Source organism: Hyperolius riggenbachi, chromosome 5, assembly GCF_040937935.1.
Source record: "Hyperolius riggenbachi isolate aHypRig1 chromosome 5, aHypRig1.pri, whole genome shotgun sequence".
Taxonomy (NCBI): Eukaryota; Metazoa; Chordata; class Amphibia; order Anura; family Hyperoliidae; genus Hyperolius; species Hyperolius riggenbachi.
In genome coordinates, this window is record NC_090650.1 from 215,154,154 (window position 1) to 215,298,332 (window position 144,179).

Below are 144,179 nucleotides of genomic sequence, written 5' to 3' on the forward strand. Positions count from 1 at the left end.
ATACATGTCCATATTTCATCTAATATTGCCAGAGATTTGTGTTAACTTTATATTTGGATTTTGAAGATGAAATAAAAAAAAAAAATTCAAAAACAAAGTACTGCACTATGCAGCTAGAAGGTGTTTTGTCGTGATAGTTGCACAATCTTTTGAAGTTTCAGGCTGCTGATGCCTAGACAAATACAGAAACCTTTCTTTGTCGGTATTTGCATAGAACCTCTGATCGCCATGCAGCCAAGCTCGGTTGCTCAAGGGGGAGGACACACCTGCTCAAAGTTAGCCTGTGCAAAGGGCACATACAAAGCTGTATCTAGGAAAAATTGGTAAAATTAAAGCCAACATTGTCATTAGTAAAATGCTTTTAACAATGGTATAATATATCAACTTTGTGTTTTTTCTTTGGATAAGTCATTTAGACAAGACAAATAACATTTATATTGCGCTTTTCTCCTTGCGGACTCAAAGCGCCAGAGCAGAGCAGCAGCCACTAGGGCGCTCTCTATTGGCAGTAGCAGTGTAAGGGAGACTTGCCAAAGGTCTCCTACTGAATTAGTGCTGGCTTACTGAACAGGCAGAGCCGAGATTCGAACCCTGGTCTCCTGTGTCAGAGGCAGAGCCCTTAACCATTACACCATCAGCCAACTTTAGCACATGCACCACTTTGTTCACCTAACTCTTATCAATTTTCCTTACGTTAATTTTTGTTTTGGGTGCCTAACTTGGATTGCATCCTTATTATTTGTTTACCATATAAAAATAGAGAATTGATTTTTGATTTTATGCCTAACAGTCTTTAACATAATCCTATTCCTAATACTTTAACCTCCCTGCCTATCATAATTCTGTTCCTGATGTCTATCCTTAAAGAGAACCTGAGATGAGGATAAGCAATCAAATTTACATACCTAGGGCTTCTTCCAGCCCACTCTGGCCTGATAGCTCCCAAGGCCTCCTCTTCTGCCTCTCAGTTCACCCGCAATTGACCCCGGAAAGCCTAACTGTGTATGCATTCCATGCACACTCCCGACGCGTTCACTTCACCTGGAGTGTTCTGCAGCTGTATATTTTATTCCGGGGGCCCAATCTCAGGTACACTTTACCATACTAGCCATAACAACTACTAGGGATGAGCTTTGGAAATCGACATTCCGACTCGGTATGCAGAGTTTGGAATGCCGAGCGAAATTCTGTGGAATTCTGACAGAATTCTGCCATTACATTGGAGCTCATAGGGCTGACTTCCACGGGTAATTGCAAAGCCTTCATAAATGCAATTTTGCCAGGTATCTTCGGGAGAATAGTGGGAACAAGTTTTTTTTTTTTTCCTAAAAGACCTGGTTGTTCTTGAGAGAAATTATTTTGAATACTTCAAAGAAAAAAATGTTTTTTAAGTTGGGAAAGTTCTATTCTGCAGAAGAATTCCGCCATCTACATTAGAGTAAATACCGCAGAATTCAGTGGTTAACTGCAAAGCCCCCCATATAAATTCTCCAAATTTGCTGGGTATCTTTAGGAGAATAGTGGGAACGAGTAAAAAAAATCCAAAAATACCCTTTAGTTGTGGGGAAAATTGATATTGAATACTTTAAAGAAAAAAATGTTTTTTAACCACTTGAGGACCACAGTGGTAAACCCCCCTAAAGACCAGACTCCTTTTTACTAAAATGGCCACTGTAGCTTTAAGGCCAAGCTGCAGGGCCGCACAACACAGCACACGAGTGATTCCCCCCCCTTTTCCCCCCACCAACAGAGCTCTCTGTTGGTGGGGTCTGATCACCCCCCAGTTGTTTATTTTATTTTTTTATAAATGTTTATATGTGTGTTTTTGTTTTTTTTACTATTTTTCTTTTGTTTTTGTTTTTTTACAAACCCCACCCTCCTCCCAGTCGGCCAATCCTGGCGATCGGCTGCCATAGGCTTCTGCCTATGAGAGCCCAGGGGGATAGCCGTGTCACACGGCTGTCCCCAGTAGAGCGCTGCTGCTGATCGCACCGCTGTACTGTGTAAATAGATGGCGGTCACGCCATCTAACAGTCTCCTGAGCGGTGATAGCCGCTCAGAGACTGAAGACGGGTGGAGCTCTGCCGCCCGAGAAGGAGATGCGCGCGCAGCCTGCACCTCCTTCAATAGCCAGCTCTAGGACCTGTTGCCAATTGGCATTAGGCAGTCCTGGGGCTGCCGCTGCGACCACGCCCATTGGCGTGGGGCGGTCTTGAAGTAGTTAAACTGGGTAAAATGGCATTTTGCTGCGTTTCCGCACTTGCAATTGAAAAATTATCAAAAATTAGGGGGAAAAAATCATCAAAATTATCTTGAGTATTTTCTTGGTTGCTGGTGATATAAAAGGCATTTTATTGACAAGCTTTGAACATACTACCAGTACCTATCAGAAACCTCAGGAGAAAAAGTTAATTGCATATGGGCCCATCTGTACAGAAGCTTTGCCCAATCTCAATTTTGTTTACTTTTTGGGGGCTAAAGAAGAATTTTATTGATAAGGTGTTAAAGCATTTCTTGTGATAATTCTCAGAACCCCTAAGTCAAGTGTCAAACCAGCAGAACACCTTTTATACATTACATCAGCGCTCTTTAAAGCACACCTGAACTGAGAGGGATATGGAGGCTGAAATATTTATTTCCTTTTAAACAATGCATGTGTCCTGGCTGTACTGCTGAGCTTCTGTCTCTAATACTCTTAGCCATAGACCCTGAAGAAACATACAGATCATGATGCTTGTTTAAAGTGTGTGATTCAGACACTACTTCAGCCAAAGAGATTAGCAGGACTGCCAAGCAACTGGTGTTGTTTAAAAGGAAATATGGCAGTCACCATATTCCTATCAGTTCAGATGTACTTAATTTGGAGGGAAATATTTTTGATATGCATGATTCTCATCTCCTTCAATTTCTTTCTTGCCAATAATTTTGTATTTCCTAGGGGTAGTCTAAATAAAACAGGAGTGATAGTCAAACATTCCCTCATGCCTTGCTGTCCTAAAAACTGCATTGAGAATTCTATAGTTAAGTAGTTTGCCTATATACTGTATGTGCAAGGCAAAGCCCCAGAAGGTAAAGATGATGAGAATTAGCACACTCATTCAGCCTCAAATATGTCAGAAGGTGTCTCATGCCAAAACAACTGAATTATCAGGGTCTTAAACACGTCAACAGCCTTGAGCATCACTGGTTTGACACTGCAGTGCTTTCTAGCAGATGCTGTTTAGCCCCCATGACTCATAGGTCCACTATGAAAAAAGCCACTCATACCTTCACCTCAGCCACGTTCATAGTAAGCAAGATTTTAAGATCAGCAGTTGTCTGTAAACTCTTACTATTGTTGCCCTGCCATGTAGGGTTGGCAGTTCTGCTTGAAACAATTGAGGCGTTTTCTCTAGATTCCATAACGACTAACAGCACCTATTCCTGTTGTATGGGTCACTTAAGAGTTTGAACAGTCTCTCTTGCACGGTCATAAGTTATAATCATTAACAGATAACCATCTAAAGTAACTAATGTAGGAGTCTTGCAGGAAAGGTGAATACCGTGTATGTAGGAGTCTGATGTATGTATCAGCTGCAGACTCCTATTCCATGTGTGGTTCAACCACACTTTTGTATCCATCTTTATTGAGGGCTTTTTTTTAACAAAATCCTGAATGAAAATGTTCCATTTTAGTTTGTTTTATACTTAGCCATCTATTTTCCACCCCCCAGGTTCTGGTTGTGGCCTTATAGCTATAGCTATGGCTTGGAACATGTGCATTTACAGTATGTGCGATGTCGCATTAGACTTGATGTTCACATTTGTGAAGTTCGGCAAATGCATTTGGGCATGCCACTACTATCAGCTATTTTGCACAAGTCATACTATCAGCTCTGGTGGTTGTGCCTGACCATATCCACTGCTTGTCTGCCTTGCCCAGTCTGCCTGACTACTTGCATGCTTGTTATGCTGGGAATACACTTATCCAATTATGGGCCGGATCGAGCCACTGGCTCGATGCCGGCGCATTCCTGCCCGTCCACGTGGATCGATTCCCGCTCGTCCCTGCCGGCGCTCCTTATCAGCTACTCGATTCCCAGCTATTGTCCACCGGCGGGGATTGAGCAGGGAATCTATCCGGCAGGTCATCGGACCTGTCGGATATTATCAATCGAGCCATCAGCAGCACGATTGATAAGGACTAGAAACTCCGTGTATGCCCAGCATTACACCAACAGCTTATCTGACAGTTCTTGATCTGATCTTGTCTTGTCTTGTCTAACCTCAGCCTGTGATCTTTAGTTTTCCTGATATTTGTCTGTCCCAACCTCAGCCTGTCTACTCAAGTTTGCTCGTAGTCATCCTCTTGCTCAGACCTCAGCCTGTCTACTCAATTCTGCTGGTCATCTGCTTGCCAATCTTTTTTTGATTTTCTGATGTCTGCCTCAGTGGATTGTCTCTGAACCTGCTATTGCTACTTGAACCGGCTCCATGACATAGCATTACTTGTTTTGTTTTAATTTCAAAGGTTTTTATTGAAATTTTTGTGACAAGACAAGTTATGCAATACATTTGCCCTGTTAGGGCCAAATTTACATTGTCATGGTTTAAGGTTAAGATAAGTTGAACATAACATGAAAATAACGGTAGAGTGGGGTTGACATAGCGGGGGGGGGAGGGGATGTCTGAGACAGAATCAGCAGAGGTAAATACAATATTGTGCAAAGTTGGATACTCATATTGGGTTTTTATATGGTTAACGCTGTGGTTCTTAATTGTTGTGATTCGGTAAGAGACAGCCAGGGTTGCCAGGTTCTGATAAAGGATAGAGTAGTGTCGTTAACGATTGCCAGTAGACGCTCGTTGATGAAAATGTTTATAATTTCTCTAGTTTGTGGAATAGATAAGGATGGTTGAAGCCATTGTTTGGCCATGTGAATTCTGGCAGCCTTGGCTATGTGCTGGGCCAGTCGGTGGTGAGAGTATTTCCAACCTTTTGGTTTATGGCCCAGTAAGAGCATGAGCGGATCGGTTGGTTGAGGTTTTTCCAGAGCAGAGTTGATAAGGGCTGATACCTGATTCCAGTAGTCACGGGCATATGGGCAGAACCACCAGATGTGGGCCAGTGAGCCCGTCCGTCCACAGTTTCTGAAGCAGTATTTGGATCTAGATGGGTCAAAGTTATGAATCTTACTAGGAGTTTGGTAGGTACGATGGAGTAGTCTCATGTTGGTCTCAATGTGAGAGTAGTAGCTACTCCCTTTGGTGAGGGTTAGGCAAGATTTTGACCACTGCTTTAGCGATAGGCTAACACCCAGGTCTGATTCCCACTGCGTCATGGTGTTTAATTTGTCAGGTTCTAGTGGCTGCGAGAATATTGAATATAGGTAGGAGATGAGACCTCCCTCTAATGGCGTGTTTAGGCACCATAATTCAAATGGGGTCCTAGGTGGAGACCCAGGTAGTGGTGTGGGAAGTGATTTTAGGTAGTGGAAGATTTGAAGTGCTGAGAAATATTCTGATTGTGGGAATAAGGTTTTCTCTTTAAATTGAGTCCATGAGGGGCATTTGTCGTCTATCAGGAAATGTTTGATCAGGTAGTAGCCATTGCCCTTCCACCAGCGGAATGCTCTGCGTTCCAAAGCGGGGGTGAAATCTGGGTTTCCATAAAGTGAGGTTAATTGTGGGAGAGTTGACTTCAACCGTTTGGTAATTTTGAGTTTATTCCAGAGTATCAAAGAATGAGCTGTAAAAGGGGATAGGGATTTGTATGATGAAGGTAATTTTTTATTTGCCCACATAAGTGCTTGTAGGGATTATGGTTCAATAAGGCTATTTTCTATCTGGGTCCACAGTGGTGGATTGTGAAGGGAATAGAGCTGAGATAATTGTGCAATCTGGGATGCTTTGTAGTAGCTAAAGAGGTCTGGAACTCCCAACCCTCCTCTTGACCTATTCCAGTACATTATTTTACGCGATATTTTGCCTTTTTTGTTATTCCAGATACATTTAAAAATATGTGTTTGAAGGTCTTTCAGAGAGGTTTGGGTGACTGGGATGGGTAGAGAGCGAAATAGGTATAAGATGCGTGGGAGGAGCGTCATACGAATAGCGTGGATGCGTCCAGACCAAGATATGGTTGGGGAGGACCACTTTAGTAAATCTGATTTTAGTTTGGTAAGCATAGGTTTAATGTTTAGATCGTATAGTTTGGAGGGGTTGTCTGAGATTTTGATGCCCAAGTATGTAAGGTGTTTAGTCTGTAGTTTAACTCCTAGGGAGGATGTTAGGGATGAGGCCACTGCAGGCTGAAGGTTTATAGGAAGGATCTCTGTTTTATTGATGTTGAGCTGGAGTCCTGACAATTTTCCAAAAGTTTTAACTAAAGTGAGGAGGTTTGGCAGGGATGTGTGCGGTGAGGTGAGGGTAATTAACAAATCGTCAGCGAAGAGATTGGCTTTGTATTCGTGGTCTGCTACTTTGATTCCTTGGATATCGGGGGAGGTGCGGATTGCTTCTGCTAGGGGCTCTATTACTAGGGCGAAGAGTGCCGGGGACAGAGGGCACCCCTGCCGTGTTCCGCGTCTGATTGGAATTAGGGAAGGGGAGTCTGTGGGCAATTTTAAGGTAGCGGTTGGGGAGGAATAAAGGCAGTTAATGGCCTGCAGGAAAGGGCCTCCGATTCCTGCCTTCTGTAGTGCTTCATTCATGAAAGGCCAGTTGATGGTATCGAAGGCCTTTTCCATATCGAGAGAGGCTAGGATTGTGGGTGTTTTTTGTCTCTTGGCTATCTGGATAAGGTTTGTTACTTTCCTTAAATTGTCGGGAGCTTGACGTAGGGGGATGAAGCCCACTTGGTCTTTGTGGATTAGGGGACCTAGCATTGTGTTAAGCCTCGCTACCAGGATGGAGGTGAAAATTTTGTAATCTAAATTTAATAATGATATAGGCCTGAAGTTGCGTACATCTAGGTGATCTCTGTTTGGTTTGGGGATGACTGTAATTATTGATTGGAGGAACTCTGGGGCTGGGGGTTTACCTTGTAGTATAGAGTTGTAAAACCTAAGTAGGTAGGGCGTGAGGGGTCCTTTAAATTTTTTATAGTAAATGGCTGTAAGGCCGTCAGGGCCTGGGGACTTACCGTTTTTTAACTTTTTAATAGCTGTGGTCACTTCAAGCTCGGTGACCGGGAGGCTTAGAGCCATCGATTTTTCTGGTTTGAGGCATGGGGTGCGCACTGTGCGTAAGAAGTCTCCTATGGCCGGGAGGGCCCTATTGTCTTGGGTTGCTGCGTAGAGAGATTTATAATATTCAGCAAAGGTGTGATGGATTTTAAGTGGGTCAGAAGTTGTTGTTCCTTGCTGTGTTTTAATTTGAAATATTTTGTTAGTATTTTGTATGTCGCGTAATTTTCTTGCTAGCCAGGAGTTGGGTTTATTGTGTTGCGTATAGCATTTTGATTTGGTCCAGCGGATGGCTTTTTCTGTCCTATTAGAGAGGAGTATGTTAATTTGTTTGGTGGTGTCTTCTATTTGTTTTAGAGTAAAAAGGGATGGATGATGAGCGTGAGTCATTTTGAGACGGGCGAGTTTACTTTCTAGTTGGAGTTGCTTTTGTGTCTTGGCCTTCTTTTTGTAGCTAGCTATTTTAATGAGGTGGCCTCTTATTGTCGGTTTGTGGGCGAGCCAGAGTATATCTGGTTTAGTGTGACTTAGGTCATTGTCTTTGAAATAGTTCTGCATATGTTCCTCTATATCAAGGACTGTTTCAGAGTCAGTCAGGAGTGACTCGTTGAGTCTCCATGGGGGGCGTACTATGGGAGTGCATAGTGAGGTACATGAGACCCAAACTATATCATGATCAGACCATGTTGTGATAGCGTGCCTTGCATAGGCAAGATTAGGGATTAATGAGGATGACATGAGAATAGCATCTATGCGAGAGTATGAGCGATGAGCTTGGGAATAAAAGGTGTATTCCCGTTTATTGGGATTATATTCTCTCCATGCATCCACCAAGTGGAACGGGGTGAGTAGCCCCTTCAGAGATGACGCTAATTGGTGGTGTCTAGGGGAGACTGTCGTTTTGGATCTGTCTACGGTGGGATTGGGTGCCAGATTGAAATCTCCAGCCCAGATAACCTGAGTCTGTCCCATTTCAGACAGGTGGGACAGGACTTTTTTAATGGCTGGGATTGGGGACTCTGGTGGGGCATACAGGTTTATTATTGAGATTTGTGTGTGTTGCAGTTTGCCCTGGATTATGATAAACCTTCCTTCATCATCTGAGATCGTTTTTTCGACCATTAGGGGGAGGGAGTTCGCTATTAGGGTGATCACTCCTCTGTGTTTTTTTGTAGCTGATGAAGCATAGAATCTCTGATAGTTTTTGTGGAAATATCTGGGAGCAGAATTTGTGGAAAAGTGGGTCTCTTGGATACAAATTATGTCCGGGTGGCATTTTTGGTAATCGATAAATGCTTTTCTCCTTTTTGCGGGGGCATTTAGGCCCTTGGCATTATGCGATATGACATTGATGGATGCCATGGGGTTTTCTGTATGGGAGCATGTGCAATGTTTGAGGTTTTTGGTGGTGGAATTTGAGATTCTGTACTTCAGCAGCCCGGGATAAGGGCTTGTAGGGTATGTCAACCTTTGGGACAAAAAACGTGAAACATGCAAAAAACAACACAATGATAAGAGAGGGTCTTGGGCCGGTGTAATCCGGTCCAGCTCTAGAAGAGCAAAACTTGCTCTTAGCGGCAATAGGCATGGCTGGGGATATTAGGATACCAGTCATGCAGATTGTCAGGTTGAGGCAGCATTTCTACCCAGTTACTGCAGCAACCCATCATAGTACATTTCAAACATTGAAGTGCAAACTTAATACAAAATGACCAACGTGGTTATATTAAACATTAGGATGCGTACGGACTTTATATTTTGGTAGACCTCTTCGGAAAAGAGGGATTGCTGTCCGCCATCCTATAACGGAGTAAGTAGGAACAAAGTTCAACATGAACTATATAACTTGTTTTGTTTTAAATACAAAGTCAGTAGTACAAGCACTTCCACAAAATAACCCTGCTGCAAGTAAGGACTCGTAATCCACATTAGAAGGTCAAATCTCCAAAAAACAAGACACAGCGCTAGCAGATGATTTGCCACTTCCATTTGCAGAACTGATGCAAGCAAACAAAGGTGTCCTGCAGTCACCCAGTGCTCAGAAAGCTATAACAGGGTGACCAACACGAAGATAAGTAAAACACTATATAGTGTCTGCATAAAAGCAATCAACAGTTTATTGGATAAAATCTGAATAAAGCATAGACAGAACAGGGATCCAGTGCAATTCAGTCAGCCTTTAAAGAGAACCAGAGACGAAGCACCCTCATGTATTTTACTACATTTATCAGTGGGAACATGACAGTAAACACCTACCCTGCTTTTAGTTTCATTATTATCTGCTTAATTAATCTGTTATCAGCTGTGATAAGAATCCCCGACTGAGCATTCAGTCTAGGTTTTACCTGGAAACATTATAGCTGAGTCACTCTTCTGTGGAGTCTTTTCAAGCCAAAGTCTGCCCCTCCTGGCTCAGCTGTACTGCTTTGCATACTGAGAGCTCTGATGACATGGGAGGGGCTGCTTCTGCTGAGAAAGAAGCTCTGAAACAGACAAGTGTGGCTGCAATATGATCTGTGTGCTCTGTGTGAACTCTGCATAGATAATCATGATGACTGCAGTTTCATTCCTATGAGAGACACTTCCTACAGGCAACTGCACATCATACCAAAATGAAAGCACACAGATGAAAGGCTGCAGCAGCCTTTCTCATATAGCCTAGACAGCAACCTAGTCTCATATAGCCTAGACAGCACATCCAGAACAACTCATAACCCGGAAGCAGAAGGAATATGAGCTGGCGGCCATATTGGATTTTCCCTGGAGCAATAATGGATAAAAAACACTAAAACAGGCACACCAGAGTGGCGAAATTATCAGGTAGAGCATTTATTCTTTACAAGCTATCGACTGATATGTTTATTTTGTGTGACACGTTCATCTCTGGTTCCCTTTAAGCACACTTGCTAACAATTTGCTAATTAGCACAAGCGCTAATAAATAATAATAGGTAACCTTTGAGATGCTTCTTCTCTGTATCTGATCAGTTTCGGCTCTATGCTGGATGCAAACCCTGCTGACAATATAGAGCCAAAACCAGTTGGATCCAGAGAGTTGATTTTCAGCCTCACAGTATCCATCACATGATTAGATGCCCATACAGAAAGCTGAAGAGTCATTTCTGTGATGGGAGATATGCTTTAAGATCTAACTGGGTTAGAGTAAGTTACTTAGCAGTAGGTTTTCATATAATTTGCTGTAAAGATATGTTGTATGATGTGTACGGCTAGAACCCTGTACATATCAGTGCCAAGTTGAAAAAGTTCCAACAAGTAGGTTAAAAAGTTCTGTTAAAATTAATCTGATTACTTTCTTGCTTGATGTGGGTTTAACAGGCATTTTATTGAGAGGTGTAAAAATATCACAGACGAGAAAACATCAGAGAAAAGGGTCCAATCCAATTCACTTTTTCTCCAAGTTTTCTCCTAAATGATATTTTTGCATCTTATCAATAAAAGGCATTTTAAGCCACCAACAAGGACAAAAATACTCAGAATAAATTTTAAAGTACTTTTTTTATTTACTGTTTGGTACTTTTTCCAGTGGCAGACAGTCTGAACCCTGAAGATGTTCTTCTAAAAGACTGTCAGCTGCAGAGAAATGAGTGGGCCACTAGGACTTGTCACCAAAACATTTCCAAGAAAATATGAGAATGTCAGAAAAGTGAAAGGAAGTCCTTCCCTCCAGAAGGCCCTTTCAGTTTTAGACGAGTTTGGCAGATTTTCTGGGATTGTAGTTCTTCCGTTACACAGTGCTACCCTGCCCCAAGGTAATACTCTGGGTCTGCTGTGGGTAACCAGATTTAAGTATTTAGGGATCTATGTGGATCTAAACCTTAGTATCCTCCTTAATTTACAACCCATTATTGATCGGTATTCTCAGAGCTGTCAGGTGTGGAAGAAATTACCTCTGTTGGTTGTGGTACAGGTGAACTTCTTTCTCAGATTTAAGTACATCTTTCGCCAGTCTCCAGTATGGGTCTCCCAGTCTATATTCTGTAAGATCGACTCTATAACATCTTAGTTTTTGTGGCAGAAAGTCTTCCCAAGCTCTCCCTCACCACACTGCAGCTCCCAATTGACGGAGGGAGACTAGCGCTCCCTGATCTGCGCAAGTACTTTATAGCGTTGATACTGGTTACTAGCAGATGGTGGTTCACCCAGGATGAGTGGAGCACGGCTGCCAGATTGGAAGCTGCAGTGGTAGGATCGTACGTATCCCTTATCAACTTGCCCTTTCAGGTTCTAAACAAATACTCTGAAATCACACCCTCCATGCGTTCTACCATTAAGGCTTGGGAGGTAGCTAAATTAAAATTTGCTAAACCAGGCGTCATGTCTCCTTACACTCCTCTCTGGGGGATCCCTAAGGTCAGCCACTTTGTTGAAGTCCCTGACCCACAGATCTGAGCTAAGTATGAGTAGAGATGGCCCGAACGGTTCGACCGTGAAGTTATTCGCGCGAACTTCGGTGGTTCGTGTTCGCGAACGACCGCGAACTTTATGGTAGTTTGACCCGCCCCCTATACTACATCATTAGGGTCAACCTGTGATGACCCTATACATCACAGTCAGCAGGCACAGGGTAGCCAATCAGGCTACACTCCCTCCTGGAGCCCCACCCCCTTTATAAAAAGCAGGCAGCATCAGCCATTTCACTCACTCGTGTAGCTGCAGTAATTAGAGAAGGGAGAGGTGCTGCAGAGACATTAGGGAAAGCTTACTTAAGCTGGGTACACACGGGGTACTGCTGTAGCTTGTCGCTAGCACACCGGGTCCCTCTGTGCAGCAGCCGTACACACGGCGCACAAAGGGACAGAGATGTGGCGGAATCTGTTGCCGAAGGTTCCTCACCCCCGCCCGAAGCTCCGTCCATGGTCTATGGGTTGCTGTCGCTAGTCCGCATACACACGCAGTACGCATGGCGGATTTGCGACAGTTGCGGCGAAGTTGCGGCGACAGCTGTTGCCGACGGTTGGCCACGCCAATCGCCTGCCGACAGCTCTGTCTAGCGATGGTTCGTGGCGCGCACGTTATACACATGGGGGACCTGTCGCCGCAATACGCGCGTGCCACGTGGTTGCGGTGACAGTTGTAACCCGTGTGTATGAGCCATTAGGCTACAGTTAGGCCTGTTCACGGTACCTGTGTGTGTGTGTGTGTGTGTGTGTGTGTGTGTGTGTGTGTGTGTGTGTGTGTGTGTGTGTGTGTGTGTGTGTGTGTGTCAGCTGCACATATGTAATATCCATCACTGCATATACTTACCTGTTGTTCAGTGCACCCACCCACCTACGTGAGCGCATGCACCTGTTCATGGTACCTGTGTGTGTGTGTGTGTGTGTGTGTGTGTGTGTGTGTGTGTGTGTGTGTGTGTGTGTGTGTGTGTGTGTGACAGCTGCACATTTGTAATACCCATCACTGCATATACCCACCTCTTGTTCAGTGCACCCACCCACCTACGTGAGCGCATGCACCTGTTCATGGTACCTGTGTGTGTGTGTGTGTGACCACTGCACATTTGTAATACCAATCACTGCATATACCTACCTGTTGTTCAATGCACCCACCTACCTACGTGAACACACGCAGTGTGATATTTAATACCACTAGTCACTGTACCTGTTCATGGTACCTGTGTGTGTGTGTGTGTGTGTGTGTGTGTGTGTGTGTGTGTGTGTGTGTGTGTGTGTGTGTGTGTGACAGCTGCACATTTGTAATACCCATCACTGCATATACCTACCTGTTGTTCAGTGCACCCACCTACCTACGTGAGCGCATGCACCTGTTCATGGTACCTGTGTGTGTGTGTGTGTGTGACCACTGCACATTTGTAATACCCATCACTACATATACCTACCTGTTGTTCAGTGCACCCACCTACCTACGTGGGTGCACGCAGTGGGATATTTAATACCACCAGCCACTGTATCTGTTCATGGTACCTGTGTGTGTAACAGCTGCACATTTGTAATACCCTTCACTGCATATACCCACCTCTTGTTCTGTGCACCCACCTACCTACGTGAGCACACACAGTGTGATATTTAATACCACCAGTCACTGTACCTGTTCACGGTACATGTGTGTGTGTGTTTGTGTGTGACTGCTGCACATTTGTAATACCCATCACTGCATATACCTACCTGTTGTTCAGTGCAGCCACCTACCTACGTGAGCGCACGCAGTGTCACTGCACCTGTTCATGGTACCTGTGTGTGTGACAGCTGCACATTTGTAATACCAGTCATTGCATAATTGTTCACAGTACCTGTGTGGCCGCATGCTGTGTAATATACCACTCCGTGCATACCTATTAACTGCACCTGTGTGACAGCTGCACATTGTATTGTAATACCAGTCACTGCATACCTTTCACTGCACCTGTGTGACTGCACATTGTATTAGTCAAGTCAGTGCACACCTTTCACTTCATCCCCCCCGATATGGACAAAACAGGTAGAGGCAGAGGCAGGGGCAGACCCAGAGGCAGGACACCCGGCAGGTCTGTTCGAGGTCGTGCTGACATGATTTCGTGCGGCCCTGGCCCAAAGTACAGTGCTCAGAAGAAGGCACGTCCCATCAACTCCCAAGATGTTCAGGATGTGGTTGACTAGTTAGCACAGAACACCTCATCTTTCGCAGCCACCAGCACTACTACAAGCACCACATCCACTGCATTTGACACTTCGCAGGAGTTATTTGGTGGGGAATTAACTGATTCACAGACATTATTGTTTCAACAAGATGAAGGTGCTAAGCAAGTTACACCACCTCATACAGTAGTGTGAAAAACTATTTGCCCCCTTCCTGATTTCTTATTCTTTTGCATGTTTGTCACACTTAAATGTTTCTGCTCATCAAAAACCGTTAACTATTAGTCAAAGATAACATAATTGAACACAAAATGCAGTTTTAAATGATGTTTTTTATTATTTAGTGAGAAAAAAAACCTCAAAACCTACATGGCCCTGTGTGAAAAAGAAATTGCCCCCTGAACCTAATTTCTTTTTCACACAGGGCCATGTAGGTTTTGAGGTTTTTTTTCTCACTAAATAATAAAAAACATCATTTAAAACTGCATTTTGAGTTCAATTATGTTATCTTTGACTAATAGTTAACGGTTTTTGATGAGCAGAAACATTTAAGTGTGACAAACATGCAAAAGAATAAGAAATCAGGAAGGGGGCAAATAGTTTTTCACACCACTGTATGAGGTGGTGTAACTTGCTTAGCACCTTCATCTTGTTGAAACAATAATGTCTGTGGGCCAAAATTCCTCCAGAGTGCTGTAAAAGACTCGTTGCAAGTTATCGCAAATGCTTGATTGCAGTTATTGCTGCTAAGGGTGGCCCAACCAGTTATTACTGGTTGGGCCACCTTTAGCAGCAATAACTGCAATCAAGCATTTGCGATAACTTGCAATGAGTCTTTTACAGCACTCTGGAGGAATTTTGGCCCACTCATCTTTGCAGAATTGTTGTAATTCAGCTTTATTTGAGGGTTTTCTAGCATGAACCGCCTTGTTAAGGTCATGCCACAACATCTCAATAGGATTCAGGTCAGGACTTTGACAAGGCCACTCCAAAGCCTTCATTTTTCTACAGCCACTCAGAGGTGAATTTGCTGGTGTGTTTTGGGTCATTGTCCTGCTGCAGCACCCAAGATTGCTTCAGCTTGAGTTGACGAACAGATGGCCGGACATTCTCCTTCAGGATTTTTTGGCAGACAGTAGAATTCATGGTTCCATCTATCACAGCATGCCTTCCAGGTCCTAAAGCAGCAAACCAACCCCAGACCATCACACTACCACCACCATATTTTACTGTTGGTATGATGTTCTTCTGCTGAAATTCTGTGTTACTTCTACGCCAGATGTAACGGGACACGCACCTTCCAAAAAGTTCAACTTTTGTCTCGTTGGTATAAATACCACAAGGTATTTTCCCCAAAGTCTTGGCAATCATTGAAATGTTTTTTTAGCAAAATTGAGACGAGCCTTAATGTTCTTTTTGCTTAAAAGTGGTTTGCGCCTTGGATATCTTCCTTGCAGGCCGTTTTTGCCCAGTCTCTTTCTTATGGTGGAGTCGTGAACACTTACCTTAATTGAGGCAAGTGAGGCCTGCAGTTCTTTAGATGTTGTCCTGGGGTCTTTTGTGGCCTCTCGGATGAGTTTTCTCTGCGCTCTTGGGGTAATTTTGGTCGGCCGGCCACTCCTGGGAAGGTTCATCACTGTTCCATGTGTTTGCCATTTGTGGATAATGGCTCTCACTGTGGTTTGCTGGAGTCCCAAAGCTTTAGAAATGGCTTTATAACCTTTACCAGACTGATAGATTTCAATTACAGTACTTCTGTTCTCATTTGTTCCTGAATTTCTTTGGATCTTGGCACGAGGTCTAGCTTTTGAGGTGTTTTTGGTCTACTTCTCTGTGTCAGATAGCTCCTATTTAAGTGATTTCTTGATTGAAACAGGTGTGGCAGTAATCAGGCCTGGGGGTGACTACAGAAATTGAACTCAGGTGTAATAAACCACCTTTAAGTTATTTTTTAACAAGGGGGGGGGGGCAATCACTTTTTAACACAGGGCCATGTAGATTTGGAGTTTTTTTTCCTCACTAAATAATAAAAACCATCATTTAAAACTGCATTTTGTGTTCAATTAGGTTATCTTCGACTAATAGTTAATGTTTTTTGATGAGCAGAAACATTTAAGTGTGACAAACATGCAAAAGAAGCAAACACAATTGCTAACTTCCAGTCAGAGCAATATCCTGCCTCTATCTGGCCAGCAGACGCTTGTCAGCCAATCAGGTGCACTGTCATACACCCTTTGCCTGCTGTACCATACCTAGCAGGAATTACATAGATTAGCATTCAGGTGGGAGGCTTCTTTTGGACGCAATCGTGAATTGCGTCGTTTAACAGGGACGCCCCGTGTAGGCACATCTCCCACACGGTCCCCTCCCTAACCACTCACCTGTCAACCGCATCGTAGAAGCTGCAAAAAAATAAAATTTAAAATCACAAATACTGGTCCACATGACAGCCCAGGGGCCCCAGGTCTCTCTCACTCACTGGGGCCCCCAAACCACCATGCGACACCTAGAGGGAAGTGCGGGCAAGCCCTGGACCTCTCACCTCCAGGGAACTCACCCCACCACCTCTAAACTGAATGCCAACTGCAACAAACACAATTGCTAACTTCCAGTCAGAGCAATATCCTGCCTCTATCTGGCCAGCAGACGCTTGTCAGCCAATCAGGTGCACTGTCATACACCCTTTGCCTGCTGTACCATACCTAGCAGGAATTACATAGATTCGCTATCAGGTGGGAGGCTTCGGTTGGACGCAATCGTGAATTGCGTCGTTTAACAGGGACGCCCCGTGTAGGCACATCTCCCACACGGTCCCCTCCCTAACCACTCACCTGTCAACCGCATCGTAGAAGCTGCAAAAAAATAAAATTTAAAATCACAAACACTGGTCCACATGACAGCCCAGGGGCCCCAGGTCTCTCTCACTCACTGGGGCCCCCAAACCACCATGCGACACCTAGAGGGAAGTGCGGGCAAGCCCTGGACCTCTCACCTCCAGGGAACTCACCCCACCACCTCTAAACTGAATGCCAACTGCAACAAACACAATTGCTAACTTCCAGACCTGGGGCCCCTGGGCTGTCATGTGGACCAGTGTTTGTGATTTTAAATTTTATTTTTTTGCAGCTTCTACGATGCGGTTGACAGGTGAGTGGTTAGGGAGGGGACCGTGTGGGAGATGTACTTACACGGGGCGTCCCTGTTAAACGACGCAATTCACGATTGCGTCCAACCGAAGCCTCCCACCTGAATGCTAATCTATGTAATTCCTGCTAGGTATGGTACAGCAGGCAAAGGGTGTATGACAGTGCACCTGATTGGCTGACAAGCGTCTGCTGGCCAGATAGAGGCAGGATATTGCTCTGACTGGAAGTTAGCAATTGTGTTTGTTGCAGTTGGCATTCAGTTTAGAGGTGGTGGGGTGAGTTCCCTGGAGGTGAGAGGTCCAGGGCTTGCCCGCACTTCCCTCTAGGTGTCGCATGGTGGTTTGGGGGCCCCAGTGAGTGAGAGAGACCTGGGGCCCCTGGGCTGTCATGTGGACCAGTATTTGTGATTTTAAATTTTATTTTTTTGCAGCTTCTACGATGCGGTTGACAGGTGAGTGGTTAGGGAGGGGACCGTGTGGGAGATGTGCCTACACGGGGCGTCCCTGTTAAACGACGCAATTCACGATTGCGTCCAACCGAAGCCTCCCACCTGAATGCTAATCTATGTAATTCCTGCTAGGTATGGTACAGCAGGCAAAGGGTGTATGACAGTGCACCTGATTGGCTGACAAGCGTCTGCTGGCCAGATAGAGGCAGGATATTGCTCTGACTGGAAGTTAGCAATTGTGTTTGTTGCAGTTGGCATTCAGTTTAGAGGTGGTGGGGTGAGTTCCCTGGAGGTGAGAGGTCCAGGGCTTGCCCGCACTTCCCTCTAGGTGTCGCATGGTGGTTTGGGGGCCCCAGTGAGTGAGAGAGACCTGGGGCCCCTGGGCTGTCATGTGGACCAGTGTTTGTGATTTTAAATTTTATTTTTTTGCAGCTTCTACGATGCGGTTGACAGGTGAGTGGTTAGGGAGGGGACCGTGTGGGAGATGTGCATACACGGGGCATCCCTGTTAAACGACGCAATTCACGATTGCGTCCAACCGAAGCCTCCCACCTGAATGCTAATCTATGTAATTCCTGCTAGGTATGGTACAGCAGGCAAAGGGTGTATGACAGTGCACCTGATTGGCTGACAAGCGTCTGCTGGCCAGATAGAGGCAGGATATTGCTCTGACTGGAAGTTAGCAATTGTGTTTGTTGCAGTTGGCATTCAGTTTAGAGGTGGTGGGGTGAGTTCCCTGGAGGTGAGAGGTCCAGGGCTTGCCCGCACTTCCCTCTAGGTGTCGCATGGTGGTTTGGGGGCCCCAGTGAGTGAGAGAGACCTGGGGCCCCTGGGCTGTCATGTGGACCAGTGTTTGTGATTTTAAATTTTATTTTTTTGCAGCTTCTACGATGCGGTTGACAGGTGAGTGGTTAGGGAGGAGACCGTGTGAGAGATGTGCCTACACGGGGCGTCCCTGTTAAACGACGCAATTCACGATTGCGTCCAACCGAAGCCTCCCACCTGAATGCTAATCTATGTAATTCCTGCTAGGTATGGTACAGCAGGCAAAGGGTGTATGACAGTGCACCTGATTGGCTGACAAGCGTCTGCTGGCCAGATAGAGGCAGGATATTGCTCTGACTGGAAGTTAGCAATTGTGTTTGTTGCAGTTGGCATTCAGTTTAGAGGTGGTGGGGTGAGTTCCCTGGAGGTGAGAGGTCCAGGGCTTGCCCGCACTTCCCTCTAGGTGTCGCATGGTGGTTTGGGGGCCCCAGTGAGTGAGAGAGACCTGGGGCCCCTGGGCTGTCATGTGGACCAGTATTTGTGATTTTAAATTTTATTTTTTTGCAGCTTCTACGATGCGGTTGACAGGTGAGTGGTTAGGGAGGGGACCGTGTGGGAGATGTGCCTACACGGGGCGTCCCTGTTAAACGACGCAATTCACGATTGCGTCCAACCGAAGCCTACCACCTGAATGCTAATCTATGTAATTCCTGCTAGGTATGGTACAGCAGGCAAAGGGTGTATGACAGTGCACCTGATTGGCTGACAAGCGTCTGCTGGCCAGATAGAGGCAGGATATTGCTCTGACTGGAAGTTAGCAATTGTGTTTGTTGCAGTTGGCATTCAGTTTAGAGGTGGTGGGGTGAGTTCCCTGGAGGTGAGAGGTCCAGGGCTTGCCCGCACTTCCCTCTAGGTGTCGCATGGTGGTTTGGGGGCCCCAGTGAGTGAGAGAGACCTGGGGCCCCTGGGCTGTCATGTGGACCAGTGTTTGTGATTTTAAACATGCAAAAGAATAAGAAATCTGGAAGGGGGCAAATAGTTTTTCACAGCACTGTATGTCTGAGTTAGGCGACACTATGGACGTAACGTGTGAGGAGGAGGATGATGAAGTACCTGCTGTTGGTGCAGTTTATGAGGTGTCTGAGGCAAGCGACGCTAAGGAGGATGATTATGATGATACGGATGCCACGTGGGTTCCTAAGAGACAAGATGACCAAGGGGACAGTTCAGAGGGGGAGTCGGGGAGTCGGAGAGGAGTAGGAGGAGACGAGTTGCTGAAAGAAGCAGGGGGAGTTCGTCTTCAGAAACAGCTGGTGGAAGTGTCCGGCAGTGTCCATGTATCGCCACCTATGGACAGCCAGCCACCATGCCCTTCAACGTCAGCTGCTGAGACCACCATAGTGCCCACACCCCAAGGGGGCTCAGCGGTTTGGACATTTTTTGTGTGTCTGCCTTACATTAGAGCAATGCCATCTGTTCTCTCTGCCACCAAAAATTGAGCCGTGGAAAGGCCAACAGCCGTGTAGGGACAACTGCCTTACAAAGGCACATGGAGAAAAGGCACAAACTTCAATGGGAAGAGCACCAAAGAAAAAGCAGCACACAAAAGAAAAGCCACCCTCCTCTTCCTCTTTCTCCTTCAGGTGCATCATCTTCAGCCGCTTTCTCCCTTGCACCTTCACAATCACAGCCACCCTCCTCCACTCCACCTCTCACCTTGAGCGGTTCCTGCTCCTCTGCCCACAGCAGCAGCCAGGTTTCCGTGAGGGCAATCTTTGAGCGGAAGAAGCCCAGCATTTGACAGCTGGCTGACTGTTAGCTCGCCAGCTGATACCATACCAGCTGGTGGACTCTGAGGCCTTCCGAAAATTTGTGGCCATTGGGGCACCGCAGTGGAAGATACCAGGGCGCAATTATTTATCCAAAAAGACGATACCTAAACTGTACCATGAAGTTGAGAGGCAAGTGGTGTCATCTCTGGCACACAGCATTGGGTCAAGGGTCCATCTAACCACGGATGCCTGGTCTGCCAAGCACGGTCAGGGCAGGTACATTACTTACACAGCCCATTGGGTCAACCTGGTAACCACTGGCAAGCAGGGAGTATGTGGCTGTGCAGCGGACCTAGTTTTGACACCTCCACGGCTTGCAGGCAGGCCTGCTGCCACCTCCTCTCCTCCTGCTACATCCTCTTCGCTGTCGTCATCCTCCTCCTCTTTGGCTGAGTGGCAGTTCAACTCTACTGGTGCTGCGATCTCCTCTCCACCTACACAGCCCCCGCTTCCCAGGGCCTATGCTACATGCCAGGTACAACGGTGTCATGCCATCTTAGACATTTCTTGCCCCAAAGCGGAGAGTCACACTGGAGCAGCTCTCCTTGCTGCTCTTAACAAACAGGTGGATCAGTGGCTGACCCCGCACCAACTGGAGATTGGCAACGTGGTGTGTGACAACGGCAGCAATCTCATTTTGACTTTGAATTTGGGAAAGTTGACACATGTACCCTGCATGGCACATGTGCTGAATCTCATAATTCAGAGATTTGTGTCTAAGTACCCAGGCGTACAGGACGTCCTGAAACAGTCCAGGAAGGTGTGTGGGCATTTCAGGCGGTCTTACACGGCCATGGCACGCTTTGCCGATATTCAGTGGAGAAACAACTTGCCGGTGAGACGCTTGATTTGCGATAGCCCGACTCGCTGGAATTCGACCCTGCTGATGTTCGACCGCCTGCTACAACAGGAGAAAGCCGTCACCCCGTATCTCTACAACTACAGTAGAAGGACACACTCTGGGGAGATGGGGATGTTCTGGCTGAAGAACTGGACACTCATGCGAAATGCCTGCAGGCTCATGCGGCCGTTTGACGAGGTGACAAACATGGTGAGTCATAGTGAAGGCGCCATCAGTGTCTTGATCCCATATGCTTTCTTCCTGGAGCGTGCCGTGTGTAGAGTGGTGGATCAAGCTGTGAACGAGCGTGAACAGGAACAGGAGGAAGAGTTGTGGGATCAATTCTCATCAGAACAAGATGTTTCCTCAACACCTGCGGCAGCACAGAGGGGGAAGGAGGAGGAAGAGTCGTGTGCGGAAGAGGAGTCAGACTCAGATGATGAGGAAGGTATTTTTTTTTTTGGGGAGGAGGAGGCAACAGAAGAACAACCGCAGCAGGTGTGGCAGGGGGCTTGTGCTGCTCAAAGTTCCCGTGGTATTGTTCGTGGCTGGGGGGAGGAGGAGAACTTACCTGACGTCACTGAGGAAGAGCAAGAGGAGATAGATAGTACGTCTGGATCCAAATTTGTGCAAATGGCGTCTTTCATGCTGTCCAGCCTGTTGAGGGACCCCCGTATAAAAAAAACTCAAGGGGAATGAGCTGTACTGGGTGGCCATGCTACTAGACCCTCGGTATAGGCACAAAGTGGTGGAAATGTTTCCAAATCACCAGAAGGCAGAAAGGATGCAGCACTTGCTCAACAAGCTGGCAACTATGCTTTACAGTGCGTTTAAGGGTGATGTCACAGCACAACGCAATAAAGGTACCACTGCCAGTAATCTTTCTCCCATGTCCACGCAGGCAAGGACAGGATGCTCCAGCGATCTCATGGTGATGTCGGACATGCGGACATTCTTTAGTCCAATGCTTCGTCTTTGCCCTTCCGGATCCACCGTCCACCAATGCCTGGACCGGCAGGTAGCCGACTATATGGCCTTAAGTGTGGATGTAGACACTGTGAGCAGCGATGAACCCCTGGACTACTGGGTGCACAGGCTTAACCTGTGGCCAGAGCTGTCATAATTTGCCATACAACTTCTGTCTTGCCCTGCCTCAAGCGTCCTGTCAGAAAGGACCTTCAGCGCAGCTGGAGGCATTGGCCTTGATTCACAAAGCCGTGCTTACTGTTTAGCATGGGCGTGCTAAACAGTTAGCACGTGAAGAGCCGTGCACGGACTTTTGCGCATGCAAATGTCCATATTTTGCGCGATCGCAGACGCGATAACACGGACTTTGCACGCAATCACGTGGACTTTTGCACGCGATCGGCCGCTATAGCAGCATAGAGGGTGATATAGCGGCTGGGAACGCGGAGAATCAGTCGTGTTCCCAGCCTGTCGGCGGCTGTCGCCGAACCCGGAAGTAGCCGCAGGCGGGGACAGGAGGATCGGAGCGAGGCTGCGAGGGCACCATACAGCTTCAGGGGGCTGAGGGATGCCCCAGGTGAGTAAAAATCATTTTTTGTTTTTGACTTAAGTATCCCTTTAAGCAAATAGAACAACTGACCCCTCAGGGCAAACTGCTGTTGTTCCATGAGCTTAGTGCTCGGTTTCAGTTGCCTAGAACCATGTTCTTTAGGTTCCTACAGGTACGGCATACCTGGAATGCTCAGTTCTCTGGCAACTGGACATGGAAGTCGGATATGTTAGAGGGCCTCTTAATTCGCCAGAAGGTAGATAATTCACTCTCAGAAATGTATTCCATATTGGTACCTTCATCTACTCCTAGACTAGCCAAAGCCCACATGAAATGGTCCTCAGATGTAAGTCAAATATCAGATGAAAAATGGGGGGATGTCTTAGACAGTATGAGTGGGGTCCTGATCTCTGCCTCAGATAGGTATGCTCATTTAAAATTGGTACGTGCCATATATGTAAGGTGGCTAATGGTGACTTTTTCCACATGTTTTGGAGCAGTCCAGTCCTCATTGGTTATTGGACCAAACTGGCCTGTATCATGACGGATGTGATGGGTGAGAGCATAGTAGTGGACCCAAGAACACTCCTACTTGGCCTTTACATGGACTCCACCCCCTCCCCCTATGGTGATATATTGGGGTGCTGATGATGTTAGGAATACAGGAACATATTCTTTCATTTTTCTGCCTGTATTCCGTGTAGGTCTGCTAGAAGGGAGCTGTTGCCTTGAGTTGCTTGGGGCAAGGAAATGGGTGATTGTATTAGCCATATGAGGTACTTTGAGTTTCTGTATGCAGTTCCTCTGAGAGTGGTTCCCTGCTAATGGGATTATCTCAATTTATCAAAAATAGCGCTGCAATTATCTAATAATAACAGTTCAATTTTACACCAACAGATCAATGAATCAAACAGTCCTGTCTTGATATTCAGTGTAATCCTAGTAAACAGTCCTTTGGTGTGCGCTCTTCTATGGGGTGTAGCAAGTCCCTTCTGTAATATATATGTTTATATAGGTAGCGCTCCACAAAAATGATGAGTAAGAGATATAAGCCCCCTTTGGGACCGCACTCACCCTCTTAGGTGGACCACTGTTAGATTGGTCATTAGCGTCTTAACAGTCATCCAGGTGGAAGTAGATGAGGCCCTCTGTTCGCTTCCTGTATGCAGTCTGCCTGAAAGCTGCAAGGAAAAGGAGCTCTGTGACTGTGAGTGATTGCAAACCTGCTAAACTGATAAGGAAGCTGTGTGCGCTGCTACTGATGCTCCTTATCCCGGCCCCCGGATCTCAGGCACAGCAAGGTACCTTGAAGTATATTATCCTCCATGAGGAGCACGGAGGTCTAAGTGGAACTGAAGACATCTGACTATATTGGGGACCCCAATATCCTCATCGAGACAGCGAACAGAGGGCCTCATCTACTTCCACCTGGATGACTGTTAAGACGCTAATGACCAATCTAACAGTGGTCCACCTAAGAGGGTGAGTGCGGTCCCAAAGGGGGCTTATATCTCTTACTCATCATTTTTGTGGAGCGCTACCTATATAAACATATAATGGGATTATCTGCCTTGCTTTTTGTACTCAGGAGACAGCCCATTGTCTCAATACATAAAGCAAGACTACCAGAGACTGGAGACTAACACAGGAATGTTTGAAATGTATTTGACAGCCTACTGAAAATGGGTGAAGGGGTGAAGTCCTTTTGATACCATTTTCTACCTGTGGAAATTGAATTATTGGTGGAGGTGCAAACTATACCCTGTATCAAATGGTATAGAATAAGCGCAACAGGTAAATGTTCAACAACTAGAAAATGCAGATAAATTTTCAACAATACGATACAATACAATCAAGTCCGCACAGTACACTTGCTCAGAGAGAGGCCAGTGTATAGAACATATGCAGAGTTCACTTAATAGGTGTCCTATTCGCATAAATTGTTTCAAATAATGTAGAAAGTCTGTTCAAAACACACTCCTCCTATGGGTATGCGCTTCTTATTGGTGTCAGCTTCACCTTAATCTTGAACTCTCAGGGTATAAAAGACAGCGCTCCACACAAATCTTTGGTCTTATATAAGTGGAAACACTCACCAGATCCTATTGACCACTGTGAGACTGGTCAAAAACGCATTCAGCGATGTCCTAATCGATCACTGCAATCCTTCCCGATTGGTCAGTTTGCTCCGCCTGTCCTTCTTCCTTGATGCCAGCGTTGTGTCAATGCAAGTTTACCTCATAAATGAGAACCTCACATAGTACAGCTCCATTTGTTAAAAGTAACATTTATTGCTTTAAAAATTACTCACAAGCGTGGGATCATAGACTGCGCATAGAGTTTAAGAACGGGCTCTCCCCCGGCCCGCAGGTGCCGCTCCAATTCCGCCGCTAGTCCGTAGTTGCTGCTGCCCTCGCTTCCGCGTTGTGCGCTCGTAGTGTCCTGACAGTCCGAGGTAGCTCCACCCGACGCGTTTCATCACAGCGTGTGACTCATCAGGGGCGTGGTTTGCTACCCGGACGTCAGGTAAATATAGGCTATTGGTCCTCCCACCAGCTGGCATGCTGGTATGCGGCGTCCTCCCCTCCACGTATTTACTCCCCATTGGCAGTCTGATCTGCCCATCCGGGTGTGCGCACGCAGTGCGTTCCATGTTTTGCAGCTGTTTTGGCTGCTAACTTCCCTACTTGCGCAGCACAAGGGAAAACCCGCATATCATTACAATCATAAAAAACAGTCATAAAACTCAATTAATATCACATATATTATCATGATTTCTTTTCAATACTCTTCTTACACGTGCTTACTCTATTTATTTCTTTATCGCATTCCCCAAGTTTTAATTAGAGTTGGGCCGAACCTCCGATTTTCGGTTCGCGAACCGGGTTCGTGAACTTTCGCGAAAGGTTCGGTTCGCGTTAAAGTTCGCGAACCGCAATAGACTTCAATGGGGATGCGAACTTTGAAAAAAAAAAATTATTATGCTGGCCACAAAAGTGATGGAAAAGATGTTTCAAGGGGTCTAACACCTGGAGGGAGGGATGGCGGAGTGGGATACATGCCAAAAGTCCCCGGGAAAAATCTGGATTTGACGCAAAGCAGCGTTTTAAGGGCAGAAATCACATTGAATGCTAAATGACAGGCCTAAAGTGCTTTCAAACATCTTGCATGTGTATACATCAATCAGGTAGTGTAATTAAGGTACTGCTTCACACTGACACACCAAACTCATCGTGTAACGCACCGCAAACAGCTGTTTGTGTAGTGACGGCCGTGCTTTACTGGTGCGCACCATGGCGAGAGTGCAGGTTTTGGTGGCTTTACAGCCCATATGGTCACCTGGCTGATGTAGCTGAATGACAGAACAGTGACTGTCCAGCTGATCAAATTTGGTCTGACCACAATGAGGCAACGACCTTATTATCGTGGGTGTGCCCCCCGAGACACTCATCTAGGCGCCGGTCATTGCTCCATTGTGATACACAAGCCCCTTCACCACGGCAAGGTAATGATCACGAAGGGGAATGGGCGCATGTACATGCCTTTTCTTTTGTTGTTGCAGCTGCCCGCAGTGCAGCCAGAAAAATTAGGCAGTCATGTACACGCAACCGAAAAATTATTACAGCGGCCGCTGCTAGCAGCGGCCTAAAAAATTCAGCAATCCGCCTGGAGTCCCGGACCCTGTTGGTGGTGGCGGAGAAGGTAGTCAAGCGGCCTGCAGGCAGACATGCTGTGTGGAGGGACTGGGAGCGACTTAGTCTTCTTGGGGCAGGCCAGGCAGCCAGTCACACGGCGTGCAGGCAGAGATGCTGTATGTGCGGGGACTGACTTAGTCTTGGGGCGGGCAGCAGCCCTCCGGGATCCATGCCTCATTCATTTTGATAAAGGTGAGGTACTTAACACTTTTGTGACTTAGGCGACTTCTCTTCTCTGTGACAATGCCTCCAGCTGCGCTGAAGGTCCTTTCTGAGAGGACGCTTGCGGCAGGGCAGGAGAGAAGTTGGATGGCAAATTGGGACAGCTCTGGCCACAGGTCAAGCCTGCGCACCCAGTAGAGCAAGGGTTCCTCATCGCTGTTCACAGCAGTGTCTACATCCACACTTAAGGCCAGGTAGTCGGCTACCTGCCGTTCCAGGCGTTGGTGGAGGGTGGATCCGGAAGGGCTACGGCGAGGCGTTGGACTAAAGAACGTCCGCATGTCCGACATCACCATGAGATCGCTGGAGCGTCCTGTCTTTGACTGCGTGGACACGGGAGGAGGATTAGTGGCAGTGGTACCTTGCTGGCGTTGTGCCGTCACATCACCCTTAAAGGCATTGTAAAGCATAGTCGACAGCTGGTTCTGCATGTGCTGCATCCTTTCCACCTTCCGGTGAGTTGGTAACAGGTCCGCCACTTTGTGCCTGTACCGAGGGTCTAGTAGTGTGGCCACCCAGTACAGCTCATTCCCCTTGAGGTTTTTTTTACGGGGGTCCCTCAACAGGCAGGACAGCATAAAAGACGACATCTGTACAAAGTCGGATCCAGTACCCTCCATCTCCTCTTGCTCTTCCTCAGTGACGTCAGGTAAGTCAACCTCCTCCCCCCAGCCGCGAACAATACCACGGGAAGGTTGAGCAGCACAAGCCCCTTGCGATGCCTGCTGAGGTTGTTCTCCTGCCGCTGTCCCCTCCTCCTCCTCCTCCTCCTCCCCCAAAGAAACACCTTGCTCATCATCCTCTGAGTCTGATTCGTCTTCTGCACACGACTTCTCTTCTTCCTCCTCCTCCCCCCTCTGTGCTGCCGCAGGTGTTGAGGAAACAGCTGGGTCTGATGAAAATTGGTCCCATGCCTGTTCCTGCCGTAACGGTTCCTGGTCACGCTCATTCACATCTTCATCCGCCACTCTACGCATAGCACGCTCCAAGAAGTAAGCGTAGGGAATTAAGTCGCTGATGGTGCCCTCACTGCGGCTCACCAGGTTGGTCACCTCCTCAAACGGCCGCATGAGCCTGCATGCATTCTCCATCAGTGTCCAGTTGTCGGGCCAGAACATCCCCATCTTCCCAGACTGTTTCATTCTACTGTAGTTGTAGAGGTAGTGGGTCACGGCTTTCTTCTGTTCTAGCAGGCGGGAGAACATGAGCAGGGTCGAGTTCCAGCGAGTCGGGCTATCGCAAATGAGGCATCTCACCGGCATGTTGTTTTTGCGCTGAATTTCCGCAAAGCGTGCCATGGCTGTGTAAGACCGCCTCAAATGCCCACAGAACTTCCTGGCCTGCTTCAGGACATTCGCTAAGCCAGGGTACTTTGCCACAAATCTTTGAACCACTAGATTCATGACATGTGCCATGCAGGGTATGTGTGTCAGCTTCCCCATATGCAAAGCGGCAAGCAGATTGCTGCCGTTGTCGCACACCACGTTGCCTATCTCCAGGTGGTGCGGGGTCAGCCACTCATCCACCTGTTTCTTAAGAGCAGCCAGGAGAGCTGCTCCAGTGTGACTCTCCGCTTTGAGACAAGCCATGTCTAAGATGGCGTGACACCGTCGTACCTGGCATGCAGCATAGGCCCTGCGGAGCTGGGGCTGTGTAGCTGGAGAGGAGAACTGCCACTCAGCCAAGAAGGAGGAGGACAGCGAAGAGCATGTAGCAGGAGGAGAGGAGGTGGCAGGAGGCCTGCCTGCAAGCCGTGGAGGTGTCACAATTTGGTCCGCTGCACCCTGCTTGCCATCGTTCACCACCAGGTTCACCCAATGGGCTGTGTAGGTAATGTAGCGGCCCTGCCCGTGCTTGGCAGACCAGGCATCCGTGGTCAGGTGTACCCTTGACCCAACGCTCTTCGCAAGAGATGACACCACTTGCCTCTCAACTTCACGGTGCAGTTGGGGTATGGCCTTTCTCGAAAAATAAGTGCGGCCTGGCATCTTCCACTGCGGTGTTCCGATGGCCACAAATTTACGGAAGGCCTCAGAGTCCACCAGCCGGTATGGTAACAGCTGCCGAGCTAACAGTTCCGCCACGCCAGCTGTCAGACGCCGGGCAAGGGGGTGACTGGCCGAAATTGGCTTCTTCCGCTCAAACATTTCCTTCACGGACACCTGACTGCTGCTGTGGGCAGAGGAGCAGGAACCGCTCAAGGGCAGAGGCGGAGTGGAGGAGGGTGCCTGTGAAGGTGGAAGGGAGAAAGCGGCAGAAGCAGATAATGCACCTGATGGAGGAGGAAGAGGAGAAGGAGGGTGGCTTTGCTTTTGTGTGCTGCTGCTGCTTTTGCTCAGGTGGCCATCCCATTGCTGTTTGTGCCTTTTCTCCAGGTGCCTTCGTAAGGCACTTGTCCCTACGTGAGTGTTGGCCTTTCCACGGCTCAATTTTTGTTGGCAGAGCGAACAGATGGCTTTGGTCCGATCTGAGGCACACACATTAAAAATTGTCCACACCGCTGAGCCACCCTGGGATGTGGGCACTATGGGGACCTCAGCAGCTGATGCTGAAGGGCAAGTTGGCTGGCTGTACATAGGTGGCAATACATGGTGCCGGACACTGCCACCAGCTGTTTCTGACGAAGAGCTGCCCCAGCTTCTTTCAGCAACTTCTCTCCTCCTCCTACTCTCTGACTCCCCCTCTGAACTGTCCCCCTCTTCATCTCCTCTATTGGGTACATACAGAGGATCCCTATCATCGTCATCATCGTAATCATCCTGCCCAGCTTCGCTTGCCTCAGACAAATCCAAACATGCACCAACATCAGTAGGTCCTTCATCCTCCTTACACGTTACATCCATAATGTTGCCGCGTAACTCAGACATATGAGCTGGTGAAAATTCATCTGGCTGTAACAACAATGGCTGTGCATCAGTGATTTCACCACTAAATAATTCTTGCGAAGTGTCAAATGCAGCGGAAGTGGTGCTAGTAGTAGCACTGGTGGCTGAGCAAGATGAGGTGTTCTGTGTCGCTAAATACTCAACCACGTCCTGACAATCTTGGGAGGTGATGGGACGTGCATTCTTCCGAGCACTGTACTGTGGGTCAGGTCCACACGAAATTACATTTACACGACCTCGCGCAGACCTGCCGGGTGGCCTTCCTCTGGCTCTGCCACTACCTCTTCCTCTACCTGTTTTGTCCATATCGGGTATGCACGGAGTGGTATATCACACTGCGTGCACTCACGTAGGTAGGTGGGTTCACTTAACTGCACAGGTATGCGCACTGATGCGGTGGGTTCACTGAACAGAACAGGTATACAGTGGCGGGTTCACAGAACAGGTATGCAGTGGCGGGTCCACTGAACAGAACAGGTATGCAGTGGCGGGTTCACTAAACAGAACAGGTATACAGTGGCGGTTCACTAAACAGAACAGGTATGCAGTGGCGGGTCCACTGAACAGAACAGGTATGCAGTGGCGGGTTCACTTAACTGCACAGGTATGCGCACTGATGCGGTGGGTTCACTGAACAGAACAGGTATGCAGTGGCAGGTTCACTTAACTGCACAGGTATGCGCACTGATGCGGTGGGTTCACTGAACAGAACAGGTATGCAGTGGCGGGTTCACTAAACAGAACAGGTATACAGTGGCGGTTCACTAAACAGAACAGGTATGCAGTGGCGGGTCCACTGAACAGAACAGGTATGCAGTGGCGGGTTCACTTAACTGCACAGGTATGCGCACTGATGCGGTGGGTTCACTGAACAGAACAGGTATGCAGTGGCGGGTTCACTAAACAGAACAGGTATACAGTGGCGGTTCACTAAACAGAACAGGTATGCAGTGGCGGGTCCACTGAACAGAACAGGTATGCAGTGGCGGGTTCACTTAACTGCACAGGTATGCGCACTGATGCGGTGGGTTCACTGAACAGAACAGGTATGCAGTGGCGGGTTCACTAAACAGAACAGGTATACAGTGGCGGTTCACTAAACAGAACAGGTATGCAGTGGCGGGTCCACTGAACAGAACAGGTATGCAGTGGCGGGTTCACTTAACTGCACAGGTATGCGCACTGATGCGGTGGGTTCACTGAACAGAACAGGTATGCAGTGGCGGGTTCACTAAACAGAACAGGTATACAGTGGCGGTTCACTAAACAGAACAGGTATGCAGTGGCGGGTCCACTGAACAGAACAGGTATGCAGTGGCGGGTTCACTTAACTGCACAGGTATGCACACTGATGCGGTGGGTTCACTGAACAGAACAGGTATGCAGTGGCGGGTTCACTAAACAGAACAGGTATACAGTGGCGGTTCACTAAACAGAACAGGTATGCAGTGGCGGGTCCACTGAACAGAACAGGTATGCAGTGGCGGGTTCACTTAACTGCACAGGTATGCGCACTGATGCGGTGGGTTCACTGAACAGAACAGGTATGCAGTGGCGGGTTCACTAAACAGAACAGGTATACAGTGGCGGTTCACTAAACAGAACAGGTATGCAGTGGCGGGTCCACTGAACAGAACAGGTATGCAGTGGCGGGTTCACTTAACTGCACAGGTATGCGCACTGATGCGGTGGGTTCACTGAACAGAACAGGTATGCAGTGGCGGGTTCACTAAACAGAACAGGTATACAGTGGCGGTTCACTAAACAGAACAGGTATGCAGTGGCGGGTCCACTGAACAGAACAGGTATGCAGTGGCGGGTTCACTTAACTGCACAGGTATGCGCACTGATGCGGTGGGTTCACTGAACAGAACAGGTATGCAGTGGCGGGTTCACTAAACAGAACAGGTATGCAGTGGCGGGTCCACTGAACAGAACAGGTATGCAGTGGCGGGTTCACTTAACTGCACAGGTATGCGCACTGATGCGGTGGGTTCACTGAACAGAACAGGTATGCAGTGGTGGGTTCACTAAACAGAACAGGTATACAGTGGCGGTTCACTAAACAGAACAGGTATGCAGTGGCGGGTCCACTGAACAGAACAGGTATGCAGTGGCGGGTTCACTTAACTGCACAGGTATGCGCACTGATGCGGTGGGTTCACTGAACAGAACAGGTATGCAGTGGCGGGTTCACTAAACAGAACAGGTATGCGCACTGATGCGGTGGGTTCACTGAACAGAACAGGTATGCAGTGGCGGGTTCACTAAACAGAACAACTGCACAGGTATGCGCACTGATGCGGTGGGTTCACTGAACAGAACAGGTATGCAGTGGCGGGTTCACTAAACAGAACAGGTATACAGTGGCGGTTCACTAAACAGAACAGGTATGCAGTGGCGGGTCCACTGAACAGAACAGGTATGCAGTGGCGGGTTCACTTAACTGCACAGGTATGCGCACTGATGCGGTGGGTTCACTGAACAGAACAGGTATGCAGTGGCGGGTTCACTAAACAGAACAGGTATACAGTGGCGGTTCACTAAACAGAACAGGTATGCAGTGGCGGGTCCACTGAACAGAACAGGTATGCAGTGGCGGGTTCACTTAACTGCACAGGTATGCGCACTGATGCGGTGGGTTCACTGAACAGAACAGGTATGCAGTGGCGGGTTCACTTAACTGCACAGGTATGCGCACTGATGCGGTGGGTTCACTGAACAGAACAGGTATGCAGTGGCGGGTTCACTAAACAGAACAGGTATACAGTGGCGGTTCACTAAACAGAACAGGTATGCAGTGGCGGGTCCACTGAACAGAACAGGTATGCAGTGGCGGGTTCACTTAACTGCACAGGTATGCGCACTGATGCGGTGGGTTCACTGAACAGAACAGGTATGCAGTGGCGGGTTCACTAAACAGAACAGGTATGCGCACTGATGCGGTGGGTCCACTGAACAGAACAGGTATGCAGTGGCGCGTTCACTAAACAGAACAGGTATACAGTGGCGGTTCACTAAACAGAACAGGTATGCAGTGGCGAGTCCACTGAACAGAACAGGTATGCAGTGGCGGGTTCACTTAACTGCACAGGTATGCGCACTGATGCGGTGGGTTCACTGAACAGAACAGGTATGCAGTGGCAGGTTCACTTAACTGCACAGGTATGCGCACTGATGCGGTGGGTTCACTGAACAGAACAGGTATGCAGTGGCGGGTTCACTAAACAGAACAGGTATACAGTGGCGGTTCACTAAACAGAACAGGTATGCAGTGGCGGGTCCACTGAACAGAACAGGTATGCAGTGGCGGGTTCACTTAACTGCACAGGTATGCGCACTGATGCGGTGGGTTCACTGAACAGAACAGGTATGCAGTGGCGGGTTCACTAAACAGAACAGGTATACAGTGGCGGTTCACTAAACAGAACAGGTATGCAGTGGCGGGTCCACTGAACAGAACAGGTATGCAGTGGCGGGTTCACTTAACTGCACAGGTATGCGCACTGATGCGGTGGGTTCACTGAACAGAACAGGTATGCAGTGGCGGGTTCACTAAACAGAACAGGTATACAGTGGCGGTTCACTAAACAGAACAGGTATGCAGTGGCGGGTCCACTGAACAGAACAGGTATGCAGTGGCGGGTTCACTTAACTGCACAGGTATGCGCACTGATGCGGTGGGTTCACTGAACAGAACAGGTATGCAGTGGCGGGTTCACTAAACAGAACAGGTATACAGTGGCGGTTCACTAAACAGAACAGGTATGCAGTGGCGGGTCCACTGAACAGAACAGGTATGCAGTGGCGGGTTCACTTAACTGCACAGGTATGCGCACTGATGCGGTGGGTTCACTGAACAGAACAGGTATGCAGTGGCGGGTTCACTAAACAGAACAGGTATACAGTGGCGGTTCACTAAACAGAACAGGTATGCAGTGGCGGGTCCACTGAACAGAACAGGTATGCAGTGGCGGGTTCACTTAACTGCACAGGTATGCGCACTGATGCGGTGGGTTCACTGAACAGAACAGGTATGCAGTGGCGGGTTCACTAAACAGAACAGGTATGCAGTGGCGGGTCCACTGAACAGAACAGGTATGCAGTGGCGGGTTCACTTAACTGCACAGGTATGCGCACTGATGCGGTGGGTTCACTGAACAGAACAGGTATGCAGTGGCGGGTTCACTAAACAGAACAGGTATACAGTGGCGGTTCACTAAACAGAACAGGTATGCAGTGGCGGGTCCACTGAACAGAACAGGTATGCAGTGGCGGGTTCACTTAACTGCACAGGTATGCGCACTGATGCGGTGGGTTCACTGAACAGAACAGGTATGCAGTGGCGGGTTCACTAAACAGAACAGGTATGCGCACTGATGCGGTGGGTTCACTGAACAGAACAGGTATGCAGTGGCGGGTTCACTAAACAGAACAACTGCACAGGTATGCGCACTGATGCGGTGGGTTCACTGAACAGAACAGGTATGCAGTGGCGGGTTCACTAAACAGAACAGGTATACAGTGGCGGTTCACTAAACAGAACAGGTATGCAGTGGCGGGTCCACTGAACAGAACAGGTATGCAGTGGCGGGTTCACTTAACTGCACAGGTATGCGCACTGATGCGGTGGGTTCACTGAACAGAACAGGTATGCAGTGGCGGGTTCACTAAACAGAACAGGTATACAGTGGCGGTTCACTAAACAGAACAGGTATGCAGTGGCGGGTCCACTGAACAGAACAGGTATGCAGTGGCGGGTTCACTTAACTGCACAGGTATGCGCACTGATGCGGTGGGTTCACTGAACAGAACAGGTATGCAGTGGCGGGTTCACTTAACTGCACAGGTATGCGCACTGATGCGGTGGGTTCACTGAACAGAACAGGTATGCAGTGGCGGGTTCACTAAACAGAACAGGTATACAGTGGCGGTTCACTAAACAGAACAGGTATGCAGTGGCGGGTCCACTGAACAGAACAGGTATGCAGTGGCGGGTTCACTTAACTGCAAAGGTATGCGCACTGATGCGGTGGGTTCACTGAACAGAACAGGTATGCAGTGGCGGGTTCACTAAACAGAACAGGTATACAGTGGCGGTTCACTAAACAGAACAGGTATGCAGTGGCGGGTCCACTGAACAGAACAGGTATGCAGTGGCGGGTTCACTTAACTGCACAGGTATGCGCACTGATGCGGTGGGTTCACTGAACAGAACAGGTATGCAGTGGCGGGTTCACTAAACAGAACAGGTATGCGCACTGATGCGGTGGGTCCACTGAACAGAACAGGTATGCAGTGGCGGGTTCACTAAACAGAACAGGTATACAGTGGCGGTTCACTAAACAGAACAGGTATGCAGTGGCGGGTCCACTGAACAGAACAGGTATGCAGTGGCGGGTTCACTTAACTGCACAGGTATGCGCACTGATGCGGTGGGTTCACTGAACAGAACAGGTATGCAGTGGCGGGTTCACTAAACAGAACAGGTATGCGCACTGATGCGGTGGGTTCATTGAACAGAACAGGTATGCAGTGGCGGGTTCACTAAACAGAACAGGTATACAGTGGCGGTTCACTAAACAGAACAGGTATGCAGTGGCGGGTCCACTGAACAGAACAGGTATGCAGTGGCGGGTTCACTTAACTGCACAGGTATGCGCACTGATGCGGTGGGTTCACTGAACAGAACAGGTATGCAGTGGCGGGTTCACTAAACAGAACAGGTATACAGTGGCGGTTTACTAAACAGAACAGGTATGCAGTGGCGGGTCCACTGAACAGAACAGGTATGCAGTGGCGGGTTCACTTAACTGCACAGGTATGCGCACTGATGCGGTGGGTTCACTGAACAGAACAGGTATGCAGTGGCGGGTTCACTAAACAGAACAGGTATGCGCACTGATGCGGTGGGTCCACTGAACAGAACAGGTATGCAGTGGCGGGTTCACTAAACAGAACAGGTATACAGTGGCGGTTCACTAAACAGAACAGGTATGCAGTGGCGGGTCCACTGAACAGAACAGGTATGCAGTGGTGGGTTCACAGCACAGGTATGCAGTGGTGGGTTCACAGCACAGGTATGCAGTGGTGGGTTCACAGCACAGGTATGCAGTGGTGGGTTCAATGAACAGGTATACAGTGGCGGGTCCACTGAACAGAACAGGTATGCAGTGGTGGGTTCACAGCACAGGTATGCAGTGGTGTGTTCACAGCACAGGTATGCAGTGGTGGGTTCACAGAACAGGTATGCAGCCAGACAGGAACAAGCTAAGCCTAACTAATCTTTCCCTGAGAGACAGTCTGCAGCAGCTCGCCCTACTCTGACTAATGCAGGCACACGAGTGGCCGTAATGGCCGCTGCTGCCTGCCTTATATAAAGGGGGGTGGGGCTCCAGGGGCTAGTGTAGCCTAATTGGCTACACTGGGCCTGCTGACTGTGATGTAGAGGGTCAAAGTTGACCCTCCATGTGCATTATGGGGCGAACCGAACTTCCGCAAAGGTTCGCCTGCGGGACGCGAACGCGAACCACTGAAGTTCGCATGGAACCGTTCGCAGGCGAACCGTTCGGCCCAACTCTAGTTTTAATCTATCTATATATCCTTATGTATCTTCTAATGGGGAATGCGATAAAGAAATAAATAGAGTAAGCACGTGTAAGAAGAAGCTGCAAAACACCCGGATGGGCAGATCAGACTGCCAATGGGGAGTAAATACGTGGAGGGGAGGACGCCGCATACCAGCATGCCAGCTGGTGGGAGGACCAATAGCCTATATTTACCTGACGTCCGGGTAGCAAACCACGCCCCTGATGAGTCACACGCTGTGACGAAACGCGTCGGGTGGAGCTACCTCGGACTGTCAGGACACTACGAGCGCACAACGCGGAAGCGAGGGCAGCAGCAACTACGGACTAGCGGCGGAATTGGAGCGGCACCTGCGGGCCTGACCGGGAGGCACGGGGGAGAGCCCGTTCTTAAACTCTATGCGCAGTCTATGATCCCACGCTTGTGAGTAATTTTTAAAGCAATAAATGTTACTTTTAACAAACGGAGCTGTACTATGTGAGGTTCTCATTTATGAGGTAAACTTGCATTGACACAACGCTGGCATCAAGGAAGAAGGACAGGCGGAGCAAACTGACCAATCGGGAAGGATTGCAGTGATCGATTAGGACATCGCTGAATGCGTTTTTGACCAGTCTCACAGTGGTCAATAGGATCTGGTGAGTGTTTCCACTTATATAAGACCAAAGATTTGTGTGGAGCGCTGTCTTTTATACCCTGAGAGAAACTATACCCTGTAAAGTACATCTATTGGAAGGGGGTTGGAAAACTCTGCAGACTTTAAGGGCTGAGACAGGAAAGCTTTGATGCTAGGAAAGAATGGGAGGAAGCCTTAATCAAGTTTTCACCTGGAGTTGGAAAGCCTCACTTCACAATCTTTTGATGTATAGACTTTTACCTGGAAATGGAATTATGTCTGAGATTGAATTAAAAACTAGTTCCTCCCCTCCCCAAGGAAGTTGCAGCCTCCAGGCGTATCTCACAGTATAAAAAGCAGAGCCAGATGCCTAGAAAGAATCTTCTCTTGGAGGTAGCGTTTTAGCTAGGGATGATCGCGACTCCTGGTCGAAACGGCGTCCTCTCGTCAAACAGCGTTCTAACCTAAGCTGGTAACGTTCCTTTTTCCCCCGTTTAGTTTTACGCAAATATCTGTGTGTGTATTTTTGTAACTTTTATCTTTGTAACTTTTTTACTTTGTTTTTGTACATCTTTTATATATATTAAGTTCTGCATTGTTCCATTTTTTTTATGGAATATTAAATCGGTATTTAATAAGCTTGACTTCTGCTGTGCTAAACTAACACTCATAGCCTAGAAGAGATTGAGGTGCAACTGTGTATAAATCCATGCCCAATTGTATGCTTGAGCAGCATTACCATATGAAATTGTAATTGCATTGTGTGTGGGCGCGTTTGTCATACGTTGGCCTAAAGCGCGCAGCTGACCCAACGTACGAAAACGCCAGTGCGAGTAGCGACAGCAGAGTGGCTAATGGTGTCGTTCGGAACGACTGTTAGTGGTTTTGCTTCACTACAGTGAAAGATTGCAACCGTGTGTGTGTGTAGGTGCGTGGCGTTCCCGTATTTGGCCTAAGCGCAAAGCTGACCCGAATACGAAAACACGGATTGCGCGCTGAGGACTCGACAGCAGAGTGGAAGTGTCTAGCGAACCGCTAGTGGTGGCAGTGAGAAGTGTTCTGGGGGGTCAAAGCCTTGTTTGTAGCTTAAATAAGGCTGCTCCCCGCTTGATCTGGTCAAACCCGCAGTCGGGAACCGTATATGCAGGCGTGCCGCGGGCCGGTTCCTGACACCCCCCACCGAATCATTCTGGTTCAAATCATGTGTTTTTATGGGAGGCAAGAGATCTTTCACAAGTGGGCTGTTGATACCCCTCCACCTCCTTATGGTCGAAGAGACTAAATAGAGCTATGGTGTGGTATAAGCTCACCTACCTTAACTGTAAATGTCCTGCTAAATTTGACAAGATCTGGCAATAGTGGATCGAATATTTGGGCACGCATGATGTTCTGGACAGCTCCTAAGCATGAGGGTTTTATAGACATGTTGGCAAACAGGTATTTGATGACTGTTCTCGCGATGCAGTGATTTGCTGAAATATGTAGGCTTCCTCTGTTATTTGCTGGGTGCACTGAACCATTGGGAGGGAGGTGGCGGTGTAGAGAGGAAAGGGTTGGGGATGGAGAAGGGAGGGTTGTGGGTGGGATTTTTTTTGTACTATTGTATGTAACTTTATAAATTTCAACTTTAAAAAAAGTGGCAGCGCTTTTGTAAATGCTTGTGATTTAAAAAGCTGGATGTGGAGGGATGTGATTTAAAAAAAAATCACAATCGCTACGAAAAGCGCTGCTAGTGGGTCCCAGGCCTTAAGGTCTGCAGACAGAAAGAGACCAAGCTGTTTCTCAGACAAGTGTGTGAACTCATTCTCCTCCTATCCCCTTCTGACTGATGATGGTATCTATTCATACCAGACTGGGAGTGTCATGTCTTCCATACATCTTTTCATTACAATGTGTGCTAATCCATATAGAATTTATAATGTATTCAAGTGTGGTTAATTACTGACACCTATTGGCCACTTCATTACATTGTTCCCAGTTTATGTTCAGCCTCTCTATTACTCCTCCTCTATTGTGACCTAATTTTATAAGACAAGAAGGGGAGTATCGTCCTATGTTACTCTTCAAGAGAATGCCATTTTCTTCACATGCTCTCTGCTAAAAGGAATTCTATTTGTGCTTCCACTAAAGGCTGCATAGCCAGTAAGGCAATATTTCTTACTTACTGTGATGCTGTCATTTTAATATGATTTAATAAAGTATCAGAGCTGTTAGGGCCGGTTCACACGGGCGACAGGCGGCGTTGGGGCGGCCAGGAAGTCGCGTCGTCCTGTGACGTCCCGTTCGGTGGCGGCGGTACAGAGATCGTCGCGATCGGCGTTTCTCTTCCCCGCAGGGGGACATGAAGCCGCGCCGGCTAGCCGTCCCTGGACGTTGCATGCGGCTTCTAGGGACGGCCGAAACGATGCGTTAAATCGGGATCAGAACGCCGCGTTTATGCAATCGACGGTAATCGACGGTAACCGCGCAATGCTAAACGCTCCTATTCACTTGAATGGGAGAGTTTAGCCGATGGGTCCCGAACGCTTGACGGTAGACGCCGCCAAGCGTCCGTGTGAACCGTCCCTAAATGCTATTTTGCGTGATGCTGAACATTTGTGGACTGTGCTGTTTTCTATGAATCTGCATGATTTTTACTAGCTGTAGACATGCATTATGTGTTATATCTGTGTAGGCAGCTAGTTAGTTTTTCAACTGTATAGTCAAGCCTAATTGGCTAACCATGCAGACATGTTGCTGTATTCACTAGACATGCTGCTGTATGCACTCGACTATCTATTGCATGTTGTTATGTAATATATACATTTGCAGGTCATGTGCTTATTGCATTCTTGATGTAATTTGTTCACAGTTTCACACCAACTTACTTCAGCTCATTAAAGCTACAGATTATTACCTGGTCTTGAGTAGTAGGAGGATGTTTATCTGCCTGCTCCATACATACCCAAGGATACACATGATAGTGAGGATAGGACAAACGTAGCTTCAATAGATTTTCATTAGATTTTCTGTTGATACTGAATCTATTGTCTAATCATTCATATAGTGTATGGGAACCAGTTAGGCCGGCTGTGCAAAGTTGGCCCCCTACAATCAGCACAAATAAAAATTCTAGCAGTTTGGTTAGTGCTACGTTTGTGCCGCAAAAATAAAGATTTGTGTTGCTTTTGTTTTAAAAATAATAGTAATTGTGTTTTTACAGACTTTGACGTCACCCAGCCCCCCTACAATAGCGCATGGACATAAAAATGGTATGGTTAGTTAGCGCCAGGTTTGTGACCATTTGTGCTGCAAAAATACCTATTCTATCTGTTATAGTTTTCAAGTTATTAAAGATTTGTATAAAGGTAAAAAGCCCCCAGCCCACCTACAACGCGGTTCTCTAAGACTGAACACATGCATGCACAGGACTCTCACGCCAGCCAGCATGATGACATAGAGCCTGCCAGCAAAATGATGAGTAGCGTGCCCGGACTCGCACGGGTGACTTCAAGACAAAGTTGCCAATTACAGGAGCCACCAGCGGGATTGAGAGAGGAGCCAGGAGGACGTTGAGGGACCATGTGGCCTATGGAGGGCTGGAGGAAGCCCCAGGTAAGTGCAAATTCCGTTTTTAAAAGGAGCTCAGTGTCCCTTTAATTTGAGTGCAATAAGAAATGTACATTAACCATTTCAGCCCATGGGTATTTTTCACCTTATGGACGAGAGAAATTCATTCCCCAATAACTTTATCACTACTTATCACAACAAAATGATATACAGCGGCTTGCAAAAGTATTCGGCCCCCTTGAGGTTTTCCACATTTTGTCACATTACTGCCACAAACATGAATCAATTTTATTGGAATTCCACGTTAAAGACCAATACAAAGTGGTGTACACGTGAGAAGTGGAACGAAAATCCTACATGATTCCAAACATTTTTTAAAAATCAATAACTGCAAAGTGGGGTGTGTGTAATTATTCAGCCCTCTTTGGTCTGAGTGCAGTCAGTTGCCCATAGACATTGCCTGATGAGTGCTAATGACTAAATAGAGTGCACCTGTGTGTAATCTAATGTCAGTACAAATACAGCTGCTCTGCGGTGGCCTCAGAGGTTGTCTAAGAGAATTTTGGGAGCAAGAACACCATGAAGTCCAAAGAACACACCAGACAGGTCAGGGATCAAGTTATTGAGAAATTTAAAGCAGGCTTAGGCTACAAAAAGATTTCCAAAGCTTTGAACATCCCACGGAGCACTGTTCAAGTGATGATTCAGAAATGGAAGGAGTATGGCACAACTGTAAACCTACCAAGACAAGGCCGTCCACCTAAACTCACAGGCCAAACAAGAAGAGCGCTGATCAGAAATGCAGTCAAGAGGCCCATGGTAACTCTGGATGAGCTGCAGAGATCTACAGCTCAGGTGGGGGAATCTGTCCATACGACAACTATTAGTCGTGCACTGCACAAAGTTGGCCTTTATGGAAGAGTGGCAAGAAGAAAGCCATTGTGAACAGAAAAGCATAGGAAATCCCGTTTGCAGTTTGCCACGAGCCATGTGGGGGACACAGCAAACATGTGGAAGAAGGTGCTCTGGTCAGATGAGACCAAAATGGAACTTTTTGGCCAAAATGCAAAACGCTATGTGTGACGGTAAACTAACACTACACATCACTCATAACACACCATCCCCACTGTCAAATATAGTGGTGGCAGCATCATGCTCTGGGGGTGCTTCTCTTCAGCAGGGACAGGGAAGCTGGTCAGAGTTGATGGGAAGATGTATGGAGCCAAATACAGGGCAATCTTGTAAGAAAACCTCTTGGAGTCTGCAAAAGACTTGAGACTGGGGTGGAGGTTCACCTTCCAGCAGGACAACGACCCTAAACATAAAGCCAGGGCAACAATGGAATGGTTTAAAACAAAACATATCCATGTGTTAGAATGGCCCAGTCAAAGTCCAGATCTAAATCCAATCGAGAATCTGTGGCAAGATCTGAAAACTGCTGTTCACAAACGCTGTCCATCTAATCTGACTGAGCTGGAGCTGTTTTGCAAAGAAGAATGGGCAAGGATTTCAGTCTCTAGATGTGCAAAGCTGGTAGAGACATACCATAAAAGACTGGCAGCTGTAATTACAGCAAAAGGTGGTTCTACAAAGTATTGACTCAGGGGGCTGAATAATTACGCACACCCCACTTTGCAGTTATTGATTTGTAAAAAATGTTTGGAATCATGTATGATTTTTATTCCACTTCTCACGTGTACACCACTTTATATTGGTCTTTCACATGGAATTCCAATAAAATTGATTCATGTTTGTAGCAGTAATGTGACAAAATGTGGAAAACTTCAAGGGGGCTGAATACTTTTGCAAGCCACTGTATACCTTGTTTTTTTTTTCACCAATTAGGCTTTTTTGGGAGGTACATTATGCTAAGAATTATTTTATTCTCAATGCATTATAATGGGACTAATAAGATAAAAATTGAAAAAAATCATTATTTTTCAGTTTTCAGCCATTATAGTTTTAAAAGAATTCATGCTGCTATAATTAAAATCCACACATTTTATTTGGCCATTTTTCCCGGTTATTGCAACGTTAAAATTATATCCCTAGTATAATGTATGGTGACAATATTTAATTTGGAAATAAAGGTGCATATTTTCAGTTTTACATCCATCACTAATGTTTTGCCCATTATTTATTCATTATATGCCCTCTTGACATAGATATTATTTTTCCCCCCTAAAGTCAGTAGGTGTATTTTACTATTTGGCCACAAGATGTCCCCGCGGAGCAAAATTGTACAATGTATTGTTATATTGTAGCTAGGGAAGTGATGCAAGGCTTCCACCGGAAGCCTGCGATCACAGTGGCTGCGGGGAGATTACGAATGGGAACATTGATTCTAATCATAAATTTAACGATCGGGCAGCGGAAATCACGGCGGGAGATAGCGCGGCCGCTCTATGTAAGCTCTATGTAAGAATAAACACTGTTTTTGAACAAAAACAGTGTTTATTCTCGGCGGTAATGTACAGATTGGCACATGGGACTTTTGTCCCCTGCAGCCAACCTCCCCTGCTCCTAGTAACAGCGCGATCGCGGGTATTTGCCCGCAGGATCACCCACACAGCCCCCCAAGCTACAGCGGCATGATTAGCGCTTCCCTGAGGCTCTAGCAGCTGCCTCTGCGGATGTGAAGCTCACGTCCGCGCGGCATGAATGGTTAAATAAACCGAAGACATCTCAATAGTGAAGTGAATGAATGCTGTGTGAACTTTTGACCTTTATAAAAGTGTTTCATATCTTGAAAACTATAACAGATAGAACAGGGATTTTTGCAGCACAAACCCAGTGCTAACCAAAGACACAACTTTTGTGTCAGTGTGTTGTTGTAAAGGGGGTTGGGTGAACTTCTGACCTTTATAAAACCTTTAATATCCCGAAAACGATAACAGGTAGAACAGTGATTTTTGCAGCACAAATGGGCACAAACCCAGCACTAACCAACCATACACTTTTTGTATCCATGGGCTGTTTTAGGGGGGGGGGGGGGGGCTGGAAGACCTTTTGACCTTTATAAAAATCTTTAATATCTTAAAAAGCTGTAACAGATAAAATGGTCATTTTTGCAGCACAAATCGGCACAGACACAGCACTAGCCAACCATACCATTTTCATGTCTATGCGCTGTTATAGAGGGCTGGGTGATGTCATAGTCTGGAAAAAAATAATTGCTATTATCTTCAAAACAAAAGCAGCACAAATCTTTATTTTTACGGCACAAATGGGCACAAACGTAGCACTAAACAAACATGCTAGAATTTTTATTTGTGTCTGATTGTAAGGGAGGGGGATGGGGCAATCATAATTGGCTCTTGAATTGCACCCTGCAGTCTAGTGGAGGAGTGATGCTCTCTGGGATCAAGAATATAGATGGGGCATGGCCAACTGACAGTCGACAGAGGGGTTTCGTTTTTTGATGGCTGCAGGCTCCTGGAAAGTGTCTAAGTATGAATTGGTAAAGATTTTGGTATAAAACATCCAAAACAGTACTGTCCACTACATCAAATGTATTGCACAGATACAATTGGACACAAAAAAACAGCAATCAGATATAGAAATGCATAATGATTAAAAATGTTCTGTGCAGAAAAAAGGGTTAAAAACTAAGGAGCACCATCTGATCTGACTAGGGCTATCTAACTGTATAGATTTTGCTATGTATGCAGTAGCTCAAAGAAATGAAAATGAAATGAAGTGGGAGACCACACGGCACCATACATATAGCAGCTGCCTCCCTCTTAGGCTCAACACACACCATACAATCTTAGTTGTTCAATCTTACCACTTCCATGTAGTATAAGAGCCTATCCAATCAATCATTCAAGGTATTTTCAATCTGTTGGCCCTTATACTACATAGATTTGGTAAATCTGTACAACTAAGATTGTATGGTGTGTGTTGAGCTTAAAGGTGGCCACACACCATACAATTTTTTTTAGTTTTTTTTCGATTCGAGAAATCCAATCTTTTTTTGGGTTGTATGAAAATTCCGATCATTTTATCCAATGTACCACACACGTATGTTCGATTTGTAGGAAATCTTGGAAAATAAGATCGGATAATTCATAAAAATTGGGTTGTTGAAGAAATCGAAGGTAGAAATGTTTCTTTCGATACGATCGTAAATCACGTGTTTATGTTTTTTTATTACCTTGTCTGTGGTACAGGAAAGATGACGAACAGAAGGTAGAGTGACCAGACGTCCCGGATTGCCCGCGACGCGTCCCGGATTCGGGGTCCGCTGTCCCAGGCAGCATGAGGTCCCGGGAAACGTCCCGCTTTCAGCAGCGGGACGTCCCGGCCTCGGGACTCTGGTCACTGTATCCTCATGAACTGGCAGCGGCGTCTATAGACGCCGTGCCAGTTCATTGCCTGCAGCCCCGCTCCAGCCTCTTTATTGCCTTCCGGTGTTCCGACACCGGCAGGCGAGCAGGACTACGGCAAGATGGCATCTTGCCGTAGCCCTGTCAGCGCGGAACTCTGCAGGAGGAGGAAGGTGGTCCCGGGAGCAGCGCACCAGAGGCCGGAGACTTCTGCCAGGTGAGTAAATGCTTTCTTTTCCAGGTGAAATGTTTGCCCGCATTGTTTCTTTTCTGGTGAAATGTTTGCCCGCATTGCGTTTCTTTTCTGGTGAAATGTTTGCCCGCATTGTGTTTCTTTTCTGGTGAAATGTTTGCCCGCATTGCGTTTCTTTTCTGTAAAGGCATAATTGATGCTCTTAAAGGAGAATACTTGAAGGTAAGTGTTTAAATTATATGTTTGTACTTTATAAACTGAAGCATATCATGTTTCATGTGTGTGTATACTACCAAATAAAATACAAGTGTCCCTGCGTCCTGTTCGTGTGTCAGTGCTATTGCGCCACAGCGCTTGTCCTGCAGTGACACAGCCATTGGGACAGAGCACCGAATTCATAGGAGGCGGCTAGGGGGTGGGTGCGTACGCACACGTGCGTCGGTCGGGCACACGCATGACAGTCGGACAGATGCGCGTGCATTAGTGATGGGAATTCCGGCTCTACTCAGAGAATCGGCTCTTCTGAATCGGCTCCCATTAAAGAGCCGGCTCTTACGTCTCTGAATCTGCTCTTCATAAACTATCACTAGACACCACTCAGAATCGGAGTAAAAGCCCCGCCCCTGTCTCCATGACAACTCCAGACTGCTTCTCAGACTGGGGCAAGCTGCAAGAGGAGGACTACATCTCCCAGCATGCCTCAGCACCCTTTATTACAGAGCAAATCAGAGCTGTGTGGGGCGGTTGAGGCATCGGCTCTTTGAAAACTGAGAACCGGCTCTTGTCGTTCGCTGCAAAGAGCCGGCTCTTCGCGAATGACTCATCACTAGCGTGCATGCGCACTGAATGGTGGCGGTGGCAGGACTGAGTCCTACAGCCTATCTGTAAACGTGCTTAGGGCAGCTAGTCAGATATAATAAAACTTGTGTCCCCACATCCTCTTCTGTCCCTGTGTCATGCATTCTGGTTAGTGTGTAATCAGGCACATGGCCAGATTTTGGACGGCAGGAGGACCAGTGCAGGGGGGCAGGCATGTTCACGTGTGGAAATGCAGACATCCGTGGGTTGGGAGTGGGGCTGTGTGCACTGGCATCATGGAGTGTGGCCGTACAAGTGGGGGGGGGGTTAAGGTGGAAGAAGGGGGTTGAGGAATAGGGAGGCATTAGACTTTGCCTGAGTAATATTCCCTAAAAGCATGTGCATACGCCATACTGCAGCTAGCATTGGGTCCTTCAGTCCCTCCCGCTGGGCAGGCGTTTTACCGACAGTAGGATGTGTGTACACGATGTCCGCAGACTGATCTGACAGATCCACTGAACGGTGTTATCAGTCTGCCGACAGACTGTACACACGCACTACTGTTGGCAGAACACCTGCCCAGCGGGAGGGTCTGACTGACCCGTTGTTAGCTGTAGTATGGCATGTGTACACGTCTGTAGGATTTGGCAGAGTTCAAGCAAAAAAGAGTGGCTGGTAATCTTTGAATGGTGACCAGGAGATAAGTAGTTTGCATGTGCAAGCTACTTATCACCCTGAACATAATATGGTCCAGAATGTTTTGCAAAATGTTATTGACCTTTCACATTTAATCATGAATGCAGTGTAGCATGCCCTCAAAATGCTCATCTCAAGCATAGCCTGTAAAACCTCAGTCTCTCTTTATCATGTAGTGCATTTTTTTTTAATGCGTTGATGGTAGTTTCAGTGGCAAAAGTTTGTGAGCCAATTATTCACAATTCCCCCCTAACCCTCACATACAGAACGGATATGGCCCTTACTTGAGGTGGTGTTAGGAGTCAATAGCACATTAGCTTGCTGGACCCCAAAGGCGGACACACACACACGATGAAAGTAAATTAAAAACAAAAAAAATCTACTTACCCAGGGCCTTCTCCAGCCCCTGGCAGCAGTGTTGTGCCCTCGTTGCAGCTCTGCATCCCTCCAGTGGCCCAGTGTCGCCTCCATTGTGGAATGTACTGCCCCTGCATGAGAGTTACTGGAGGTTGTGCTGACATAGTCTGGAGTGTTCTTGTAGGAGAGCTGGCAGGCACTCGGGGAAAAAACTGTATATAGCTGGCTGATAAAACATGCATGTACTGTATATATATATATATATATATATATATATATATATATATATATAAAATTATACATACACACTGCCAAACTCAAATGATAAGTGGACCAACATTGAAAACTACCCAAAGTCTAATGGCCTCCCCCTCTCCAATACATTTTCCTGATGTCTAATAGCCCCCAGCCCAATACAGTGTCTTAGTGTCTGGTGCCCCTCCTCCCTCCCTTACACAGTTCCCTGCTGTCTACTGACCCCTTTCCCTCCCCTATACAGTTTCCTGGTGTCTAGTGACCCTTCTCCTACATAATTCCCTGGTTTCTAGTAACCCCCTTCCTTCCACTATACAATTCCCTGGTGTCTAGAGGACTTCCTCCTCAATCGCCTACGCAGTTACCCTGGTTTCTAGTGATGCCCCCTCCCCCCTCCCAAAACCAGTTCCTTGGTGTCTACTGACCCACTCCCTCCCCTACACAGTTCCCTAGTGTCTAGTGCTCCTCACTCCCCTATACAGTTCCCTGATGCATAGAAGCCTCCTTCCTCCCATGTACAGTTCCTTATTGTGTAATGGCCCTCCTCCCTTCCCCATATGGCTCCCTGGCTTCTCCAATACAACTTCCCAGGCAGTCTAGAGTGGGCAAAACACAATGTAATGTGGGGGCCAAATTTGATAGCTCAGAGGGACACATTTTCACACACGCTTGCTGGAGTATGACATGTACAGTCTATAGGGATGGACAATAACATGCAAAATCACGTTCTAAAAGTATTATGCAAACTTGATATACACATTTATGCAGCTTGAAAGTGCTATTGCAGTGAAGTTCCACTTTTTCTACCAGCATAACATTACAAACAGATTTTTCTTATTCCTGCAAAAAGTCAAAATTAAATGGTTTTCATTACTCATCCCTGTTCATCCATACTATACTTCACAACTACTCATTTCATATATGTAAATCTACCTATTATAACAGCAAAATATATGAATTTACTTTTGACAGATTTCACATAAACGTCTGATCTACATACTTTAATAGGGTCTATTACTCCATATATCGCAGGCAGTGGATCAACAGCTTTGCCACACAATTGGTATTCTAACATATACATTAAAAAAAAAATTCACCATTCACGCTCCACTTACAACCAGGAATCTAAAAGCAAGTCAAAAATGAAACACATACCACCCTGTTCAAAAAGAGAACACACCCCAACATAATAGCACACCACCATACATATTCACCTACACTATGGATGTAAAATAGCCACTGGAACAGCATTACAGGTAATGTAAACAACAGTGATCACCTTATATATTACCGACACGGGCATTGTTGCACTAGCCCGGCTGCATGTCATACAGTGCACAACCATGGCTACAAGCTTTCTATACATGCATATGATGTACTGATTATGTCACAAACATTTGCAGAGTGTACCCAGGCATAGTCACGTGCTGTAGGCTTCATGCAACTGGGCCGGCGCAGGCACACTGATGCCTGACTCCAGTAACCCAAAAGAGGGTGCTGGAGGGTAATCATCAAATTCATAACGCACATGCTGGAAATAATAGCTCTGTCAGTTAACTCTGCCAGAAAATTGTAGGCTATGTACCTAGCGCCATATACTTCAACTGTGCTATCTTTTAAGGCATTTTGCTATTCAATTCACCACCACCAACAGGATGGTAGAATAATCATACCTTTGTATGAAATCACAAACGTCATATTTTCTGTTATGCGAGTAATCCCATAATCCTACAGGATTACACATACAACACTGCTTTACAAAATCACCTTCATATTACTACATATAACTGACAACAATATCATATTAAAGAAATATATACATATCTGTAATCATTTTTTAAAATACAGTTGATTTACTATACAAACATTCACCTTTAATAACATAAAAAAATGTTTGTACATCACAATGATAAAGTTATCCACAAATTGAATACTTCTGTTCGATTTTAACAGGTTGCACATAAACTTCCAATCCAACACACACCATACAATCTTTAGAAGAGATTGAAGAAAAAAATCCGGCAGTCCGGATCGATATAAATCGAAAAAAAACGACAAATCCGATCGGATTTTTCAGTCGAATGGAAAAAAAGCTTTCGATTTTTTCAGGAGATCCGATCGTTTTTATCGAATAAACGTAAAATCGGATCATTTTATTGTATGGTGTGTGGCCACCTCAAGAGGGATATGAATACATCTTGTTGAATAAAACCATGCATGTAGCCTTAAAGAGGCACTTAAGCAAAATGAGTTCTACTCACCTGGGGCTTCCCTCAGCCCCCTGCAGCTGTCCGGTGCCCTCGCAGCCTCGCTCCGATCCTCCAGGACCCGCCGGCGACCACTTCCGGTTTCGCCGTCAGGACCCGACAGGCTGGGAACGCGAGTGATTCTTCGCGTTCCCAGCCACAATAGCTCCCTCTATGTTGCTATAGCAGCCCTCATACATGATTCCAAACATTTTTTACAAATCAATAACTGCAAAGTGGGGTGTGCGTAATTATTCAGCCCCCTTTGGTCTGAGTGCAGTCAGTTGCCCATAGACATTGCCTGATGAGCGCTAATGACTAAATAGAGTGCACTTGTGTGTAATCTAATGTCAGTATAAATACAGCTGCTCTGTGATGACCTCAGAGGTTGTCTAAGAGAATATTGGGAGCAAGAACACCATGAAGTCCAAAGAACACACCAGACAGGTCAGGGATAGTTATTGAGAAATTTAAAGCAGGCTTAGGCTACAAAAAGATTTCCAAAGCATTGAACATCCCACGGAGCACTGTTCAAGCGGTCATTCAGAGATGGAAGGAGTATGGCACAACTGTAAACCTACCAAGACAAGGCCGTCCACCTAAACTCACAGACCGAACAAGGAGAGCGCTGATCAGAAATGCAGTCAAGAGGCCCATGGTGACTCTGGACGAGCGGCAGAGATCTACAGCTCAGGTGGGGGACAGAGCCGGGACAAGGTCCTCCAGCACCCAAGGCTGAGACACCAAAGTGCGCTCCTCCATCTCTCCTACCCCAGCCGTCACACACTGATTGCTATTAGACTAAGAGGCATCCCAGAGCCTCCAACCCCCTCAACACCTTAATCTCTAGTTATCTGGCTTCCATGTATATCCTTTTCTTATTTCTTTCTGCTTCAAACACAATTAGGAATGACAGCTGAATGAATTGTGCGCCCCCTCCTACACTGCGCCCTGATGCTGGAGCCTCTCCAGCCTATGCCTCGGCCCGGCCCTGGTGGGGGAATCTGTCCAAAGGACAACTATTAGTCGTGCACTGCATTATGGAAGAGTGGCAAGAAGAAAGCCATTGTTAACAGAAAAACATAAGAAGTCCCGTTTGCAGTTTGCCACAAGCCATGTGGGGGACACAGCAACCATGTGGAAGAAGGTGCTCTAGTCAGATGAGACCAAAACTGAACTTTTTGGCCAAAATGCAAAACAATGTGTGGCGGAAAACTAACAGTGCACATCACTCTGAACACACCATCCCCACTGTCAAATATGGTGGTGGCAGTATCATGCTCTGGGGGTGCTTCTCTTCAGCAGGGACAGGGAAGCTGGTCAGAGTTGATGGGAAGATGGATGGAGCCAAATACAGGGCAGTCTTGGAAGAAAACCTCTTGGAGTCTGCAAAAGACTTGAGACTAGGGCGGAGGTCCACCTTCCAGCAGGACGACGACCCTAAACATAAAGCCAGGGCAACAATGGAATGGTTTAAATCAAAACATATCCATGTGTTAGAATGGCCCAGTCAAAGTCCAGATCTAAATCCAATCGAGAATCTGTGGCAAGATCTGAAAACGGCTGTTCACAAACGCTGTCCATCTAATCTGACTGAGCTGGAGCTCTTTTGCAAAGAAGAATGGGCAAGGATTTCAGTCTCTAGTTGTGCAAACCTGGTAGAGACATACCCTAAAAGACTGGCAGCTGTAATTGCAGCAAAAGGTGGCTCTACAAAGTATTGACTCAGAGGGGCTGAATAATTACGCACACCCCACTTTGCAGTTATTGATTTGTAAAAAATGTTTGGAATCATGTATGATTTTCGTTCCACTTCTCACGTGTACGCCACTTTGTATTGGTCTTTTACGTGGAATTCCAACAAAATTGATTCATGTTTGTGGCAGTAATGTGACAAAATGTGGAAAACTTCAACGGGGCCAAATACTTTTGCAAGCCACTGTAGGTAGGTAGGCATAGGTAGCAGTCCCAGTAGTTAGCTAGGCATGGGTAGGAGTCCCAGTATAGGTAGGTAGCCATAGGTAGGTGTCCCCGTATATCTAAGTAGGTGCCCCAGTAGTTATGTAGGCATAGGTAGGTTTCCCAGTATAGATATTTAGGCAGGGCCTGGCTGGCACAGTAATAGCAATTACCAAGATCCAGCTGCAACAGATAGGGCTGTATAATGCAGTGTCAGTGGGCAACACACAAAAAAAAACACATCAGAACATTAGCTCTCAAAAGAGCTGTTGAGGGGTGCTATTTTAGCAATAACAATCAGCCAGGAGCAAGCTAACAAGCCTACAAGAGCCTAACTAATCTTTCCCTATGAGAGTCTGCCAGCAGCTGTCCCTTCACTAATTACTGCAGGTACACAAGTGAGTGTAATAGCCAGCGCTGCCTGCCTCTTATAAGAGGGGGAGTGGCTCCAGGAGAGAGTGTAGCCTAATGTGATGTAGAGGGTCAAAGTTGGCGCACTATGGGGGCGAACCGAACTTCCGCAAAAGTTCGCCTTCACTGGCAAACGCAAACCACCGAAAGTTCGCCTGGAACCGTTCGCCGGCGAAACGTTCGGACCATCTCTACTAAGCCTGCGTCTCAACCACATGTCGTCGACTCTGGGGGGAATCTGGGAATGGACCAAGGCATCACGTAGACTAGGGGCTTGGCGGGCCACCATCAGGGACCTCTCCCCTACAGATGCCACAATTTTAGGATCCGTCATTAGAATTGGCCAATGGCGTCCCAAGATGTTCGATTGAATACACAACCCTCTCAAAATTGCAATTCAAGAATCTGTTGATTTTATATTTCAAATTGTCTGAACTATCAGTGGTCACTTGTCTGTGTGGAAAACACACAGGGTATTAGTGTATCTACTCACAATTTAATACATTTATTCTTATGTTAAAGGACTACTGTGAGTAGAGTTATTATTAAAAAAAATAGCTTAGAGAGAGTCTTTAAAAAGCATTGACTATCTTAAAGGTACATATGCCAGACTACCTCTGGCAAATCTGACCAAACTGGCTTGGATTTTTGGCAGTTTGGTGTAGACCAACCATCTTCTGGTCATCTCCCCATCTCCCCATCCCACTCCTGTACTGTATGTTACTTAGCTTAAACAATCATGGTTGGATATTAAGATGTAGCTAAAAACAGCAGAAAAGAGAATGCCTATTTTGCAGGGATATCAACATAGTTTAACAGAAGACTCTTGTGTTTAGCAGAGTACTTAAAAAAAAGCTACTATTTATTATTTATATAGCACTGACATCTTCTGCACTGCCTTACAGAATATACAGTGGCTTGCAGAATATACAGTGGTATTCGCCCTGATGAGGTTTTCCACAGTTTGTCACATTACTGCCACAAACATGAATCAATTGTATTGGAATTTCACGTGAAAGACCAATACAAAGTGGTGTACACATAAGAAGTGGAATGAAAATCATACATGATTCCAAACATTTTTTACAAATCAATAACTGCAAAGTGGGGTGTGCGTAATTATTCAACCCCCTGAGTCAATACTTTGTAGAACCACCTTTTGCTGAAATTTTAGGGTATGTCTCTACCAGCTTTGCACATCTAGAGACTGACATCCTTGCCCATTCTTCTTTGCAAAACAGCTCCAGCTCAGTCAGATTAGATGGACAGCTTTTGTGAACAGCAGTTTTCAGATCTTGCCACAGATTCTCGATTGGATTTAGAACTGGACTTTGACTGGGTCATTCTAACACATGGATATGTTTTGTTTAAAACCATTCCATTGTTGCCCTGGCTTTATGTTTAGGGTCGTTATCCTGCTGGAAGGTGAACCTCCGCCCCAATCTCAAGTCTTTTGCAGACTCCAAGAGGTTTTCTTACAAGATTGCCCTGTATTTGGCTCCATACATGTTCCCATCAACTCTGACCAGCTTCCCTGTCCCTGCTAAAGAGAAGCACCCCCAGAGCATGATGCTGCCACCACCATATTTGACAGTGGGGATGGTGTGTTCTGAGTGATCAGCAGTGTTAGTTTACCGCCACACATAGAGTTTTGCATTTTGGCCAAGAAGTTCCATTTTGGTCTCATCTGACTAGAGCACCTTCTTCCACATGTTTGCTGTGTCCCCCACATGGCTTGTGGTAAACTGCAAATGGTATTTCCTATGCTTTTCTGTTCACAATTGCTTTCTTCTTGCCACTCTTCCATAAAGGCCAACTTTGTGCAGTGCACGACCAATAGTTGTCCTATGGACAGATTCCCCCACCTGAGCTGTAGATCTCTGCAACTCATCCAGAGTCACCATGAGCCTCTTGGCTGCATTTCTGATCAGCGCTCTCCTTGTTTGGCCTGTGAGTTTAGGTGGATGGCCTTGTCTTGGTAGGTTTACAGTTGTGCCATACTCCTTCCATTTCTGAATGATCGCTTAAACAGTGCTCCGTGGGATGTTCAAGGCTTTGGAAATCTTTTTGTAGCCTAAGCCTGCTTTAAATTTCTCAATAACTTTATCCCTGACCTGTCTGGTGTGTTCTTTGGACTTCATGGTGTTGTTGCTCCCAAGATTCTCTTAGTCAACATCTGAGACCATCACAGAGCAGCAGTATTTGTAATGACATTAGATTACACACAGGTGCACTCTATTTAGTCATTAGCACTCATCAGGCAATGTCTATGGGCAACTGACTGCACTCAGACCAAAGGGGGCTGAATAATTACGCACACCCCACTTTGCAGTTATTGATTTGTAAAAAAAATATTTGGAATCATGTATGATTTTCGTTCCACTTCTCACGTGTATAGCACTTTGTGTTGGTCTTTTACGTGGAATTTTAATAAAATTGATTCATGTTTGTGGCAGTAATGTGACAAAATGTGGAAAACTTCAAGGGGGCGAATACTTTTGCAAGCCACTGTATATTCACTATGCTGCATTCTACTGTATGTACCTGAGGTGGGAAGCTGTTGCTAGCCCACTCTGCCCCATTATGTGACACTACTCCAGGTTTAGGCGGTCGATTAGTCCAGGGTTTTTTTTTTAGGAGTATGTAGTGTATAAATTGCTGCCCTTTTTTTATTTACAACCTATTCTAGTTAATATAATGAGTGCAGAATTCTTGGGAAACAATTTGAGCCTGTGTGTAGTTCTTGGTCAGGAGAATGGAACAATATGCATATAGAAGTAATGCTCACTAGGCTGGTTTAGCATGATTTATAATGCTGAGCTGGATATAAATGTATTGCTCACATAAAGTTTCCACGTGTCATTCTGATTTTCTGTTAGGTTCATCTCAATAAAATAATGGCCTATCATTTTTTTTTGCGTCACCCTTATTTCTACTGAAGCTTAATGTAAGCTTTTATATGGACCGGTGAAATCACTCTTCACTGAAATCATAAATCACACAGAATAGAGGATATTTTACAGCCACTAAAACCATCTGGCTAACAGTATGGACAGTGTGTAGTATTTCTAGTGAGATCCACCAACCTGTAAAATGAGGCTTTGTCATGGCTTCTGGCTAGGGAACAGATTCTGTCTTTCATCACCCTGAAAATGAAAACACTTGAATGAGTTTTCAGTGTTTCATATTCAGAATTCCTCCTTGTTCTTTTAGCCTTATGGTCCCTGGTGTATATAAAACAACAGCGACATCACTTGATGACCCAGAATAATGCATTCTTAAAGGAGGAATATACAGAGTTTACACTCAAGTGTGGATTTGGCATTTATACAGTAACATAACAACCAGGTTAAATTAGTAGAACTATTAAACACAGTGACATTTATTTATTTAAAATATGGTAAAGGAATACTGTAATAGGGCTGTTGGTTATATTAACATATCTGATGTAAGTTTTTTTTTTATCTTTACTTTTCTCAGGAGAGCAAAACATTTAATCTGATAGGCTGCATAACTTTACTTTGCTGTAGTTACAGTAAATCATTCTCAAGTTTCCACCAATACTACCCAGTGAAACAACATTCATGCTTATTAAGAATATCCGTATGCTTCATTCAACATATCCATTATCACATTAGTCTGCAATGGTTGTCATTGTGTTTACATAAGTAGCACGTCTGTCATTTCCCACAGAAGACACTGACTTCGCTAGGCTTTCCTTCACTTCTGTCTTCCCCAGTCATTCAGTTTCAGCATATTTAGATTTCAATTAGAAGTATTTTGTTTGGTCTTTGCTTTTTTAAAATGCACAATTTAGCTGCATTGTTATATGATCTCTACTAAAGATAGCCATTTGTATGTATTTTTAAATAGGAAAAAATTATAAAGGGCTTTCAATTAGATCTACGGTAAGAGATGGCGACCTCTTTTAGACAGGAGGCTAAACTGCAAGCTTATTGGGCAGTTCAGCTTCCCATCTGCTGCTCACCAAGCACCGACAGGCATTTTGAGTGTGGAGTCGCACTTGCTTGGCTTCCATCAATTCCAGATGGTCAGGTGTGCAGATCTAATAGTCCCGGACACCATGGGACTCAAACTGTGGCAAATGAAGAGAAAGATCCGCACCACCTTCAGAAAAGCTTAGTCTGTTTTATTGGAAAAAAACATACAAATTTAAAAAGAACTTTAAGGCAGGACAGTCCACTGTTTCGGGCTCCTGCCCATCTTCATGCTGCCTAGTTCTGAAGTAACATACAAAAACACCAACATATATACAGAGAAACAACCAATCACTGAGTATATAATAATTAGAGGACCTGATGGGAAACAGCCTATTTACATATCTAGTCACACCTCCAACTCCCCCATTGGTGGATCTGAGCAAGATCCAAACATTCAAAAAATAACTGTCAATAATGGCTGAATAAAAAAATATCAAAATCAGGCATGCCTCTAAGATGTATTGGCAAGATATCAGCCAAAACGCCATGGTGGAATATGCTGAATAGCAGAAAAAGAAAAAAGAAAAGAAAAAAAGAAAAAATCCAAAAAGTAACATTTTATTAAAGAAAACAAAACATCAAAATCCGCATTGAAATGACACATAAACGCATCAATACGACACAACGCCATACCCGCATACACGTATAGATGACGCAACAATGCATATCCTCTATCTAGACTACTGACGATCAAAAATATGCATCTATGCCGGACGTATATACACATGAGACAAGCGCTCAAAAAAATGACGCATAAACGCATAAAAACGCATCAATAAAACAATCGCCTAGAAAGTGCATGAACGCGTCCTAACTATACGCAATCTTTGCGACCAAAAACACGCGCAAAATCAACCAAACACCAAAAAATGCCGAAAAAATGCCGAAAAATGCCAAAAAAATGCCGAAAAATGTCAAAAAAAGCCGAAAAAATGCCAAAAAAATGCCAAGAAAATGCTGAAAAAATGCCAAAAAATGCCAAAAACATAAAAATGCCATATATGAAAAAATCATGCCATATATGAAAAAAAATCAATTCAGCACTTTCCACCAATGGTATATCAGATGATTGGTAGTATAATAAAAAATCCAATAAAAGAAAGCTAATAAGGCCTATAAATATCTATGAGTCTATCAGTATCACCAATCTAGTCTCAAATCATACTCTTTATTTAACCCACTATTCACAGTGTCAAGTTCTCTGATCCATTTAGATTCTAACTTCAACAATCTAGACAATCTATCACCCCCTTTATTATCCTGTTTAACCCCATCGATGACACAAACCCTAAGCTGACTAACATTGTGTCCAAAGGTAGTAAAATGCTCTGAAACGGCCTGATCCATATTCTTTTTGCGAATGGTAGATTTGTGCGAGGCCAAACGATCTTTCAATCTCTGTGTCGTTTGGCCAACATAGCACTTACCACATGGGCATTTAAGCATATAAACCACCCAACGAGAATCACAAGTGTACCTATCTCGTATGGCATATCGTTTACCACTCATAGGGTAAAAAAAGGTATCACCCTTAATGAGGCTATTACAAATATGACATTGTAAACAGGGAAAAATGCCACATTGCTTTGGTTGTTTATTAATACTGATATCAGAATGAACCAATTTACTCCTAAGGGAGGGTGCTCTTTTGTAACAGAACATAGGGGGGCGATTAAATTCCTTAATATAAGGTAATGAATCCCTAAGAATATTCCAATGTCGTTTAATACAACGTTCCACTTGACTACTAACTACACTATAAGTGGAAACAAATGCAACCCTATCATGTTTGTCTTGTCTACCAGAGCCTCTCCTTCTCCTACCCCCACCTGGTCTATTATCAAGTTGGTTAAGAAGTAATTTGGTAGGGTATCCCCTTTGCTCAAAGCGTACCACCATTTCGGACAACCTCAAGTCTTGTTTGCCCTCCTGGCTGACAATTCTGTCAACCCGTTGGAACTGTCCACCAGGGATATTATGGATCATGTGCTGCGGGTGAAAACTCCTGAAATGTAAAATAGCATTCCTGTCGGTCTCTTTACGAAAAAGATCGGTCACCAAGTGTCCATCTTCCTTGATAACCATGGTGTCTAAATAAGAAATCATCAACTGATGATAATTGATGGTCAGTGATGCGTATAGTTAGGACGCGTTCATGCACTTTCTAGGCGATTGTTTTATTGATGCGTAATTTTTTATGCGTTTATGCGTCATTTTTTTGAGCGCTTGTCTCATGTGTATATACGTCCGGCATAGATGCGTATTTTTGATCGTCAGTAGTCTAGATAGAGGATATGCATTGTTGCGTCATCTATACGTGTATGCGGGTATGGCGTTGCGTCGTATTGATGCGTTTATGTGTCATTTCAATGCGGATTTTGATGTTTTGTTTTCTTTAATAAAATGTTACTTTTTGGATTTTTTCTTTTTTTCTTTTTTTTCTTTTATTTTTTCTTTTTCTGCTATTCAGCATATTACACCATGGCGTTTTGGCTGATATCTTGCCAATAAACAACCAAAGCAATGTGGCATTTTTCCCTGTTTACAATGTCATATTTGTAATAGCCTCATTAAGGGTGATACCTTTTTTCACCCTATGAGTGGTAAACGATATGCCATACGAGATAAGTACACTTGTGATTCTCGTTGGGTGGTTTATATGCTTAAATGCCCATGTGGTAAGTGCTATGTTGGCCAAACGACACAGAGATTGAAAGATCGTTTGGCCTCGCACAAATCTACCATTCGCAAAAAGAATATGGATCAGGCCGTTTCAGAGCATTTTACTACCTTTGGACACAATGTTAGTCAGCTTAGGGTTTGTGTCATCGATGGGGTTAAACAGGATAATAAAGGGGGTGATAGATTGTCTAGATTGTTGAAGTTAGAATCTAAATGGATCAGAGAACTTGACACTGTGAATAGTGGGTTAAATAAAGAGTATGATTTGAGACTAGATTGGTGATACTGATAGACTCATAGATATTTATAGGCCTTATTAGCTTTCTTTTATTGGATTTTTTATTATACTACCAATCATCTGATATACCATTGGTGGAAAGTGCTGAATTGATTTTTTTTCATATATGGCATGATTTTTTCATATATGGCATTTTTATGTTTTTGGCATTTTTTGGCATTTTTTCAGCATTTTCTTGGCATTTTTTTGGCATTTTTTCGGCTTTTTTTGACATTTTTTCGGCATTTTTTTGGCATTTTTCGGCATTTTTTCGGCATTTTTTGGTGTTTGGTTGATTTTGCGCGTGTTTTTGGTCGCAAAGATTGCGTATAGTTAGGACGCGTTCATGCACTTTCTAGGCGATTGTTTTATTGATGCGTAATTTTTTATGCGTTTATGCGTCATTTTTTTGAGCGCTTGTCTCATGTGTATATACGTCCGGCATAGATGCGTATTTTTGATCGTCAGTAGTCTAGATAGAGGATATGCATTGTTGCGTCATCTATACGTGTATGCGGGTATGGCGTTGCGTCGTATTGATGCGTTTATGTGTCATTTCAATGCGGATTTTGATGTTTTGTTTTCTTTAATAAAATGTTACTTTTTGGATTTTTTCTTTTTTTCTTTTTTTTCTTTTATTTTTTCTTTTTCTGCTATTCAGCATATTCCACCATGGCGTTTTGGCTGATATCTTGCCAATACATCTTAGAGGCATGCCTGATTTTGATATTTTTTTATTCAGCCATTATTGACAGTTATTTTTTGAATGTTTGGATCTTGCTCAGATCCACCAATGGGGGAGTTGGAGGTGTGACTAGATATGTAAATAGGCTGTTTCCCATCAGGTCCTCTAATTATTATATACTCAGTGATTGGTTGTTTCTCTGTATATATGTTGGTGTTTTTGTATGTTACTTCAGAACTAGGCAGCATGAAGATGGGCAGGAGCCTGAAACAGTGGACTGTCCTGCCTTAAAGTTCTTTTTAAATTTGTATGTTTTTTTCCAATAAAACAGACTAAGCTTTTCTGAAGGTGGTGCGGATCTTTCTCTTCATCAAGCACCGACAGGCTGCAGTTTAATGCATCCGCAGCATTTGTAACCGCAAGTGTTAAAAAAACCCATCATGTATGAGTACTGGCCACATCATGTATGAGTACTGGCCACATCATGATGTCACAGCCGAACTGAGGTATGGCTCAATGCGGTGGCCACCTCTGTACTGCCCCTGCCAATAACTGGAAAGTGCTCCACCAGTGTACAGAGCAGCTGTCAGCCAGAAACGGTGCCATTTTTGACCTTGTTATAAAAAATAATAGTTGTGTGACTGCCATGTGATCCTCAGCCTTTGAAGTGCATCTCTGGTCACAGATATTGGCTGTTTTTGCTTTCCATGTAGCTAAAATCAATCTGTTATTAGAAACTAAAAGAATAAATTATCCAGAACATTCACTACTTCATATATATGTTCACATTCCTGTGGATTTGGATGCCAAATTTCAGATAGCACTAAAATGATTGACCCTAATTTCCAGGCACCGCACTGTGCCTGAGAGAGCCCAATGGGCTCCAGTGCCCCCTGGTAGTGGATGTAGTGCTTTGTGAGAAGGGGGTCAGTTATGTTCCCTCCTTGCAAAGCACTGCCAACCACTGTTGACAACCATGGCTGAACAGGGTGAAGGGGAGCTCCCACACATGCAGAAATTTTTCCAACTTCCACACAGCTTAAAGTGAACTTCGAGGTGAGAGTGATATGGAGGCTGCCATATTTACTTCTTTTTAAATAATACTAGTTGCCTGGCAGTCCTGCTGATCTTCTGGAATCAGTAGTGCCTGAGTCACAACCTTGAAACAAGCATGTGGCTAATCCAGTGAGACTAGAGTCAGAGCACCTGATCCGCCTGTTTGTTTAGGGTCTATAGCAGGGGTCTCAAACTCGCGGCCCGCGGGCCATTTGCGGCCCTCGATACAATATTTTGTGGCCCTCGCCGGCAAAAGCTTCCTTATAGTTCGCTTCAGTGCTCCCAAGTAATCCGCCGCAACCCCGCCTCTAAACGAGGGCTGCAGAGCCCCCAAATCACCCGGGGGGCAATCCGCTGGCATTTCCTGGAAGGGGCAGAGCTTTCAGCTCTGCCCCTCCTGACGTCAATCGCAACACGGATCGCCGCCTCTACCTGCCCCTCTCTGTGAAGGAAGAGTGAGAGGGGCGGGCAGAGGCGGCGATGCGCCGCGATTGTGAAATTCCTTATGCGGCCCAGCCTCATCCTGACTTTGCTTCCTGCGGCCCCCCAGGTAAATTGAGTTTGAGACCCCTGGTCTATAGGTCTTTAAAATATTAAAGACACAGGATAAGGGGAAGCCAGGCAACTTGCATTGCTTGAAAGGAGATAAATATAGCAGTCTCCATATCACTTTCACCTTAAGTTCCCCTTAAAAAGAACCTGAATTAAAAATAAAAAGTCAAAATAACCATACACAGGTCATACTTACCTCTAGAGATGGGCCGAACGGTTCACCGGCAAACGGTTCCAGGCGAACATCGGGTGGTTCGCCTTCGCCCGCGAAGGCGAACTTTCCCGGAAGTTCAATTCGCCCCATAATGCTCTATGAGGGTCAACTTTGACCCTCTGCATCACAGTCAGCAGGCGCATTGTAGCCAATCCGGCTATACTAAGCCCTGGAGCCCCACCTCCCCTTATATAAGGCAGGCTCCGGCGGCCATTAGCCTCACTCGTGTGCCTGCTAGAGACAGAATAGGGACAGCTGCTGCAGACTTGTTCTCCTAGGGACAGATTAGTCAGGCTCTTGCCTTCTTAGCTTGCTTAGCTGAATCTTATTGCTATAATAGCGCCCCAGAAAAGCTCTTTTCAGAGCTCATCCTGCTCGTGTGATCAATTTTTTTTTTCTGTGTTTGAAACTGACACTTGTGTTTTTTAGACAGCATTGCTAATTCATACTGTGTGTCCCACTGCCAGCAGCAGCAGCACATTCAGTGACTACTACCTGTGTGTGTGAGACACTTGTGTTGCTTAGACAGCATTGCTAATTCATAATGTGTGTGTCCCACTGCCAGCAGCCCACCAGCATTTAGCAGCACATTCAGTGACACCTGTGTGTGTGACAGGGAGCTGCACATTGTACTACCCACCCAGTACTGCATTTACCTACTACTAGTACCTGTTGTGTTTAGTTAACCCGCCTCATCACTGCATACACCTACGTTTGTGTTGAGTGAACCCACCTCACTGCACATAACTACCTTTTGTGTTGAGTGAACTTGCGTCACTGCATATAACTTCCTTTTAAGTTGAGTGAACTCACCTCACTGCATATCTACCTTTTCTGTTGAGTGAACTCACCTCACTGCATATATAACTACCTTTGGATTGAGTGAACTCAGCTGATTGCATCTAACTACCTGTTGTGTTCAGTGAACTCACCTCACTGCATATATAACTACCTTTGGATTGAGTGAACTCACCTCACTGCATATCTACCTTTTCTGTTGAGTGAACTCACCGCACTGCATATAACTACGTTTGTGTTGAGTGAACTCAGCTGACTGCATCTAACTACCTGTTGTGTTCAGTGAACTCACCTCACTGCATATATAACTATCTTTGGATTGAGTGAACTCACCTCACTGCATATCTACCTTTTCTGTTGAGTGAACTCACCTCACTGCATATAACTACGTTTGTGTTGAGTGAACTCAGCTGACTGCATCTAACTACCTGTTGTGTTCAGTGAACTCACCTCACTGCATATATAACTACCTTTGGGTTGAGTGAACTCACCTCACTGCACATAGCTACCTTTTGTGTTCAGTGAACTCACCTCACTGCATATATAACTACCTTTGGGTTGAGTGAACTCACCTCACTGCATAAATAACTACCTTTGGGTTGAGTGAACTCACCTCACTGCATATATAGCTACCTTTGGGTTGAGTGAACTCACCTCACTGCATATCTACCTTTTCTGTTGAGTGAACTCACCTCACTGCATATACCTAGCTTCCCCCGAGATGGAAAAAATGGACAAACCAGGTAGAGGAAGAGGTAGAGGAAGACCCAGAGGAAGGCCACCTGGCACTGGCAGGTCTGTGCGAGGTGGTGTTGCTGTGATTTCGTGCGGACCTGGACCAAAGTACAGTGCTCAGAAGAAGGCACGTGCCATCACTTCCCAAAATTGTGAGGACGTGCTTGAGTATTTAACACAGAAGACCTCATCTCCCGCAGCCAGTGCTACCAGCGCTAGTACAAGCACCACATCCGCTGCATTTGACACTTCGCAGGAGTTATTTGGTGGTGGTGGTGGTGAAATCACTGATTCACAGCCACTACTGCAACAACAAGAAGAAGGCACAGGTACACCACCTCATACGTCTGAGTTAGGTGGCGATAGTATGGACTTAATGTGTGAGGAGGGGCATGATGAACCACCTGAAGTTGGTGCAGTTGTGGAGTTGTCTGAGGAAAGCGAAGCTGGGCAGGAGGATTATGATGACGATTATACGGATGCCATGTATGTTCCCAATAGAGGAGATGACCAGGGGGACAGTTCAGAGGGGGAGCCAGAGAGGAGTAGGAGGAGACGACTCCATGATAGAAGCAGAGGGAGCTCGTCCTCAGAAACAGCTGGGGGCAGTGTCCGGCGCCATGTATCGCCAGCTATGGCCAGCCAGCCAACATGCCCTTCAACGTCAGCTGCTGATGCCACCATAGCGCCATCACCCCAGGGGGGCTCAGCGGTTTGGAAATGTTTTAACGTGTGTGTCTCAGATCGGAGCAAAGCCATCTGTTGTCTCTGCCAGCAAAAATTGAGCCGTGGAAAGGCCAACTCTCACGTAGGGACAAGTGCCTTACGAAGGCACCTGGAGAGAAGGCACAAACAGCTATGGGAAGAACACCTGAGGAAAAGCAGCACCCCTCAAAAGACAAGCCACCCTCCTTCTCCTCTTCCTCCTTCAGGTGCATCGTCTTCATCCGCTTTTTCCCTTGAACCTTCACAGCCACCCTCCTTCACACCGCCTCTGCCCTTGAGCGGTTCCTGCTCCTCTGCCCACAGCAGTAGCCAGGTGTCCGTGAAGGAAGTCTTTGAGCGGAAGAAGCCAATTTCAGCCAGTCACCCTCTTGCCCGGCGTCTGACAGCTGGTGTGGCGGAACTATTAGCTCGCCAGATATTACCATACAAGCTGGTGGAGTCAGAGGCTTTCCGTAAATTTGTGGCCATTGGGACACCGCAGTGGAAGATACCAGGCCGCACTTATTTTTCACGAAAGGCCATACCCAAACTGTACCATGCAGTTCAGAGGCAAGTGGTGTCATCTATTGCGAAGAACATTGGGTCAAGGGTCCACCTGACCACGGATGCCTGGTCTGCCAAGCATGGGCAGGGCCGCTACATTACGTACACGGCCCATTGGGTCAACCTGGTGACCGATGGCAGCAAGCAGGGAGTACGTGGCTGTTCAGCGGACCGACTTGTCACACCTCCACGGCTTGCAGGCATGCCTCCTGCCACCTCCTCTCCTTCTCCTCCAGCTACATCCTCTTCGCTGTCAACCTCCTCCTCCTCAGCTGAGTGTCAGTTGAACTCTAGCGGTGCTGCCATCTCCTCTTCCTCTCCAGCTACACAGCCCCATCTCCCCAGAGCCTACGCTGCATGCCAGGTACGACGGTGTCACGCAAATTTAGACATGTCTTGCCTCAATGCGGAGAGTCACACTGGAGCAGCTCTCCTGGCTGCTCTTAACAAACAGGTGGAGCAATGGCTGAATCCGCACCAGCTGGAGATCGGCAACGTGGTGTGTGACAACGGCAGCAATCTCCTTTCCGCTTTGTATTTGGGAAAGCTGACACATGTACCCTGCATGGCACATGTGCTGAATCTGGTCGTACAAAGATTTGTCTCAAAGTACCCAGGCTTAGAGGACATCCTGAAGCAGACCAGGAAGTTGTGTGGGCATTTCAGGTGGTCTTATACGGCCATGGCACGCTTTGCGGACATTCAGCGGAAAAACAACTTGCCGATGAGACGCTTCATATGCGATAGCCCGACTCACTGGAATTCCACCCTGCTCATGTTCTCTCGCCTGCTAGACCAGGAGAAAGCCGTCACCCAGTACCTGTACAACTACAGTAGAAGGACACAATCTGGGAAGATGGGGATGTTGTGGCCCAACAGCTGGACACTGATGCGAAATGCATGCAGGACCATGCGGCCGTTTGAGGAGATGACCAACCTGGTGAGTCGCGCTGAAGGCACCATCAGCGACTTGATCCCCTACGCTTACTTCCTGGAGCGTGCCGTGCGTAGAGTGGTGGATGAAGCTGTGGAGGAGCGGGAACAGGAACAGCTATGGCAGGAGCAGTCGTGGGACCAATTTTCATCCGAACCACAGGTTTCCTCAACACCTGCGACACCACAGAGGAGGGAGGAGGAGGAAGAAGAGGAGTCGTGTGGGGAAGGAGAGGAGTCAGACTCGGATGATTATGAGAAAGGTGTTTCTGTGGAGGAGGAAGAGGCGGCAGCGGCAGAAGAACAACCGCAGCAGCCGTCACAGGGGGCTTCTGCTGCTCCACGTTCCCGTGGTATTGTTCGTGGCTGGGGGGAGGAAGAGGAGTTGCGTGACGTCACTGTGGAAGAGCAAGAGGAGATGGAGAGTACGTCTGGATCCGACTTTGTGCAGATGGCCTCTTTCATGTTGTCCAGCCTGTTGAGGGTCCCCCGTATCAAAAAACTCAAGGCGAATGACCTGTACTGGGTGGCCACGCTACTAGACCCTCGGTACAGGCACAAAGTGGCAGACCTGTTAGCAACTCAACACAAGGCGGAAAGGATGCAACACTTGCAGAACAAGCTGTCAATGATTCTTTACAGTGCATTTAAGGGTGATGTGACAGTACAACGCAATAAAGGTACCACTGGCAGTATTTCTCCTCCTCCTCACCAGTCCACGCAGGCAAGGACAGGACGCTCCAGTGATCTCGGGGTGATGTCGGACATGCGGACATTCTTTAGTCTAACGCCTCGCAGTAGCCCTTCGGGATCCACCCTCCACCAACGCCTGGACCGGCAGGTAGCCGACTACCTGGCCTTAAGTGTGGATGTACACACTGCGACTGCGAGCAGCGACGATGAACCCTTGCTCTACTGGTTGCGCATGCTTGACCTGTGGCCAGAGCTGTCTCAATTTGCCATACAACTTCTCTCTTGCCCTGCCGCAAGCGTCCTGTCAGAAAGGACCTTCAGTGCAGCTGGAGGCATTGTCACTGAGAAGAGAAGTCGCCTAAGTCATGAAAGTGTTCAGTACCTGACCTTTATCAAAATGAATGAGGCATGGATCCCTGAGGGCTATTGCACGACCGAAGACTAAGTCAGTCCCCACACACAGCATCTCTGCCTGCAGGCCGCTTGACTGCCTTCTCCGCCACCACCACCAGGGTCCAGGACTCTAGGCGGATTCCAGAATTTTTAGGGCCGCTGCTAGCAGCGGCCGCTATACTAATTTTTCTGGGGCGTGCACATGCCTGCCTAATTTTTCTGGCTGAACTGCAGGCGGCTGCAACAAAAAAACAAAAGGCATGTACATGTGCCCATACCCCTTCGTGATCATTACCTTGCCGCGGTGAAGGGGCTTGCGTATCACAATGAAGCAATGACCGCCGGCTATATGAGTGTCTCGGGTGGGGCTGGCACACCAAAGATAATAAGGTCGTTGTTTCATTGTGGTCAGACCAAATTTGATCAGCTGGACAGTCACTGTTCTGTCATTCAGCTACATCAGCCGGGCGACCATATGGGCTGAAAAGCCACCATCACCTGCACTCTCGTCATGGTGCGCACCAGTGCAGCACGCCCGTCACTACACAAACGGCTGTTTGCAGTCACTGCATACCTTTCACTGCATCTGTGACTGCACATTATACCTGGCAGTCAGTGCATAACTTGCACTTGAATGGATGCAGTTTTAAACAATTTAAAAATACAACCATCTACATTTTCAAACTATTTAAAAATACAACCATCTACATTTTAAAACAATTTAAAAATACAACCATCTACATTTTCAAACAATTTAAAAATACAACCATCTACCATTTCAAACAATTGAAAAAAAAGGCAAAAAACTTGCCCTCCGTAAAACATTCTTGGCAAATGCTTTCTACTTGGTTTGTCTTCCGCTGGGTCAAGGGTCCATCTGATCACAGATGCCTGGTCTGCAAAGCACGGTCAGGGCAGCTGCAGCATGGGTTTCAGCAGGCTCCCACTTTGGGCCGGAATCCAACCTTTATTCCCCGCCCATTACCCGTGGTGACAATGTCAGACTTGCCCGCCTCCATATGATTCTCGTGAAAGGAATGTGGTGTCATCTTTGCCCGCCATAACTGGTTCTTGTTAAAGGATTTAAAGTACATTCATTTCAAATACAGCAAGCCCTCGATAGTCCTCCTGTATTGTTATTTTTGGTCACTACCTCGGGGCGGGCGTGCATGCCTGACTGCTGCCCTCCTTGGATGTGTAGTGGTAGCCGTTGCTCAGGCTCCACACCGGATTCCATCTCTCATTCCCCGGCCATTACCCGGGGTCACAATGCCAGACTTGCCCGCCTCCATAGGATTCTCATTGTAGCGGTACTGAACAAGTGTAATTTAAAAACAAAACGTAAGCTTTTTAACAATGCCATGGAAAGTTAAAAAGGCAGTCACACATTACCTGACATCACTGAGTGAGGAAGAGCAATCTCGCCATGTCGCGCAGTAGTCCAGCATGGCCGTCCCTACACAAACAGCTGGTAACTTGCGGTGCGTTACACAGTTAGTTTGGTGCGTCAGTGTGAAGCAGTACTCTAATTACACTACCTGATTGATGTATACACATGCAAGATGTTTGAAAGCACGTTAGGCCTGCAATTTAGCATTCAATGTGATTTCTGCCCTTAAAACGCTGTTTTGCTTCACATCCAGATTTTTCCCCGGGACTTTTGGCGTGTATCCCACTCCGCCATGCCCCCCTCCAGGTGTTAGACCCCTTGAAACATCTTTTCCATCACTTTTAGGGCCAGCATAATTTTTTCTATTTTTCAAAGTTCGCCTCCCCATTGAAGTCTATTGCGGTTCGCAAACTTTTCCGCGAACCGAACCTTCCGTGGAAGTTCGCAAACTCGGTTCGCGAACCTAAAATCGGAGGTTCGGCCCATCACTATTTACCTCCTGTGTAGTCTACTCATCAATCTCTTTCTCCTCTCCTGCGTTACATTTGTCCACTGTGATCAATGGACTTTTTTCGTCCTCCATTTTAAAAATGGCCATTACCCCCTAACAGCTTCCTGGCCAGCACACTGTTAAACTGTTATATCACAGATTTGAGCCATAGGGAAACATGGACATTACCTTGCACATTCAGTTGTAACTGACAGCTGCTGATATATAACTGACAGCAACTGGTAGATTTCTGTTCTGACAAAATATTGTCAAAACTGGAAGGGATCACTGTAAGAAGAAAATGGTGAGCTTCTGAGAGGAACTGATGGCGAGGTAAGTATGTAATATTCATTTGCAACTACGTCATGTGTTTATTTTAAATAATTTTACTCACTTCAGGTTCCCTTTAAGCTATTCGACACCACAGAAAGCTTCCTGTGCTGCAGTAGCAGAGCCACATGTACATGAACAGAAGCTCCTATACTCATGCAGTAAACTGCAGAATCTGATGGTCAAGTATGAAATCTTTTTTTATCTGCTCCACTGACACCTTTAGATGAGGAAAGTCAATGCAGAGCAGTTAAAGAGACACTGAAGCGAAAAAAATATATGATATAAGGAATTGGTTGTGTACTATGAATAATTACTAGAAGATTAGCAGCAAAGAAAATATTCTCATATTTTTATTTTCAGGTATATAGTGTTTTTTCTAACATTGCATCATTCACTAATATGTGCAAATTACACAACACTCTGCATTCAAAATGATTCTTTCAGAGCAGTCTGTGAACTAATGACCTCTCCTCTGGCAGATAAAAAGAAAACTGTTCACTTACAGTTGAGATAATAAAAGTCAGAAGACAGCCCTCTCCACGACTTTCAAAGTAGTAGAGCTTAATGGCTTTATAGCATAGAGATAACAACTGGAGTTTCTTAACTCTTTCTGTACTGGAAACAATTAAACTGATGTATCTGATCTAAATGTTTTATTTCTTAGCTGTACTACACATACTAATCATAATATCATATTTTTTTTCGCTTCAGTGTCTCTTTAAAGGGACTCCGAGCTCATCTAAAAAATAAAAGTTGTACTCACCTGGGGCTTTTTCCAGCCCAGTGCTGGTCGGGAGGTCCCACAACGGCGTCCTGGCTCCTCTCCTACTCCCCGCTCCGGAATGGCTGACCGGCCGCACCCCGGGCGACACTCGGCCGAGTGTCGGGCTGCTCCTTCCGCGTATGACGTTTCACGCCGACCGCCGTGATTACGCGAGGCGGCCGGCGTGAAAGTACTGCGCATGCACGATTAAAGCGCGCATGCGCGGTACTGCCACGCCGGCCGCCGTGATGACGCGAGGCGGTTGGCGTGTGACATCAGCCGCGTCATACGCGGAAGGAGCAGCCCAACACTCGGCCGAGTGTCGCCCGGGCTGCGGCCGGTCAGCCATTCTGGAGTGGGGAGTAGGAGAGGAGCCAGGACGCCGTCGTGGGACCTCCCGACCAGCACTGGGCTGGAAAAAGCCCCAGGTGAGTACAACTTTTATTTTTTAGATGAGCTCGGAGACCCTTTAAGACCGGCAAAATACTTTTTTGCCTGTTTATAAATAACAGCAGGCCACTATCAACCAGCAGCTGCAGCAACAGAATAGCAATGCAGTTATACTGCCTGCTTCACTATTTATCTTCATTTTATAAAATAAAAAAAATATATAATTTTGGGTAAATGCAGGAAAGACAAGCTAGATTAGCAATACATACTGTACCTATTACTGATTTAAAATGCTTACTTCTTTGTTTAAAGCTCATAATCTTATTCCTCACAGCAAAGCTCATAAGGATCTAAAGAAAAAGTTACCATTACTTGAAAGTATTTGGGGTCTACAATTTCATCAGCTTTTCATTGTGCATCATAGGCTTTTAGTGTGACTAATCTATTAGTCTAATAGCCAAAAGCCTGGTCCCCTGTTCATTCCTAATTTCCTTTTATCCTGTTTGATATAACCTGACTTCTGATTGTTTCACATGTATCTCCAGATGTTCCTGCCATTCCTGTGTGTTGTTAATTGAATCCCTTTTATTTCTTGTAATGCTGTTGCCGTGTACTGTTGATTGAACTCACGCCATCACTCCATAAGATGGTCATGCTGTTTGTTGATCACACTGAATCCAGTTAATCCTGGTGATTGCACAGAACTCAGTATGTGCATAAACTAATGCATATGCATAGAGTCACACATAAATGATCTCACTGGGTATTAACAGCCTCATATGCTTGGCTTAAGGACTAAAAACCTGCCTGAAGCAGGCATTGACTGATACCGCACAGGTGAGCTCAGCTGTGCTTTTGCTATGTATAATAAGCCTCTATCTAGCTTGATCTTTTCTCTCTCTGAGAAATAAGGAAAGGTTCACACACAGAAAGGCACAGTGACCGTGCAGGACTCCTCATCTCTAGTTATCAAAAAACTATGCCTGTCATCAAAGGGGTGAAGTCCTGGTAAAGGATGGAGATCTTATCCTTCTCACAATGTACAGTGCCTACTTTTGATGGGATGAGAGCCCTTCAGACACTTTCTGGCCTAATGGACTGTCTAATAATAAGGGGAAGGGATTTAAGGTGCTATCTAGCTACTCCAATAATGGGCTGATCAGATAAGCACTCTTGCGTTGGCTCATGAGTTCAGGGGTCTTCTTGCAGATATCTTGTTCATTTGCTGTAAGTTCAAATTGTAGTCAGTGAACGGCTTCCCCTACCTTGCTAGAGGCCACCTTCAGTCTTGCTTGTAGGATCTTAACTATCTTAAAGCTAGTGCTACTTTGTGTTATTTAAAGATGACCACGATTGTAACCTTAAAAACATAAAGCTCTTTTACAGCAGGTTAGTTTCCACCCCATCACCCATCGATTCCAGTAGAGCTGTGGAAGAGCTTTACATTCATTATTTGAACGTTCCTGAAAGTTATAATTTAGATCCTGTCTTGAAGTCTTCTCCACTTGTTTGATGCTAAACATTAATCCTGTTCGAGCTCCGGCAGCAAACTGAGATAATGCTACCAATTTCACCTATACAGCGGAAGTAGGAACTTCATATGAACTCCAGTATAATGGCCCAGTAAGCTTGCTGTGTCTAGCCGTGCTTATTACCAGGGGCAATGCCTGTGGGGTAAAGCTATTACAGCTCCACCTAGGTACCCCCATGCAATTTTTTCCTCAGAGCTAAAACTCTTCATCACCTTGGAAAACTTTTCTCTGAAGTCCCATAGCGAAAAGGTTCAGGTGGCAGCAAGTGCAGCCACATCAGATAATGAGATTGTATCACCCTTGTACGAGCGATAAATCTTACATTTACTTAGTGAATAAATTGTGAATTTAAGGTTCAGTAAGATTAGATAACCAGTGGTAATATAGCCTTACTGAATTTTAGTGCACCACCTCATGACTTTGATAGTCATTGAAAAACTATTAATGGTTTGCACTGTGGCATAAGGAAAGGTGTCTCCCTAAAATATAATCAAAAAAATGTTTTTACGCTTGCGAATTGCTGTCATTCATTAGCTATAAAATCTGTAAAGAAAGGATATTCCCCGTTCCTCCACCCCCCCCCCCCCCCCAAAAAAAAAGTAAAGACCAGAACCACCAGGATTATGTAAGGGACTTTAAGTACCTGAGCAGAACAAAGTATAAAGGATATAGATATCCTTACCGACATGATGCATAGATTCTCCTTTCACCTCCAGGCTTCTTTCTGTGTTCAGCCTCCCCTTGTTCTTGTGATACACTTTCTAATTGCTGACGATCGGCAAAGTTATTGAGTAGTTGTGGCTGTACCCACAGCAGTGTTGTTCAAATTGCAACGCTGTTGCTTGCAACGGTTGTGCTCCTCGAGTACCGCAGGTCACGCTAATCGCGGAACCCGTGGTACTTGCAGGTGGAAGTTAGGGTAATATTGTCATGCATTATATGAGCATGGTAATATTCCTGCTGTTTACAGAATCAACCCTTAGGTGTGCAATGGTTGGTGCATACTGGACAAGACCATTGACCCTGCATACATGGCCTCCGTCTATTAGTCATTTTAACTCTTACCTGGGAGATTTCAGACAATAGTAAGGATTGTTGAAAGCTTAGTGAAATAGCAGGCTATCATTGCAATGCATACACCTGCAGTAACTACATTTTTTAAAATTCAATTTGTTTTCGTTTTTTTTGTTATTGTAAGTGGGAGCAGATGAGGTCCTCTATGTCATGGTTATGTGATTGTTTGCATAGGTGTAACAATAGCCCCTGCAACCACACGGAGGAAGGTGTGTGAGGGCTAAGTGGGTGGGCCTGTCATTTTACCTTGCCCTTTATGCAGAGCAGCAGCAAATTGTGCACATACTTGCGTCACCACAGCTCCACTCCCACTCTGCAGTGCGCACCAGCATTTCTCCATAAAGCCCCAATGCATGTCACATGACATCAGGGGCTTACAGAGGAATGCTGGGTGAAGAGGAGAGAGTGGAGCTGCAGCAAAATAAGCATGTGCTTGTTGTACCGCTGCTTTCATTATGGGCGGCCCGGAGGTCACAGGCAGGGGGTGCTGCAGGCTTTTTAAAGCATGGGGCCCCATGAAGTTTTGGCGTGGGTGGGGGTCCCATGCAGCCTAGATACGCTCCTGGTTGTTTGTCTCACATTTGTAATGTACATTGCTTATACATTATTTGTACTGTCGAGTCTGTATGCATAAAGATTACATTAATTATAATAACATGGCACCCTCTTGTGACTTAGTTGCAATTAGCTGATTTATTTTTCTTTATACTCAGATAAAGCTATATCGTCTTTAACGCCATTGCTGGACATTTGACAGAATCATAAGTGAAAGCAATGCACACACATTTTAGTGAACATTTCCTGTCATTACTGCTCAGTGTGTAATCTGCTTAGTTATATACTGTATGTGAAATGCCCTTGCTTGAGATTATTTTCCCAAACCTCTTCACTCCCATATGCTCTTATCTCCCTTAAAGGGCAGGTTTGTTCTTCATTTAGCTGCGTATATGACAACATCCCTAATCCTCCCCGTCCTACATATACAGATGTGATCTTATCTGAAAGAATGAGGTATTCACTTGATAATTTATCGCTTTCTGACATCTCAGAGATCTGTATGTGCTCACCTCATTTGTGAACATTCCTGAAATGTTATACATAGCTTATTTACCTACTTACTCACATTTAGAGATTTCCTTGCTGTGTTGGAGCTGATTTATAATATGATGAATTTTGCTCCAATTAAAAAATACTTTTCTACCTTTCTTCAGTCATTCTTCGGTCTTCACCGTAAAAGTGCAAATGGTATTTTTTAATTTTGATTAAAGAAAGTGACTAATTGCTGCAGCAGATAGATAAAACATTGTAGAATGAATGGTTGTCGGGCACAGTCTAAAGGGAATTTTGGGGGTAGCTGTATACCCATAGTTTGTGGGGGAACTAAGATAATAAAAAATCCTCCTAGCTATCAGGATCCAGAGGGATTGAACCGGGGAGTGAGAAGTACCAAAACCTAATGCAGAGAAACTCCAACTTCAAAATAGACAGAGTTGACACTTATTTGTAAATGTGAGCGATTCACAGTTTTCTGGAATCGCAATCACTGCACTTAAAGAGAACCAGAGGTGGATTCTAAGAATCCTATTAGCACTCAGAGGCTGGGTCTGCATATAATGCCCAGCCTCTGTTGCTCCTCTCAGGTCCCCACTGTGCTCTGCTATTCCCCATAAATCAAACTGCCGTGCTAGCGACATCGCTAGCTGGCTGTTTACACCCCCACTGTCACTCTCGCCGCTCCCCGCCTCGTCCCTTCCCTCCCCGCTGATTGGAGGGAAGGGACGCAGGTTGGAAGCGGCGCTATAGTTTAGGCGGGGGAGCGGCGAGAGTGACAGTGGAGATGTAAACAGCCGGCTATCGATACGCTGCATGTCGCTAGCACGGCTGTGTGATTTAAGGGGGACAGCAGAGCGCAGGGGGAGCCTGGGGAGAAACAGTATAGCAACAGAAGCTGGGCATTATATGCAGACCCAGCCTCTGTGTGCTAATAGGATTCTTAGAACCCACCCCAGGTTCTCTTTAACCTCTTTCCTACTACAAGCTATTTTCCCCTAAAAAACAGGGCACTTTTCATATTTCAGCACTCCTCTCCTTCATTCAGCAATAAATGTATTGCTAGTTATCAAATCTAAGGCCCGGTTCACATTAGCGGCTGCTATCCGGAATCGCCGTGCCGGAGCCGTGCCGGAGCCGGACCGCATGCGGACCGGACGAAACGGACGCACGGCATAGCAATGAAAGTCTATGCGACCGTTCACATGCGTCCGTTTCGTCTGGACCGGAGCCGGACCGGATCCGGACTCCGGCGTCCGTTCCAACATGCGCTATTTTTTGGTCCGGCTGGTCCGGCTGACGTATCCGGACCGGAGCCGGAATGTTGCATCCGGCCAATGGAAACCAATGAGAACCGGAAAGCGCACAACACACTGGCTATAAAAACCGGAAGTTGTACCACACTTCCTATGCTGACTCTATGGTATGGTGGCCATTTTGGATGGGGACCACATGGCACCAGCGTTCACAGAGTGGAGCAGCAGTGACTTCATGCTGGAGCTCTTTGGCAGCAATATGGAGCAGGATCTGTCTGATAGCGAGGGGGTGAGGCCCTACACATCAGAAGACCTCATCCTACAGGTGCAGCAGGTACCAGCCCTGTGGGACAAGGGGGATGCGGACCACAGCAACATCAAAAAATGCAGAGGCCTGTGGAAAAAAATTGCCAAGCTGTATGTGGAGGACTTTGAGAACTTGAGCAAGAGACAGCAAGGCACAGAGGGTATGTTGACTAGAAGTTTTTTTGGGGGGGGCTTGTGGTTTAAGCTTGTGATGTATTCAACTTTTGCTATGGATTTGTGTCACCCACGTGTTGCCCACCCACCCGTGGCCCACCCACCTGTTCCCCACCCACCTGTACCCCACCTGTGATGTATCCCACCCACCTGTGATGTATCACACCCACCTGTACCCCACCTGTGATGTATCCCACCTGTGATGTATCCCACCCACCAGTACCCCACCTGTGATGTATCCCACCCACCTCTACCCCACCTGTGATGTATCCCACCCACCTGTACCCCACCTGTGATGTATCCCACCCACCTGTGCTGTATCCCACCCACCTGTGATGTATCCCACCCACCTGTGATGTATCCCACCCACCTGTGATGTATCACACCCACCTGTACCCCACCTGTGATGTATCCCACCTGTGATGTATCCCACCCACCAGTACCCCACCTGTGATGTATCCCACCCACCTCTACCCCACCTGTGATGTATCCCACCCACCTGTACCCCACCTGTGATGTATCCCACCCACCTGTGCTGTATCCCACCCACCTGTGATGTATCCCACCCACCTGTGATGTATCACACCCACCTGTACCCCACCTGTGATGTATCCCACCTGTGATGTATCCCACCCACCAGTACCCCACCTGTGATGTATCCCACCCACCTCTACCCCACCTGTGATGTATCCCACCCACCTGTACCCCACCTGTGATGTATCCCACCTGTGATGTATCCCACCTGTGATGTATCCCACCTGTGATGTATCCCACCCACCTGTGATGTATCCCACCCACCTGTACCCCACCTGTGATGTATCCCACCCACCTGTACCCCACCTGTGATGTATCCCACCCACCTGTACCCCACCTGTGATGTATCCCACCCACCTCTACCCCACCTGTGATGTATCCCACCCACCTCTACCCCACCTGTGATGTATCCCACCCACCTCTACCCCACCTGTGATGTATCCCACCTGTGATGTATCCCACCCACCTGTACCCCACCTGTGCTGTATCCCACCCACCTGTGCTGTATCCCACCCACCTGTGATGTATCCCACCCACCTGTGATGTATCCCACCCACCTGCGATGTACCCCACCTGTGCACATAAAACATACACAATGACCAATTATTATACATCAATTTATTGTAAAAAATTAATACATTTAAAATCACTCAAACTTGAAACTCCAAAATAAACACATTTCAACAAAACATATTAAAAACCAAACATTCACCCTCGTCCAGGTGGTGTGGTAAAATAAAGTCTCAGTTGGTCCCTGTTCCGCAGTGACACTACCCTTGGCCTGGTTGCATACCTCCGCAGGGGCATTAGTGGAAGCACATTCGGGGGTTCCGGAGTCTCTCTTTCCTCCTGCCGCACAAAGTTGTGGAGGATGCATGCTGCCTTCACCACGACAACTGCGTTGCCCGGTTTCAGCAGCATGGGCGTGTGGAACACCCTCCACTTTGACACCAGGATCCCAAATGTGCACTCCACCATTCTCCTTGCACGGCTCAACCGAGCATTGAAGTGTAGCTGGCTGGCATCAAGTCCCCTGTCTGGGTACGGACGCATTATATGGTCGGACAGGGCGAAGGCCTCGTCCCCCACAAACACATAGGGGTAGGCCGGTGCCCTTGTCCCAGGCCAGGGTCTGTCACGGGGGAGACGCAGTCTGCCTTCCTCCATCAGCCGGCAAAGGGTCGTACGCTGGAAAATTCCAGAGTCATTGGAACTACCGTACGACCCCACATCCATGTACACAAACTTGTAGTCCGCATCTGCCACTGCCATTAGAACAATGCTGAAGTATTTTTTATAGTTGAAATAATGGCTGCCACTCCCCACGGGTTTCTGAATCCGGATGTGTTTCCCATCCAGTGCGCCAACACAATTAGGAAACTTGCACTCGGTCCAGAAGCCCTGGGCGATCTCCTCCCATTTCGTGGTGTCCGGCACAGGCATGTATCTGGCCCTCAGTCACGTCCAAAGGATCCTCGAAGTCCTCACGACGATGCCTGCCACCGTGCTCTTCCCAATACGAAATGTGACATGTAGCGATGTATATGTTTGTCCAGTTGCGATGTACCTACAAGAGAAATAATCGAAATCAATTTTTCATGTCGTTACAGGAGAAAGGTACAAGACAAGGTGGCGCAATATACGGGATGCATATGTGAAATGGCTACGGAAGAAAAAACTTGCCGAACGAAGTGGCAGTGGCGGGGGAAGGCGACAAAAAGACTACCAATTTGCCAAGCAATTGTCTTTCATCAATGCAAGCCTGGAACCTAGACTGTAAGTACCACTACTGTGGGCAGGAACTGAGAGCTCATTTACCATGACTTCGGCCATGTATTGCTATGGCCTCAATTCCCATGGCTAGCGAACTTTTCTCACAAGCTTTATCAAATGTTGGGTAGAAACGGGTGATAAAGTGATTGCTAGTGTTTGCTAGCTCTGTGAATTGACGCCACATGCTGTTTGGCATACCAATAAATATTTTTTTTATCTACAGGACTGAAGACAATTTGGAGCAAGAGGAACCGACCCAGGAGGCACGGTTCAGCAGTGAGGAGAGCTTGGTGGATGATGACGTCGCCGATGTAACCTATTGCCCCGAGGCGAGGAGTAGGAGGAGGGAGTCCTTAATCACAACTCCGTCCTTTGATGATGACTTGGCAGAAGAGAGCTTGGATGTTGAGGTTGCAGGACCGAGTGTGGAAGAAGCTGAACCTCCACAATCGACCGCTATGGAAGCTCCAGGGGAACAAGAACAAAGTGAGGAGCACCGAGAGACTGCAGCACAACCAGCGCGCAGGGCAACCCCGACACAGGCCAGAGGACGGGAAGATGCTGCCACACCACCAGTGAGGACCACCACACCAGTGAGGCGTCGAGGTACCCTCCCCCCAACAAGGAGAGAGACAGAGTCCGAGATGTCCGGGGCTGTCTCCGGACTTCTCGGGATTCTTCAGAGCCACCAAACTCTCATAACCCGGCAGTTGCAAGATGAGGACAGGGGCCATATCATGGAGCAGTACAAGTCCCACATCACTACACTGCAATGTGAGCTCGACGCTGTACATGGGCACTACAGGGACGAGCTTAAAATGATGCATGAGATGCACAGAGGAGAAATCGACCAACTGCGTGCGCAGCATCATCAGTCGGTGGGCCAGCTGCAGAACATGATGCAGCAAATGCATCAACAAAGCAAGGAACTACTGAAATTGCAGGCACACCCGTGTTTTCACACTGTGATGTCTCTAATACCATATCTTGAAAAGGTGCCTTCACAAAACCTGATGGCGTGCCATTCCAATTTGCTGGAGGTGATTAAACAGCACATGGACACGCCATTATTGCAACCACCAATTTTTAGACCCCCACAACCAACAGCGGTGCCCACCTGGCAATCATCACAGATGTACACCGGCTACAGAGGCAGTCAATATGGGCCACCGCTGTCAGGGTCCAGCTCATCCACGACCAGCACCCAAGAGAGTCCAGATTTCCAGGCAGCAACTCCCACCTTTTCTAGTAGTGGTGCCGATACAATTTGAAAAAAAAAGTCAAATTGTTCCTGGACATGCTCCTCTGAATACCTCCGATCCTCGGAGGAAGGATACCATCACAGGGCTTTTTAACTTTTGGTTTTGCTGGACTTGAACTTTAGGGCCTGGTGTCCCCGAAAGACACTACCTGGGTCACAACCTTGTGCCTGTTGCACTGCACCTGTAGTCCTGCACCTGTGCCTTTGATTCCTCTTGTTCCTTACTTTGTTGATCCTAATCACTTGCACAAGACCCTTGGAGCCATGGGTGAAGGACACCTTCACTGGTCGGTGAGAGGCCTAGCCTTTTCACTGACCTGTGTCCTTCATCCATGGCTCAGAGGGTCCTGTGCCAGTCGTTAGGTTTTAGAAGCACTAATAATTTAGGGCCTGGTGTCCCCGAAAGACACTACCTGGGTCACAACCTTGTGCCTGTTGCACTGCACCTGTAGTCCTGCACCTGTGCCTTTGATTCCTCTTGTTCCTTACTTTGTTGATCCTAATCACTTGCACAAGACCCTTGGAGCCATGGGTGAAGGACACCTTCACTGGTCGGTGAGAGGCCTAGCCTTTTCACTGACCTGTGTCCTTCATCCATGGCTCAGAGGGTCATGTGCCAGTGGTTAGGTTTTAGAAGCACTAATAATTTAGGGCCTGGTGTCCCCGAAAGACACTACCTGGGTCACAACCTTGTGCCTGTTGCACTGCACCTGTAGTCCTGCTCCTCTGCCATCGGTTCCTCTTGCTCCTCACTTTGTTCTTGTTCCTAACCACTTGCACAAGACCCTTGGAGCCATGGATGAAGGACACCTTGACTGGTCGGTGAGAGGCCTAGCCTTTTCACTGACCTGTGTCCTTCATCCATGGCTCAGAGGGTCATGTGCCAGTGGTTAGGTTTTTGAAGCACTTCAATTTTAGGGCCTGGTGTCCCCGAAAGACACTACCTGGGTCACAACCTTGTGCCTGTTGCACTGCACCTGTAGTCATGCACCTCTGCCATCGGTTCCTCTTGCTCCTCACTTTGTTCTTGTTCCTAACCACTTGCACAAGACCCTTGGAGCCATGGATGAAGGACACCTTGACTGGTCGGTGAGAGGCCTAGCCTTTTCACTGACCTGTGTCCTTCATCCATGGCTCAGAGGGTCATGTGCCAGTGGTTAGGTTTTTGAAGCACTTCAATTTTAGGGCCTGGTGTCCCCGAAAGACACTACCTGGGTCACAACCTTGTGCCTGTTGCACTGCACCTGTAGTCATGCACCTCTGCCATCGGTTCCTCTTGCTCCTCACTTTGTTCTTGTTCCTAACCACTTGCACAAGACCCTTGGAGCCATGGATGAAGGACACCTTGACTGGTCGGTGAGAGGCCTAGCCTTTTCACTGACCTGTGTCCTTCATCCATGGCTCAGAGGGTCATGTGCCAGTGGTTAGGTTTTTGAAGCACTTCAATTTTAGGGCCTGGTGTCCCCGAAAGACACTACCTGGGTCACAACCTTGTGCCTGTTGCACTGCACCTGTAGTCATGCACCTCTGCCATCGGTTCCTCTTGCTCCTCACTTTGTTCTTGTTCCTAACCACTTGCACAAGACCCTTGGAGCCATGGATGAAGGACACCTTGACTGGTCGGTGAGAGGCCTAGCCTTTTCACTGACCTGTGTCCTTCATCCATGGCTCAGAGGGTCATGTGCCAGTGGTTAGGTTTTTGAAGCACTTCAATTTTAGGGCCTGGTGTCCCCGAAAGACACTACCTGGGTCACAACCTTGTGCCTGTTGCACTGCACCTGTAGTCATGCACCTCTGCCATCGGTTCCTCTTGCTCCTCACTTTGTTCTTGTTCCTAACCACTTGCACAAGACCCTTGGAGCCATGGATGAAGGACACCTTGACTGGTCGGTGAGAGGCCTAGCCTTTTCACTGACCTGTGTCCTTCATCCATGGCTCAGAGGGTCATGTGCCAGTGGTTAGGTTTTTGAAGCACTTCAATTTTAGGGCCTGGTGTCCCCGAAAGACACTACCTGGGTCACAACCTTGTGCCTGTTGCACTGCACCTGTAGTCATGCACCTCTGCCATCGGTTCCTCTTGCTCCTCACTTTGTTCTTGTTCCTAACCACTTGCACAAGACCCTTGGAGCCATGGATGAAGGACACCTTGACTGGTCGGTGAGAGGCCTAGCCTTTTCACTGACCTGTGTCCTTCATCCATGGCTCAGAGGGTCATGTGCCAGTGGTTAGGTTTTTGAAGCACTTCAATTTTAGGGCCTGGTGTCCCCGAAAGACACTTGGGCAGCTATGCCCTACAACTCTTCCAGCACAAAGTTGGTGGTTGGTGTTCCTTAAAACTGACCGGGCTATACCATAGATATGTTATTTTTTTGTCTTCCATGTTGGAAGAATGTTTCCATGTTGGAAAGTGGTTGTTTTTGCAATAAAAAAATTTGTTTTTACATACCTCAGTGTGATGAGTAGTTGTTCTTGTGGTGTGACTGCTCTCCTGAACGTGGTATCCTTCTTCCTAAGGTCATCCTTCACCATCTCCAAAAGGGTATCAAACCTGTCAGGAGATGTAAAGGAAGAAGCTGTAAAGTATGCTGTGGGACAAGGTGTTGGGTGGAGGATGGGGGAGGTGTGTTTACAGAGGTTTGGGAGTGTTGTGGAGGGTGGGGGTGTAGTGTATAGCTAGGTATACAGGGGTGTGGGGGTCAGGGTGGTGTGTTTAGCTAGGTATACAGGGATGAGGTGTTGTGGGGGTGAGGGTGGGGTGTTTAGGAATGGTGGGGGTTGGTGTATTTAGGCCTATATACTTACAGGGGAATAGACATCCGAGTGTAGCTGTAGAACTTCTGTGGGTGTCGTCTGAGGTCCCGGTAGAGGGCCTGGAACTCTCCCTTCCTCTGCCTCCTGGCTAGTAGAGGGTGCACCCACCATCTCCTGCGAGGAGCACGCCTTCTCCCCACATAGTAGTAGGTAAACAACAGGAAGGAGAGAATTCCCAGGTAATAAGCGTAAAAAATGACTGGATCCATGGTCCCAACTGCTGTCTCTGTATCCAAGGATGGTCTCCACACGTCCAGCTGTCTCCAACAATGACCCCAGAGCTTCTGCTGACCTCCCAGAACCCCAGGTATTTATACAGGTTGTTATCTCTTTAAGAATCCGGATCCGGACCGCAACCGTGTTCATACCACACGGAAACCGTATGCAACCGGACCGGATCCGGACCGGATCCGGACAGGAACCGTACGGTTCAGGTCCGATCCGGCTCCGGTGCGGTCCGGACATCCGGTGCGGTTTTTGCAAAACCGCAAGTGTGAACGGGGCCTTAATTATCTATTTATTGCAGGGAACAAAATAGGCTTTCTTTAACCTGCTGGGCCGTCCAGTACCGCCGGAGCCTGCCGCTCAGGCCCTGCTGGGCCGATTTGGCTCAAATAAAAAGCAGCACACGCAGCCGGCACTTTGCCAGCCGCGTGTGCTGCCTGATCGCCGCCGCTCTGCGGCGATCCGCCGCGAGCAGCGGCGAAAGAGGGTCCCCCCAGCCGCCTGAGCCCAGCGTAGCCGGAACAAAAAGTTCCGGCCAGCGCTAAGGGCTGGATCGGAGGCGGCTGACGTCAGGACGTCGGCTGACGTCGATGACGTCACTCCGCTCGTCGCTATGGCGACGATGTAAGCAAAACAAGGAAGGCCGCTCATTGCGGCCTTCCTTGTTTATTCTGGGCACCGGAGGCGATCGGAAGAACGCCTCCGAAGCGCCCTCTAGTGGGCTTTCATGCAGCCAACTTTCAGTTGGCTGCATGAAATAGTTTTTTTTTTATTCAAAAAAAACCCTCCCGCAGCCTGCCTGGCGATCTTAATAGAACGCCAGGCAGGTTAAGTGCTACTTTTTGGTTAGAATGATTGTATTTTGTTTGCATTTTAAATGGAATAAAAAATGAAGAAAATCATTATTTCTCAGTTTTCAGACATTATTGTTTTAAAATAAAAAGTGCTACTGTAGATAAAACCCACACATTTTCTTTGCCTATTTGTTCTGGTTATTAAAACATGTATATTATGTTCGTAGTACAATGTATGGTGACAATATTTTATTTGGAAATAAAGGTGTATTTTTGGTTTCCTCATTGTACGCATTTCTTCATGGAACTCTTTATAGAGTACGCATAGCTACGTCCATTGTGGTAAAATGAGGTTTTTAGGGAGCAGGTATGTGTACCAGTGGTGGAGAAGTGGTTAATGTATTTCAATAGGGTCGCAATTTTTATGCACTTCTGTGCAATTTGAGTTTTTTCATCTTTCTGAATTTGGGTGGATAGTCTGCATTTTTTTGTGTGTGATTCGTGCTTCAACGCAAGCCAATGGCTTAGATACATTTTCATGTACTTTCACTTAAAGAGACACTGAAGTGAAAAAAAATATATGATATAATAAATTGGTTGTGTACTATGAATAATTTCTAGAAGATTAGCAGCAAAGAAAATATTCTCATATTTTTATTTTCAGGTATATAGTGTTTTCTAACATTGCATCATTCTCTAATATGTGCAGATTACACAACACTCTGCATTCAAAATGATTCTTTCAGAGCAGTCTGTGAACTAATGACCTCTCCTCTGGCAGATAAAAAGAAAACTGTTTACTTACAGTTGAGATAATAAAAGTCAGAAGACAGCCCTCTCCACGACTTTGAAAGTCGTAGAGATTAATGGCTTTTTTGCATAGAGATAACAACTGGAGTTTCTTAACTCTTCTTGTACTGGAAACAATTACACTGATGTATCTGATCTTAATGTTTTATTTCTTAGCTGTACTACACATACAAATCATAATCTCATCATTTTTTTTCGCTTCAGTGTCTCTTTAAGTGGTATTCATGAAAAAAAAATTATAAAATGAACATTTACACATGAAAGCATACAAAAATCACAAACATGCAAAAAAATTTGCAGAAGCTGGTAAAATCCTCCTGCCAAGTGACAACCAAGCAGCAGTAACCATGTCATATGATTCACAGTAAAAACATACTTTCGGTGGCAATTGCTGCTAGGTTAAAAGGTGGATTTCCCCAGTGCTCCACCAGCCCACGGTGACATTTGGGGGCTTTGTAACTGTTCTGAGGAATTTTATCTCGAAGGTTTTTATTACAGAAATCCCCTTTGCAAAGTGCCTGCTACAGGGGGTTTCTAAATAGACTTCAAGTAGGGATTAGAAGTTCTACTTGGTGCTCAAAAGTTCAGGAAATATAGCCAAGAAAACTTTTAGGAGGTCAAACATGAACTAGCAGCTGCTCTGTAAGGTGCGGTGGATTGGTTGGTGTACCAAAAAAACACCAGTTTTTTTGTGAGTTATGCTATAATTCGGTACCCAAGGCAATAAATTGGAGTGATAAGGAATACCCCACAAAAGCACTTAATTTGAAACAATGCTTACAATGAAAATTTACCTCTTTTTGAAATATCTAGGGCATCTCCATGAGGGCGTGTCTGGCTCCACAGTTACAGGAGCATTGGACTCCTAAAATGAATGAGATTATTAGAGATATCAGGGGTTACATTTTGGGTAATGGGATCTGGTACCCCAGAAGCATGCCTGACGGTTAGTGAAACCTCCTGAAACTCCAGAGAACCTCTTGGACTAAGTAGGAAGTTTCTCAATTTTTCTGGGGTAGAATTTACAGCAGCTGTGAATGAGAGTGCTGTGGCTCTGTCTGTACAGGAAAAGACTGAGGCTTAACCATTATCGTGCTCCCTGCCAAGTTAATCCAATTAAAACTTCAGTTTTTTTAAGGATTTACACATTAATATCCGCCTCAGGTACACTTTAACACCCTAGCAAGCATGAAAATACTGTACTCAAAATGATCTTGATATCGCTTCTTTACATACTGTATCTTTTAGTACTTTTTTACTTGTCAGGATCCCAAAAGTTATTTTGTAAATAAAATTAAAACATCTCCTACACGAAAACAGTAGACAGTCGAAAAAATAATTGAATGGGGGCCATATTCTATCATTGTTTTTTCTATAGAAATTCAATATCCAGTTTATTTAGTTAAATGTGTGATTGCCCTGTGTTAATAGCATAATTTTGAATGTGTGTGTGGTGGAGATAATGAAGGGTTGACTCAACTAAGGCACCAAATAAATCGGGTAACACAGTGACTGTTGCATTTGGAAATATTGCAAAAGTCTCTTGCATGAACACAATCTGGATGCCAACCATGATGTGCCATTGGGTTCTTTGATACAGTTTAATGCAAAGGAACGGACCATCAACTGTTAACAAAAAATTAGACTGGCAACCTCATTTCCAGTAAAGCCACTGGCTGACCTATTGGTTAATCTGGTAGGAGGCGCCCAAGGTATCAGATAGTCTGATGTGCATAATAAAACTTGATACTCTTAACAAAAACTTGCATTCTTGAATTTTGACATCATTAAAGAAACTCTGAAGTGAGTCTCAATTCCCGTTTTTAAATAGTATTTATTTAAAGCAGTATAGGGCATGCTAAACTGCCGCATCCCCATGGCAAAACGAGGGGTCTATACCCCCAAATGCCCTCTGCAAAATCCACGACTTTCATGGTCGTGGATTTTGCTGCTCATGGAGGCAGAGCTATGAGCTGTTGCTCTGCCTCCATGAGCTGGCAGATTGAGAGGGGCGGGGAGAGGCGGCGATCAGCGGGGATTGACGCGCCAAGAGTCAGAGCTACAGCCATAAGCTCTGCCTCTATGAGGAAGCGCTCCTTTGACCTAGAAGAGGGGATTGGGGGTATAAACCCCTCATTTTTCCGCGGGATAGCTGCGGTTTAGCATGCCCTATACTGCTTTACATAAATACTATTTAAAAACGTTGTTTTGGGGGTCCCTGAGCATCCTCTGGTCTCCCTCCATTCTATCACTGGTGACTCTGTTAGCTGCACGACTTGGCTGAGAGTTGTCTGCAGCTGCACATGTCCACTTTAATACGTTCATGTTGCTTGCAGTGCCCCACAACACAGTGACACAGATCCATCATAATTCACAGCACCCATTCCCCTGTAATGATGTATAATAAACACTGATTATATAAATAAGAAATGCCAGTGTGGAGATCAGCAACTTTGCTTATTCCTGCTGCTGGTCTGTGGGCTATCTTTCACATATACAGGATGTAACTTATTCTCTTTATCTTGAACTTAAAGTGGACCTGAACTCTTGCACAAGACAGAAAGAAAACATAGAGAAATGCACCCTGTATATACTGTATTTAGAGAGTTTAGCCTGTTTAATTCCCCCTCATTTGTGTCTAATCACAAATTGTAATTTTATTTCTCCCCTGTGTCAAATGACTGCCACGGCAGAGTTGGCTGATAAGCTCATTTGAAAGCACAGGATATTAACAATATGTCTGCTTCCATGAATCAGGAAGTAGAAACACTGTAGATGTATTTTAGGATTTGTATTAGCTGTAACAAAGAAATGTTTTTTGTTTAAAGGTTGTTAGGCTGTTATGTATCTTTTATAGAAGAGAGGATGATTAGAGTTCAGGTTCACTTTAAGTGCATTTGTAGTCACATACTGTTCCCAGCTAAGATATGTTGCAATAGAAGACGGTGTACATAAATGTTCCAGAAATGCATTTATTAAAATATACACTCAAACACACACTCACACACACACACACACACACACACACACACACACACACACACACACACACACACACACACACACACACACACACACACACACACACACACACACACACACACACACACACACACACACACACACACACAAACACACACACAAACACACACACACACGTTAAACTACAACAAACAAATACAAGGAAACAGATGTTTTATATTATGTTTAAATTAGTTGCTTATAACTTGGGCAAATCCAGCACTAATCCTCTATGATCAGTTGTTTCTGCAATTTCTTCTTTCACAGTACAGACTCCAGCTTGAGTATTGCCAAGCATTTATGATAGGATTACACCAAGCAATTGTTACAAATGGCAAGCAGGCAAGCAGTGTGTAATAGAGATGAACAGCTCATTTGGTGTTAGCTCAACATGGAGAGGAGAATTCGTTTACAAGAAGATTCAGAAGTCCTTGAATGCCCTCTGGTGTTTTTCAGTATACTGCTCTGCAGTTTACATTTTTCCAATTTTCTGGAACAGGTTTAAGTGTGAATTGTATTAACAATATTCTTTTATGTAAAATGATTGATATATATTTTAACAAATATTAAAGGGAAAATATGCTTAATCCTAATCACCTGACACAAAGAAGCAAATGACAGCTTTCACAAAAGTAACACTATTGGAAATAGTTTGCATTAGTAGTTTTTGTGGTGACTTGCAGCCATTTCTGCTATTGTTTTAGATTTTTACACTCATTACAATTCTTCTTTACATTTTATTACAATCTTCTTTTAAATAGCGTAGTTATCCTTCCTTCCAACTCCAAGCATTGTTTTGGGTCAAATTAGTAGACAAACAAAAATAAAACAGAGATTCTAAGATGCTTTTGCCATGGTTCCCTATATGTTTAATATAGTGGTGAGATGCGGGGAGAAAATAAACACCATAAAACATCTCTGAATTTGACACCAGGGCATGTGTTTGATCCACTGCCCTCACCAATTAGAATCCTCTTCAGAAAGGTGCAGACACGACAACAGGGGGTTCTTCAGTCGTGATTTTAAGAAAACCAGGGGACAGCTCATTACCTAGATTATGGAGTGATACAGTATGATTTATTATTATTATTATTTTAAGAAGTGAAATTGTTTTCATTGTTTTTACCTTACTGTTTTGTCTTTGCAGTAATAGGTAAAATTCTAAGCTGAGGGTTCATATGCAATTTACTTTTTCTCTTGACTTTCAACCTAGGTGATATTTTCACACCATGTCATAAAATGCATTTGAAACCACCAGCAAGCAAGAAAATACTCAAATTAATTTTAATGAAGCTTTTTCACCAACATTTGTTGTTGTTTTTTAATTGGAAATTGCTGAAAAGTTATTTTTAAAGAGAAGATGAAAATGATCTCCTAGGAGATCACTTGGGAGAAAGAAATATTTGTAAATAGGCCAAGATGTACAGTATGTTTTTATCTCCTTGGTAGAGCAGGGGAAATGTTTTGTATTTATCCGCCATATTAAAGAACAATTCCCTTACATAAAATAATTAATGGAATCAAGACAGAAGAACACTGGAATGATAAAAAACATACATTGTTTTTATAAGCAAGTTTCCTTTTGCATAGGATTTTTAGCACTGTACATTTAATACTTGAATCATGCATCGTTATACTGTATATTAAGAAGCTAGATTCAAATCAAGTAGGCACATGGAGGCTTGGCTTTCCAGCATATGCTCCTCTCTATAATGCAGCTTCTGCTTCAGTGCAGAGCCAGTGTTTGGTCATGAAGGCAAACAGCGGACTTGGCTTCAATCCTCATGTACCATAAAGTAAAGGCTATTGCAGGATCCTATCACCTTTCTACAGTCTCTTTTCCTTAATTTTAAATCATCACTGTAGAGAGGCAGGTAATGCTATGTACAATGCAGCCTTGTCTTTAGTAGACACTGTAACAAGGTTGACACATCAAGTTTCCTTCATGGATATGGATAGTTAACTTTAAGGAGGGTTTCACACTTAAAATTTAGCATATAGAAGGGGTTACGGTTTATGTGAAAATACAGTTAAAAGAACCCCTCTGCTCCAAAATATTAGCCAATCTTTTAAGCTACCAGCAAGCAAAAAATAATTTTGATAGTACCTTTTCAACTACTTTTTGCTACTTTTTGAATTGGTGAATTGAATAAGAACTTGTAGGGGTTAATAGGTTTGCTTTCACATTGTCATTAAAACCTTAGCATGATTTTCACCCAGGTGACATTACTTTGAGTGAAAGGAAGGTAGGAGGACAACTGTATAGGCAATAAGGAATTGGGAAACAGATTTTAATTGCATTTTATTGCAGACTGTAGTTGTGCTTTAAGGGTACTACTCATATCCAGGTAAGGTTAGGTTCAGTTCATGATTATGTGCTTAAGCAAGAAGAGATAACAGCAAGTTAGAGGCTGACAAATGTATTACTGAATTAAACTAATCACTAGCTTCTCAAAAAGTTCTGGCACACACAAGTATGCTAATCATCAAAACTTAGTAAAAGTTTTTATTTCTAACTAACAATATGTTTGCAGGATTCATATCTCCAGCTCCTGCACAACTGGTCCAGAGTGAGTGTTTGGATAAACTCAGCTAATCTCTATTCATTACTGTTTTTACATTTGAATGAATGTGCTTTTCCTCAGATACAACATTGGATATGTGAGTTCAGCATGACCAGAATCACGAAACAAAACCTCTGCATATAGCGCACACCTTTAGATTACAATACACTGAATGTTGATGTGGATCATTAGCTTTTCTTGCAAATAGTACATGCAATAACAAAATGCAGACACAGGTAAGCAGCAATCCTCATGACTTATTAAATACTTTATTAATTTATTACATCTTTTGTGTTTTGCCTGTGGCTCTCCTTTAATATTTTATTTGTATAAATTAGTAAAAACCAAACACCAGTGTAGAAAGTAAACATTGTTCCATGACTGCATATGAACATCCTCTTGGCATGGCTTGTGCTGGCCATGAATGAGCTTTAGGCGTTTTTGGAAACTAAACTTTTAATTTTAAAATACTATTTATAGTAATGAAATGTAAAACATAGTGCCTAGAGTAAAAATATAATTTCAAATAAAATCAAATCACAGATGTTCTTCTTCAGAGATAAAATCAGGCTTCCTGTTTGATATGGTATACAACTTCAGTTATTGGCAGCTTCAGTCGTGTGGATTTTTCTGTACTATTACAGACTTATTTCAGCTTAGATCACTTTTATTAGATGTTGCATCCGGTTCTTTAAAAAAAAAAAAAATCCATACAGTGTTATGAGATTGGATGCTGAAGAGGATCATTTATACATGATATATATTGTAAACAATTTTCAATTTTTAAAAGTTATCAGCTGTAATGGTAATTATTATTCTTGAATCCGTCAGTCTAGCCATCTCTGCATTTAGGGATATGACTTCGACTGGAATGTAACTGCTAGTCCACACCTGCCCCATGTGAGCACACTGCACTATCTACACTGTTAGGGCCGGTTCACACGGACGTCTGCCGTCGTTATTTTTGGTCGTTTAAATGACGCGTTTTAACCGCTCGTAATAGGTTTCTATGAGAACGTTTATGTTAGTATCATCTGTCAGCGGTTGTGGGAGGATTTTTCAGCGTCGAGGTAGATGGCGTTCTTTCGGACGCCTCATGCGACTTCTATTGACGGCTGCGTTTGACAAACGTCAGCGGTAAACACGTACAATCGCCGTCGAAAGCACGTAAACGGTTGTGTTGAAGGTTGTAGGCGTCCTGGAGGTATTACGACCTGATCAATATGTCTTTCTCCATAGCCCTGTCATCTTTCATGCGAATGAGGTCGAATTATGTGTTGTTTGTTTGTTTTCCATAGGACTTCTGTAAACATGGGGTTGGTGCGTCGTGAAGAAGAAGAGCATGACAGTCAGTCTTCTGTATAACCTGAGGATTCGTTTTCTGGACAGTCAGCCAGTGAATCTCTATGTGATGTTGGTGTCGAGGCGCAATTAGAGTCTTCCTCAGTGTATCAAGATCATGGTGATGATTGTCCCTCTCCGCTACCTATAACTCCTCCCCATCCTCACCCGTTTCTGTAGCTGATTGTGCCCCTGTGAACCCACCTAAAAGAAGCAGAGGTGCTGCAAAACCACCCACAGATAGTATTAATGAGGAAGTTTTAAAATTGATTAAAGAGGTGTCAAAATGCTATGAGGCCTAAAGATGACATATCCTATTTTATGCAGTCTTTAGAATTGGATGTTAGAAAAGTACCAAAGCACAATTTGGGGAAGTTAAAAATTGATTTTTTGAAAATTGTTGATTTTTACCTACAGCCAGATGTTCCTTTGCAAAGACAATCAGACACGCAGCAATATGCACCACCTCTCAACCAACCACTAGCATCATCTCAAAACCCAATTTCAAACAATAGTGCCATGTATCCTTTCACAACATCCTCATCTCAAACTCCGTTTTCTTACAACAACTATCAGGGCCACTGCATTCCTTATCTGCAACCAACACTGCCAAATAATTAACGATCACAGCGTGGTCCTACTCAAACATTACCTGTGGATTTTGGTACTGCTGAGGCTCTAGGCTCTTCTTTACAAATGTTGTCCAGATCCTCAACTCCCATAATTGAGGATGTGTAAACTGCAGGGTATTGCAATAGTACTGCATCAGTGTTTAGTATAGCACATAGTAGATAGATATAATAGTACATAGTAGATATAGCATATTCATGGTATACTGTAACGATTGTGGAATTCTCTCCGTGGTCAGCGCACAGGATGCGCGTTGACACTGCGGAAATCCTCCACAAGCGTATAATCTGAGAGAACCCAGCAAAAGGTGCAATGCACCTGTAGAGGGGAATTCCTGCCGGCAGATGGAGCCGTGGAGCGCAGAAGAACAGATCCTCTGCACAGCCACAGATGCCAGATAGGAATTGTACGAGGAGAAGCAATGCAGGGAAAGATAGCCCTTAAAGAGAGAGAGCACAGCGACGGGGTGTGTGTGTGTTCACCAATCTAGTCGCCAACCCGCGACGATGAACACACAACCGTGAAGATCAGGTGGGAAAGCAATCGCAAGAGATGGCGATTGCTAGCAGCGACACAAGACTGAATAATCACAGAGAAGGGATGTATGTATGTCCACCAATCTCGTCGCCAACCTGCGACAATGAACACACAACAGAGGAAACCAAGTGAGAACGCAATCGCAAGAGAAGCGATTGCGAATGAGAATGAGCACAGGGACAGAATGTATGTGTGTGCACCAATCTAGTCGCCAACCCGTGACGGTGCACACACAACAGCAGAAAAAAAGTAGGTACGCAATCGCGAGAGAGGCAATTGCCAGAAGTGACACAAGACTAAAGCAAGACAGAGCACGAAAGTAGCAAAGGCACAGCAACAACAATAAGAAGATAAGGAAAATAACAAACGCTAACTAAACGCGAACACCGCACTCATTCGCAACAGCGAACGCGTTCACGGCGTGGTCTCCGCACGTTAAGCGCAACAGAAACAAGCACGCCACCCTAACTAACCAACGACACACAAACACGAAATAGAGAACGCGAGCGCTTGCTTAACGGTTACCTCACCGAGCCTACAGCAAGCGTTCGTATCAGACAAGACAGACAGACGGACGGGAAACAGGAATAGGACAGATAAGATCCACCGCTCTTCCGCCAGAGCGAGTGTGAACCAAGTACTGAAACAGAGCTAGCAGGATCCACTGCTCTTTCCGCCAGAGCGAGTGCGAACCAAGTACTGAAACAGAGCTAGCAGGATCCACTGCTCTTTCCGCCAGAGCGAGTGCGAACCAAGTACAGAATAGGTTTAGCAGGATTCACTGCAAAAGAGGTAGGTGAGGTAGCTAGTAGCAACCGCTGCTCTAGCTTACACTCCAGGAACACAGATCAGAAGGATCCACAGCCGCTACCGCTAGAGGCTAGTGCGATCCAAACAAGACAGACAGATGAGGTAGCCAGTAGCAACCGCTGCTCCAGCTTACACTCCAAAAATACAGATCAGAAGGATCCACAGCCGCTACCGCTAGAGGCTAGTGCGATCCAAACAGATGAACAGAAGGGGCTACCAGTAGCAACCGCTGCTATGGTTAGCACCCCCCAGACAGACAGAACGATTTCCTGTCGACCACCGCTGGCGACAGGACAATCGCAGCAAAGAGGTAACACAGACAGAACAGATAAAGCAACCTGACTAGCACTAGAGAAGCTGCCTAGTGTAGTCCCAAGAATTACTCTAAGATAACTTTAGCAAACAATAGCAGGGCTGACACTCCAGGAGTGTTTCAACAGTAACAAACCATGATGACCAGCGAAGGACTGTGGAATCACATGGTATTTATGCTGCAAGCCTTCAAGGGAGGCGACTAGGGAATTTGCATAATCAGTATATGCAAATTCCTCAGCAGAGCAGGTCTGAAGCTTGCAAAGCAAAGACAGGTCTCTTATCCAGAGACCTGCACCCCACAGAGTCAAGGAATGGTCAAACAGCTGTCTGCCTGTGCAGCCAGCTGAGCGGATCATTACATATAAGTTCTGGTGTACCAGTTTTTACAGTAAAGTTTATACTTTTTTTCTTTTATAGTGGTGTCATAGAAAAGTTCACACAGTCTCCGCAGTGCATGTACTATTGCAACCTGTATTTTACATTACCCTTATTTGTCCCATTGTTACCGTTCTTATTAAACTTACATAATTTCTTAGTGTGTGACTTAGTGTATAACATGTACCTGCCCTTGAGCTTCCAAATTCTACTGGCAGTAGATTTATCCACTGCAGCCACTGCACATTTTTTCATGAAGGGCACTCTGCGGCGATGGACAGATCAGCTGCCAGTGGATTGGGGAAGCCCGGGCAAGAACATGTTGATTTTTCACCACTACAATAGTTCCTACCTATGTGGGTATAAAAATTTCCCATCGTACATATTAAAAAAAAAAAATACAAGGCAGCCTCAGATGTTATCTACATTTTTATTGTGAAAAATACAATAATGTATATAAAAGACTATGTTCAAGTAGTAAATATAGTATGTTGTTCACAACTTTACAACTGTTTTATCTACCAGTTTTTACTGTATGTATTAAAAAAAAATTTAAAACAGTAAATAAAAAAAAACGTGTTTTTGACATCATTTGTTCTACATTCTTGGTTTGTAAAATATTATAATTAAAATCATGTTTGGTGGATATCACCACTGGTGTGAAACAGTCCTTGCCAGATAAAGTGTTGTCTCTGAACCCCCTTTTTGGAAACAGTTCTGTTGAAAACCTGTGGTACAGACGCAAACTAGACACCGTAAGGGGGGGGGGGGGGGGTTTGGACCATGCCAGCACACGAACTCCTCCACTGATATAGGACTCCTCAGATGTGTGTATACATGTCATATGAAAGAGAGACAAAGCAATAGTGTGATACCGTTTACAGAGCATACACTATCCAGCACCACCAGTGCTCCCACTCCACTCACGGGTCACTCTAAAGTGCCTCCACCAGCTATGCACTCAAGCCTCTCACCAGATAATATGGCCGACCCTTCACAGACCAGCAGCTCTAGCTTGTTGTGATGACTTTCTCTTGTGTCAGCAAAGAAATGATCTAGGGCTCAAACAGGTGTACCATAGCGTAATTCCATTTAATAAAATATATTAAAAAGAGCAAGTGCACTTACAAACATCCAGTTAAAATGCGCATATAAAACAATCCTCGAGGTGATCCAGCGTCTGACCGGCTCCTACAGCGCCGCCCGACTAGTTTCGTCACTTGGACTCATCAGGAGCTTAGCTAATAGGAGCCTGCAGACGCTTTTAAACAGTTTCCACATCACATGACCATATGATTCAGTGAGCGCCATTCGCTGAGCTCTTTAGCTCGTTTCTAACCTCACTGTCTATTGGCTCTACTTTGTGTGTTGTCAGGGACTACATTACCCATCATTCCCTAGGATCAGATCTATCCCAGGCTCTCCAATTGGGTGGTTAGGGTCACAAGCCCCTCAGGGCTCCACCCCTCCAAATTCCGCCCTAAAATCCGGATTTCCGTAACTCCTATCAGGCGGACTACAAATGGCAGCATGTTGAACGGATTTCCGCATTTAAAAAACGGAATTCCGCATTCAAAAACCGGTATTCCACATAAAAAACGGAATTCCGCATAAAAAATTTTTTTTAAAAAAAATTTCGATCTTGTGATCCGGAATTCCGCATCTTAAGCGGGCAAAAACCTCAACAGGCTAAAATCATGGGTCCACGGCAATGCTTCCAAAAAAGGCTACATCAGCTACCATAGGAAAGGGAAAAAGGAAAAAGAGAAATTTGCTCTACTTTTACCTCTGTTTCTAGGCGCTCACTTCCACATATGTAACACTACGTACATTACTACAAATAAACCCCTTTCTGTCCATAATTCCCCCACCCCTTAATACACATATTCACCAATTACAATAACTGAATTGAATACAATTTTACCTTCACATTTGTGTCCCCCATCATTATTTATATATACAGCTCCATTCAATCCTTCCTTCAATGGAGCTGTATATATAAATAATGATGGGGGACATAAATGAATATGTGTATTAAGGGGTGGGGGCATTATGGACAGAAAGGGGTTTATTTGTAGTAATGTACGTACTGTTATATATGTGGAAGTGAGCGTCTAGAAACAGAGGTAAAAGTAGAGCAAATTTCTCTTTTTCCTTTTTCCCTTTCCTATGGTAGCTGATGTAGCCTTTTTTGGAAGCATTGCCGTGGACCCATGATTTTAGCCTGTTGAGGTTTTTGCCCGCTTAAGATGCGGAATTCCGGATCGCAAGATCGAAGTTTTTTAAAAAAAAAAAAAATTTATTTTTTTTATGCGGAATTCCGTTTTTTATGCGGAATTCCGGGTTTTGAATGCGGAAATCCGTTTTTTAAATGCGGAAATCCGTTCAACATGCTGCCATTTGTAGTCCGCCTGATAGGAGTTACGGAAATCCGGATTTTAGGGCGGAATTTGGAGGGGTGGAGCCCTGAGGGGCTTGTGACCCTAACCACCCAATTGGAGAGCCTGGGATAGATCTGATCCTAGGGAATGATGGGTAATGTAGTCCCTGACAACACACAAAGTAGAGCCAATAGACAGTGAGGTTAGAAACGAGCTAAAGAGCTCAGCGAATGGCGCTCACTGAATCATATGGTCATGTGATGTGGAAACTGTTTAAAAGCGTCTGCAGGCTCCTATTATCTAAGCTCCTGATGAGTCCAAGTGACGAAACTAGTCGGGCGGCGCTGTAGGAGCCGGTCAGACGCTGGATCACCTCGAGGATTGTTTTATATGCGCATTTTAACTGGATGTTTGTAAGTGCACTTGCTCTTTTTAATATATTTTATTAAATGGAATTACGCTATGGTACACCTGTTTGAGCCCTAGATCATTCCTTTGCTGACACAAGAGAAAGTCATCACAACAAGCTAGAGCTGCTGGTCTGTGAAGGGTCGGCCATATTATCTGGTGAGAGGCTTGAGTGCATAGCTGGTGGAGGCACTTTAGGGTGACCCGTGAGTGGAGTGGGAGCACTGGTGGTGCTGGATAGTGTATGCTCTGTAAACGGTATCACACTATTGCTGTGTCTCTCTTTCATATGACATGTATACACACATCTGAGGAGTCCTATATCAGTGGAGGAGTTCGTGTGCTGGCATGGTCCAAAAACGCGATTGCTAATCGTTAGTGGTTGGCCTATTGTTCCGGTGAGAATATATCATTACTGCTATGAACTGTATATGAAGAATTATTGGTTGGACTATTAACTGGATACCTGTGGATCACACCTATTGAGGGTGTTGTGGACTTTTCTAAATGTGGAATCTTGTGTATTAATATGTGGGTTGTTGAGCGCTGTTTCCATAGAATAGAAATTTTGTACGTAGTTTGACACACACAATTGAAAAATAGCGATCCGACCAGACAGAGATTTATTAATATTTAGAATATTTAGAATTGAGAAGAGCACTGATCAAATATAGAAAAACAGTATTGTCAGCCGCTGTTCAAACGACATGACGATTTATGTCGTTCGCCGTTCAGCGGTTGAACGCTTATAGACGCGGACGCAGCACAGACGTCCATGTGAACCAGCCCTTACTGATTCAGCTGGCTGAATGTCTGGGCTTCCATACCTGAAAGTCTAGGCTCTTTCAGGGATCTGTAGTGACATAATTGTAGGGGAATATGATACAGCCCAAAGCCTGGTACACACATCCTAATTTGATTGTTCAATGATTGACCAGTTTTATAAATTACTTACAGTGGCATGCAAAAGTATTCGGCCCCCTTGAAGTTTTCCACATTTTGTCACATTACTGCCACAAACATGAATCAATCTTATTGGAATTTCACGTGAAAGACCAATACAAAGGGAAAGTGCATGAGAAAGTGGAACGAAAATCATACATGATTCCAAACATTTTTTTACAAATCAATAACTGCAAAGTGGGGTGGGCATAATTATTCAGCCCCCTTTGGTCTGAGTGCAGTCAGTTGCCCATAAACATTGCCTGATGAGTGCTAATGACTAAATAGAATGCACCTGTGTGTAATCTAATGTCAGTACAAATACAGCTGCTCTGTGACGACCTCAGAGGTTGTCTAAGAGAGTCTTGGGAGCAACAACACCATGAAGTCCAAAGAACACACCAGACAGGTCAGGGATAAAGTTATTGAGAAATTTAAAGCAGGCTTAGGCTACAAAAATATTTCCAAAGCCTTGAACATCCCACGGAGCACTGTTCAAGCGATCATTCAGAAATGGAAGGAGTATGGCACAACTGTAAACCTACCAAGACCTGGCAGTCCACCTAAACTCACAGGCCAAACAAGATGAGCGCTAATCAGAAATGCCTCTTGCCCATGGTGACTCTGGATGAGCTGCAGAGACCTACAGCTCAGGTGGGAGACTCTGTCCATAGGACAACTATTAGTTGTGCACTGCACAAAGTTGGCTCTTATGGAAGAGTGACAAGAAGAAAGCCATTGTTAACAGAGAAGCGTAAGAAGTCCCATTTTCAGTTTGCCACAAGCCATGTGGGGGGCACAGCAATCATGTGGAAAAAGGTGCTCTGGTCGGATGAGACCAAAATGGAACTTTTTGGCCAAAATGCAAAACGCTATGTGTGGCAGAAAACTAACACTGCACATCACTCAGAACACACCATCCCGACTGTCAAATATGGTGGTGGCAGCATCATGCTCTGGGGGTGCTTCTCCTCAGCAGGGACAAGGAAGCTGGTCAGAGGTGATAGGAAGGGGGATGGAGCCAAATACAGGGCAATCTTGGAAGAGAACCTCTTGGAGTCTGCAAAAGACTTGGGACTGGGGCGGAGGTTCACCCTCCAGCAAGACAACGACCCTAAACATAAAGCCAGGGCAACAATGGAAGGGTTTAAAACAAAACATATCCATGTGTTAGAATGGCCCAGTCAAAGACCAGATCTAAATCCAATCGAGAATCTGTGGCAAGATCTGAAAATGGCTGTTCACAAACGCTGTCCATCTAATCTGACTGAGCTGGAGCTGTTTTGCAAAGAAGAATGGGCAAGGATTTCAGTCTCTAGATGTGCAAAGCTGGTTGAGACATACCCTAAAAGACTGGCAGCTGTAATTGCAGCAAAAAAATGTGGTTCTACAAAGTATTGACTCAGGGGGCTGAATAATTACGCACATCCCACTTTGCAGTTATTGATTTGTAAAAAATGTTTGGAATAATGTATGATTTTTGTTCCACTTCTCACGTGTACACCACTTTGTATTGGTCTTTCACGTGGAATTCCAATCAAATTGATTCATGTTTGTGGCAGTAATGTGACAAAATGTGGAAAACTTAAAGGGGGCCGAATACTTTTGCAAGCCACTGTAAATGTAGCATGAGAGCTTAACTGCACAATCTGTTCATAGTATTCAAAACCTATTGGCTCTCATACTACCTGGAAGTGGTAAAACTGGGCAATCATTCAAATGTAAGGTGTGTGCCAGACTTTATTTATTATTATTTTATTGTATGTCATTATTTACTGATATTATTCTTATTTATTATTAGGTGTACTAAACTAGGATTGTACTGCCATTTTTGTGAATGGCATGTTATCCCAGATCAATCAGTCTGATACCACGTACAAAGATATTCATTGCTAAAGTAATAACACTGCATATTAATGGTATTATAATGCAAATATTAGCAATGTATTAGATAAAGTTTACTGAACAGAAAAACCTAAAACAATTGTTTTTTACAGACATTATCAGTTGTGTTCTGCTGCTAGCTGACAAATGTTCCGTTTGGCCTTTGAAATGCACTTTAATTAGACTTGAATAGCTTGGAAAGACAGATTATGTTACATTGATACTAAGTAACATTTTATAGTCTCCTTTTGGATAAGAATAGTTTTTTTCTAATCTAAGTCATTTGTCTTACAAATGATCTTTATCATTTGATGTCCGGGCAAAAGGTTTATTCACTTTCAACGGTCCTTAGCACAACATAAGATGCTCAAACAAAATGAACCTCTAGTATGTTATGGTTGACTACGATGTCATTTAATGTGACAACATTGGAAGGTATATGCTTGGCATTATGATCCTAACAAAATAATTCTCGGCTCAGAAATTGGAACACTGACCAAGTGCAAAAATGTAGGGTTAAGTGACCATAGTTGATTAACACTGACTTTTGGGGCCTGATTTAGATTCAAGAATCTCCTGAATTATGAAGGCATCTCAAAGAAAACCCCAATTTACTAAAGCATCTGCATTCCGCAAACCTTTCTCTACTTACAAGACTCACAAGAAACTCCCACCTTGTTTTAAGTGAACTTAGCCCACAGGGTTACTCACTTTGTTACTCAATTTCAACACCTGATATAAGATCGCAACTTTTACCTCAGTTTCCTGAAAAGCGAGTGTTTGGAGGGTGCAGACTGCAGCAGAAAAGGTTAACTTTGGCGTGTTGCTACTGCATTGCATATTACATTTCATTTTCCTGACGTCCAGCTGTGAAGGTGGAAATATCGGGAAGATGGGGAGCTGCGTACATTGCAGCAGCAAGAGGTGGCAACATGGGTAATTTTTATCTTGCTCATTCCTAGTGGGAATCCAGTGCTAGCTACACACGATACAATTTTCTCGCAGATTTACCTGTTATATTGACTTTTTTCAACATGTCCGATCTGAATTTCGATCAATTTTCCGATCGTTTTTCTGTTCACTTCTTTGGAAATCGATCTGATCAAAATTCAGATCGGACATGTTGGAAAAAATTGATCTGGCAGGTAAATCTGCCAGAAAATTGTATTGTGTGTACCTAGCATAAGGAAGATTAATAGATTAACCATTGCGTGACTTCAGTCTCTTGCAGGCATCTCAATAAACACAGGCTGTCCTGGATTTATTTAACAAAAGAGACTCTTTCTGTGGGTACTGCAGCCACACCATCACTACTCTATAAACCTTTCAACATTAGTGAGTATAATGTAATAAAATCCTGAAGAGAATATTAGCCAAAGCAATACAATAGCAGACAACTGTTAGGGCCCTTTCAACTTGTGCAGGCATGTGTTTCTGAGACACCAGTAGGCACTTATTCTGATGCGATAGAACATACAATTCCCTCTGGCCATGCTAAGGCGTATGAGAGGAATCGCCACTGGGAGACTTGGGCGCAGGATACAGCCGGTATATGGCTTATCCTGCTCCTGCACAAGTTCCTGGAGACATTAAATACTATTCCCCCTCCAGGCCGCCATGGTGCGCCGCTATAGCCGTAATTCCTATTACGGCCTATGGTGGCGCTGGCTGCGCTGGAATGAAAGTGTTCGATGCTAAGTACTGCTATGGGTATTTGCATGTGTGATGCATTATTTTGTTGCCCACTGTCCGTTTCTTTCCCGAATGAAAATTTGGAGGCAGCTTATTGGATTTCAATAGGCTGTTTCACCCTCGGAATTTGCGTGCGGGGAAACACTGCAAATTGCCCTTAGTAAACATGAGCCCTTAACCTCTTCAGGACCACAGGCTTTACCTCCCCTAAGGACCAGGCCATTTTTTGTTAAATAGGCCACTGCAGCTTTAAGGCCAAGCTGCAGGGCCGCATGACACAGCACACAAGTGATTTCTCTCCCCCCACTTTTTTTCTCCTCACCAACAGAGCTCTCTGTTGGGGGCGTCTGATCGCCCCCAGGTTTGTTTGTTTTTTTTTTTTTAATAAATGTTTATTGTATTTTTTTTAATTTAATTTGTTCTTTTTTTTAATTATTATTTAAATTAACCTCCTTCCCTCCTCCAGTCTGCCTATCACAGCGATCGGCTTCAGAGTCCACCAGGGGGACAGCCGTGTCACACGGCTGTCCCCTGTACAGCGCTGCTGTGGATCGCAGTGCTGTACATGTTAATTAGATGGCTAACAGTCTCCTGAGCTGCGTTTGCCACTCGGAGACTGAAGGCTCCGCTCCGCCCACCAAGCAGGAGATGCGTGCACAACCTGCGCGCGATCTCCTGCAAAACAGAGCCCCAGGACTTAACGGCGATTGGCGTTAGGCGGTCCTGGGGCTGCCACCGCGGTCATGCCCATCGGCGTGACGCGGTCGACAACTAGTTAAAGTGTACCAGAGCTGAGTAAAAATAAAAGTGTTATACATACCTGGGGCTTTCTCCAGTCCCATCCGCACGGGTTGCTCCCACACTGCCGTCCTCAGGCTTCTCCCGCGCTGGTCTCGGGTTCCGTAACTTCCTCCAGTAGCGGCCAGTCTGACACAAGGGAAGTGTGCTCTTTATGTATCTCTCCAGCAGCCGCCAGAGAGATACGTAGAGGGCGCTCTCTTTTGTCTTTTTGTCACGTCTGACTGGATAAGCTGCATGCTAATTTCAAGTGTGTGATTTAGACCCTACTGACCAGAAAGATTAGCAGGACTGCCAAACAACTGGTATTGTTTAAGAGGAAATGAATATGGCAGCTTCCACAGGTCTCACACCTCACGTTCCTTTTAAATCCAGTCCAGGTTTGCTGACTCCCTTATAACATCTATAATGTAGCTGCTTAGAGATGCTTTAGTAAGTCAGACACATTTAGGTGGTTATAAAAAAATCACCTTTTCTCCAAAGTTCTTTCCTAGGACATCATTTTTAATCTTCATATTAGTGTGAAGACAAAATATTGTATTGTTTCCTGGTGGCTTACAATGCATTTCATTGATAAGGTGTGAAAATATCACCTAGGAGAAAACATAGCAGAAAAAGTGAAAGGACCTGGGGTGCCTTCACACATCCAGTTTTGATTGGCCAATCTTACTTCTTCCATATAGTATGAGAGTTCACCTATTGTTTACATATTGTTCATATTATGATTGACCAATCAATGACCAATTCTACCACTTCAATGTAGTATGAGAGTTTATCTACACAATCTGCTCATATTATTCAATACCTGTTGGCCCTCATTCTATATGGAAGTGGTAAAATTGGCCAGTCATTAGTAAATCAAAATTGGGTGAGGGTACCAGGCTTTATGCCTAGTATACACTTTCAATTAAGATTGGCCAATCACTAACCAATTTTACCACTTCCATGTAATATGAAGGCCAATAGATATTGAATCCTATAAGCAGATTGTGTAGGGAAACACCATAATACTATATGGAAGTGGTAGAATTGGTCAGTGATTGGTTAATCATAATTGAAAGTGTGTACCAAGCTTTAATCTCCCATTTTATGGAATACTTTATTGGAGAATACTTGCATTATAATATAATGCTGACCCCACATTATATGATATCCATTTATATTGAACACAAATTAAAGAAAACTCACCCAATATTGTATAAGCTAAATTAGCCTGCTGTTCATTACAAAATATGTATACACAAAATAATGAAGCTTGAAAAACACCATCCTCAGCTCACCAAAGAATTAACCTTATAGTTTAATTAGCGTTACAGTAAAATAATGGAAATAATTCTAACTGACATGATAATAATTATGCCTAATGGTAAACTTGGATGAAAATCCAGGGGGTCAATGGTGCAATCTAAACTTCCGTTTCAGACTACTTTTAAGATTAGCCATATAATCCCAAACACATGTTTGCAAGATGGCACAGATGGCAGCAACATCCTGTCTTCCAGTCTGTACTGTGGCCAGGACAGTAAGCTGCAAAGAGAACCAGTCTTGCCTCTGGTGCAAGCAGCAAAATCATTTGTATTTTTTTATCCAGAGAGAATACCAAGTAAGGATAGAGTGCGTTCAGATCAGAGACACCATGATTGAACCCAGAAGTAATATGGATAATCAGTTGAGTTTGTTTAGTAACAAATGGTATATATATATATATATATATATATATATATATATATATATATATATATATATATATTTTCCTCATTCTGTTCTTGTTGTTTGGTGTTTTAGAACCCCTTCTTTGATCTCTAAGCTCTCCAATAGCTTAAAAAAAATATGAAGCAAACAAAACATTTGATACTTACCTATGGTGAGGGAAGGCTTTGGATCCTATTGAGCCTTCCTTGTCCACTCTTTCAAGCGCTGTCACATATTCTACATATTTGCCCAACTAGTAGCATGCACAGCCTTGTCTTTGGGAGTATTTGGGCTCCCAAAGCCTTCCAACGGCTTCTGAAGGCATTGTAAATTCACTGGAGGACAGCGCTGGAACCAGGGAATCAAGAGGGGACAGGGAAGGATCAATAGAAACCAGAGCCTTCCCTCTCCATAGGAAAGTATCAGACTTTTTTTCTTTTTACGTTTCAGATTTGCTATAAAGGACACCTGAAACAAGAGGAATATGGAGGATGCCATATTTATTTCCTTTTAAACAATACCAGTTGCCTGGCTGTCCTGCTGATCATATTCCTCTAATACTTTTAGCTATAGACCTTTGAATAAGCATGCAGATGGGATGTTTCTAACTGAAGTCTGACTGGATTTTCCCCATGTTTGTTTCCAGTGTGTAGTTCATATATTACTGCAGCAAAAGAGATCAGCAGAACTGCCAGGCAACTGGTATTGTATTAGAAAAAAAATAACAACAAAAAACACACATATACAGAACATTCTCTACATGTGCTGTGACTATTGTAGGGAGTTTTGATTTTTTTTTCCTTTTTTTTGTGATAGTGGTTCTTTAATGCAGAATATATATATTTGAAGTAAACACCGTCCATGTATATCTGCATGTGTATTCTATGAGAAATATATGATGATGTTTACTTTATGTTACAATTTCCACGTTCTCGATATGAAGCAGAACAGAAATAACAGAATGCAGCACAGGTGCAGAGTTAAGTACTTTGCGAGGAATGTACCCTGCAGAAAAAAATGCTATTACTGATATTCCAATCTGAGTCTTACAAATTACAGCCGTAATTTATAAGTTAATGTCAAATGAAATTTTTCAGTGACATAACAAATATTGGTTCAACTTCAGAATGAGTTCATATTTCAATTCAGAGAGATAGGAGAGGATTTACTTTTATTTTGTAGTGCAACTATCTATGTAAGCAGATTAATGTCAGTTCCAGTGGATGCAGCTGGAAGCCTTGCGGGCATATTCAAACGGTTCATGATCAGGAAGAGAAGTTACCATTTAAATTCCAACCAGCTTGCCTCAGGTGCTGCTTTGATTTTATATATGATGTGCCTACACAACACATTTTATGGTACATGACTATGTGATTCTCCATTTAGGCAGCACAGGTGAGCAGTTATGCTTTATGAATGCTACATTGATGGTGCTGCCAAGGCTTGCAGTCGTGGCTGATATCTCTGGACACAGTATCTGTAGCATGCAGATTATAGCGCATACAAGTGGTACCAGCAATAACATTGGCTGCGTCTGATAAAAACCCTGCTGTTTAGCAATAGACGGGGACACTCTAACTAATTTTATAACCACCAGTTAGAGAGAAAAATGGTTTACTGTGTAAACTCATTCTGCAAAGGATTATACTTCTAATATGGACCTTTAGCGGGAGGTAATGAAGCTGCCCCTGCTGACCTCATCCCTAAAAATGTTAATTGCCTGCCTGTCAGATGCCAGTAGTTTCTGGGTCATGCACCAGCAACAAGCATGCAAGCTGTATATGTGCATGATTTGTTTTTAAATAGCATTTAATTTAAACTTTGAAGGGGTGTGTGTGTGTGTGTGTGTGTGCGTGCGTGCGTGTGAGTGCGTGCATGTGCGTGCGTGTGCGTGTGTACGTTTGTGTGTGTGTGTTAGTAAACAAAATTTGGGTTCTGATTGGTTGCTCTGGGAAACTGCACCACTTGGTTGCTCTGGGAAACTGCACCACTTTGAACCTTCTTTGATAAATCAGTCCCCCCCAAATTGAATACTATCCAAAGAGCACCTTAAATGCAGGTAATATGACAGGCAGCATTTAGATGAATACAGTGCAGAATCTGTCAGATGGAATTACAAATGCAGGTTTAAACTATTGCATACAATTATTATTATTATTTATTGAATTTACAGAGCCAACATATAATGCAGCGCTGCACAACAGATAAATGGGGTAATATGCATGGTGGGAGCATACAACAAAAATAAACAAGATCATGCGGTGGGGTTGAATGTCTTTGGTAACAATGGTTCAATGTCTTTGGTAAAAATAGAACAAGTCTATTTGAGTCTGAGAGATGGGTGTCCAACAGTGAGAGTGCATGATCAAGCTGGAAACACTAGAGGGATAGCCCTGTCTGAGGCTTACAATCTAAAAGGTGGAGGAAGAGACAAAGGCCTCAATTCATAAAGCATTACCGCATGCGGTAATGCTGAAAACTGCAGACTTTCCTGAGCACTTAGCAAAGTGTCAATTCATAAAGGCTGTTACCGCATGAAAAACTGAAATTACCGAGCAGTGAGGAAAATTACCGACTTGGCTGTAGTTACCTCCAACACGTCAGTAAATTGTCAGCAAATGTCAATTCATAAAGCCTTCGGCAAGCGGTAAGCCAGACGATAATTACCGATACCTCTGGTGAGGTCTTAACAAGTTACCGACACCTCTGGTGAGGTCTTAACAATGCAAAGTGCAGGGAGCCGAAAGTCTGTGCAGTCTGTGCAGGGAGCCGAAGTCTCTGTAAGTCATCTGTGCAGGGAGCCGAAGTCTGTGTGAGTCATCTGGGCAGGGAGCCGAAGTCTGTGTGAGTCATCTGTGCAGGGAGCTGAAGTCTGTGTGAGTCATTTGTTCAGGGAGCCAAAGTCTCTGCAAGTCTGTGCAGGGAGCCGTAATTGCAGCTTGTAACAAAAGAGAGATATCGCCACACTTCTGCTGTACCGCTCAATGGGCTGCGGCAATTTACCGAACTTCAAAGGCAGCTGTGAAAATCTTTATGAATTAGCACACAAAGGTCTAAAATACCGAATGCGTTATTTTCCCTCCCAGATTTTTTTTTACCGCAAAGTCTTTTACGAATCGAGGCCAAAATAGGCTTGCCTGTTGAGAGGGTGCTCAGCAGAACATATTATGGTTCTGATGCAGGGGGATAGGCAAGCATGAAAAGGTGAGTCTTGAGGGCTCGTTTGAAGGTATTAAAGTTGGGGGCAAGTCTAGTGGTTGCTGAGCGAGTTCCAGGGAGTTGGGGCAGCCCTAGTTACTGGCTGTTTGTGTCTTCTATTCCTCCTTCCTCTCCTCTCCACACAGCAAAGAGCCATAGATTTATTTTTGATGGACGGAGTAAGGGGAACAGTGTGCTCTGCAGAGATTATCCAGCACTCTGAATCTTTTAGCAAAGCATTGGGGCAGTTGTACACATGCCCGATTCTTGGCAGAGGTAGAAAGTTGGGGGTGTCTCTGCTAAGTTTAGATTTGCATGTGTATGCACCTTCAGTTCAGAGTGGGGAGGAACTCACTAACTAGTAGACTAGACCTAAGCCCGTTTCAAAACGGGCTCTAGGTCTGTGTTGAAACCCCGCCTCCCTCCCCTCTCGTCTCCTCCACTCCTCTCCACTCCCCTTCCTACCCTCTCACTCTCCCCGTGACCGCGCATGCGCATGCCCGCTGCGCATACGCACGTCGCCCACCACGCACACCCACCGCAGGCGCGCCTACGACCCACCGCGCGTGCACACACCGCCCGCAGCACATGCGGCCCGCCCATCCTCCCTCAGCTCTCCTCAATCTCTGCGGCCCTCCCTGCACATGCGCAGTAGCGCAAAACATGGGACACACACACACACACACCGGAAGTGCAGGGATGGGATGCAGAGACATTAGGGTTTTATTATAGAGGATAGTACTTGCAGTACTGTATGTGTTTTGGAGGAATGGAATTAGTTGATCGTCTGTGACCATTGTTCTGAATGCCTATAAGCTGCACCACATTTTTTAATCACTTTATAAAAACATAGCAGACATAGTGGAAATACAAGAAGAACATCTGTTACCCCCTCCCTTCATAAATAGCTAAGAATTGAATGAACTGAAGGAATAACTAGTCTAGCACTTGATGTGGAAGCAAAATTAAGATAAACATATAACAATTATACAATATAACTATGATTTAACAAACCACTGCAGCTCTGAAATGGAAGAGATCAATCCCAGTTGTTTATAGCCTGTGAATTAGACCACAAATTCAAATAGACTAGTAATGTTCTATGTGATTTTTCAATAAAGTAGATGAGTCTTTAATTCATTTTGATGTCATTAACCTTTGAGTACTATTAAGACATAGTAGTGCATTAAGCTGCTGATAGAACATGACCTTCACCATCTTCTGATCATCACTTCTCATGTTTTATAGGGTGATTCAGTAGAGTGGACCAGAGTGTGACTATGTTATGGAAAGTTCAGATTTACAGTGATAGTTGCATAAAGCCGCATCTACACGCGTAGATGCGGCCGCGATGCTCCTTATCAATCGAACCGCTGATGCGGCTCGATTGATAAGATCCGGCAGGACGGATCTTCGCACCGCCGATTCCCTGCTCGATCCCCGCGAGGAGACAATGGCAGGGAATCGTGCGGGAGATAAGCGGCGCCGGCGGGGCCGAGCGGGCACGAGCGGGGAATCGAATGCGGCGCACGCGCGGTGAGCGGGGACGTGGCGGGCACGCGGAAGAGACGATCCGGCGGCTAATCGAGCCGCCGGATCGCTTCAATGTCCCATGGTGTAGATGGGGCTTTAGCCTTTATAGCCAGAATCTCATGCATCACATGCTGTTACAAGCTGTTCTACTGGAGACAATATTCTTGTATCGAGTCCTGTAATCTTTTATAGGAATCCATAATCCATTCCATAATCCATTCCTTAAAGAGAAATCGTCAGTGATGCTCATCAGAGCTAGGATATCCGAGATACTCGGATATCCTAGCTCTTTTTTCACTATTCAAGCTCGAATACCGAGCTCGAATACTATTAGCTACCCAGGCTGTGCTATCCGAGTGCACTCGGATAGCAATCAGCTATCCGGAGATATCCTAGCTATCCGAGCTCGGATAGCGTCATCAGCTCGGATAGCGTCACGTCAGACGTCACCTCGAGTCCTCACAAGTGAATCAGAGGGCTCCCAGCCCTCTGACTGCAGCCAATCACAGAGGGGGAGCCTGGCCAAGCCCCCCTCTATAAATAGCAGGCGCCATGTTGCCTCACTCGTCCTGCTTGCGACTTACTGACTGATTGTACTGAGAGACTGCTCCAGTGCTTTTTGTCTGTGCAAGTGCATTTATTGCTCAAAACACCTAGCGTTTTTACACTCCAACACTTGATATTCACCTGTATTGCTTTGTATTGTAGATAGATTGTATTTTAGGCAGTTTAGTTTGTGTGATTAGGGACTAGGGAGGGAGACTGTCACTGGTGCTGCTGCAGCCAGCAGCTAGGCCCTGTGCCTAGGCAAGGCAGCCTGCCCTGCTCTGTGCTCTAGTCTCTAGTTACCTGTGCTCTCACCTGTCCTACTCTACTGTACTACTTCTGTGTTAGATAGATTATTGTACTATTTTGTAGTTAGCAAGGCCCAGCTTTACTGCTATACCTGTCCTGTATCTGCTCTCTGTAATCTAGTCACACCTGTTCTATTGTTTAGCTAGATTCTTCTATTGTTTAGTTAGTACTGTAGTGTACTCTAGTCTGTGTATAGGGACTGTCCGTTACAGCGTTATCTAGGGTCTCTGTGTGCGCAGTGCACGTCTGCGCTGTCCGCACCCTCTCGTTAGTGTTACACCCGTCCTATTGTTTATATTACTTGTATTGTGTATTCGCTGAATTGTACTGTATTGTAGTCTGTGTATAGGGACACCTTCAGTCAGCGTCAGCTAGGGTCTTTGTGTGCGCACTGCGCACTCTCTCGTTAGCGCTGCACCGATCTCTGCTGTAGAGTACACCTGTCCGTCACCTCACACACACACCACCACCACCAGTCCCACCCCATTAAAGTACCCCACTTGTCCCACCCGCCTATACATAACTTTTTTTTTTCATTTGTATAATATTAAAAATATACTATGTCTGGCACTGGCAGCCGCGGTTTGGGCAGGGGCAGCAAGGGCAGCAAGGGCATCGGCAAGAGAGGAGGTCGTGGCAGCCGCGCCACCACCACCACCATGCGCAGTTCTGCGTCTGCACCAGTGGCTATTCCGCCATTAGCCACTGCCCGTGGACGCCGTGGCTGCCCAACAGCTGGGAGTCACGCTGCAGAGACACAGCAACAGAAGCAGCATGTGGCTCAGATGTTCCTCCCACCGCCAGGTCGTAGCCGTCCTATTGAGGAGAAGGACGCAGACTCTGTGGTGGAACTGATGGTGGATGAGCAGGCCACCATTAGCTCTGGAACCGAGTCCTGGACCCCCGCCACCACTCCTGTTCGCAAGAGCAGCAGCAGCCGCCCAGCACTGCCTGGGGAGGAGGAGGAGGCCTGGGGAGGAGGAGGAGGAGTGCAGTTCTCCAGCCCCAGCGGGCAACACCAGCATCCTGTCACTCAGCACCTTCTTATCCCCAAGCACAGCAGGGCTATGGAGTGCTGTTGCTTTAGAATTGGAGGAGGAAGAAATGCTGATGGGCACTTTTGGGGATGATGCTTTGGACAGTCAGACAGTGGTGACTGTCCCTCAGCCCATGCATGCAGAAGGGGAGTTTATGGGGTCATCCCAGCAGGACATGTTTGCGGAGGGGGAGGATGATGATGACAGGGTGAAGGACAAAGACTGGGTGGCAGATCCTGGGGATGTCATCAGCTCTGAGGAGGAGGAGGAGGATGCGTCTGCGGGCCTTGCTAAAAGGATCAGCATCGCAGACATAGGCAGGATCAGAAGTGGGCGTGGTATGCAGGCCACACAGCGTGCTGATCCGGAGGCGGAGAGTTCTGCCAGTGCCACCAGCCGCACCAAGAAACCCCCCCCAACCACCACAGGGAGACCAGCGGCAGCAGTACCTTCCAGCCGAACGGGCAACTTCATCTCCCCAATTTGGAATTTTTTCACCCTGCCATATGTGGAGTGCAAGTATGCCACCTGCAACGAGTGCCGCCAGCAACTCAGCAGAGGGAAGGAGCCCTCTGCGTACGGCACCACCTCTCTGGTGAACCATCTGGCAGGGAAACACTTTCATGAGCATGAGGAGTTCAGGAAGTTGAAGGAAGCTGGCAGTGGTAGTGGCAGACCCGCCACCACTGCGAAGCCGTTGGCAGCAGCCACCCGCCCTCCTCCACCTCCTCCAGTAGCACCAGCAGGAGTGCGTCAGAAATGCACTGCTCCTCCTCCCTCTGCAACTCCTGCCGCCGACACTGAGGCCTGATCTGGCAGCCAGTCCTCAGTGGCCTCCTCGGCTCCCTCCAGTGTTTCCCATGCCAGCAAAAGGCGTCGCCAGACCCTGCTCAGCGACACCTTCCAGGGGGTGGTCAGGGTTCTGCCTCCCAGCAGCCATCGCGTGCGTCAGCTGAACGGTTTGCTGGCATGGGCCATGTGCTCCCAACTCCTGCCTTGTTCCCTTGTGCAGGAGGGGAGCGACATGCGTGCGCTCCTGATGTGTGCAGCCCCCGATTGGCCAATCCCCAGCCGACATTTTTTTGCACGCACGGCCATCCCTGCACTTCACCGCTCTGTGATGGCCAATGTCGGGAGAGGGCTGGATCACGCGGTGGGTCAACGGGTCCATGTCACCATGGACTCGTGGAGCTGTTGGTTTGGGACAGGCCGCTATCTGTCCTTCACCGCGCATTGGGTCAGCTTGGTGGAAGGGGGTGAGGAGGGGGGAACAGCATCGGGCACTGTCAGAGCAGCAGCAACAACGCAGTGGCTGGTGCCACCATGCGGGGTCAGCGGAATTGCAGCAGGTTCCTCTGATCCACTTCCATCCTCCGGCACACCAGCCGAAACCCCCCGCCTCAGCAGCAGCGTGAAGCCCCGCCACTGCCAAGCGCTGCTGGAATTGGTCAGCCTGGGGAAGACCAAACTGATGGCGAACCATGTCCTGGCCAAACTCCGAGAGCAGGAGAGGAATTGGCTGACCCCCAGAGGCCTCAGAGTCGGAGAGGTGGTGTCCGACAATGGGGCAAACCTGGTTGCTGCAATCAGCAGGGGAGACCAGACCCACATCCCCTGCCTGGCGCACGTCCTGAACCTGGTAGTCCAAAAGTTCCTGCGGACCTACCAGGGGATGGACCGACTCCTTGAGGTGGCAAGGAAGGTTGTGCGTCATTTCCGGCACTCGCCTGCAGCCGTAGCGAGCCTGGAAGAGGTGCAGAAGGAGCTGCATCTGCCACAGCACCTGCTCATGATCGATGTTCCAACTCGCTGGAATTCCACCCTGGTGATGTTGGAGCGTCTGGTTGAACAGAGGCAGGCTGTCAGCCAGTACGTTGCACGAACAACAGTTGCCTCCCTCACTGCAACTGGGCGTGCCACCACCAACCTCCTGTCCATCATCTCCACGGAGGACTGGGGGCACATGCAGCAGGTGTGCTCAGTGCTGGCACCCTTCCTGCAGGCCACCAACATGGTAAGCAGGGACCATGCAATGGTGTGCGAGTGGGTCCCCTTGGTGTGTGTGCTGGACAGGGCCCTGTATGCACTGCTGGAAGAGGGAGCGGCAGCCTTGGACCAGCAGGAGCTGCAGGCAGCTTCACAGGCCACCTCTGAGGAGGAGGGCTTGGAGTTGGTGGAGGTCCCTGACCTTGCTGCTGATAAGGGGGAGCAGCAGAGCGCAGCTGGACTGGTGCAGGGGTGGAGAGAGGATGAGGTGGAGGAGGCAGAGGATGAGGAGGACAGGGCTGTCGGCTCTGGGGCTGCCGATGATGTGCCAGCAGACCTGGCCAGACTCTTCCCAATGGCAGCGCACATGCTGAGGTGCCTGCGCAAGGACCCAAGGGTCATCCAGATGAAGCAGAGGGAGGACATCTGGATCTGCATGATGCTGGACCCACGTCTGAAGGGAAAGCTCAGCCAGTTCCTGCCTGCAGGTGGAGACCGTGCGCAACAAATGAGTGATTTGCAGCTGTCCCTTGTTGAGCGCTTGGAAGAAGCCTTCCCTCAGCCATCCACCCCCACTGTCCAGCCTGCATCCACCAGCAGCAAGCGCACGCGCACCACAGACCTGCTGTCTCTGACTAACAAGCTCTACATGAGTGTAGAGCTGCCAGGGACTAGAGAGGAGGTGCCTGCAGCAGCATCCTTCTCCAGTCACAGACAGCTCTTGACCCGCATGGTGGCTGACTACATGGGGTCCTTCAGCGGGCTTGACAGCGTTGCCCCTGTTGATCATGGAGTATTGGGACAAGCACCTGCCGATCTGGAGCGAGCTTGCGCAGTACGCCCTGGAAGTGCTCTCCTGCCCCCCTTCCAGCGTACTGTCAGAGCGTTGCTTCAGTGCAGCCGGTGGAGTCGTCACTGAGAAGCGATCTCGTCTGTCTCACAAGTCTGTGGACAGACTGATGTTTCTCAAAATGAACTAGGCTTGGGTGGAAGGCGAATTCCTGGCCCCTGTTGTCGGCGAGAGGGGGACATGAAGTGGCACACAAACATTACACCTGCTGCTGCTGCTGTATTTCTTCCTGCTGTCAGGGAACACATTAAAAGGTGCTGCTGCCCATGCGCCACCAGCTATTTACGCTCAAAAATAGCTGCATTTCTGAAATTTTTTTTAACATAATTTTGTGTTATTATTTTAGAGGTGTCCGGGTTGAAAACTGTGCTGTCCCAATTGTGTATTGAACACAATGTGGGCTTCACGACCGATGTCTGGAACCTCATAGTGTTTATTTACGGCCCTGGTCCACCGCTAGGAACCAGGGCCTATTATGTCTCGCTGCCTGCCCTCCTGCCTGCCTGCTGCCAGTCTGCCACACACTCATCCTCCTCACGCTGCATGCTGTTGTATTTCCTCCTGCTGTCTGTGTCTCCACTGCCAGGGAACACATTACAAGGTGCTGCTGCCCATGCGCCACCAGCTACTTACGCTCAAAATTCAAAAATAGCTGCATTATTTTGAAATTTTTTTTTTTTATTATTTTAGAGGTGACCGGGTTGAAAACTGTGCTTTCCCAATTGTGTATTGGACACAATGTGGGCTTCACGACCACTGTCTGGAACCTCATGGTGTTTATTTACGGCCCTGGTCCACCGCTATGAACCAGGGCCTATTATGTCTTGCTGCCTGCCCTCCTGCTGCCTGCTGCCAGTCTGCCACACACTCATCCTCCTCACGCTGCCTGCTGTTGTATTTCCTCCTGCTGTCTGTGTCTCCACTGCCAGGGAACACATTACAAGGTGCTGCTGCTCATGTGCCACCAGCTATTTACGCTCAAAATTCAAAAATAGCTGCATTATTTTGAAAAAAATTTGTAACAATTGTGGAATTCTCTCCGTGATCAGCGCACAAGACGTGCGCTGACACAGTGGAAATCCTCCACAAGCGTAAAATTTGAGGGAACCCAGCAAAAGGTGCAATGCACCTGTAGAGGGAAATTCCTGTCGACAGGGGGAGCTGTGGAGTGCAGAGGAACAGATCCTCTGCCCTGCCACAGACGCCAGACAGGAATTGTACGAAGGGAAGAAACGCAGGGCAAGAGAGAGAGCAAAGCGACAGAGGGTATGTGTGTGCACCAATCTAGTCACCAACCCGCGACAGTGCATACACAACAGCAGATATGAAGTAGGAACGCAATCGCGAGAGAGGCGATTGCCAGAGGTGACACAACACACAAGGCTACAGCAAGGCAGAGCACGAGAGTAGCAAAGGCACAGCAAATAATACAATGAGAAGATAAAGAAAATAACAAACGCTAACTAAACGTGAACACCGCACTCATTCGCAACAGTGCACGCATTTATGCGCGGTCTCCACGTGTTAAGCACAACAGAGACAAGCACGCCTAACTAACCACAGACAGACAAACATGAAACAGAGGACGCGAGCGCTTGCTTAACGGTTACCTCACCGAGCCTCCAGCAAGCATTTGTAGCAGACAAGACAGATACACGAAAACAGGAATAAGTGAGAGATAGGATCCACAGCACTAGCGCAAGACGAGTGCGATCCAGGCAAGACAGATCAGAAGGGGCTACCAGTAACAACCGCTGTTCCGGTTAGCACCCAGACACACAGAACGATTTCCTGTCGACCACCGCTGGGACAGGACAATCGCAACAGACTAACAAACAGATATGCAATCCTAACTGCACTAGGGAACCTGCCTAGTGCAGTCCCAGGAATTACTCTAAGCTAATCTTCAAACAATGAGCAAGGCTGACACTCCAGGAGTGTTTCACAGGACAAACCCTTATGACCAGCCCAGGTCTGTGATATCACATGGTATTTATAGAGCAAGCCTACAAAGGATGTGGCTAGAAATCTGCATGACAAATGTATGCAAATTCCTCAGCAGCAAGCTGCAAAACTGACAAAAGGTCTCTCTTCCAGAGACCTGCAGAATGCAGACCTGAACAGTGGTCAAAAAGCTGCCTGCCTGCACAGGCAGCCGAGCGGATCCTCACAGTACCCCCCCCCCTCTAGGGTCGGATCCCAGATGAGCCTCTAACCTGATATTTGCAAAAGAATCTAACTGAAGACTCATGAAGTTTAGGACAGCCCGACAAGGCCCAATTCCAGAGTCAGCCCACCCGAAACCGACCTCATCGGAAGGAGAAGCCACCGAAACATGCCCATCAGCACCACAAGCCTCAGTGTAACACCCATCAGGACTGTGAATGCCAGAGAAGAAGCCATCGACACCCACCGAGCCATGCCCACCACCTTCCAAGGACTGTCCAAAAATACCAAACCTGTCACAATACCCATTCGAAGTGTCCCTTTCCTCAAAGCACCCACTGCTGATCTCATCCAAGGTACCAGGAAATGTTTCTCCCAGGATCTCCCAGAACACTTTGAAGCTCCGCAGAGATCCCAAGAGGGCAGAACGATCACCAGGCTCACACGGAGAACTATCAAGAACCCCTATGGAACCAATGACAACTCCGGATTCAGAATTACCAGGACAAGCATCAAGAACAGGGCCTTCAGGGACCACCTCTGGGCATGCAGGCAGGCAGGCAACATCAGAACAGGTTTCCACCGAGGAAGCATCTGAGCAGGCTGGCAACCGAGACACACTTGGGCTTTCTGGGTCACAGAACACATCGGGGTACACTAGCCCAAGGGGAACCTCAGGACATGTCGAGGAACTGCCAACCTCAGAGTCCGTTACGACAAGACCAAAACCAGAACCGGGCAGAGAATCATCACGAGCAGTGGTCTCAAGCACTGGACTTTCAAAAGAAGGCTTGGACTCAAACCTAGAAATCTCTGTGACAATAATATCATCATTGACTACATATGAATGAAGCTCCACCAGAGCTGCAAAGATAGTCAGCACAACAGCAATGCCTACTGAAGTGGGCAACACCTCAGAAGGACTTGGGGGGCAGGAGACATCTCCTACAAGTTCTGCACCCTTTGGGAGGAACTCTGAGGTCTCCAGGACATCAGACAATACCTCAGGAACATCATTTTCCAAGTTTTCTAAGAAGGATTCTGAACTATCCATGTTACAGGGCAAAACTGAAACTTTATTTTGTGGACAGGGCAGATGTCCCAGGGAAGATTCCACCATAAACTGAGACTGAATTTCATCATCATGAGCGGAATGTACAGGAATATTTACTGGAACACGCACTGACTCCCTAACTTTAATCTCACTGCACCCAGAATTCTGCGTAGCAGTCAAACTAGCTTGCAACTCCAAAACTGCAGAAAAACAGGTGAGTATAGTAGCAATACCTAGACGAGCCTCTAGGGACACTGCAGGAGACTCTAAACAAGGCCATATTAACTCATCCAGAGTACAGGGTGCAGAATCAGCATTTTCCTCAGAACAAGAAAGGGACTCACAAATGTCAGTGCGAGTGGAGATCATGTTTTCATTCATGGTACAGGGCAGATTCAGAGAAAGCTTCTCTGGGCAAAGCAAAGAAGTCTCAGCATCAGATTCGCAAAACTGAAGCGCTGTCTCCCTCTTAGATACGGCTAACCATTAGTGTTGGGCGAACATCCAGATGTTCGGGTTCGAGAACGTTCGGCCGAACAGTGTCCCGATGTTCGGTACGTTCGTGCCGAACACCGAACATAATGGAAGTCAATGGGGACCCGAACTTTCCTGCTTTGCAAAGCCTCCTTACATGTAACATAGAACACATTTTCAGGGTATGTGGACGGGGGGGTGGGTATAAGAGGAAACTATTTTTTTCCGAAAGGACCTTATAGTTTTTGAGAAAAACGATTTTTAAGTTTCAAAGGGAAATTGTCTTTTAAATGCGGAAAATGTCATTTTTTATTGGCACAGGTAACAACAATCTTGTATTATTTTCAAAGCAAAGCAATGAGTTTTGTCGCCATGCAGTGATTAATAAATAGAAATGGGATATTACGGCAATAAGACAATGCTATATAGTATGCTATATACTGGTGACGGACGGAAGTACTACTGATCCCAGCAGTACACGCTGACTGTGGCAGTACAGTGGCAATAAGACAATGCTATATAGTATACTATACACTGGTGACGGACGGAAGTACTACTGATCCCAGCAGTACACGCTGACTGGCAGTACAGTGGCAATAGACAATGCTATATACTGGTGGCTTAAGTACTACTGATCCCAGAAGTACACGCTGACTGGCAGTACAGTGACAAATAGACAATGCTATATACTGGTGGCGGAAGTACTACTGATCCCAGCAGTACAAGCACGCTGACTGGCACTACAGTAGTATGACAAGGAGGCTGGGGGAGCCCTGGCTAGCCTAGCTGGTGAGAGAGTCTAACCTGCCTGCCTACCCAAAGCTAAACCCAACTTCAAGTGGCGGAGAAATGACGCGGTTCGGGTATTTATTTACCCGAACCACGTGACCCGCTCGGCCAATCGCAGTGCGAGCCGCGTGTTCGAGCCCGAACCACGTGACCCGCTCGGCCAATCACAGCGCGAGCCGAACGTTCGGGGAACGTTCGGCCATGCGCTGTCAGGTCGAACATACGTTCGACCGCATGGTCGAACACCACGAGGTGTCCGGCGGAGCCCGAACCGAACTCAAACAGCCCAAAATCCGGGCGAACCCGAACAGTGGCGAACACTGTTCGCCCAACACTACTAACCATGTCAAATCCGAGGAGTCAGAACGCAAAACTTGCGAATCAAAAATCGCTTTAGGTTGTGAAACTGACGCTTCCATAGCGCAAACCTCCGCGATCTGCGGAGCAGACTGTAAGGCGTTCAGGACAGAAACACTGGAGCAACTGTTACCAGGCAACGGGCCCTTACAGGTGTGAACAGGGTGAGACAAAGACGCATTTGCAGTAGAAATAGCGACAACATCAGGAAAAACTTTATTAGACATATTAATTTTACTTTTGATGCTGCATAATTTAGGAATTGTCCCCATAGCAGGATCACAGATGGAAGATCTTAAAGATCTGTCTCTAAATGACAAGGGGTCCCACACATCCTTGAGAAAACTGGCACATTCATGCTGATCACAATCTGCAGGAACATCCGAGAAACAGGCATCAGATCGCACAGATTCAAACTGCACGCAGTCAGGAGAGAATCCTCCAGGATTCGCACAGGAATCAACCACAGTGGCACACCCACTCATTTCAGATCGCACAATGTCAAGACTCACATGCTTTACCCCAGAAAGGCAGGAACAATCATCCGACAACAATGTCTCTTTATTGGAATCAATTGATTGCATTGTTGCATTGTGGGAAATAGCTGTTTACAGCTGTTTCCAACTGCCAAAAAAGCAAGCAGCTTGCTGCCAACCTGCCAACAGTAAAAATGTCACCATGTGATAAAAGTCAGAATGTAAATCAGGGATTTAAAAGACTTTGCAATGGGCAAACACTGACTAAATCATTTATACATAATTATTGTATAAATGAAGCACTTTTTTGTTACATTATTTCCATTCAAGATTTTCTTTAAATCTACTTTTTTTGACATTATACTTAATATGGCTTGTGCACATGAGAGGTGGGATGGCGCACTACTGCCCCACACAGTGTACTGCATGCCCCCCAGTATTTGAATAAATGTTTTTTGTTTTTTTTAAGAATCAATAAAGACTGTTCATGGAAAAATAAGATATCCCCAGAAAATAAGGCCTAACACATCTGTTGGAGCAAACATTTATAGAAGACCCAGTCTTATTATTGGAAATACATGGTAGGAGGCATGCTACTTTTCTCAACATTATTACTGCATGTATCTCTAATACTTGGTGTTGGTAGCATCATCCAGAGTAGCTTGTGACATGTATATTTGTTGTTAGGGGTAGTGTTTAAATGTGTGTATGGTTTTCAAAATACTGTATTTTGCTTTTAGGTAACTAGAAAGAAGCTGGGTAAACGCAGCCAGTGAAGTCAAGGTTTGACCTGTATGCATGTCCTGGATCACCTCACTGAGAAATTAGCCTGGTGGGTAAGCATGGTATATAGTACTAGTAACGTCTACAAAATCAGTTTCCAATTTTCCACCCACGAATTCAACTGTACAGCATTTTACTATATTGGACACTGACAGGTCTGTATGACACGAAGGGTTATGCATTGTATCACAAATCATATGCACTCTAAAAAGCTACACAAACACAATATAATGCTAATTTAAACTTGGGAAAGGTGTCCAAATTAAAGTAACCTGAGCACTATCTACATAATAACATTTAAAATGAAACACTTCCTGAGGGAGGTTCATAATCGATAGTGGCTTGGGTGGGGGGCAGTGCTAAATTAACATACGTATGGGGCTGCCCCATAGCCCCCATCTCCCCGAAGGCGTCCATCTTGCGGCCCCACTTCAAAGCATGGTGCTCAGGTCACTTTAAAGACTAGGGATCATTTTCCAGAGTGCATACATTTTGTATCAATATAGATTTGGTGCAGCAGTTGATTGTTACTGGTCTCCTCTGTGGTGACTTGCAGTTGCGGTTCACTTCTTTCCCATCATCTCTCAGTTATAACCCAACCAGCAGTGACAGTGATGTAGCTTTAGTGAGGAGTACATAAGTGCAACTTAGAGCCCTTTTCCATTGACGAAAGTGATGCGATGCAGCTACGCATCACTTCCGCTGGCGTCTGCGTCTTTTCCGCATCTTCCAACGCTGCAGATTCTCTGATCGCTCTGCACCATTCCACAGACAATGCACGCAGTGGAAACTGTTTCATTGCCATGCATTTGTTTCAGGACACCCGCGGTGCAATGCAGCTATGTAGCCGCATTGCACCACTTCTAATGGAAACAGGCCCTTAAAGGGGAACTGAAGTAAGAGGTATACGGAGGCTGCCATATTTATTTCCTTTTAATCAATACCAGTTGCCTGGCAGCCCTGCTGGTCTATTTCTCTGCAGTAGTATCTGAATAACACCAGAAACAAGCATGCAGCTAGTCTTGTCAGATCTGACTTTAAAGTCTGAAACACCTGATCTGCTGCATGCTTGTTCAGGGGCTATGGCTAATAGTATTAGAGGCAGATGATTAGCAGGGCTGCCAGGCAACTGGTATTGATTAAAAGGAAATAAATATGCCAGCCTCCGTATACCTCTTACTTCAGTTCCCCTTTAAAGTCTACAGAATGAACATCTGCAAGAGCCAACTAGAGATGGCCTGAACCTCCAATTTTAGGTTTGCGAACCGGGTTTGCGAACCTCCGCAAACGTTTGCGAACTTGCAAACTATCGCAAACCGCAATAGACATCAATGGGGAGGCGAACTTTGAAAACTAGAAACATTTATGCTGGCCACAAAAGTGATGGAAAATATGTTTCAAGTAGTTTTTGCATGGATGAGTAGGATAGACGCCAAAAGTCCCGGGGAAAAATCTGGATTTGACGCAAAGCAGCGTTTTAAGGGCAGAAATCACATTGCATGCTAAATTGGAGGCCTAAAGTGCTTTAAAACATCTTGCATGTGTATACATCAATCAGGGAGTGTAATTAGAGTACTGCTTCACACTGATACACCAAACTCACTGTGTAACGCACCGCAAACAGCTATTTGTGTTGTGACGGCCATGCTGGACTGGTGCGCACCATGGCGAGAGTGCAGGCGATAGCGGTTTTCAAGCCCACATGGTCGCCAGGCTGAGGTAGCTCAATGACAGAACAACAGTGATTGTCCAGCTGATCGAATTTGGTCTGTCCACAATGAAGCAACAACCTTATTATCTTTAGTGTGCTACCCCCCGAAACACTCATATAGCAGGCGATGATTGCTTCATTGTAATACGCAAGCCCCTTCACCACGGCAAGGTAATGATCACGAAGGGGAATTGACACATGTACATGCCTTTTGTTTTGTTGTTGCAGCTGCAGTGCAGCCAGAAAAATTAGGCAGGCATGTACATGCAACAGAAAAATTAATTATAGCGGCCGCTGCTAGCAGCGGCCTTCAAAATTCAGGAATCTGCCTGGAGTCCTGGTGGACCCTGTTGGTGATGGTGGAGAAGGCAGTCAAGTGGCCTGCAGGTAGAGATGCTGTGTGGGGAATGACTTAGTCTTGGCGCAGGCAGTCACACGGCGTGCAGGCAGAGATGCTGTGTGTGGGGACTGACTTAATCTTCGGGCAGGCCTGAGCGTGCTTTGCAGACCAGGCATCCATGGTCAGATGGACCCTTGACCCAATGCTGTGTGCCAGAGATGTCACCACTTGCCTTTCAACATCACGGTACAGTTTAGGTATCACCTTTTTTGAGAAAAAATTGTGGCCTGGTATCTGTGTGGCTTTGCTTTTGTGTGCTGCTTTTCCTCAGGTGGTCATCCCATTGCAGTTTGTGCTTTGTAATCATGTGCCTTCATAAGGTAGTTGTCCCTACGCGGGTCTTGGTCTTTCCACGGCTCAATTTTCGGTGGCAGAGAGTACAGATGGCATTGCTCTCATCTGAGGCAGACACACAAAAAATTTCCACACCACTGAGCCCTGGGGTGATGGCACTTTGGTGGTGGCGGCTGACTGAGTGTTAAGTGGGGTGCCAGAATCAGAGCAGGAGGAGGAAGATATGTCACGCTTCCATGCGGAAGCTGAGAAAGATGAGGTGTTCTGTGTTAAATGACCAACTACGTCCTGACAATATTGGAGGTTGATGGCACGTGCCTTCTTCTGAACACTGTACTTTGGTTGAGGGCAGCACAAAATCACGACAGCGTGGCCTGCCTCTGTCTCTGCCTTTTGTTTTGTCCATATTGGGGGGGATGAAGTGAAAGGTATGCACTAACTTGACTAATACAATGTATGGTTACACAGGTGCAGTGAACAGGTTGCAGTGACTGATATTACAAATGTGCAGCTGCCTGTCACACACACACAGGTACCCTGAACAGGTGCAATGACTGGTGGTATTAACAATGCGTGCGCTCACGTAGGTATAGGTAGGTAGGTGCACTGAATTGTGAACAGGTACAGTAATTGGGATTACAAATGTGTAGCTGCCTGTCACACACACACACGGACTGCAATGACAGGTGCAATGACTGGTGGTATTAACAATGCGTGCACTCACGTAGGTATAGGTAGGTAGGTGCACTGAACTGTGAACAGGTGCAGTAATTGGGATTACAAATGTGCAGCTGCCTGTCACTCACACAAGTAGTCACTGAATGTGCTGGGCCTGGCAGTGGCACAGTAGGAATTAAGGTGCCAAAGGGCAGCTGCGACTGACTGACAGGGCTGTATATAATGCAAGAGGGCCACACAAAAAAAAAAAATAGATCACAAGAACAACATTAGCTCTCAAAAGAGCTGTTGAGGGTTCTTTTTTAGCAATAAGAATCAGCAAGGAGCAAGCTAAGAAGCCTACAAGAGCCTAACTAAGCTTTCCCTATAGGTCTCTCTCCCTTCTCTAATTACTGCAGGCACACAAGTGAGTCCAATGCCTGATGCTGCCAGCCTTTTATAAGGGGGAGGGGGGGATGAGGCTCCAGGAGGGAGTGTAGCCTGATTGGCTACAATGTACCTGCTGACTGTGATGTAGAGGGTCAAAGTTGACCATAATGATGCACTATGAGAGCGAAACAAACTTCCGCAAAAGTTTGCGGTCCTCCGCGATCGCGAACCATGGGAAGTTCGTCGGGAACCATTCGCCGGCAAACAGTTCGGGCCATCTCTAGAGCCAACTGCTGCACCAGATTTTTCTTGTTTTTTGCAAATACTGAAACTTTGTTAGTAAAATTGTATACATAATAATATCACATAGATTGCTAATAACTGTCTTCAAGAAAAGGTCCCTGCACTGAGGCTTTAAAGGGACACTTAAGTCAAACAAAAAAAATGAGTTTTACTCACCTGGGGCTTCCAATAGCCTGCTGCAGCTGTCCGGTGCCCTCGCCATCTCCCTCCGATCCTCCTGGCCCCGCCGGCAGCCACTTCCTGTTTCGGTGACAGGAGCTGACAGGCTGGGGTGACGCGAGTGATTCTTCGCGTTCCTGGCCACAATAGCGCCATCTATGCTGCTATAGCATATATCATATAACATATAGCAGCATAGAGGGTGCTAATGTGTCTGGGAACGCGAAGAATCACTCGCGTCCCCAGCCTGTCAGCTCCTGTCACTGAAACAGGAAGTGGCTGCTGGCGGGGCTAGGAGGATCGGAGGGAGACAGCGAGGGCACCGGACAGCTGCAGGGGGCTATTGGAAGCCATAGGTGAGAAAAACTCATTTTTTTTGTTTGACTTAAGTGTCCCTTTAAAGAGAAAGAGCAAGTGTCCCTTTTCATTTCTTTCAAGTAGGAAATAAGGCATAAAAAGCATTGTGTAAAATAAATTGATGTTGCCAATCTAAGCAAAGACACATTTTGTGGATCTAAAATTCATATGAATATTATGTATGAACTGATGACAACAGTTGGTGTAATTGTTTATTAATACAGCGAGACTGGAACTGCTAGGGTCTGTCTTTTCAAACTGCAGGGCTGTTAATGTTATATCACATAACACTCTAACGTATCAGTGCTTTAAATGTGATAGGCCTGTGTTCTGTTTCACCACCTTGTCACTCATTAGCATTCCAGCCCCATTACACTGCAGTACTTCATATGAGTAAGTCCTCAAACATTTCATGTCCCTGAGATATGGGAACAAAATAAGATGTACACAGCTTAGCCACATGGAGAACTTTACTTGTGTGCTATAGATCAGTCTTTGGTTATGGGACAGCTATGTAACCAAATATTAGACACATTAGAAACATAACAATATTCCACCTGCTGAGTGCTTTCCTACAATATGCATTACAAGAATGTTGTAAAAATTCTATTATGTGTATTCATGCCATTTCTATAAAGTGTGTTGGTGCTGAGTGACAGTAAATTACATTGTTACTAAATAAGCACTGAGGTAATCTGCACACCTTTGTAACAGTCATGGATTGGTGAAGGAATCATCCAATCAGTAATTGCTGTGTGACAGGCAGTTGCTAGTGGAAAAGTGTCTAGAAAGGATATGAGAAAGGCTACTTGAATAGCAGTCAGGATTATTGTATACTACATGCAATTTACTGCATTTTGCGATCTGTTTACAAAAAGTGCAAGGACATCAGGAACTTAAAGTGGGATAAAACTCTGACATAACATAAAAAATGTGTTTTACTACTTTTTATTACCCATTCATTTACCATATTTTCTTGCACAATATTGCCTGTTTAAAAATTACAAGTTTCCAAAGTATAGTTTCTCTGCTCTGAAAGCTGCCATTGCATTTTATTGCATAGCTGCTGCATATACTGTATGTATTAATATCTGTCTAGTGATCATTTCTCATCTCTCTCTGCTTCTCAGCTTAGTGCAGTTCAGTTTCAGCATGCTGCTGGTTGTATACTAAATTTATCTAACAAAGGAGTGTAAACAAAATATGATCACATCTTCGGATGCAGCCAGAAAGCAAGAAGGCTATCCACTGAAGAACAAAGTGTTGTGTTTAATTGTTTGAATGCTGCAAAATTTCTCACATCATATCGTACATGAAAATCCCCATAGCCATGGCAAAACAGCATGCAACTTGGAGATGCACACCAGTAAGTAGTTATGGAAAATTCTATATCTGCATTTAAAGGGGGCTTAGATGCTTTCCTTGCATTGAAAGACATCCATAGCTATAATTACTAGGTAATGCCCAGTGGTGTTGATCCAGGAATTTTATCTGATTGCCATGTGGAGTCGGGAAGGAATTTTTTCCCTTTTGGGGCTAATTGGACCATGCCTTGTAAGCGTTTTTTGCCTTCCTCTGGATCAACAGGGATATGTGAGGGAGTAGGCTGTTGTGGTACTTTGTTCTCTGGTTGAACTCGATGGACGCATGTCTTTTTTTCAACCCAAATAACTGTGTAACTATGTAACCACAGCAAATGGAAACAGGCCCTTAGTGTTCATTTGGTGTGTGAGGAGAGGCCTGCTGATACAGAGCAATGGTGACGAAAGACAGACACCAAACTTTTTTACATTAAAAGTTTGTTTAATGCATTTCAATGATCTATTTTATGGACATTACCTTCTAATATTAACTGGATTTTGCAATAAATTATTACCTCATCTACAAGTGACTCATAATAGAAACATACTCGTTTTTATATGCTGCACCATCAGTTGGTTGATCATATGATCTTATATATAAACCTGGCCAGGGAGTAAAGTATTGCCCGCATATTGGGCCTGCCTGATGCACTATGCAGCCGTAAAGCTATAGTTAGACTGCAGTGTGAGGGCACAGAATGTGTCATTCAGAGCCCTGGATTATCAACCCTCCCAGTGATGAAAAAAACACAGCCTAGTTCTAAATCAGAATGGGACTTTACATGCATGTTTATCTCATCACGCTACATGTCACTTTAGATACCCTTTAACCACCCTGGCATTCTATTAAGATCACCAGGGCGGCTGCGGGAGGGTTTTTTTTAAATAAAAAAAAAAACTATTTCATGCAGCCAACTGAAAGTTGGCTGCATGAAAGCCCACTAGAGGGCGCTCCGGAGGCGTTCTTCTGATTGCCTCCGGCGGCCAAAAGTAACACGGAAGGCCGCAATGAGCGGCCTTCCGTGTTTTGCTTACTTCGTCGCCATGGCGACGAGCGGAGTGATGTCATGGACGTCAGCCGACGTCCTGACGTCAGCCGCCTCCGATCCAGCCCTTAGTGCTGGCCGGAACTATTTGTTCCGGCTGCGCAGGGCTCAGGCGGCTGGGGGGACCCTCTTTCGCCGCTGCTCACGGCGGATCGCTGTGGAGCGGCGGCGATCAGGCAGCACACGCGGCTGGCAAAGTGCCGGCTGCGTGTGCTGTACTTTATTTCATCAAAATCGGCCCAGCAGGGCCTGAGCGGCACCCTCTGGCGGTAATGGACGAGCTGAGCTCGTCCATACCGCTAAGGTGGTTAAAGAGTAACTGTCGGGCATAAAATCAAAAATCAATTCTTTATTTTTATTTGGTAAATAAGTAATAAGGATGCTAATCAGGCAATCTAAAAGTTAAAATCACTATTACTTTTCTTGTTGATAAATGATCATTCCCTAGTTTACATGACTCTTATTTGGTACACAGAAAATTTGGTACACAAAAGAGAAGTTGCAGGGCATGCTGGGTTGTCCTTTGTTGCTTCTCTACTTCCCCTCAGACTTAACTAATGCAGCCTGATTGGCTGAAACCTCTTTCCCTCCTGTTTTCCCCTCTCACACCTCTGTTCCTCTCTGATTGGCCAACATTTCTCTGGCTGAAACAATGCACTTTCTATAGTGAAGGGCTGGCAAATCAGGCAGAGGAGACTAAGGGCGGATATTACATCACGACTGGCTTCAAACTAGCCACAGTAAATATGGAAACTGTCTAGAATAGGATTCTCTACTTTTCCTTTATAAAATTTACATGAATCATAATGTGGACAGTTAATACATATGTTATGTAAGTAGAGCAAGTATTTATCTACTTATATATATATATATTTTTTTTTTTCCTGAGATAGTATGGCTGACAGCTCCTCTTTAATAGTTCCTGTGTCACATGACATGACTGTAATAGGTGCATGATATCGGACAGTCGTGTAGTAATGGCATAGTTTCCTATGATTATTATTATTGATTTATAAAGCGCCCACATATTCCATGCCTATACCTATTTCAGATTTACTACCAGATGGACTAAGGCTTTTATTCTATGATAAAAGGGGGCAAACGTTAAAATATTTATTTATTTGTTTGCTATGATGACATCTCATGCAAATCAATCTTTTTGTTTATGAAAAGTTGAAATGCCAGTTTGTTTATTGGAGTCGGCTCAGCACTAATTGGCATATTTTGCAAATAAATTGTCCCTTTCTTATGATTCTGACCATTCATAAATGTAAATATAGCCATATAGGACATATCATCATCATCTGAAAGGCTAAACTGTCTGTTTTCCCTTTTCCAATTTTCTGTTCCATCCCAGCAATATCTCCACTTCCACCACTGTCAGCTTAGAACAAACTGTGACATGTAAAACGTAAAATGAACTTTGTTTGCCCTGTAGGATCTCCAGTTTAAAGTTACAGTGTACAGGTGTCTAACAATTGACTAGTTTCTGAAAGACAGGCATGCAAGAGAGTTCATTGTATAGTTGCATCTAACACAAAGATCTCTTTTGTTTTACATCGGGTTCTTATCCTGGGGAGACAGCTTCTTCTACAGAACATATGCTTCTGTAATAAATATCAAACCTTATCAGCCCTTGCTTGTTTTGAAACGTGCTGCCTGTTTGTAATGACAGCAAAGTATGAAAGCAGGTCCAGCTAAAGCAGCTCAAGTTCAAAGCTTTGAAAATGAAACAGAGCAGATTGTAGCTCTGGCAGAGTACCACCTGCTAGTACACTAGAGCCGCATACTGGATCATACATCACACGATTGTGCTGCTACACAAAAGAAAACCTTGTTACTTCCAATGACTATCAACTTCCCTTTCATTACTATATTGCCTTTCTGTGTTCATAGAATACTGTCCATACTAACTCAGCCTCAGCCTGTACTCATTTTTAAACTTTCTAGGTTCTAAGTACTGGAATAAATATCCTACCTAATAAAACCTAAGTGTCGCTGCGTCCAGCGGTTTGCAGCGTCCCTGTGTCCCTGGTAATTTGTTACTGCGCATGTGCGCAGTAACGTACAGCTGGAGGGACCAGGGAGGGAGGTTGGTGGGTGGGCAGTTGCGTGCGAGCGGCGGGTGTGCGCCTGGTGCGCGCGGTGGGTGCGTGAGCGGCGGGTGTGCGCAGGGGGTACGCACATGCGCAGTGACTGGCGGCGGCTGCGTTAAAAAAAGACCTAGAGCTAGTGTTGGGTGAACATCTAGATGTTCGGGTTCGGGCCGAACAGGCCGAACATGGCCGCGATGTTCGGGTGTTCAAGCCGAACTCCGAACATAATGGAAGTCAATAGTGACCCGAACTTTCGTGCTTTGTAAAGCCTCCTTACATGCTACATACCCCAAATTTACAGGGTATGTGCACATTGGGAGTGGGTACAAGAGGAAAAAAAAATAGCAAAAAGAGCTTATAGTTTTTGAGAAAATCGATTTTAAAGTTTCAAAGGGAAAACTGTCTTTTAAATGCGGGAAATGTCTGTTTTCTTTGCACAGGTAACATGCTTTTTGTCGGCATGCAGTCATAAATGTAATACATATAAGAGGTTCCAGGAAAAGGGACCGGTAACGCTAACCCAGCAGCAGCACACGTGATGGAACAGGAGGAGGGTGGCGCAGGAGGAGAAGGCCACGCTTTGAGACACAACAACCCAGGCCTTGCATGAGGACAAGAAGCGTGCGGATAGCAATTTGCATTTTGTCGCCATGAAGTCATAAATGTAATACAGATGAGAGGTTCAATAAACAGGGACCGGAAACGTTAACCCATCACAGATGTTCATTGTTCATGTTACTTGGTTGGGGTCCGGGAGTGTTGCGTAGTCGTTTCCAATCCAGGATTGATTCATTTTAATTTGAGTCAGACGGTCTGCATTTTCTGTGGAGAGGCGGATACGCCGATCTGTGACGATGCCTCCGGCAGCACTGAAACAGCGTTCCGACATAACGCTGGCTGCCGGGCAAGCCAGCACCTCTATTGCGTACATTGCCAGTTCGTGCCAGGTGTCTAGCTTCGATACCCAATAGTTGAAGGGTGCAGATGGATTGTTCAACACAGCTATGCCATCTGACATGTAGTCCTTGACCATCTTCTCCAGGCGATCGGTGTTGGAGGTGGATCTGCACGCTTGCTGTTCTGTGTGCTGCTGCATGGGTGTCAAGAAAATTTTCCCACTCCAAGGACACTGCCGATACCATTCCCTTTTGGGCACTAGCTGCGGCTTGTGTTGTTTGCTGCCCTCCTGGTCGTCCTGGGTTTGCGGAAGTCAGTCTGTCGGCGTACAACTGGCTAGAGGAGGGGGAGGATGTCAATCTCCTCTCTAAAGTCTCCACAAGGGCCTGCTGGTATTCTTCCATTTTGACCTGTCTGACTCTTTCTTCAAGCAGTTTTGGAACATTGTGTTTGTACCGTGGATCCAGAAGGGTATAAACCCAGTAATTGGTGTTGTCCAGAATGCGCACAATGCGTGGGTCGCGTTCAATGCAGTCCTAGGCCGAAGAGGTCATAGCCTAGGGTCACAAAAACCTGTTTATTTGGGCTATTTCAATGGTAGTGATGGTGACGTACATAAATCTCAGCCATGGCCGTTAGCAACGTCTGAATTTCACGAAATGTCTCATGCAGGTAGAAGACATATTGTTAGACTTGGATTCCAAACATGGGGTCCCTACATCTCTGCAAACCAGAGTTACAGGGGTCCAAAATTGGTAAAATCCCCCATAGGCTTTCATTGCCTCCCTATTTCACTTTCCAAAATCTCACATCTTTTCAAAGGGCAATTGCTCAGCAGTGGCAAATTTTCTAGCATTGTAGGGACCCTTAGGGGGAACATGACTGGTGAGTTTCGGGCCCCTAGGCCGAAGAGGTCATAGCCTAGGGTCACAAAAACCTGTTTATTTGGGCTATTTCAATGGTAGTGATGCTGACGTACATAAATCTCAGCCATGGCCGTTAGCAACGTCTGAATTTCACGAAATGTCTCATGCAGGTAGAAGACATATTGTTAGACTTGGATTACAAAGATGGGGTCCCTACATCTCTGCAAACCAGAGTTACAGGGGTCCAAAATTGGTAAAATCCCCCATAGGCTTTCATTGCCTCCCTATTTCACTTTCCAAAATCTCACATCTTTTCAAAGGGCAATTGCTCAGCAGTGGCAAATTTTCTAGCATTGTAGGGACCCTTAGCGGGATCATGACTGGTGAGTTTCGGGCCCCTAGGCCAAAGAGGTCATAGCCTAGGGTCACAAAAACCTGTTTATTTGGGCAATTTCAATGGTAGTGATGCTGACGTACATAAATCTCAGCCATGGCCGTTAGCAACGTCTGAATTTCACGAAATGTCTCATGCAGGTAGAAGACATATTGTTAGACTTGGATTCCAAAGATGGGGTCCCTACATCTCTGCAAACCAGAGTTACAGGGGTGCAAAATTGGTAAAATCCCCCATAGGCTTTCATTGCCTCCCTATTTCACTTTCCAAAATCTCACATCTTTTCAAAGGGCAATTGCTCAGCAGTACCACATTTTCTAGCATTGTAGGGACCCTTAGGGGGATCATGACTGGTGAGTTTTGCCACTGCTGAGCCATTGCCCTTTGAAATGGTGTGAGATTTTGGAACGGTAAATAGTAGGCCCAATGAAAGCCTATGAGGGATTTTACCAATTTTGGAGCCCTGTAACTCTGGTTTGCAGAGATGTAGAGACCCCATCTTTGGAATCCAAGTCTAACAATATGTCTTCTACCTGCATGAGACATTTCGTGAGATTCAGACGTTGCTAACGGCCATTGCTGCGATTTATGTACGTCAGACTCGCCACCATTGAAATTGCCCAAATAAACAGGTTTTTGTGACCCTAGGCTATGACCTCTTCGGCCTAGGGGCCCGAAACTCACCAGTCATGTTCCCTCTAAGGGTCCCTACAATGCTAGAAAATTTGCCACTGCTGAGCAATTGCCCTTTGAAAAGATGTGAGATTTTGGAAAGTGAAATAGGGAGGCAATGAAAGCCTATGGGGGATTTTACCAATTTTGGACCCCTGTAACTCTGGTTTGCAGAGATGTAGGGACCCCATCTTTGGAATCCAAGTCTAACAATATGTCTTCTACCTGCATGAGACATTTCGTGAAATTCAGACGTTGCTAATGGCCATGGCTGAGATTTATGTACGTCAGCATCACTACCATTGAAATTGCCCAAATAAACAGGTTTTTGTGACCCTAGGCTATGACCTCTTCGGCCTAGGGGCCGAAACTCACCAGTTATGATCCCCCTAACAGTTCCTACAATGCTAGAAAATTTGCCACTGCTGAGCAATTGCCCTTTGAAAAGATGTGAGATTTTGGAACTGTAAATAGGAGGCCCAATGAAAGCCTATGGGGGATTTTACCAAATTTGGAGCCCTGTAACTCTGGTTTGCAGAGATGTAGGGACCCCATCTTTGGAATCCAAGTCTAACAATATGTCTTCTACCTGCATGAGACATTTCGTGAGATTCAGACGTTGCTAACGGCCATTGCTGCGATTTATGTACGTCAGACTCGCCACCATTGAAATTGCCCAAATAAACAGGTTTTTGTGACCCTAGGCTATGACCTCTTTGGCCTAGGGGCCCGAAACTCACCAGTCATGTTCCCCCTAAGGGTCCCTACAATGCTAGAAAATTTGCCACTGCTGAGCAATTGCCCTTTGAAAAGATGTGAGATTTTGGAAAGTGAAATAGGGAGGCAATGAAAGCCTATGGGGGATTTTACCAATTTTGGACCCCTGTAACTCTGGTTTGCAGAGATGTAGGGACCCCATGTTTGGAATCCAAGTCTAACAATATGTCTTCTACCTGCATGAGACATTTCGTGAAATTCAGACGTTGCTAACGGCCATGGCTGAGATTTATGTACATCAGCATCACTACCATTGAAATAGCCCAAATAAACAGGTTTTTGTGACCCTAGGCTATGACCTCTTCGGCCTAGGACTGCATTGAACGCGACCCACGCATTGTGCGCATTCTGGACAACACCAATTACTGGGTTTATACCCTTCTGGATCCACGGTACAAACACAATGTTCCAAAACTGCTTGAAGAAAGAGTCAGACAGGTCAAAATGGAAGAATACCAGCAGGCCCTTGTGGAGACTTTAGAGAGGAGATTGACATCCTCCCCCTCCTCTAGCCAGTTGTACGCCGACAGACTGACTTCCGCAAACCCAGGACGACCAGGAGGGCAGCAAACAACACAAGCCGCAGCTAGTGCCCAAAAGGGAATGGTATCGGCAGTGTCCTTGGAGTGGGAAAATTTTCTGACACCCATGCAGCAGCACACAGAACAGCAAGCGTGCAGATCCACCTCCAACACCGATCGCCTGGAGAAGATGGTCAAGGACTACATGTCAGATGACATAGCTGTGTTGAACAATCCATCTGCACCCTTCAACTATTGGGTATCGAAGCTAGACACCTGGCACGAACTGGCAATGTACGCAATAGAGGTGCTGGCTTGCCCGGCAGCCAGCGTTATGTCGGAACGCTGTTTCAGTGCTGCCGGAGGCATCGTCACAGATCGGCGTATCCGCCTCTCCACAGAAAATGCAGACCGTCTGACTCAAATTAAAATGAATCAATCCTGGATAGGAAACGACTACGCAACACTCCCGGACCCCAACCAAGTAACATGAACAATGAACATCTGTGATGGGTTAGCGTTTCCGGTCCCTGTTTATTGAACCTCTCATCTGTATTACATTTATGACTGCATGGCGACAAAATGCAAATTGCTATCCGCACGCTTCTTGTCCTCATGCAAGGCCTGGGTTGTTGTGTCTCAAAGCGTGGCCTTCTCCTCCTGCGCCACCCTCCTCCTGTTCCATCACGTGTGCTGCTGCTGGGTTAGCGTTACCGGTCCCTTTTCCTGGAACCTCTCATCTGTATTACATTTATGACTGCATGCCGACAAAATGCAAATTGCTATCCGCACGCTTCTTGTCCTCATGCAAGGCCTGGGTTGTTGTGTCTCAAAGCGTGGCCTTCTCCTCCTGCGCCGCCCTCCTCCTGTTCCATCACGTGTGCTGCTGCTGGGTTAGCGTTACCGGTCCCTTTTCCTAGAACCTCTTATCTGTATTACATTTATGACTGCATGCCGACAAAAAGCATGTTACCTGTGCAAAGAAAACAGACATTTCCTGCATTTAAAAGACAGTTTTCCCTTTGAAATTTTAAAATCGATTTTCTCAAAAACTATAAGCTTTTTTTGCTATATTTTTTTCCCTCTTGTACCCACTCCCAAGGTGCACATACCCTGTAAATTTGGGGTATGTAGCATGTAAGGAGGCTTTACAAAGCACGAAAGTTCGGGTCCCTATTGACTTCCATTATGTTCGGAGTTCGGCTCGAACACCCGAACATCGCGGCCATGTTCGGCCCGAACCCGAACATCTAGATGTTCGCCCAACACTACACGTGACCCGTTCGGCCAATCACAGCGCTAGCCGAACGTTCGGGTAACGTTCGGCCATGCGCTCTTAGTTCGGCCATATGGCCGAACAGTTTGGCCGAACACCATCAGGTGTTCGGCCGAACAGTTTGGCCGAACACCATCAGGTGTTCGGCCGAACTCGAACATCACCCGAACAGGGTGATGTTCTGCAGAACCCGAACAATGGCGAGCACTGTTCGCCCAACACTACCTAGAGCCCGTTTTTAAACGGGCTTGGGTCTACTAGTTAGAAATAATATTAGAGTATGTATTTGCAATGTTAACGTAGAACCTATAGCCTGCTTATGCCCAGAAACAACCATGCTGTATAGTTACTATAAACTGCAGCCTTTTTTCATATTTAAGGATCAGTGCCACCTGTGTAATAATAGCGGGAGGGGTGTTGGGGGCTAGTAGAGTCCGCTCCTCCCTCCCACCATGCTGAGTAAACACAGGGAGGCAGTGCCATATTTACCTGCCCCAGTGATGCGACCGGTCTCCTCTTCTTCCCAACAGCCGCTCGTACTATGCTGTCATCTTTTGGCTCCTGATATATGTCACGTGGTTGGGAGCTGGGTGTACCACGTAAAACGAGCGGCTTCCAGGAGAAAGAGGAGATCTGATGCAGCGGGACCAAGTAAATATTGCTCCCTACACTCTTACTCGGCCGACAGGGGTATAAGTGGAAGGATGCATGGGACTAACTAGGCCTGGGATTGGGGGGGGGGGGGAGGCAGATGGGATAGGGTGTGTGTATGGTCACATGGAGGGAGGATTGGATAAGGGGACCCACGGACATTTTGCTTAAGGGGCCTGAAAGGTGGTTTCTCGTTATGACCAGTGCTTAGCAATATGTACAGAATGTGAGTAATCTGTTCAGCGTGTCATGTCTGAAAGTGACTAAGCAGTCATCTTCTGCTCTCTAAGGTAACGGACCTGCTCTTTCTCCACTCAATGTTTCTGCTGGCTACTCATGTGATCACATGATTCTTCTCAGGCCTATGACAGTTCACATTGTGCTGGCCAGTTTGTTTCAATACTGTAGCAAATGTATTGGTGGCAGATTACTTCCCTCTGTAAAATTTGAACAGCAGAATGCAGAACTCTCCTGGGTTAAAGCTGTGCGCACACCAAAACTGCAAACATTTTGACAAAATTGCGTTTTCACTTGCGCTTTTCTGCTTGAAGTTATCAATTTTGGATTGCATTTGCATGGGTTTTTTAAATTGTTTTTGTAGGTAGAAAAAAAACAAAGTCTTGTAAAAGTAATACCTTTTAATGGCTAACTGATAAAGTTAAATAATGCAAGCTTTCTGGGATCTAGTCCCCTTCTTCAGGCATATTTCTAGATGTTAGCTGTAGTAAAACACTGATGCAGGGAAGCTGCATGAAGATGGCAGTTGTACTGGTTGCTGTTTAGCAGTTAGATGTCAGGTGATCAGCAGGCTGGAGCCAGTGAGCTTATGCAAGCAAACATGAAATCTAGCAGGTTTCTGAAGATAGTGAAGCCAAGTCAATCATGTTACATAAGGAGTCATGAATCATGTTTGGCTAACACGGTACAGAAACATTTTTACTACTATTAAATTGTTTTTGAAACTCTCGCCGCACTTGGAAAAAAGAGTGATTTTTTTACACAATTCAAATATGGATCCTAAAAAAAAAAACTGAAACGCAAGCGGCATACGACTCTAAACTACAAAGCACCTGCAATTTGCCCTGGTGTGTGCCCAGTCTATGTCTCCAGCTATACCCAGGTTCTAAGCAACCCTTGACAGCTGATAATACACATTGTATTTATTTTATACTAGTAGACCTAAACCCGTTAAAAAACATGCTCTAGGTCTGTGTTTCTCGGTGCGTGCACACACCACCTGCCACGTGCGTGCCCGCCACCTGCCGCGGCGCGCACACCCCATGCACAACCGGCCGCCCGCTGACCCGCCGCACACCCGGCCGCCCACTCTTCCACCGCACACCCAGCCGCCCGCTCACCCGCCGCCGTGCACGATCTTAATTGTGTGCCACTGGGGTAGGGGGCATCATAACTTACCTACAGAGTACTGCTCCTCTGGTCACAGGCTGTATGGGATGTGCTATCTTTTCTACCCAACTGGGTGCAGCAACCACAGTTTGTAACTTCCAGGCAGTGTTATGCGTGCGCCACCGCAATGCATGCCAGGAGATGTATTCCATGAATGTCCATAGGGTTTTGCATAATCTCTGCTATAATTTACTAAGACTCCAATTTAATACACACTCTATGATCAAGCAGCAAAAATATTGAGTTTAGATGAGCACAGGGATTTTGCTACTTACTCGGTGTCTAAGATAAATAGGGGATTTTGAAAGAACTATTATGCACTGTTTGGAACTGCTCTAATATGTAAGTTTTTTTTTTATTATTAATTTTGATCAAGCATATAAGACAGTATTTGTTAAATCTGGATGAAATGACTTAAGAAAAGTAAACAGACCTGTCTAATGCAGTATATCAGGTACGGTCTCTGGGAAAAAAGGAAAAACTGGAACAGTTCCTGAACAGGGAGCCTAGATGGCACATCTCCTGTATATCTATCTGTGCCCTTTCACCAAACATGCCAAGTAGTCAGGACCTGTTCCAATAAATGGAACAGGGTTCTTCTGCGTAGAGCCACACCTGTTCTGATATCTGGAACAGGTGCCCCAGGACACTTCTTGATTTGGCAGCAAGAACATGAACACAGTTTATATACTCATTAAACCTTCAGCTCCTCACGTCACCTATAACTGACAGATGCATTGTAGGCCTCTCAGCAGAAGAGGGAGATGAGGTATGAACTGTTCCGGAGCTGTTTAGGTTTTGTTACTTTCCTCAGTTTTACCCTGTTGCCTGCGTCAATTGTGTCTGGGTTGTGTGATGCTTTTTAGTGTAAAGTTGCCTAGCTGAGCAAGAGATTGGGTGCAGAGAGTATCACCACTGTAGCCACACACTAACCGCACGTAACATTTTGAGACATACAAGTCAGGACACAGTAAACCTCTGGCTTCCATTGATGGAGGGGGGGGGGGGGGTTACACACCTCTAGCTCCCTAGTACTTGGGGATCTGTCACTAGAATGTACTGATCACTACCTGTCTGTCACTAGAATTGACTGATTACTGCATGGGGCAGCACGGTGGCGTAGTGGTTAGTGCTCTCTCCCTGGTTCAAATCCCAGCCAGGTCAATATCTGCAGGGAGTTTGTATGTTCTCCCCGTGTCTGCGTGGCTTTCCTCCGGGCAAATAAGTGAATTGGCTGCCCCCTAAATTGGACATAGACTATGATACGTGCACTACACTATACATACATAGACATATGACTATGGTAGGGACTAGATTGTGAGCCCCTCTGAGGGACAAGACAATATACTCTGTACAGCGCTGCATAATGTGTCGGCGCTATATAAATACTTAAATAAACAAATAAATGTCTGTCACTAGAAATGTCTGTCACTAGAATCAACTGATCAGAGCCTTCCACTAGAGTTGACCACTCACTGCCTACCTGCCGCTAGATTTGACTGATCACTACCAGCTGCCAATGGAATAGCTGCTTAATCAAGGTAATCAAGTCAGGTAAGTAGTTATAAGCTGTCTGAATCGGATTTGCCCATGCCAAGTAGTGGTATAGCCTCCGCTAAAGCTATTTGATTTAGATTTTTTTTTCAGCTGAAACAATCAATGATTGATTTTGTTTGGTAAAAAACTACTGTGTACAGGTGTACCCCAATATCATTGACCTCTCCTTCAACAGCAGATTGAAATTGGACCAATCAAATGCCATTGTAGCTGATTTTAATTGATCCACTGTCAATCTGCAAACTTGTTGATCGTCTGTATTATCTACTACCACCTTCCTATCACTAAAATCTACTTATTACTACCTGCCAGTGGTTAGACTCTATTTATCACAATTTGTATTCATCTAATTTCCTTGTGATTTGTATTTACTGCTTGTTGTTGGTAATATCAGCCTATATTTCATAAATTCTACATGTCGTTGGTAATATTTGCACATGTTGGCATTCTCTGCTTGTCTTTGGTAATATCTGCATTACCTTGTGTGGTTTTAGCTAATGAGAAAAAAGGGGCGTGATGTGAGTGTGGGATGTGGCCTGTGTTAAGGGGCGGAGTTTAGAGCAACAGAGGTTATGTAACTATAGGCTCCTGAGCTGTAAGTCCGGCCCTGAATGGCTGGGTGTGTTGAGTTATTTTGATAGTACAGCATATTACACTGTTATACAAGCTATACACTGACTACTTTACTTTGTAGTGTCATATCTCCAGTGTTGTTGTCCCTTGAAAAGATATGGTAAAGTGTTTACAGAAATGTGAGAGATGTACTTACTTTTGTAGGATACTGTTATGCACAGTATGTGTATATTTGCATTTTCATATTTAAAATTTTCACCATAGTGCCCCTTTAAGTGGATGTTAGTTCATTTATAGTTACTTAGTATAGAAAAAAATTATTGAGTATTTTACTCTCCCTCTCTCATATCTATATATATATATATATATATATATATATATATATATATATATATATATATATATATATATATATATATATATATATATATATTATTGTTTTCTCTTTTACCACCAAAAAGGAACTGTAAATTATTCTTCAATCCTATTTTGAAAGGTTATAAATGCCTGGCAAGTCACTGTTCTTGGCTGGTAAAACATTTTTGTGGACAAACATTACACAGGTCAGCTTGTCACGCATCTAGACCTTAGCCCCAGGGGTTTGTTTCAGGTGGATGGATATACTCTGATAGCTTTTTCTCTAAGTTACTTGATTCTTTTGTCACCAAAGCCTGGAGGACCTGTAGAAAATCATGGTTCCTTATAGCAAATTCTGTGAATTGCAGCGCTATGTTATCAAAATGTCTCACCTAGCAATGTCTTCCCATTGTGAGAGGCAAAAAACTTTATTAGAAAACACACATAAATAAATATAACTCATAAAAAGTGACATTGTCCAGATCCTATTTTAGATTTCATTAAACCTTTCACCGGCAGCTTTTATCCTTAGGCTTCAAAGTGACCTTAAATACAATTCCAGTTAAGGAGAATCGTTTTAGATTATTTCAGCCATAAAATGTTTCATATAAATATCTTACTACAAGTAACCCGCAGAAACATGTGTAGCTCTGTACTAGTCTGGCACTTTAAAAAGAGCTATGGCTAAATATTATTCAACCTTCCTGAAAAAAATATTATAAAACCTTCCTGAAAAAAACCCCCACTATAATGTAAAGCTGTAAAATTTTAAATACGCGTGCACAGATATACAAGATGAACATTGTTCCCAGACTAAAATTGACTGTAAATGACTTTTATCCCGTATAGCTTACAGTCGGTATATTTTAATCTGATAGACTTATCTTCTTCTAAATGACAGGTTTTCCATCTGCTTATGGCTTCCTTTATTCTTTTCAAAGTGGTGGCACAGCCCAACTGCCAGAGTTACGTGTGTGCAAGTAGGCAAGTCAATCACCATTCTTGTATATGGTAGGTCTTTACCAAGGAGTGCTATAAAAAATATATCATTATGGAAACCTTGAGAACCCTCCTTTAGGAGATGGACTAGTCTATACCCCTAATGCTGGGAATACACGGTTCATTTTTTAGGTGATTAGATGGTTCGATAGATAATTTCTGACATGTCCGATCTCCCATTCGATCCTGCGCCGCTCGATTTCTGATAGAAGTGAATGGAAAAAGGTAACAAAAACGAGCGGAAGATAAGAGAATCGACTGTAGAATCGAGCGGCAAAAAGGATCGAGAGGAGAATCGAGAGCCAGAAAGGAACCGTGTATTACCAGCATTAGAAAGAGGTTCAAAGTTATCAGATTAAAATACTTACTGTGTGATGGCTAAATAGGAAAAAGTTATATACAGTTCATTCTATTCTGAGACAGATGTTCATCTTATATCGACATTTTTAGAAGTTTTCATTATAGTGATCCTTCAGGCATTTATTTTTCTCCTCTGTTGTATTTTTACTTCTAAGGGCTCATTATACCTGTATAGCCCCTTCCCAGAATAAATTAATTGGACAGTAAGGTTACATCTGCATAGCCCTGCCCCAGCTGGTGCCACCACTCATGCGTACCTTTGGCCCTCCATGAGCCATTCCATTTTTGGTGTGTCCATTTTTGCTACTACTTGCAAAAAAGCTTCAAAAACAAAAGGAAAACTCTGAGACACTCACAACAGGTTTGTGAAACGATCTGTGCCTAATTTTCATAAAAAGCATAGTCCTTAACTGCAGAAACCTGCAGATGTGCAAAAACCATGAGATTCCCTTGTGGTTACAGTGCATGCTTATGGTGCATACACTGCGCTTATTAGTAGAAGAGATGAACTTTTCATTTAACATTTCATCTACAGATAACAGAGTAAAGGCCCATATACCCGCTGGATTGATGTCGCCCGACAGAGATCGGGAGCCAATGCCTCAGGTGACATTGCTCGGCCAAAGCCATATACGGTAGCTGCATAGCCTGCAGGCTGATGAAGTGTGATCTGTCGGACTATGGGGGGGGGGGGGGGGAGAGAGCAGCGCAGATCATCACACGCTGGCAGGGCGAGATAATTCCCAATCAATTTCAGCCTGAAATCGATCCAAAATCGCCCCTGTGCGCTGCCTTGCCAATGTGCCCCCTAATATAATGTCCCCCCAGTGCCAAAGTGTATACATTACCTCTACGTGGCCTCCTCTTGTCCCCTTCAGGCTTCCGGGATTCCTCTTCTCTGTACACTCGCGCCCCAGGTGGTTTCCTAGTAAGGGCGCGCATCTGTGACGTCGTGTGATGGCGTGCGTGTATGGAGAAGAGGAATCCCGGAAGTCTGTGGGGAACAAGCGGAGGCCGCGAAGAAGTAATGTATACTTTGTACAGGGGACATTGCATTACACAGCGGCAAGGTGGCGGATGGTTTCGTTGATCGTGGGGTAATTGCACACCATTCTCGCAGTGCACCCGAAAAACCAACTTCGGCTCAACATCTTGCATTATGCGCGATCGACAATGCGAGCAATTTCTGTCCCGAAATTGGTCGCTTTGTCGGTTGGTCATGCACCTGGCGGCACCGATTTTCATCCAATTCGATTATAATAATCAAATTGGATGGTCGATCCGCCACCAAGTCGTCTGATGTATGGCAACCTTAAGACCATTGGTCTTAAGACTAGGAATGGCCTAGCCTTGGAGAACTCATGGAGAAGCACACGATCAGTTTGATCAGCTGATAGATTTGTAAGGTTCTGATTTACTGGTCATGATCAAGTGTTAAACCAGGAAGTCATCACAGCAAATCAGAGGCTTACAAATCTATCAGCTGATCAAACTGATCATGTGCTTCTCTATGAGTTCTCCAAGGCTGGGCCATCTCTACTTAAGACCAGTGCTGCCATTATGCCTCCTGATAACAAGTGCTGCCATTTTACCTCCCGATAACAAGTGCTACCTTTATGCCCCCAATACCAAGTGCTGCCAATATGCCTCCTGATAACAAGTGCTGCCGTTATGCCTCCCCATAACAAGTACTTTTATTATGCCTCCTGATAACAAGTGCTGTCATTATGCCCCCAATACCACAATACCAAGTGTTGCCATTATGCCTCCTGATAACAAGTGCTGCCATTATGCCCACAATACCAAGTGCTGCCATTATGCCTCCTGATAACAAGTGCTGCCATTATGCCTTTGATAATAAGTGCTGACATTATGCCCCCAATACCAAGTGCTGCCATAATGCCTCCTGATAACAAGTGCTGCTATTATGCCTCCTGATAACTAGTGCTGCTATTATGCCTCCTGATAATGAGTACGGCCATAATACCTCCTGACAATAAGTGCCCAATAACAAGTATGATTCACCATGATAAGGTATGACCACAGACAAGCATGTGAGTAAACTGGCAGGTCAAATGGCCATGCCATAGGGACAGAGGTAGGCCCCATGGGACTGGTAGGCCCAAGTATGTGTCCCTTTTGTCTCTGGGGTTAGTTTTGACCCCAGTGTAAATGATGAAGCTGACACACAAATGCTTATACGAGATACATTTAAAATACATTTCATAATTCTTTATTGGATTAAACCTGGATGGATTAAATTGTGATTTGTATATTTGGATCAAGTTGAAAGGTCTAATTTTTATAAGGTTTTACTAGCTGTGGCATTGCATAAAATGCCCATAGCCCTGATACATTTTCCTCCACTCCAAATGATAATATAAGCTGCCCAAAGATCCTTTGATAAACTAAAGGTAGCCATACATGTAGTGATGATTGGCAGATTTAACCAAGAGACAAATGTCTCTCTAATCCAATCTGATATACACCACATGCCAATTCTCAATTAATTACATGCTGAAATCCTTGTGATATCGCATCCACCGCCTTGCCAGCCCAACGCTGTCACCCCAATGTGCAATGTACCCCCCAGGGCACTATACATTACCTGTCCGTGTCTGCCGCTTGTACACCGCCTCCTTCGTCCATACATGCGCTCCACGTGGCTGCTGGCGTACATGTGGGCACATGTATGGTGCACTAGGAGGCACATCAGGGGGCAACATCTGGGGTTTTTTCACGTTCGTCATGACATTGCTCACATTTACTGCCGCGCACCTGATCAAGCAAGTCGTCCCTACATTTTGCAGCGTGTCTGACAGATTCATCCGACCAATTTAAATCCGAAATTGTTAGCATAGTCGATCGGGCATGCACTTGGTGGTACCAATTTTCATCTGATTCGATTATACTACTAGGTCTGTTTCTTTTGTTCCCCATTGAAGTCAAATTTTGGTGAGCTACAGAGACATTTTCATGTTTGGGAAAGTTTTATATGTTCGGCTAGCTTTCCCCAAAAAATATTTTACACTGAGTGCTCCAAATTTCTGTTTTCAGTGAGCAGCTTGCTATTAACCACTTGAGGACTGCAGGGCTAAACCCCCCTAGTGACCAGGCCATTTTAGCAAAATTGGCCACTGCAGCTTTAAGGCCAAGCTGCAGGGCCGCACAACTCAGCACACAGGTGATTCCCCCCCCCCTTTTCTCTCCACCAACAGAGCTCTCTGTTGGTGGGGTCTAATCGCTCCCCCTATGTTTATTTTTTTTTAAATTAATATTATTGTTTGTCGTTTTTGTTTAAAAACCCCTGTTTCTTTAAGACCCTTCCCTCCCTCCCTCCCTCCCTCCCCACAGCCAGCCAATTACGGCGATCGGCTGTCATAGGCTTCTGCCTATGAGAGCCGATCGCTCTCTTGTCCCCCATGGGGACAGCCGTGTCACACGGATGTCCCCAGTGCAGCGCTGCTGCTCATCGCAGCGCTGCACCTAGTAAATAGACGGCGTGCTCGCCGTCTAACAGTCTCCCGAGCGGCAATAGCCACTCGGAGACTGAAGGCGGGGCGGAGCTCCGCCCTCCAAGCATGAGATGCGCGCGCACCATGCGCGCAATCTCATGCAAAACAGAGCCCCAGGACTTTACGCCAATTGGCGTTAGGCGGTCCTGGGGCTGCCGCCGCGGCCACGCCTGCTGGCGTGACGCGGGCGGCAGAAGGTTAAATATGCAATTGCATCATAGCAACATGGGGAAGTCTTAATTCATTTTCCACCAATAATAATTTTACACTAACTTCATCAGCATAATGCCACTACTTTGGCAACCTGTATGCAAAATGCTATTGTATCAGTGGTAATTATCCCCACATCTGACAGCATTAGTAAGTAAAAATATTCAATAACACCTTACTCTGCAGTTTTTAAATTATATATCAATGCTAGTTGAGTGAACATCATTGACTGAACACACATAGCTCTCCAAACAAAGTTGTTATATTCACCCTTCTCAGCACAACCAGCCCCTCATCACCAGAATCTCTTTATCAGTATTTCAGCTGGCAGAAGGAAAGGTATGAGGGGACTGGGTGCTGTGAACATTAACTGTAAGTATTCTCAGACTGAGAAAAAGGTTTAATAAGTGTGCTGTGTTGCTTAAAAAAATATTGTTTCTGTCCTGCCAACAAGCATATACTTCTCTAAAGTTAGCAGAGCTCTGCCACACTATATAATTAAAGATGTGTCTCTTCACCGAGACTCTAACTCTAAGGCTTCAATTCATAAAGCATTACCACATACGGTAATGCAGAAAACATCTGATTTTACCGAGCATTTAGTAAAATGTCAATTCATAAAGGCTGTTAGCGCATGGCAAGCTGAAATTACCGAGCAGTGAGGTAAATTACCGACTTGTGAGGTAAATACCTCAATACATGCCAGTAAATGTCAACTGATAAAGATTAAAACATTTGCTAAAACCTAGTGACATGTTCGATACTAGCTACTTCCAGCTCTAATGTGTTGGAAACCAGCTTTAGCATGCGATAATACATGACTGACTGCAGCAGAGAGCCAATAGGAAGAGCCTCCCCCTCCTGCTTACTCTGTCTATTAGCTCTGACATGTTCACGGTGTTCTATCATGTGACATGTTCATGTTCTTCCATTCTCTTTCCCCTGCAGCCCTTCAGACGTTAACCCTTTAGGTTCCTGTTTGAAGATGCCGAGGAGCAAGTGCTGAAATCATCCAAGAAAGATGTCTTATGTTTTTTTTGGAAGTTGATATAAACTCTGGCCATTAAATATGTTTTAAGGAAGACGTATAGACAGATTTAGAGGCTTTAGAAGGAAACATGTACATCTAAAGGGATGCCGAGGATGCCTTTCACTATTGTAATGCCGTCACTGTACAGAAGTGGGAGAACATCATGTAACAAAACACAGACCTACTCCAGCTGTTCTACTGTTAGTGAACATCTTTGTGAACTGAAGCCATGTATTTTGGTAAATTAACAAACTTCCACAGCACCTGTGAAAATCTTAATGAATTAGCAAAAAAAGACTAAAATAACGAATGCGGTATTTTATCGGCCTGATTTTTTTATCGAACAGCCCTTTATGAATTTAACCCTAAAGGCCCTTACTTGTTTGTACATCAGCACTTTAAAGGCAGTATGTATTGAGAGGGATATGGATGCTGACATATTTATTTAATTTTAAACAATACCAGTTGCCTGGCTGTACTGCTGCTTCTCTGCCTGTAATACTTTTAGCCATAGACCCAGGAAAGGCATGCAGATCAGATGTTTCTGAAAAAAATTTGAAAAGATTAGCTACATGCTTGTTTTTGGTGTATGAATTAGACACTACTACAGCCAAAGAAATCAGCATGACTGCCAGGCAACTGGTATTGTTTAAAAGGAAATAAATATGGCAGCCTCCATAAGCCTCTCACTCGTACCCTTTAAAGGAGAACTGTAGTGAGAGGGATATGGAGGCTGCCATATTTATTTCCTTTTAAGCAATACCAGTTGCCTGGCAGCCCTGATGGTCTATTTGCCTAAAGAAATGTCTGAATCACACCAGAAACAAGCATGCAGCTAATCTTGTCATATCTGTCTAAATTTGTCAGAAACACCTGATCTGCTGCATGCTTGTTCAGGGCCTATGGCTGAAAGTATTAGAGGCAGAGGTTTAGCTGAATAGCCAGGCAACTGGTATTGCTTAAAAGGAAATAAATATGGCAGCCTCCATATACCTCTCACTACAGTTCTCCTTTAAAGGATACCCAAAGTGACATTTGACATGATGAGATAGACATGTGTAGGTACAGTGCCTAGCACACAAATAACTAGGCTGTGTTCCTTTTTTTCTTTCTCTGTCTGAAAGAGTTAAATATCAGGTATGTAAGTGGCTGACTCAGTCCTGACTCAGACAGGAAGTGACTACAGTGTGACCCCCCCCCCCCCCCCACTGATAAGAAATTCCAACTATAAAACACTTTCCTAGCAGAAAACGGCTTCTGAGAGCAAGAAAGAGATAAAAGGAGGAATTTCTTATCAGTGAGGGTCACACTGTAGTCACTTCCTGTCAGGACTGTGTCAGCCTCTTACATACCTGATATTTAACTCTTTCAGGCAGAGAAAGAAAAAAAAGGAACACAGCCTAGTTATTTGTGTGTTAGGCACTGTACATACACATGTCTATCTCATGATGTCACATGTCACTTCAGGTATCCTTTAACACAGCTTTTCAGTGCATTTATTTTGTGTCCATTGCACTGAAATTCACCTGTAAATTCTAGGGCGCATCAACACTTATAATGTAATATAATATACTTACGGATATTTTTTTAAGATAAATATTTTTTTCCTAGCGGAAAACTAATTTATTTTCTTTAAGTTGCCACAAACATCAGTTTTTAGCACATGGCGTTACAGCAGTAATCAAGCAGTAGCAGAAGTTAAAATGCATTGCCCTAAAGGAATAAACACTTTAAATGACGTACAAGGTAGTGACATAGGAAATGTGTACAGCGCTTTGTGTTTGTACAGAAAATTGCATTTTTTGACTTCAGTGGTTGTGATTTGGGCATTATTACATTTCCAGGACTATTAAACTAAAAGCCTTCAGGGCTTCCTCAAGTCATACCCTTCATGCCACATACAACAGTTCTAAGATACAATACACCTAAACAAAAGCAGAATACAATTATAGCATCTCTGCTTCAATTAAAATTAGAATTAGTTTGTGTGCCATTTACAAAATTTCTAGCTTTGACACATACAATTATGCTATGAAA